The sequence below is a fragment of the Somniosus microcephalus genome, chromosome 25, assembly GCF_052327205.1.
Source record: "Somniosus microcephalus isolate GS21.2 chromosome 25, FLI_Smic_1.0, whole genome shotgun sequence".
NCBI lineage: Eukaryota > Metazoa > Chordata > Chondrichthyes > Squaliformes > Somniosidae > Somniosus > Somniosus microcephalus.
In genome coordinates this window covers 18,880,700-19,002,595 of record NC_141011.1, presented here as the reverse complement: position 1 = coordinate 19,002,595, position 121,896 = coordinate 18,880,700, and the positions used below count along the sequence as shown (strand labels likewise).

Sequence of the window (121,896 nt, the reverse complement as noted above, 5' to 3'; positions counted from 1 at the left end):
GTGCAGCCCCCACAGTCTCTTCTAAATCGATGCAAGGTCAAATCAAAATGAACCTGCAAAGTGCTGCTCAGTACCCAAAACTCCTTCACACAGCGTTTAATTTCTCTAGTAGTCTCTTTCTCTCTCTCAGAATGCGTGGTGCAAAAATGTCGCCGACAAAAAAAGGCAGGAAGCGGTCGCCTTTAAATAGTGCTCCCCAGTCCCTTCCCGACTGCAAAACGCTCCCCTCAACCTGTTGTTGCTAGCGGCAGGCGGTAAGGCAGGGGTCGCCACTCAATATCCGGTCCGGGGCACTACCGGGGCGCAGGAGATCGTGGCGGTAGTGTTTAGTGCTGCCGCAAAATGGCTGGTCAATTTCGCGAGCGGCGCAAACATCGCCGCATCTGGGCGCTAGTTGCTTTGCGCCCCATTAGCGCCCTCTTGCAAAGCAACCGAATTTTTCCCCCATAGCATTTTACTTATAGTTTAATTATTTTGTAAATGCGATTTGCTCCCTGCGAGGATTTGGAGGGGCAGGAGATGTATCCACACACGGTTGAATAGCTCTAACAGCACTGTCCAAGTTCTCATGTGGCGGTCACCTATTTTGGTGAGGTATTGGTGGGTTAGCATTAGAATGAATCACTGTCTTCAGGAGAGGAGGAGTAAGGACAGAAGAAATTAGGAGGAACTAAGTAAAGTATAGAAAATGTGTATGGTGTCTTGTGATGTCTCTCAGAAGCATCCCAAAGCGTCTCATAAATCAATTACTTTGAAGTGTACTGTGGCTCTTATGAAGACAAATGCAGCAGCGATTTTGCACATGACAACATTCCACAAACAACAAGGAGAGAACTGACTACTTAGTCTGTTGTTTGTGGTATTGACTGATGGAGTAATGTTAGATGGAACATCTGGAGAACTGCCTGCTGTTCTTTGAAAAGTGCCATAGGATCTTTAGGCTCCACCTGGAACAGACAGATGGAGTGTTGGTTTAATGTCTCCTTCTAAGAACAGTACTTACATATTGCTGCATTCCCTTGGTGTGCACTGGAGTGTCAGCCTAGATTATACGGCCAGATTTTGGAGTGAGGTTTCAACTCTGAATCAGAGTGCTACTAAATGAGCCATGGTAACACAGCAACACATGTACCTCAGAGTGGTAGAACATGAGGTTGGTTTGAGGTTATGATCCTCCACATGGTGCCCCACTGGTCTCCCTTGCCATCCCTCCAATGCCTCTGTGTTGTCAGACTGCTTGTCTGACATCCAGACCTGGATGGGACGTAATTTCCACCAACTAGACATTGGGAAGACCAAAGCCACTAGCTTTGGCCTCTGCCACAAACTCCGTACCCTTGCCACTGATTCCAACACCATCCCCACTCCTGCCCCTGTCTTAGGTTGAACCAGATTGTTCTCAACCTTGGTATCCTATTTGACCCCGAACAGAGTTTCTAATCCGATATCCTCTCCATCAGAAAGAATTCCTACTTCTACCTCCATAGCATTGCCTGTATCTGCCCCAGCCTCAGTCCATTTGCTGCTGAAGCCCTAATGGATGTCTCTGTTACCTCCAGACTCAACTACTCCTATCCTCCATAAACATCAACTCATCCAAACTCTGCTGCCCACATCCTTTCCCGCACCAAGTCCCACTCACCCATCACCCCATTGCTTGGTAACCTATATTGGCTCCCGGTCCCCCAACACCTCAAGTTTAAATTTCACATCCTCATGTTCAAACACCTTCATGGCTTCACCCCACCCTATCTCTGTAACATACTTCTGCCCTTTAACCTCCCAAGAACTCCGTGTTTCTCCAACTTCGCCCCATCATTGGCAGCCATACCTTCAGGCGTCCAGGCTCTAAGCTCTGGAATTCCCTCCCTAAACTTCTCCACCTCCCTCTCCTCCTTTAAGACCCTCCTTAAAACCCACCTCTTTGTCTAAGCTTTTAGTCACCCCTTTTAAGAGCTCCTTCTTTGGCTCGGTGTATATTTTTGTCTGATTATGCATTTGTGAAGCGCCTTGGTAGTCATCATGGCAATTTGTCTGTTTTTGGGTCCCTGTTTCATCCAAAACTACTCACATTGCTGAAAATTCCAGGTAACATAAGAACATAAGAAATAAGAGCAGGAGTAGGCCATTCGGCCCCTCGAGCCTGCTCCGCCATTCAATGGGATCATGGCTGATCTTCTGCCTCAACTCCATTCACCGGCCCTATCGCTATATCCTTTGATGCCCTTACTAGTCAGAAATCTACCGACTTCTGTTTTGAATATACCCAATGACTGAGCCTCCACAGCCCTCTGAGGTAGAGAATTCCAAAGATTCACCACCCTCTGTGTGAAAAAAATTCTTCTCATCTCAGTCCTGAATGGCCTACCCTTTATCCTGAGGCTGTGGCCCCTGGTTCTAGACTCCCCAGCCAAGGGAAACATTCTTCCAGCATCCACCCTATCAAGCCCTGTAATACTTTTGTATGCTTCAATGAGATCCCCTCTCAGTCTTCTGAATTCAAGAGAATACAGGCCTAGTTTACTCAATCTCTTCTCATACGGCAGTCCCGCCATCCCAGGAATCAATCTCGTGAACCTTCGTTGCACTCCCTTTATGGCAAGTATATCCTTCCTTAGGTAAGGAGACCAAAATTGTACACAGTACTCCAGGTGTGGTCTCACCAAGGCCCTATATAATTGGAGTAACGCTTCTTTACTCCTGTACTCAAATCCTCATGTAACAGTGCACATTCAAAGAAAACACTGGGAAGCAATTGAATATCCAGGAGAAGGAATTCCATTTGAGGTCAACCTTTCCACAAACCTTTGGATTCATCTATTCCCATTTTGGGTACAATTTCTGCGTGAGTTCATTTGTACTTGCCTGAATGCAAACAAACACACCTGTGATCGGACCCTCCGCCACTTGGCTCCTGTTATTTCACTTCTATGCATTCAGACTCTTGCACTTCGGTTTCCACTCACGATTGAACTCCTGCAGGGATAGTCCAAATGATTTTTGAGTGGGCTTATCCGAAAAAACCTATGAGTAAGAAAGACTTGCATTTATATACAGGAAACTTTCGTTTAAACGGAGGTTAAATATCCGGAATGCTCTATCCACCGGCAAAATTCAGGAGTCGGTTCAGATAACTTTTAGTTGCTTTTTTTCTCCATTTGGGGCTCTGCAAGCGTCTAGCTGAAGCTGTTGCTTAGCTACAGAGACGCTTGCAAGCTGCGCCGACTGTTTTGAAGCTGTTGCTAAGGGTTTGTTGCTTCAGACGGAGCTCTGAGCTCCGTATGTTAACATTCGCGCTCGTTTCTCCGGCAGTGTTGATCGACCGGCACCAGCTCGGGCCCGTCAGTGCCGGATACCAGAAAGTTTCCTGTAGCGCCTTTCACGACCCTCGGATGTCTCAAAGCGCTTTACAGCCAATGTAGTACTTTTGGAGGGTAGTCACTGTTGTAATGTGGGAAACGCGGCAGCCAATTTGCGCACAGCAAGCTCCCACAAACAGCAATGTGAAGACGACCAGATAATCTGTTTTTGTATTGTGGATTGAGGGATAAATATTGGCCAGGACACCGGGGATAACTCCGCTGCTCTTCTTCAAAATAGTGCCACGGGATCTTTTACATCCACCAGAGAGCAGACGGGGCCTCAGTTTAACGTCTCATCCGAAAGACGGCACCTCCGACAGTGCAGCACTTCCTCAGTACTGCACTGGAGTGTCAGCCTAGCCTAGCTTTATGTGCACAAGTCCCTGAAGTAGGAATTGAACCACACAACCTTCTGACTCAGAGGCAAGAGTGCTACCCACTGAGCCATAGCTGACACCATGGGAATGAAAATGAGAAAGAACATACAGAGGTTAGGTATGCATTTTGATAGGTTTGTCATTGATCTTTGGATTGTTCACATACCAAGCTCCACCCAAACATTCTGCTCTCCTAGTGATGTTTGTAGGAATCAGTGTTACTCATTGTTTTTCTATGTAACTCATTCCTCTCAGCTTCTATTGAGTAAGTTTCTGTATCCGTAAGGGAGCCACATCACATGCAAAACATCCAAAAGGGTCAGCAGGGTGTCCCATCACTCTTTCCACGCCTAATGCCAGTCATTCCAAAGCTCAAGGTCACTCCCTCCCTCCGTGGTGCCAGTCCCCTCAGTATCCAAGACTACTCACTCTTTTCCTTCCTGGTGCCAATTTCTGTCTCTCCCAAGTACCTGGTGCCTCTCTCCATGGTGCCACTTTCTCTCTCGTTTTCTCCCTCCCTGTGATACCCTAGTCCACTCCCTCCCCAGTGCCACTTCCTCCCCTGGTGACGCTCCTCTCCCCTGGTATCTCTCTCTCTATGACACTTTCCTCTTGGCGACATTCCTTCCCTGATGCCACTCCCTCTCCTGGTACCTCTCCCTCATGCCACACCCCTCCTGGTTATCGCTCCCTCTACCAGTGCCTCTCCCCACCTTACCACTCCCTCCCTCCCTCCTCTATGCCACTCCCTTTCCCTCACCCAGAGCCACTCCCTTTCCCAGTGCTACTCCCACTCCTGGTGCCATTCCCTCCACTGGTACCACTCTCCCCATCCCACTCACTCCCTTCCAGGTGCCATTCCCTCCACTGGTACCTCTCCCCTCCTGGTTCTCACTCCCTTCCCCAGTGCCACGCCCAACATCTGGTGCCACTCTTGCCCTCCTTGGTCCCACTCCCAATCCCTCTGGTGCCACTCCCGCCCACCCTGGTCCCACTCCCAATCCCTCTGGAGCCACTCCCTCTCCCCCACCCACTTCTGGTGCCACTTCCACCCCCTCTGCTGCTACTCCCTCTCCCCCTCCTGGTGCCACTCTCTCTCCCCCTCTGGTGCCACTCCCTCTCCCCCTCCTGGTGCCACTCTCTCTCCCTCTCTGGTGCCACTCCCACCCCCACTGCTGCTACTTCCCCTCCCTCTCTGATCATAATCATAATCAACTTTATTGTCATTGTTAGTGCACAAGTGCAGTACAACGAAATGTAGGCTTGCGGCTCCCGAGAGTGTACATTTAGATTAAGACATTTAAACATTCAACATACATTTGGCTTGTAATAAATTAACATAAACATAATAAAGTGCATTGGCAGATGTGCAGGCTTTAGAGTTTATTTGTGGAGTTCAGTAGGGTGACAGCCCTGGGAAAGAAGCTGTTCCTAAATCTGGTCGTACGGGTGCGAATGCATCTGTAGCGTCTCCCAGATGGCAGGAGGGCGAACAGACTGTGGCTGGGGTGGGTAGGGTCTTTGATAATGGTCCGTGACCTCCGTAAACAGCGTTTCTGGTATATGTGCTCTATGGTCGGTAGCCGGGTGCTGGTAATGCGTTGGGCAGTTTTGACTACCCGCTGCAGGGCTTTCCGGTCATAGTAGCTACAGCTGCCATACCATACTGTGATACAGTTCGTCAGGATGCTCTCTATTGTGCAGCGGTAAAAGTTAGAGAGGATCAGGGGTGACAGGTTACATCCCTTCAGCCTCCTTAGGAAATATAGGCGCTGCTGGGCCTTCTTCACCAGAGAGGAGGTATTGAGGGACCAGGAGAGGTCTTCCGTGATGTGGACTCCGAGGAACTTAAAGCTGTCCACCCTTTCCACCACAGCCCCATGGATGTGGATGGGGGTGGGGTGGGGTGGGCCCGGGTGGGCCCACCCCACCCTCTCTGCTGCTACTCCCACCCACTCTGGCCCCACTCCCACCTACTCTGGTCCCACTCCCACCTACTCGGGTCCCACTCCCACCCTCTCTGGTCCCCAATCCCACCCTCTCTGGTCCCCAATCCCACTGGTCCCGATCCCACCCTCTCTGGTCCCCAATCCCACCCTCTCTGGTCCCCAATCCCGCTGATCCCGATCCCACCCTCTCTGATCCCCAATCCCACTGGTCCCGATCCCACCCTCTCTGGTCCCCAATCCCACCCTCTCTGGTCCCCAATCCCACTGGTCCCGATCCCACCCTCTCTGGTCCCCAATCCCACCATCTCTGGTCCCCAATCCCACCCTCTCTGGTCCCCAATCCCACCCTCTCTGGTCCCCAATCCCACCCTCTCTGGTCCCCAATCCCACTGGTCCCGATCCCACCCTCTCTGGTCCCCAATCCCACCCTCTCTGGTCCCCAATCCCACCCTCTCTGGTCCCCAATCCCACTGGTCCCGATCCCACCCTCTCTGGTCCCCAATCCCACCATCTCTGGTCCCCAATCCCACCCTCTCTGGTCCCCAATCCCAACCTCTCTGGTCCCCAATCCCACCCTCTCTGGTCCCCAATCCCACCCTCTCTGGTCCCCAATCCCACCCTCTCTGGTCCCGATCCCACCCTCTCTGGTCCCCAATCCCACTGGTCCCGATCCCACCCTCTCTGGTCCCCAATCCCACCCTCTCTGATCCCCAATCCCACCCTCTCTGGTCCCGATCCCACCCTCTCTGGTCCCCAATCCCACTGGTCCCGATCCCACCCTCTCTGGTCCCCAATCCCACCCTCTCTGATCCCCAATCCCACCCTCTCTGATCCCCAGTCCCACCCTCTCTGGTCCCACACCCTCTCTGCTGCCAGGTCTCTCCATTGCTGCCTAGCAGACAACCTTCAGCCGCTAAGCCCCGCCCCCTCGCTCTACCCCCACCTCCCCGCCCGCCCGGATTGGCCAACGCCTGACCGCGCGGCTGCGAGCGGCGGCTGTGATTGGCGGAGCGCGCTGTCACTCAGCCGGCGGCTGGGTGATAAAGCCGGCCGGCGCGACGCGGGAGGCCCCTTTTTAGCTTCTTAGCTTCCAGCTCGCCCCGGCTCAGAGAGCGAGCGAGCGAGAACCTCAGCCGTCAACAGCGGCCATGGACACCATCAAGAGCGGCTGGTTCACGGAAACCTCCACCCTGTGGCCGGGCCAAGCCATGTCCCTGGAGGTGGAAGAAATCCTCTACAACCAGAAATCCCCCTTCCAGGATGTGGTTGTCTTCAAAAGGTCAGAAATTTCCAGCAGCTTGTGGAAAAATTCTTCATTTTAAAGAAAGAAAAAATACATCAAGTTAGTGAGTAAAGATGAAGCTGGTGGGGAAGATGAGCCTGGGATCAGTCCAGGCCCATCCTGTGGGGACACTGACAGCCAGATCCAAAATGGTCCTTTTTTTTTGTAGATGTTTAAACTGTAATTTCTTTTTTGTCTTATCAAATTGTTCATTTCTTCCCCCCCCCCCACTCCTTTTTAATCTGCATTTTAATATTTATTCCAGCGTTGTGTTTGATTTTTGTTAAATCCAGCTCTCTCTCACTCCTTTACACTTTCTGCATTATTCAACGGATTTTTCTTGGCAACCAGACCCTGAAGTCACTTGCAGTCCAGCTGTGGGCTTCCATTCTGTTACTAATTTGTTATAGCGAGAACAAAATCTCTGATATATAATATCTATCTATCTATCTATATCTATCTCTGGTTTATTTCATATATATAACTAGGAAAAAAATTATCTGAAGGTTTGCATTTGTTTATTGAGTAAGAATCTGTTAACTTTTGAACTGTTAGTCAATTGAAATACTGATTTCATATGATCATAGAATGATACAGCACAGGAGGAGGCCATTTGGCCCTTCGTGCCTGTGCTGGCTCTTTGAAAGAACTGTCCAATTACTCCCACTCCCCCTGCTCTTTCCCCATAGCCAGTGTTCACTTTTTTTTCTTGGGTGCGTGGCCCATTCCGTGAAACTTTACATTGAAAAAGCCAGCCTCAGGCTGCACAGGGCTGGCAGAGACGCACCTTATAGGGAATGTTGCCCATAGCTCCAAGTTTTTCCTTTTCAATATTTATCCAAATCAGAGGATGGTTACAGCACGGAGGAAGGCCATTTGGCCTGTCGAGCCCGTGCCGGCTCTTTGCAAGAGCACTTCAGCCAGTCCCACTCCCCTGCCCTGTCTTTGTAGCCCTGCAATTTTTTTTCTTTCAGGTACTTATCCAACTCCCTTTTGAAGGCAGTGCATTCCAGATCCTAACCACTCGCTGCGTAAAAAAGGTTTTTTCTGATGTCGCCTTTGGTTCTTTTGCTAATCACTTTAAATCTGTGTCCTCTGGTTCTCGACCCCTCTGCCAATGGAAACAGTTTCTCGCTATCTACTCTGTCCAGACCCCTCATTTTGAACACCTCTATCAAATCTCCTCTCGCATCTTCTCTGCTCCAAGGAGATCAACCCCAGCTTCTCCAGTCTATCCACGTAACACAAGTCCCTCATCCCTGAAATCATTCTCGTCAATCTTTCTGCAGCCTCTCTAAGGCCTTCACCTTCCTAAAGTGTGGTGTCCAGAATTGGGCACAATACTGCAGTTGAGGCTGAACCAGTGTTTTATCCTTTTAGAAAATTATTGAATCTGCTTCCACCATCCTTTCAGGCAGTGCATTCCAGATCGCAACAACTTGCTACATAAAGTTCTCCTATCACCTCTGGTTCTTTTGCCAATTACCTTAAATCTATGCCCTTTGGTTACTGACCCTTTTGCCACTTGAGCCAGTTTCTCCTTACTTTATCAAAACCGTTCATGATTTTGAACACCTCTATCAAATCTCCCCTTGACCACCTCTGCTCTAAGGCGAACAACCCCAGTTTCTCTACTGTCCACTTAACTGAAGTCTTTCATCTCTGGTACCATTCTAGTAAATCTCCTCTGCACCCCCTCTCGGGCCCTGACATTAATCCTAAAGTGTGGTACCGAGAGTTGGCCACAATACTCCAGCTGGGATCTACCCAGTGATTTATAACGGTTTAGCATAACTTCCTTGCTTTTGTACTCTATGCATCTATTTATAAAAAGCCAAGGATCCCGTGCGCCTTTTTAACAGCCTTCTCAACTTGTCCTGCACCTTCAAAGACTTGTGTACGGACACCCTCGGGTCTCTGTTCCTGCACCCCCTTTAAAATTATACCATTTTGTTTTCTTGCCCCTCATTATTCTTCCTACCAAAATGTAACACTTCACATTTCTGTTAAATTTCATCTGTCACGTGTCTACTCATTTCACCAGTCTGTCTGTCTTCCTGAAGTCTGTTACTATCCTCCTCACTGTTTACTACATTTCTGAATTTCGTGTCATGTTATCTACAAACTTAGAAATTATGCCCTGTATACCCATGTCCAAGTCATTAAATACATATCAAAAAGAGATACTTAATCAAAAGTGCCATTCAGATAATAATCTGCCTTCCTGTTTTTGCCACCAAAGTGGATAACCTCACATTTATCCACATTATACTGCATCTGCCATGCTTCTGCCCAATCACCCAACCTGCCCAAATCATCCTGGAGTTTCTCGGCATCCTCCTCACAGCACACACGCCCACCCAGCTTTGTGTTGTCTGCAAATTTGGAGATATTACATCTAGTTCCCTCGTCTAGATCATTAATTAATATATATATATTGTGAATAGCTGGGGTCCAAGGACCGATCCCTGCAGTACCCCACTAGTCACTGCCTGCCACTCGGAAAAAGACCCGTTTATTCCAACTCTTTTTGCTTTCTGTCTGCCAACCAGTTTTCTATCCAAGTCAATACCTTGTCCCCAGTCCCATGTGCCTTAACTTTACACGCTAACCTCTTATGCGGGACAGAAGTTATAACAGCACAGAAGGAGGCCATTCGGCCCATCAAGTCCATGCCGGCTCTCTGCAGAGCAACTGAGTCAGTCCCATTCCCCTGCTCTATTCCCATAGCCCTGCAAGTTTATTTCCCTCCAGTGCCTATCCAGTCTCCCCTTGTGACTTTTGCAAGAGTGGCACTGATTACAACCTTATTTAAATAACGTGAATCCTTCAGTAAGGATTCTGTGTAATTGATAAATATTGTTGGGTTTTTAATGTGTTCTTGCACCTCCTGCTCTGTTTTGTGACGTGCCATGGCATGAGGCAATGAAGTGCCTGTGTGTGTGCATGTGTCAGTTGGTCTTCCTCAATTTTTTTGAAAATGAATGTCGTGGGAGTGCTTAGCTACTCCAGTCAATCAACAGTGTTTGGAGCGCATTCTTCCTTTAAATAATAATGGTCTAATAACTAGGGTATTTAAATGACGATATTATAACTTTATACCCCGTTTGATATAACAGCAATGCTGTAATAAGCCCACCTACCTGCCTCTAGAAACATCACTTTGTCACTGATTCTATCTCCTTTTCTGGACACACACTCAAGTTGAACCAGGTCGTGTAAAAAGTTGACCCAGAATTGAGCATTCAAACCCCATATCCTATCCATCACTAAGACTGCTTACTCCACTTCTGCCCTGACCTTGCCCCACTACTGCTAAAACCCTTATCCATGCTTTGATCACTGCTGGACAGGATTTCTCCAGCATCCTCCTTTCCCTCCTCCCTCCATTCAGTCAAACTCTGGCGACACTCATCTGCTTGTATCATGTCCATAAAGTCCTACTCACCCATCACTTTGTTGTTGCTAACCTACATGGACTCCTCAGTTAATGAAACAGTCCATGCCCACATGCAACAAGACCTGGATGACATGCAGGCTTGGGCTGATAAGTGGCAGGTAACATTCGCACCACACAAGGGCCAGGCAATGACTATCTCCAACAAGCGAGAGTCTAACCACCTCCCCATGACGTTCAATGGCTTTACCATCGCCGAATCCCTCACCATCAACATCCTGGGGGGTCACCATTAGCCAGAAACTTAACTGGACCAGCCGCATAAATACTGTGGCAACAAGAGCAGGTCAGAGGCTGGGTATTCTGCGGCGAGTGTCTTGCCTCCTGACTCGCCAAAGTCTTTCCACCATCTACAAGGCACAAGTAAGGAGTGTGATGGAATACTCTCCACTTGCCTGGCAGCTCCAACAACACTCAAGCTTGACACCATCCAGGACAAAGCAGCCCGCTTGATTGGCACCCCATCCACCACCTTAAACATTCACTCCCTCCACCACCGGCGTACTGTGGTTGCAGTGTGTACCATCTACAAGATGCACTGCAGCAACTTGCCAAGGCTTCTTCGGCAGCACCTCCCAAACCTGCAACCTCTTCCACCTAGAAGGACAAGGGCAGCAGGCGCATGGCAGCACCACCACCTCCAAGTCACACACCATCCTGACTTGGAAATATATTGCCGATCCTTCATCGTCGCTGGGTCAAAATCCTGGAACTCCCTCCCTAACAGCACTGTGGGAGTACCTGCACCACACAGATTGCAGCGGTTCAAGAAGGCAGCTCACCACCACCTTCTCAAGGGCAACTAGGGATGGGCAATAAATGCTGGCCTTGCCAGCGACGCCCACATCCCATAAGCAAATTTAAAAAAAAAAAAAAAAAACTCCAAGTGCATTGAATTTAAAGTCCTCATCTTCAAGTTCGTCCACTGCTTTACCCCACCCTAACATTGCAACTTCATCGAGCCTTATGTGCCCTCAAACCCTTTGGTCCTCCTTCTGTTTTGCCTTTCATCCCTACACTGGCGGCAGGGCCTTGAGTTTTCTCAGCCACACTCCTGGTAACTCCTTCCTGAAGCCCTGCTTCCCCTCTGCTTTTAAAAGATTTGTTAAAACCTGTCTTTCTGACGAAGCTTCCAGTCACAACTCTCAACTTTCCCACAGTCCCTTAACATCGGCTCCTTTTTAGTTTTTCCCTCCCTATGTTAAGTGCCTTTGGCTGTTTTTCTAAGTTGAAAGGAGCTATGTAAATACAAGCATTGAAATGCAAGGGTTCCTGTCAGCGTTGCTGCATGCATTGGTCTACCAGTACGAACAGCAATGCAGTATTTGTCACTTTCCACCAGCTCTGAATATAAACCATAATATAAAGTGTACGAGAGCAGGCAGAGCATTGCAGAATCACTTCTACAATATAAATGGGGTATGAAAAGCAAAATGTCTTTGGGTTAACACCCGAGAGCTGTAGAGATCAAAATGGGGATTACTTTCTGGCATTTTGGGGCTACTTGCTGCTCTTTAAATAGGATCATGGGATCCTTTACATTCACTTGCTTTAACGTCTCGTCCCAAGGGTGACACCTCTGACAGTACTGCACTGAAGTCTCCCAAGTCCTGTAGCGAGTGTTATCACAGAGTAAAGCTGCCACTGCTAATGTAAAGCGTGAGCTGGTCTGGGCGTAGTATCTGGCGGTCCACTGCCAGTTTCCAGGTGCTTCTGTAACAAAGCCCGAAAATGGTGGCGAATGACTTATTGGCCCGTTCCCACCATTTCTGTGGCCACTGCAATCTTCCCCAAGGCCTTCTGATGTGCAGCTGGAGCGCTCACCTGAATCTGGCAGCAGATCCACTTAAAATTCAAATCTGGGTCCTATGTATGTACATGGGACTAATATTCCCTTAATTTATTTGGGGTGCGCTGCCCCTTTAAGTGGCTGCATCGCCCAATACTGCGCATGCATGTTTTTTCCCCTGTTCAAAAGCCGGTGAACCGGCTGCGTGGGAGCTGCAGAGCGTTGCGTGGTCACGCAGCTTAAAGGGACCATTGCCTAGGACTCCATTTGCCATTTTAGGAGAGTACTGGGCAGAGTGGTGCAGCGCTGTGCTCTGCCCAACATCAGCAGGCACCAGCAGGCTGTCACGCTGAATGTTAAGGAGGTCCAGCCCTCAAAACGAAGCGCCAGGATTATTGAGCGGTTAGCCGCTCGGGGTGAGGGCTATCCCAGTGTCTCAGTGCACAAGTTAACGTTTGTAACAAGTTCAGAATTGGATATGAAGTCAATTACGTGACTACAGCTCCCAAAATTCAGTGGGAGCCTTCAGTATGTCCTCGGATTAGAATTTTTAATTGAAACATACATGTCATAGTAGATTTCATCCTGTGTGTAATTGACTTTTGTGACTTCCTCCGAGCAGAGTAGACAAGCTCAGAATGAACAAACACCAAAAGTTCCACCTGAAAGATGTCACTGCTCAGTTATACTGCAGTCCTTGCATCGATGCACTGCATTTTCCATATTGTATTGATGCAGTAATTGCTGTTATGCACAGCAATAAATTCATTCATTTAACATTCAAATTCCTATGGTATCTGTCGGCTGGGAATCCGGCCTTTTATTTCTGCCTCTTTCCTGCACTGCTCCTCCTACACGTGGCACACTATTTTGTTCACTGTGGGAGCTGAATCAACAGAAACATTCGCATGACTTTGCTCTTTTGCCAATTCAGACAGTGACTTTTAGAAAAGTTGACGTTGTTCCAGAGTTCCTATTGCTACAAAAAGTGGTCTTTGCAGATAATTTTTTTTTTTTTTTTTTTTAGCAGAGTTAATGGAGTCTTGCTTTCCTGCTTCCATCCTGTCTGTTCACAAACTCTGCGATTTGGTAGATGTGGGTCTCACTGGGTGCAGTTCCACAGCCCCTTCTGTGTGCTCTGGGACCTTGCCCCATCTGCTCTTGAGCCGAGACAGCGATAACTAACTTCATCTGTGAAGGCATTACTGTCATGCCTGTTCCTGGTGCTCGCCTTACGTTCATGCATATGCACTTTCCAGGAGGAGTCTTTAACTAGGGATCATCCCCTGTCCAGGAGCACTGCAGACAGTTATAGCACCCCATCACACCTCTAAGAGCAGCTAATTCAGCAGAACCAAACCTGGGACATTCTTTAATTCACACTTTTTCTTTGTTCTTTTTACACTTGTGGCACTAAATTTAAAGTAGTTAAAGTACTTATCTGATGAAAAATCACTTCTAAAGTTAAAATCTAATACAGGAAACTCGTTTAAACGGCACCTAAATATCCGGAATTCTCTATTAACCGGCAAAATTCTCAAGCCGAAAACAACACCTCAATAACCGGCAATGTTGCCGAGTCCGAGTCTCCCGCGGTGGCCGAGTTGGTCAGTGGGGGGTAGTTCTCCAAACTGTCACTACTCGGCTTCTTGGTGCTGTCGGGAGTCGGAACACCTCAATACCACTAACAGGAGTCTGACTCTCCCGCGCTGCCAGTAGTCTCTTCTGATCCGCCATTTTACAGGGGTACTGTGTGTCTCCCACGCTGCTGGTAGTCATTGCATTGCATTACCCTCAACTGGCAGTACTGTACTTAATCAAGCATCTTCCACCATCCATTTAACACAACATTCTGTAGGTGAGTACCCAATTACTGTAAACTGCACATTTCTTGATTTTTTTTAATTTTTCTTTGTTAAAAATAGCCTCGGTAGATAACCCTCTCCGTCATCCGGAATTTTTGATCAACCGGCAACACGGCGGTCTCGTTGGTGCCGGATACCAAAGAGTTTCATGTACTAATGCATTTTAACAACAACTTGCATTTTTATAGTGCCTTTAACATAGGAAATCATTCCACGGTGCTTCACAGAACTAGAGGTTCATGCTTGTTAGTCCATGGACCTGAACAGTTGTAGATCATTTCTTCTTGTGACATTTTGGAATTCCATAGCCTTCCCTTTGAAAGAAGGTGTCTCTCAAGATTGCAGCAGGCTTATTGAAAAACAAAAGCTCACGAAATATGCATAATACCGTAATTCTTTTAGTGTGATTAATGATTTTTGGTTGTGACATTGGTGTGTGACAATGACTTGATGCCAATTCTCTGTTCCATCTGTGAGGAAGCATCTGGTCTCTGCTCCCTAGCTTGCCACAGCAGTGTGCAGAAATGCAAGTATGGGGGACCAAACCAGTGTACTATCCTACTGCTGCAAGACGAAACAAGTGATTCAGGAATTCTAGTTACAGACATGAGCAATTTGATATTCTTGATACCTGGCCATATATACAGCAGCTGCTCTCTGCTGTCTTGCCAAAGTGGCCATGGGACATCACATCTAAGTCCAATCCAATTCTTGCCCAGTGTCTGCACACGTGCACTTTCCAGCAAGTGTTGCTGGACAGCAGCCATGAGAGAGAGCCCTGGCTGATTTTGCCTTTGCCCAGCCCACTTGGGGTCAGTAGCTTGGTCGCTCGACAGGAGTCTCCAGACCAAGCTACTAAGAAATTCACACAGGTAAAGTTCCTGTTTGCTTGATTCACCCTCTCCCTGGAAAGGACACACCCCACTTACCCAAGCCCAGAGATATTAGTTGCAGATTGACTAGCGTCGAGGCCTAAGGACCCCCAAATGTGCACAAGGATACTGCTCCAGGTTAACCGGCTAAAACGTAGCACTGGTAAAACTGCCACTGCTTGTACAAACAAGACCACAACCCATAAAGCTAATTCCCCCCAATGGATAATCGGGAGCCAAGTGGAAAGAATCCCGGCTCTCAAATGACTGGTCTCCCCTTCCACTCCCTGTCCATGCCATTGAAAATTGTGGGGGAGGGCGAAATGGGGTTCCTGTTTCTGATCAGTATCCAGTGACTTCGGAGAGTGTCTCAAGTATTGGATTATTAAAACTGCTACAGAAGGTTGGCTTTGTTCTAGTCTTCCATCGCCATATATTGGGAGTCAGCTCTACCTTGGAGACAACTTCTTGCATTTCTCTCTCTTCCCTCCACTCCCCGGAAGGATAATCACTAGTTGTGAGACAAATGCATTTCTACGTCCTATTACCGCCCCGGCTGTGATCAGCTAACTTTGTACAGACCAGAGGTTTGGATCTGGTGCCTTGATCTCTACAGCTTAGTTTCATCAAGGTGCATTTATCCACGGAGCCATGGGAGAATCAGGCAAAAGGTCTAACCTGAGATCCGTGATACTAAGATCGAGGAAAGTCTGCTGAATACGTTCTTATCCGTGCACTGTAATGAAGCTGCACACGTAGTCTACATTACCTGACTTAAATTGCCTTCTATCTGAACTTAAATTTGGTAATGTACCACAAAACAGATAATAACACCTATATCAGTGAGAATGCTACAAAAATTATATAAATGATGAAATATGGTCAGTAGTGTTTGGAATGTAAGATGTGTTTTTCTTCCTTTCATCATGTACAGCAACTCTTCACAGTTGAGCACCTTTCCAATAGGGTCAAATGCACTAATCATTAATACAAAGGCTAGAGTGTGACATGTAAATAATAGTAAATAGTTTCAACTTCATTGTAGCATGACTTTCCCATCATTTATACTAATGGGGTCTTGCATACAAGAACGTGCCTTGGTGCCAGTTAACAGTGATGTGTTATCATTCTCTGACACGCTGTTGTTGAGGCATAACTGTGCCTTTTGCTGAGCTGAACATTGTCAACACATTTCCTGTTTGGTTTTTGCCGTAGCCATTCCAAGCTGACGTGTAGAATCGTAGAAATTTCAACACTGCAGGTGGCCCTTTGTATCTACTCGAATCTCATTTTTCATCTCTCGCCACATACTCGTTAAGCTGCTTCTTAACTTGTTAAATGTGTAATAGAAAGCTAAGCATGCAGGGAATGAGGTTACAAAGTTTATTTTTAGCCTTTTCCAAAATCTGAATGAGAATGACTTGGGAACGTAGTAGGCCATTCAGATCCTCGAGCCTGTTCCGCCATTCAATTCGATCATGGCTGATCTGTATCTTAACTCCATCTGTAACCCTAATACCCTTGCCTAACAAATCTATCTGTTTTGAAATTTTCAAATGATCCCTCCAGCCGCAACAGCTTTTCAGGGGGACAGAGTTCCAGATTTCCGCTATCCTTTTGAGTGAAGAATTGCTTCCTGACATCAGTTTCTGAACAGTTTAGCTCTAATTTTAACATTATGCCCCCTTGTTCGGGAATCCCCCACCAGAGGAAATAGTTTATCTAGCCTATCAAATCCTTTAATCATCCTAAACACCTCAATTAGATCACCCCTTAATCTTCTATACTCGAGGGAATACAAGCCTAATTATGCAACCTGTCCTGATAATCTAACCCTTGGAGCCCTGGTAACATTCTGGTGAATCTGTGCTACACCCCCTCCAAGGCCAATATATCCTTCCTGAGGTACGGTGCCCAGAACTGAACCCAGTACTGGGGCCTAACCAGAGCTCTGTTTAACTGTAACTTTCACCCCTTTGTATTCCAGCCCTTTTGATATAAAGGCTAACATTCCACTAGCCTTTTAAAATTATTTTTTGTACCTGTCCACTAGCTTGTAGTGATTTCTGTACTTGGACCCTGAAATCTCTCTGCTCATCCACACTTCCTAGCTTCTTGCCATTCAGAAAATACTCTGATCTATCTTTCTTGAGTCCAAAGACTTCACACTTCCCCCACATTGGACTCCATCTGCTGCAGTTTTGCCCACTCACTTAATCTGTCAATATCCCTTTGCAATTTCCTGCTCCCATCGACACTATTTACTGTGCCACCTAACTTGGTGTCATCAGCAAATGTGGACATACGGCTCTCCATTCCGTCATCCAAGTCACTTATAAATAGTGAAAAGATGCACGTCCAGTGCTTAATTGTTCTTAATGAGGTGTGCAGCCTATTTCTTTTGGGGACGGTTAAGCTGTTGCTGCCAGACCTTTGAGGCATGTCTGTGTTGCAAATTGGGCTACTTCCCAATATTCTTCAGATATGCTCATTGCCAAGGCCAGCTTCTGTGGGGGTACCATGTTTCCTGTGAGCTGAATTTATTGGAATGTGGAATATCTGGGATAGTGTGCTGTAAGGTGAGCAATCTATCTGAAACCACTGAGTTTTACACTGTCGATTCCTGTTCTTGCAAAGTCAGCGGAAAAGCACCGTGTTGACTTACCACATCATTCAGGCTAAACTAATTTGAATTTATTGCAAGATGTAAATTTTTGCTGAAGCACGAATAAGTCTGAAGATTAAAATAACAATTCAATCAGTTCTGTGGGATGAATTAGACAGACAGTAGGAGACCAAAGTGATTTTTCATCTACAGTTGTAAATCATTTTTTAAAATTCTCTTGAATTTTCTTCCCATCTTTGCTGAAGTCAGTAATTTATGTTGGATGATGGTTCCATTAGTGCCAGGTAGGGTACCCTCCGATACTTTGATTTTTAATGAGTGAATCCAGCCAGTAAATGTTGCTGCGTTATTTGATTGTGGGGGGGTGCATCGTACCCGAGCTGGAAGCTGCGCTCACCCGACATTCATGCACATCAAACGTTCCAGCAGAAGTCACTTGATGCTGACCAGAGGTGAACGTTCTGAATTATCCATTTCTCCCCTTCTCCGCCCCGCCCTTGTCTGGTGCTGCTGCAGCCAATTGTTTAGGCATGATGGCAAAATACAAGTGAAATTGAGATGTTTTGGGAAGTGTGAAGTAATCAAATAAATTCAGAAAGATCAGTACACTAGATGTTTAGGAATTATCTGGTGCAGGTAACTTTTAATACTGATTCGTCATAATTTCTGGTGCTTAATTTTTTTTAGTAAGTGTGCTCCTAAAAGGAAAGGAATGTTGAGGAAGTTGAAGTTGAAGTGGGTGTGACTGTTACCCTGTTAATGAGGTTGGTTGTCTAGGAAAATAGGAAGTAGGCTAATATCAGATTCATGAAAGTGATAGCAACACTCTAAAGCATTAATGAGACCACAGAGTATTATGGCATTACTCGCCTACCAGGAAGCAGAAATAAATCTTTGCTCTGTACTATATATGATGATAAATAGTTGCTTATCTGACAGTCTTTATGCTACTGCAGCTGTGCTGGTTTACTTCCTCCTCAGGTGCAGTTTGGCATGTTCTAGTTACACACACACAATGCTACAAACCTCTATTATCTTTTTATATAACTTTACGTTTTGCCCAACTGAGATTTATTTGGCCAGATGTTTGAGTGCATATTTTAGTAATTAAGCATTTGCCAAGTAAACCTTCCACTAGTTATACACTGCTAAATTATTGCCTGATCGAACGAACAGTCAACATCCTATTCTAAAGTTTTTTTTTAAGGCTATGGCCTAGAAATTCAGTTGTTAGCGCCTTAGGAGGAGAAGTGGGGCGCTAAGTGGCTCGCGCCCGGGCGCGGCACGATCTGCGCCTCTCGCGAACTTCACTCAAGATTTAGGGCGGCGCTAAACCGCAGCACCCGCTCAGCTGCGCGTGCAGATCGTGACGTCATTTCATGGTGCAATGCCCTTGGTGCGCCCCGAACCGGAACTTCAGTGGCGCTGCCCTTCTTTGCGCCTGGCGCCCCTAGCGACTGGTAGAGGGGAACGGTTCCCAGTTGCTGCGAGGGGCGCTATTTAAAGGGGACTCCTCTTGCATTATAAGTGGCAGCCATTTTGTGCCAATCCTTCTGTGTGAGAGACAAAGGCAGAGAGCTTTCTGCTTTGACTCCGCGCTCGCACAGGTACTTCTGGCTTCAGGCGCACACGTTCGACCTGTGAACCCCTTCCTTCAAGGGAACGGAAGTTCTGGTTTCCCACGCATGTGCAGTGCATGCACGAAACCGGCACTTGTTAGCCCTACGCGTGAGTACCCAGCGCATACTCACCTGTGGGGACCTGAATTTCTGGCCCAGTGTGTCTTCCCGTCCCCTCGTGTCCCCCACTCCCATCAATGCCAGGAACAGTAAGGCAAGTTGTAGCACCCCATTTACTGCTATGGCTAAAATTAATTAATTTAGGACAGACTTGGAAACAAATCTATCCCCTTTCAGAAAAATACTATTCTAACTAACTTTATTCTGAAGATCTTGGTACTTTAACTATAGTGTATCACAAGGTTGGACCGTTGGTAAATTCCGAGGTTCCAGGGACTGAGCAATGCAGTGAGTTATACCATGTTCAGCTTTGTGAATCCAACCTGCATTGAAATGGATCTCCTTGCTCTGCTGATGGTCTGAAATTTGGTCAGTCTTGTCTTCATTCCTTGTGGACATGAGCCGAACAAACAGTTTTTTATTTTACTGGGTGGGTAATGTCTGATCAATGCTTCTTTCAACTGCACTCTCTTGGTCCTTCACCATAAAGCCAAGATATTCCACACTCAAAGGGCCAACATTATACGGCTGGTGGGAAGGTATTTCTGATTTTCTCCTTTCTTCAAGGGCCATCTCTAGCTGGTTTCTGAAGTCTGTGGTACTGTGCTTAAACGGTCATTGTGTCTGAGCCTACATGGTGAGCCGAGCCTGAAACTGTCCTCATCTGATGTCCAATAGGAACCCTGGCTAATTCCTATCCCTACCTCCTCCCTAGCCCAGGGGCACTGTGACCAATTGTAGCACTCCAACTGCTGAGATCCAACGCAGACCTGCCGTGCATATTTGGTACCAAACTCTAATGCTTTTACTCATTAGGCTATCGCGGAGGTCTGTCTTTTTTTTGGTAAACCTGACTGGTTTGCGTTGTAATGAAAATAAAATGTCATAAAGGAAGCTCCACTACAGTGTGACATTACTGTAGTGGTTTAGATTATAGGGGTTGTGAGGTGAAATTAAAGATTAAATTGTTCATTCTTCTGTGCAGCAAAACCTATGGCAATGTCTTGGTGCTGGACGGTGTGATACAGTGCACTGAAAGGGATGAGTTTGCATACCAAGAGATGATCGCAAACCTAACTCTTTGCAGCCATCCCAACCCCAAAAAGGTACAGTTCAATTTATTTTACTTCAAGAATCTTTTGGGAATGAAAAGTTTCATTATTTGATGGTAAGAAATTGAGTGCATTGTTGGGAAGTTCCACTTTGCATCTAACCCATGCCATTTGGGATCTAGGAATGCTGTTACTAGCCAACTCGCAACCATCACCACCAAAACCAGTTATTCATCTCGATTTGCTGTTTGAGATTTTGCTGTGTGCCAATTGTCTGTTGCGTTTACCTACATAACAGAAGTGACTGCACTTTAAACGTAATTCATTGGATGTTCTAAGGATGGATAAGATGATACACTAAAACAGCTAGCATAGAGCAGTGTAATGCTCGCCTTTCAAAACATAATAGGTACAGAAACTCACTTTTTGGTACATAATACCTTCTATTTGTGTGGGGAACAATCCCTTTTCTCTAGCTGCACTGCCCCGTTCTCAGTCCAATCTCTCTTTCAAATGGTCTTTGATCCAAAATCTCTCTGTACCGGTGCTGATTTTAATACCACACTGTGTACAGTAAATCATTTTTTGTCTAATTACACCTCTGAGGCACTCTGACATTTTCCTATGTTAAAGACACTTCATAAATGAAAGTTGTTGCTGCATTTTTAAAAAAAATTGCCCATGCAGTATATATCTATATGATTAAATGTTTTGTGCCTGTAAAATTGCATGACTGTAGAGCGCTACTAGCATTACTGATGCCACATAGTGAACATGGACCAATCACGTTGTCAGCATGGACCTACACCTACAAAAACGGAGCAACCAATCTCCCTGCTCTTAACCATGCTCTGCAGCCCGGTTTCTCCTGCCTGACATTGCAGCTAGTCTCCCCCTACTGCTCCCACCTATGTCTGCAAGCAGCTGCCTTGCTGCCGGATCCCCACATCCAGGCCTGTTGGACGTAAACTCTGATCTGACACTCTCGTGTTGGCCTGACATATGTTCGCTCAGCTTCAACCCACACCCTCTGCCCTGACCAGTCATTCCCCTGCACTGAACAGATATATTTCCCTCATTGCGCACTCCGTTTAAGCTTCAGTCCCTGCCTGGACCCTTCCCCAAACGAGCCTGAACGACTTGTAATCACTTTCTTGGCCCACTGGTTCCTCACTCAAACCCTACTGGACCCTGAGCCAGGATCTGGCCAGAGCCTTGCCAATGACCTGCAACCCTCTGGTCCATCCTGCCCCCTATATTCAAGTATGTATCATACATTTATATTTACAATTTAACATGTATTTATATTTACAAGTTGTCTAGCAGATTTATATTTGCAATTCAGTATTTATAATTTGCATTTTAATATACATTTACATCTAGTAATATATTTAGACATTAAGCACAATTATATAATTTGGCTATTTAGATTGCATATTGTTTTATAAATGCATGTGAATTTCTGATTTTTATGTAATTTATTTTTATGTAATCTATATTCTGTAAGTTTCTCCAACATTTTTCATTTCTAGGCAGTGTTTATACTAATCAAACTGAGTGTTCCAGTGACTCTTCATCCATATGAGAACAATCAAGACCTCCCAAACCACTCCTAACCAATGAATTAGAATGAACTTTCATTTGTATAGTACATTTCATGGCCCGAAGACATCCGTAAAGTGTTTCATAGCCAATTAAGTATCTTTAAAGTGTTGTCACTGTGGTAATGTCACAGCCAGCTTCCGCATAGCAAGAAACCACAAACCGCAATGAGAGAAATGACCAAATAAACTCTGATTTTGGTTGAGGGCTAGATTTTGACCAGGACACTGAACTGCCCTGCTCTTCTTCGAATAGTGCCATGGGATCTTTTTGCATTCCACCTGAGGGGGCAGGCGGGGCTGCCATTTCCTCTTTTATCCAAAAGAGGGCACCCTCAATAGTGCAGCACTCCCTCAGTATTGCACTGAAGTTTCAGCATGGATTATGTGCTGAAGTCCTGGAGTGGGGCTTGAATCCGTGACTTTCTGACTCCGAGTGCTACCACTGAGTTATGTAGGCACACACCGCAGACAATTTCAGGCAAGCTACACCTACAATTTGCTGAACTTGCTGTTGAGTTTATATTCTTGGCAGCGAAAGGAATTTGTTGGCAATGTGTTGAATTGAAGTATAATTGCTCAGATTGGTTATCACTTCTTATATTTTAGGTGCTTATTATTGGAGGTGGTGACGGTGGTGTATTGCGAGAAGTGGTCAAACATTCCGCTGTGGAGTCTGTAGCACAGTGTGAAATCGATGAGGTAATGAAAATCAGAGTGACTGTTGCCAACGAACCAGAAGCTGCGCCGAAGCATTCTGCGCAAATGTCTGGTCCCAAATAAGAAAAAGTAAAGTTTCCCACAACAGACAGAGGACCTGATTGTGATAAACACACTCCACAAGAGTACAATAAAACTCTCTCAATCTGACAACATCCTAATATCTCCTTCAAGTCACATTTCCTTGGTAAATTGTACTGGAAGTTTTAGAAATTCATTCTGATGAATTAATTGCACTGCTGCCACTCTCTCCTTTCGCTCTCTCGCGCGCTCGCTCTCTCCGCGCGCGAGAGAGAGAGAGAGAGAGCGCGCGCGAGAGAGAGAGAGAGCGCGCGCCTCTCTCTCTCTCGCGCTCTCTCTCTCTCGCGCTCTCTCTCTCTCGCGCTCTCTCTCTCGCTCGCGCGCGCTCTCTCTCGCGCTCTCCCCCTCCCTTCCTTTTCCCAGCCGATTAAATCCTAACATCATCATGCGCTTGCATTCTGTTTACCAGCTGCATGTTCAAACCATGACAGACAGAGGACCTGATGGTGATGAACATGCTCCGCGAGAGTACAATAAAACAGTGTGACAACATCCCAGTATCACCTTCAAGTCACATTACAGACCTCGCCATACCTGAAATTTCCACCCCCCTCCTTTCTCTCCAATCTGTTGGAAATCTGGCAACAGCAACCAAAAACCCACTGGAGCTGTGCATGCACAACTACTTTATTTCATTGGCAGCAGTCACGTCCAATGAGAATACAGCTCTGGGGGAAAATACAAGTTGATTAAACAAGGAACTTGTTTTATTTTGCTTTCCACCATTTTGGGTCTGTTTATTCTGCAGAGACCTGGGAATTACATATTACATGGAGTCTACAGCACAGAAAAACAGGCCATTCGGCCCAGTTGGTTCATGCTCCACACAAGCTTCCTCCCACCCCTCTTCATCCACCCCATTTCATCTAACCCTATCAGCATATCCTTCTATTCCTTTCTCCCTCGTGTTTATCTAGCTTCCCCTTAAATGCATCTATGCTATTTGTCTCAACTACTCCCTGTGGTAACGAATTGTACATTCTCACCACTCTGATTAAAGAGGTTTCTCCTGAATTCCTTATTGGATTTATTGGTGACTATCTTATTTATGGCCCCTAGTTTTGATCTCCCCCACAAGTGGAAACATCTCCTCTATGTCTACCTTGTCATAATATAATTGTCACATTGATTGTAGAGTGGGAGGAGTAAGAAAATATGAAGTTAAAACTACAGTTTTCCTACATGATTGATTTTTTGCCCTGTGATACTTAAGTTGGGGTTAAAATCTGCTACTGGTCTGAGCTGGGTGACTAGATCAGAGTTCACAGCCAGTAACATCCATTTTAAACCGCAGACTGTCTGTCTGGTTGGTTGCGAATCGTGCACAACAGTGTCGGCTTTGTCAAAACATTCAAAGTATCTCTGCTTCATTGTGTTAAATGCCCAGGAGGCTCAGTGGATCCCTAAGCAGATTTGTAATTCAGCTCATCGCTGTGCCAAGCCCAAACATGGTCACAGGAGCCTATCTGCAAAGCATTCTAGTTTGCATTTAAAATGAACATTCATGACTGGATATCTTTAAAATTTTAATTTTTCAGCAAATGCATAAACAAAATGTGACAAAAACCAAGGTGTATGATTTTATAGTCCTCCTGAAACTGCCCATAACCCACTTGCTACTGATGATATCTGGTCCATGTACTTGATATAAGTCTTACACCAGGGGAGATAGAGGGGTGATGTTCAGCATATGCTGTGTGCTATTTAAGTTCATATTTATGATGTAATAAAAGCATTGTAGATTTTACATTATAGATACATGTGTTTTTTTTATATTTAATCATTTATTTTGTTCATGTAATTTGTGCAGGCTGAAGAAGGAAGATACTAGATTAACTACCTTTGATAGTGTCTTCCTTATTCTACCAATGTTGTTTACACTGTGTAGTTTATATTCCATGTACAAATGTCTATCGTTGGAGTTGCAGTTTTTATCAACTTGGTCAGTTCTATCAAATATACTGCGGTTTATCAGAACAGAATGTGGCATGTGAATGTGGCACACAATATGGTTTACAGGGCTGCTGCAACAGAAGTAATGCTATCCTGTGGAGCCTCTTTGTTTGCTCATTCATTTGTATGTGAAGGAGGGGCTGCTTTGGAAGGATGTCCAATACTGTCGGTCTGACAATTCATTTTCTAATATGCCAAGCTATTCTTTAATATTCAATTCCTGCATTGCTGTACATTTTATAATTAAATTATTTTTGTGCTCAAGGTGTTGAATTCTAGTGTGAGGAAATGGAACTCTTCCCATTTCAAGCATCCTATGTCAGCATCAGGTATTCCCAGATCAAATAAAGAGACACCAACCTCAGTCTTGTTTTGGGCCTTTTATAGACGGGAGACTTCCATCCCATCAAACCTCCCATCCCAGAGGTGAAGGGCCAGTGCCTGACCCACCCAGTTCCTCGCCCCGTCTTGCTCTTTGTTTTCCATTTGTAACATCATGCTGAAAGCCATATAAATTGTTAAATAAACAAGTTAACACTGTGGTACACACCTGTCTTATTTGCATTTTTTTATATCTTTAGGATGTAATAAAGGTTTCTAAACAGTACCTTCCTGGTATGGCAGTGGGTTTCTCGAGCCCCAAGCTGAAACTCCATGTCGGTGATGGCTTTGAGTTCATGAAAGAGAACCAGGATGCATTTGATGTAATTATCACTGATTCCTCAGATCCAGTAGGTACGAATTCTGATGAAGAGTCCAGTTGGTAATGAGTGATTGTAGCTGGCTGCTGGACTCCTCCAGCTATCTTTGGATGACCAGGTGGAAATGGACATGAAGAATGACAAGAATAGTTAATCATGAAATGTTCCTTAAGATATTTATTGTGCGTTCAATCACTTTATATAAAAAAAAAAAAAAAATCATGCTGTTAAAGCTGTACCTAGCAATGTTCTCGCTAAGCTGTGTGGCTGCGCAGTCATTTGCAAGGTCCCGCGCAGGCCGCTCACCGGCTTTTACACATGCACAGAAATTTGAATGGGCTGGGCATTGGGGGAGGCTGGTCGCGCAGGAGGCAGTGTAGCCTGCGGGGGACATTAGTGCCCAGTTGACTTGTTGATTGAAAGAAAGCTTCAACTTATGTAGCACCCTATTGCAATTATCGGGTATTTGGACAGAAAACTATTTGGAAAAGGTAGATTTGGAAAGTTACTTCAAACGTAACCACGAGTAGAATGCAGGGACACTCGTTCAAAGTAGTGAAAAGCATATTTAGAACTGCTGTCAGGAAGTTGTTCTTCAGACAACGATCAACACGTGGAATATACTCCTGGATAGGGTGATGGAGAAAGCCTGGTAGAATCATTCAAAAACAATTGGATGCTGTGATGGGGAAACTTCGCTCACCCTCAGACCTAAGATTGGTCAAATCGCCTTACTCAGCTGAATTTATCTTGCGAACGACTCTTGTAAGCAATTAGTGCTGCAGACTAATCCATGTAGTGGTGGGTAGAAGGCAGCACTTTTGTGTATTTAGCCCTTAAGCAGGGTTAAACTGAGTCTCTGGTTCTGATTAACCAACAGCATTTTCAGAACACTAACAGTACTATTGCAAATTCCTGCGTTTAACCCTTTGGCCATAAAAAGCAATCCTTCTGTTAACTTACTGATGTACAAATGTCACGATAGAGTATTTTGAGCTATATAAAGCTGCTTTTACATTGCACAACTGCACTTATTCCACCAGTTCCTGAGGCTCACTAAAACAGGCTGCTGGCAATGCCTATTTTTAGCCGGTCTTCCAAGCTTTAGTGAGTCCCAGCTGTTCTGCATTTGCCCCATAGCTGCTGTGCAAGACCTGTTCTTCGGGGACTGGTGGTACTAGTATAAGTCTTGTGTCATGCAAAAGCAGCTTAAGACAAGGGTGAAGTACTGGTCTGTCCGTCACTGATGGTGGATGTTATAAACAAAATAAACAGATGGTGTTCGTACATGGAGAACTGCTTGTGTCACAGCTGCCATAACTTGCTCGTCCTACTAACATTTGTGAATTAAGAGTTTGTGGCCGTGATTTATTTTCCATAACCCTCGCCCTCGGCCTGTCAATTTGGTTACAATTCTGGTGGTTAAATTTCTAGATAGTCGAAGGAGAGAAATTCAAATAGTCAACTATGTAAATGTGAAGTGTGCTTCTCGTGGATGAGCTTTTTTAAACTAGTTCTGCTTTTGTACAATCTATTAATAATCCCTCTTGTTTGTTCCTCTTCCCTCGGTCGCTCCTCACTGCTCCCCTACTCCCTTCTTTTCTGACACCAAGGACCTGCTGAGAGTCTATTTCAAGAGTCTTACTACCAGCTGATGAAGAACGCTCTGCGCGAAGGCGGGATCCTTGGTGCACAAGGTAAGCAGATTTTCTTACTACAAAAACATTTTGTAGGTTGAAGTGGTTCCCTGGTAAGACTCTAAGTGCATTCTCTATTCCCCACCTTCCAACGTGAAGTAGTAAATAAATGAAAAATAAATGGTCAACTAGTTCTTGGAGTTTTCAAAATAATTTGAATGCCATCCCCATAACAAAACAAATGAATCGTTTAACTCATTTTTAATGTGAAGCCTTGTAACACTTGGTTGTTTTAAGAACAATCTTAACAGTTCCTGCAAATGAATGTTTGTTCACCACCATCCAGAAGTTGTAGCTTTCATATTGTGCTCATCAAGTTGTGTAATCAAGGGGCTAAACCATTAAATCGATCACTGTCATTTGCATTACTGGATTAATATAGTCTTAACACGCTCGCAAATTCTCTTTGCAATGACATATATTGCCATGTAGACCAGAGTCTTGTATACATAATAGGCAGGATTTTCATTTGAGCCTTGGAGGTGTGTGGGGGGTTAAAATCTCAATCGGGGGGGGGGGGGGGGGTGGGCAGGGGCACCAACCCATCCCGCCCCCAACCTGCCTCCATGCCAGTTTCAAAGGAGGCGGATACCCGACCTGTGCTGGGACCCGCCTCCCTGAGGCGGGAAGGGGATTAGTGCCAATTAACTGCCTGTTAACAGGCAGTTTTTAGCCTAATCCCTATTTTTATTCCTGAAGTGTGGGATTCCCGACAGCTCCAAACCACGCCAAGTTAGCGAGGCGGGCTGAAGGGCTTGGAGGGTTCGAGATGTCCGGTATTCAGGTGAGTGATGGGTGCATGAGTGCAGAAGTAAGTGTGTTTGGTGTGTAAAGTGTTTAAAGAAGTTTTACTTACATTTACTTACCTTTACAGCCTTCCTTCCTTCAGGTCTCAGGAGTCCCTCATCTCACCGGCACAGAAAGCAGAATGGCCACAAGCTGTCAAAAGTTGCAGCATTCAGCTTTCTGTTCTGGGGAGATCTCTAAATCAGCCTGAAGGGAAGGAATTAACTTGGAGTACAGATTTGTCAGTGTTTGACAGCTTCAAAGAGCTGTCAAACGCTGATATTTCATCTGTCAAAAGCTCTTGACAGATGAAATGTCAATCTGTGACATCACCTGTTGCCGGGTGGCCCTTAATTGGCCTGCTGAGCCCGCTGGGCGGGCTTAATAAGGTCAATCAAGTGAAAATCACGTGGGTTGGCCATAACTCGAAGGAGGCGGGACTACAACCCTGAAAGTTGTAGTCACGCCTCCAGTATCATAAATCCAGCCCAATATCTTTATGGACAGTTAAAATCATCAAATACCAGAACAATGCAATATATAAATGTATATAACATATACTGCTTCAGATTGTATTTCTGCACTTGCAATAAAGTACTAGTTTTTTTCCCCCTAGAGTATTCATCCTATTTCAGAATCTCATCGTCAATCTTCTCTACATGTTTGTCCCTCGTGCAGGGCATAAACTGAACCTCCTGTATGATCAATTATCAACTTTTCGAAAGCACTGCTTTTTGACCCCACTTGGGTGTCCAACCAAAATTAAAAAAAAACTCTAATATTGAGGTTTTCAGACAAAAACCCATACATTAATACAATTCACAACTACAGTGGTGAATATGCTACAAGAAATGAAGACTGCATATCTGTTCCTTGCATACAAACCTATGATACCATGAAACAAACCAGTTTCTTCCATCAAAGAACAATGGTGCCAGTTAAATCAAGGAAATGAGCTAGATTGATCTTTTGAGCAAAGGCACTATCTGATCTCTTAAATAAATGGGGGTGGGGGAAGCAATTCAAACTGTTATAAGCCTCCTAAGATGTTACGTATTTGTAATTTTTAGTGTTTGCTTTAGAAATGAAGTCGAGGGTAACTTGACTCAACAAGTACATGTACTATCCAATGAGTTAATGAGCCATACAAATCTGGAAAGCCCTGGGTTCAGTCTCTTGTCTGCTTGGCCTCAGACGAGGGAAACATTATAAGTGGCCTCAGTGACCCAGAACTAAGGAGAGGGAAAAACGTCAAACTGTGTTTCTGCTCTTAATCTGCTCCTTCATATTTGAGGAATGACCAGAGGCCTTACTGCTCCCAACAGAAGTGAGGGGATAAAGTTGGAGGAGAAAAAGCATATTTAAAAAAAATAAGAAACTGGAATTTTCTTGTTACTGATCTGTCTCTGACTTCTGCAGGTGAATGCCAGTGGCTGCACCTCGAGCTTATAAAGGAGATGCGGAGGTTCTGTAAATCCTTGTTTCCTGTCGTTGAATATGCGTACAGCACAATCCCTACATACCCCAGTGGGCAGATCGGCTTTATGCTGTGCAGTAAAAATCCTGTGAGTTGAGCGTCCTTCAGTTAAGTTTGTTTCCTATGTTTAAAACTTTCTAGATTGTTCTATCTGCTGTCAGCGCACAGGCAGTGTGTGAAGTCAATAGCCTCGTTCAGCAATTGTTAGCTTCATAGCTGTGAGCTGAGAATGGCCACTTTTTCCTGAGGTGCAGATGCTACACTATCGCTTCCCCTATTTGTATTGCAGGCAACACTAACATTTCTTGCCTTGATGAGAATAAAAACAGATTGAGGCAACTTGTGAAGTAGTTTCAGTGGCTGTGTCTGGAGGCAGTGCCAGTGAAGGCACAGATTTCCATTGGCACTGCTTGTCAGCAGGCCTGCCTTTTTATTGTGCCTGCGATTTGACCTTTGTTGGCCCGTGCAGACCTTCTCGACATCAGGGCAGGTCTGTAGGCAGAATGATGGTCACACGACTTTGTTGTAACTGCATGTTCTGCCCCACAGTACAACTGGGGTGAATTTGGCACGTAGGGAACCTGCTGCCTTGGAAGTGAATGTGTAATATAAACAGAATGTTAGTTTGACAAGTCAAAAAAAAGCCAGCCTGTTTCACAGTAGTGAAGGTTGTTAAATGTGAAACACTTGCCCTTTACAGACATTCAAAATAATTTACATGCACATCAGTGCTTAGAAAGATCACCAAGCAAAGTGGCATGCAGCATCCATTCAACTGAGCAGTCATTACTGGAAGAGATGCACATTGTGTGAGCATTCTTCCTGTTGTAAAATCTTTGACAGGGCTTCTTTGTCAAAGTGGAAACTTACTGATTGGATTATTTTATAGGACACTAATTTTCGTGAGCCTGTGAGGCAGTTGTCGGCTGAGGAAGTGGACAGAATGCAGCTGAAATACTACAATGCAGATATGCATCGGGCAGCATTTGTTCTGCCAGAGTTTGCCAGAAAGGTAATCCTACATGATCAGCTTAATTCTGCTAAGTTTGAAGTTTAGGATGATTTTGTTTAATACTTTTTTTAACACACTTGGACTTGCGCATTCTTTATCTTTCTCCCCTCTCTGGTGCACTCACTCTGCACCTCCCACTGCTGCTAAAACTAATATCGATGCTCATCAAGTTCCTCCATGGCCTCGCCCCTACTTCTGCAACATTAAACCCTGTATTCCAGCGTGTGTCCTCTGCTGTTCCAACTCGGCCTTCCCTTGCTGAGATGGTGATTAAGCTGAGATGCTATTGCCTGTTCAAGTGGAAGTTAAAGGTCCCATGGCAATATTTAAAGGAGCAGAGTTTGCGATTGGTCCTTTGTCTTCGATGTTTGCAGAATGTTGTATTTTACCACAACAGTCCCTGTCATTCTTGTGTGAAATGCTTTGACGTTTCAAAATATAAATGTAAATACAGGAAACTTTGGTTTATCCGGAGGTTGTATGTCCGGAAACCTCGATCTAACGGCAGAAATCAGCAGCTGTTTTGGTTAGGTTTTTTTTCTTCTCGCTTTTTTTTTATATAAACAGTCAGGCTCTGGAAAGCGTCTCTGTAGCTTAGTAACAGCCTCAGAGACGCTTCCAAGGTACGGGCCGAGTGTTTACAAGCTGTTGCTAAGCAACAGTGTTTGTTGTCAGATACGGAGATGAAAACCTCCGTATCCTTCAACATTAGCGCTGGTCTATCCGGAAGTTTTGATAGATCGGCAGCAGCTCGGTCCCGTCGGTGCCGGATATTGCGAAGTTTCCTGTATTGTCCATTCTGTTTTTATTATAACAAATATTTACTCCTATCAGCTTTTCGATCAAAATGGAAATGCCCTTGCAAAGGGACTGCTGCACCACCATTTTGTGGCAACCGAGTAAGGGAACTTGCATGAAATTCTTGGAATTTTACTGAAGTTTCAGGAATCTCATTCTGCCAATCTATCCTTCTATACAAATTTGTTCTGAAAATGTGAGTTCTTGCACTAGAAACAAATGTAATTTTCCCCTTTTTTTTTGTCTTGCAGGCTCTTAATGCATAAAAACAATTCCATTGCTCACTGTTCACTACCTTCAATACTGGAAAAAGTTTTTACAAATTCTATCATCGATTTATAGTGGACCCGTAATGTACCATCCTGCAAATTAACCCTTTCCTGTCTTCAGAGAGGAAACCTGTTGTTCTACTGCCCAGGAGGCCAGGAAATGGCAGCTCTTGATGTGAATAAAAGACCGAGTTTCAGTCATTTTTTTTTTAAAGACGATCACAGCCTTGTGATTTGCCCCGGACTGTTGGGTGATCGCTGATTCTTGTGGCGTTGGTCAGGTGTGCAGCGGACCTCCTGGACCTTGTATAGTCAGCTGACTAACCAATAACCTGGATTTATAGACACTGCACATGGCTGATAGCGTGGACCGCTGAGGCCTTAATCCAAGATGGTCCTAGACTGGAAAGGGTTAAAAAGTTTTAACAAAGAAAAAAAAACTAAATAAAAATGCAACCAGATAACACTTGGAACTTGTGTGAAAACTTTTGACATCAAGTGCTTGGAAACTTTTGAGACAAAAAAGGAACTGAAAAATCCTGATTTTTATGACCTAACAGCATGTTTACTCTTTAAAGTATGATGCTCTCTTCAGTAGGATTCACTACGATTGTATTGAAGTACAGTAGCAGCTCACAAAGTGGCTCAAACTCACTTGTGCTCTCTTTCCCTTTTCCATCCCCCATATGATCACTTGTTTTCTTTCCCCTTCAATATTGAACACTCATTTTTCATTTTCTTTTTTTTTTTCCTTCCCCTCTTGCTTCCTGTCTCTCTCTCCCACCCCCCCCTCCAGCCCTGTGTGTATTTAAATCATTGTAAACCAGCTAAATTAATGAGTGGCTCCCACCTTTTTAATATTTGCCTTGTTGGTAATCTATTGATGTGCTCTTGCTGCGAGCGAACAGATTGCCTTTTCCTGGTGAAACTTTGCTCTGACTGTTCCATTCCAGTTGTAACCCAGTATTTTACACACTGAAAAGGGATAGGTGAAGTCTAATGAGCAAACGTGAAAGCACATAATATATCAATAAGTCGCCATGGGAGGAATAAATTCCTTGGATTGAAGGATGGAATTCTATGGGCATCTTTATGAAGTGTTAGGTGAAATATTGAGAAGGACAGAGGTGGAGGGGAGCTAATGGATGGCAACTCTGAATAGCTCTCTTGACCCCAGACGATAGCATCCTGAACAACTCTTGAAACTTGTCCAGTAGAGGCAAGTGAATGCCAGCACTTGGTGGGCTTGCCTTGGTCTTTGAAATCATAACCTTCTGGTGGTTCAATTCCTTGACCTATATTTAAGAAGGTTTGCAGTTTCTTAAAGCTGGGATTCTTGACTGTTAATTGCACATTCTCACAGGGGAAGGAAAATACCAAGGATATTTTTAAATTAAGTATTGCCCATTCTATATTGACTTTTTTTATTTAATATGTTCATTTGAAATGTCTTTGCTATTTTAGCAGAGGTGCTGTATTACCACAGCAGGTTATTTTAAACAGGTTAAAATAGGGGACACAAATTTCAGGTGAATGCATTAAGCCTTCATGTGGTGTTATCCCACAGTGTAATTTCAAGGCCAGAATTTTTTTTTTGACTGGAGACCTGCCAGTTTGCGTCTCCTCCCCCTTGCTAGACCATTTCACGATATCCCCAAAAGGGAGCGTCCTCCTACAGCTTCATTGAATGCAACGAGGTCAGCAACTTCAGACCAGCCTTCGAGCAGATTTGGGAGCTGCTGGGAAAAACATGCTCCCAGCTGAGCAGTACCCAAATCGGTGACCTGCTTCTTGAAGGTCAGTCAGCCCATGGCGATGATTATTAGCCTCATTGCTTTCAATGGAGCTGCTCGTTTTCTATGTTGAGTGAGGAAGGTGACTGATCGCTTGGGTCTCCATTCAGGTAGAGATTTGACATTCTTTAAGTAGTGTTTCTTATGATATAATGGGGGATAAGCTTTAAACAAAAGTACTCCCACCCCATAACTTTCTCTTTAATTTGATTTAGCCCAGGTACCATGTGACATTTGCAATTTTGTGATAATGCAGTAAAAGCAGGGCTTTATATGGTCATCAAGACCACGGGTTTCAAGGAAAATTGGACTGTAATCCCCAAAACACCAGTAGGAATCCCATGTAATAAAAATGGAATCTAATTCATCAGGGCCATTAATTTACAGTAACTGAATAAGCAATAGCAGCCACCTTATACTATATAGGTGCGACCATTGGGTTTTCCATTTTCAAAGAAAAACAGATGTAATCACAAAAGGCAAGCTTAAAAATCTAACCTACTCGGTCACTGTAAACCAGCAAGCCTGCACACATAAAAGTATGCTCTCCAAGATTGTAACAGCTAGACTTTACCTGATTACATCGGTTTCTGGGTTATCTCAGTGCGTCAATCTAAGCTAATATTTTAAAACCCATGCTTTTAGCATTGTTTACACTTGCACAATTAATAGTATTTCTGTTTCAAGATGTTCAGCTATTTAAGTCTTGCAGAGCCAAGTTAGTTTGCAGTAGAACTTTAAAGGGGTATGCTGAGCAGCAGACCTACAATACCATGAGCTCTAATATTCCTAAATGGGAGTAACTACCTGGCACGATTTCACTAACTGATATTCCCAGCGGAGCCCTATCTAAGAGCTGTATGCACCTTGGCAGTTGCAAGACGCTTCATGATAATTTCAGAAGCGATAGTTTGGATGGGGAAATAATCACTATTCTGAAATGAGGTGAACTGAATTTAGCACCAAGGACCTATGTCATGTGTAGTGGGAAATGCCATGGGATTCCAACTTGATTTATTGTAAAGTAACTCCATATTAATTAAATTGTCCATTTTTTAATTGCATGATTAAATTATTGTATTCTAGGATTACTTGCAGGGTTAGCACTGAAAAACCAGTGGCCAGCGTATGATGAAAGTTGGCCCTTTTATTGAGGAAATTGCTTAATCTGGATGGGGTATAATTGCCATATATGTGATTTCAAGAAATGTTGGGTGAGCACTGGATTTGTTTCTAAAGTAGAATTGGGCTCTCTGGATTTGGTTGTAGCATCTGCTACTATATTCCCAGGACTGTAGTTAAAGGCTGCTGCTTCACCTGGGACCTGGGTTCAAGCCTGAAATTCTCGAAGACCACAAACCATTCTCCAACGGCTGCAAAGCCCCTTTCGGCAACCTCAACCTGTTTACTAATGGGCATGAGCCTTCATCTCTCACCCTGCTTGTAATGTGGCACTGAAATAGCTGTCTTGGTCAGGGAGGCCACAAGGTTGGTTGGTGTGGGAGATGGACACACCACAGGGTGATCTTTTTTAAGGATAAGACTGAGCTACATTGGGTAAAATAGAAGGCGCTTTTCTACCTCCCAACTGTAATGTACCTGATCTGGGAATGCTTGATGCTGGCACCAGGTGCCTGAAATGGAGCAAGTATCCCTGCCCCGAATGCACTCCCTTCACCTTGAACACACAATTCACCTAAAAGGAGAACCTGCTCCTTGCCATTTTTGGGGCTAGCTTTGTAAAGCTTGAACTATCGCAGCAACGTATGCAGTGCATAATCTCTGATCAGAAGCAGAACGAGTGCACCAGGGTATCCCTGGGCTCAGCAGATACTATTTAAGGTAATGAAATTGTAAATTAATCTAGTGGAAATAGAAAATAATGAAAATGTAGACAATTTCTGAAGAAAATGTGGCCTTTTCGCTGACTTCAGTGTTGTAATATAAAACTATAGAGTAGAGCCTACACCGTATAATCACCAAATGCTGTTCACAAATGTTCTTTTTAGTTGGTGATCCAGGGTTTAGCTGATATACTTTTGGTACTTACAAAAGGATTGTGCCTTGTGACTCAAGTCTTAAAGGTCCCTTATTATTACACTACTATAGTTTGGTTTTAATTTCTGTCCTTTTTCCCCTCTCACCCAGTAGATGAATTAGTTCTTTACCAGTAGTCTGTTAGGCTTTAGCTTATAAATTTGAAGTAGTTTGCCAATTTCTGTCAGGGTCTGGAGGGGGGTGGGGGGGGGGGGAAGGCTGAAAATCTGAAACAAACACAGAAAATTCTGAAAAGACAGCATAGGCCAGTCAACATCTGCAGAGTGAAAGACAGATGTTTGAGTACTGTAGGAGGACACTGTCTGAAATGTTAACTTGTCTTTTTTTGCTCTACAGATGCTGACTGATCTGTGGTGTTCCCAGCATTTTCTGTTGTACGTATTTTTAATACTGTTGCTCGGGGACTGTTCCTCTTGAACAATTCTTGCAAAGTCTGGATTCTAAGACGCTTCACTATTTTTACAGTCACCATTTTGGCTTCAGTGATCCTGCAGCTTGTTCTGGTTGTAGAAGCAGCTGCTCCATTGAGGGTATAAAAGCCTGCACATAGGGTGTGACTTGTATATGGGATTTTATGGTGTTTGCCCACTTTTGCTTTACTGTTTTGGATAAATGACTTCCTTTATGGGCATCCAAACTTTTAAAATCTGCAGCTAACGGTTGTCTTACTGGATTTTCAATTTAAATGATGTACTGTTATCTGGCTTGGGTTCCTTTGAGTGAAGTAGGAATAAAATCAGTCCCTTTTTGTTCATTCATGAACATTGACTTGACGTCTCCAATGAGGTCAACGACATGGGCAAGATTTCCTCCTGCTGCGCTGTGTAACAAAATCAGAAACCCATTTAACAAAGAATGGATTTATAATTCCATCGCACACCAAATATATCATTTTCACCAACATTGAAATGATCTCAATCACCATGGCCTTAAGTTGGCATGGAAAGAATTGGGCAATCAAATAAACAGCGTCTGTTGTGGAGGGAAAAGCTATATACAGGAAACTTTGGTTTATCCGGAGGTTGTATGTCCGGAAACCTCGATCTAACGGCAGAAATCAGCAGCTGTTTTGGTTAGGTTTTTTTTCTTCTAGCATTTTTTTGAATAGGCTCTGGAAAGCGTCTCTGTAGCTTAGCAACAGCTTCAGAGACGCTTCCAAGGTACGGGCCGAGTGTTTACAAGCTGTTGCTAAGCAACAGTGTTTGTTGTCAGATACGGAGATGAAAACCTCCGTATCCTTCAACATTAGCGCTGGTCTATCCGGAAGTTTTGATAGATCGGCAGCAGCTCGGTCCCGTCGGTGCCGGATATCGCGAAGTTTCCTGTATAGGATTTATACAAAATGACCTGATATTTCCTCGTTTGATTTCTGGATTCCATTAGGAAATGCGCTGGGGAGACCCTTGCATCTTTTCTTAACCGCAACCTCTGACCACAGTGCTTGTCAGATTTTCATTTAACTTTCAGTTTTATGTTGTGCCACAATGCAGTGTTTCATTATATTATTTATTCATATTGACTTTGATGTATAAATCTGACTGCATACATTTTTAATGCTACTGACAATAGTACTAAAAATATTCATGGACAAATAAAACTTTAAATACGACAAACTGGTTTTTTTTCTAATTTAAAATAACTTTTTGTTCGATTCTGCTTATACAACTTAGATTTTAAGTGCCGTAACCTACAGGGCTACAGACCAAGAGCTGGGAAGTGGGATTAGGCTGGATAGCTCTTTCGGCCAGCACAGACACACTGGGCCAAATGGCCTCCTCCTGTGCTGTAATTTTCAGATTCTATGATTTGCTATTCCCTAAGGTACCTCTTTTATAACTTTGTTCACATTACTGGTTCCTTAGGTGGCTTGCAAACTTTCCACAAGGGAGTGGTTTCTGTCAATATTAACACTCTCCCAGGGACTCCCTACATACAGTGGCTGAATTCTGAGCAACTCCTGTCCTAAATTACAAAAGATAATGTGTATGCAGAGGTATATAATACTAACATGCAGAAATTATTTTTAAAAAATTAGAAACAGCAATGGAAATAATCTTCTAGTACATTAACAAATGCAGAAATCCAGTCACCTTGCAGACACCCTAGAATCTGGGTGCATTGTGAATACCTATGGCTTGGTCGACTTTGAACAAAGTTGTGGTTAGAAATTGTAAGTGTTGGTTCCTTTGATTTTAATGAAGACTAGGTTAGTACTATTGTGCCTTGCTGCTTTGCAGCGGTGCCTTGTTCTGAACATTTTGATAATTCAATCTAATTTATTGCAATCATGCACAAATAACCAGATTAACATCTCTGATTAAAGTTACTCCAAGTCAAGATTTTGAGACCTAATGAAAGACTTGCATTTCCCTGCTATAAATTCTATAATTCTGATATAGTGCATTTCATGACCCTGGGGCGTCCCAAAGCGCTTTACAGCCAATACTTTTGAAGTGTAGTCACTGTTGTAAAGTAATACGAGCAGCATTGTTTAGTTTGGACACATGAACATGATTGCAATGATTAGTGAACCATTGCAGTTGACAAATCTGCCCTTTATGGCAAGGATGACTGTTGGGATTTGTACAGTCCTGAGATGGACAGTAATTTTGACTTGCACTCTGATCATATAATGTGCTGGCAAGCTGCCGTATAAAAGTTTGTGCTTTCTATTATTTTCTAGTACTTGCTAAACTTGTTGAATGTAGGCCAACAAAGACGGCCTACTTTTAATGTTCTTTATTATAATGGATTTTAAGTTCAGTTTGATGAGAGCTGATCCAACCAGACCCCCCAACCATTGAAATATTTGCTTTTTGCTATGGTGCTTCAGGTATTTGGATTCAGAGTTCCTAAAGGAGAGCCTTGCTATTTTACACAATCTGAATCTCTTAATTGCACTGGCCATATTGAAGAGTTTTGCTAATTGCATGCTTGCCAAATTTTTGTTATTTCAACCTGTAATAACAAAGCTATAGATCGAAGCAGTGAACACAAAAGAGGCACTAGGGTAGATTTTCCTCTTGAGTACTGTCTGATTTCTTTTCCCCAGCCAATATTCCATTGGGTGGGAACTTCTTGGTCCCTGCCCACTTTTACATCCATCAGATTTTCTTGCATTACCATAAATTTTATAAAGTGGCAGAATGCCCCAAAGCACAAGGAATCATTGATTTCACTCATCTCCTTCATCATACCATTAAGTGCATCAACAGGAAAGGATTCCATTTGCTCGTGTCCAGTGTGTTGGTGACCACCAGCACTGATCTGTGCAAGTAAATGTTCACTTTCCTATCAGTTGCCATGATGCCTTCATTTTAAGGCAGTCTATTCTGACTGCGCGCTCAACTAGAAAGGCAAGTGTCTGGGTGATTCCTGGGAGATCAAGGATGACACCTGTGCTCTTTCAGTACTGGAATTCTGAAGGGTGGTTCAGGTGCCTGGATGGATCTGGAAGTGCTCTATAATATCAACTAGCTAAGGTCTCTAGGATGGTGGTGGTGTCTTGCGAAGAAGCATCCTCAAGGAAGTCCAGAGGAGGAGACTCCAGAGCAGCAGGAAGATAGAAGATGCAGAGCATAGCCTATTGGCTGCGAGAAATATTAAAATCCAATATGGGAGCCTAATGTGTGAACAGTCTCGTCCACATCTTCCCTTCCCATCACAAAATTGACTATCTGCAGGTACTTGTATGGTTCCCATTCATGCTACTTTGTCAGCCATTTCCAAACTTACTGCAATCATAACTTGAATCCCAAACCATTCTACCATTTGCCTGCTATTTCTTCTCACTAGACTTCCTCTTGGTGCAACTGTATGACGTGATCTCTTAACTAGCTTGCTTCCTTCTAGGTAACACACCTGAATGGCAGGGGTACTGTAAGATGGCTGGCTGCAGTGTTCCTTTGGAGTGTGAGGTACCCTATGTTACATGTGACGGTGGGTCCTGCAATGGACCTGCTGCAGCAAGGGTAGCCTGGCCCTGCCTCCTTTGTCACATGTGCAGGTATCTGAGGGGCTGGTGGGAGGCCTTGCACGTGCTGCAATACTGAGATAACAGCAACATGTTAGTGCACCTCATGTTAGTGCATCATTAGTACAGAGCACTGGCTCTATGACAATGACTGGCACTATTTGGATTTCCTGCTAATTGGATGAGTGGAGCCCTGAGATGGTTGTTTGTCTAAGTGGTTGCCCAAATCTGTCAAAGCCAGAAGAGATGGCCATCTCCACCGCGCTGTCCAAGGCCACTCTATGGCAGAAGCTAAGATTCTCCTTGGGGCCTCTATGGAGGCTAAACGTTTTAGCTAGGTAATTCTGTCAAGACAGAAGGGGGGGGAAATTTGGTTGCTTTGTGCCTCCCGTTAGCGCCCTAAGAGGGCACTAATGGAGCACAAAGCAACTAGCGCCCGGGTGCGGCAATGTTTGCGCCACCCGCGGAATTGACCATTTTGTGGCGGCGCTAAACACTACCGCCACGATCTCCTGCGCCCGCAGATCGTGACGTCAGTCAAGTGTGCAGTGCCCCGGAACGGATATTGAGTGGCGCTCCTGCCTTACTGCCTGCCGCTAGCAGCGACAAGTCGAGGGGAATGTTTTGCAGTCTGGAAGGGACTGGGGGAAGCGCTATTTAAAGGTGACCACTTCCTGACACTTTTTTGTCAGCAACATTTTTGCACCACGCATTGAGACACTTCTGGAGAGATTCATTGCTGAGGTTTGGGTGCTGAGCTACACTTTGCAGGTTCATTTTGATTTGACCTTCCTTGCATCGATTTAGAAGAGACTATGGGGACTGCACTCTGAGCTCTTTCCTTGGGCCTCTCCATTGTTCTTTCCAGCAGAATTGATGTACAGGTTTCTCCAGGCCAAGATTCAAGGTTGCAATGAGCAGGGTGTGGATGGAGAGCAATATTGATCCTCCCCTTTAAGAACTGGCCGGCACCAGTGTGTCTGTGTTCCATTGCTGACTGACATCACGTGAGCTTTGCCAGCGCTCTGAGGTAGTGCCTCGCTCCTCGGCTTTGGCGCCTTGAGAGGTATGTAGCGCCTGATTTAGTGCTCCAATCACCTCCAGGGCGATAGAAGCCAAGTTTGCAGTCTGAGGTGATAAACTTTGCGCCTGGCTGATAATTGCGCCCCAAACGGTGCGATACCGAATTTCTCCCCCAAGGAGTTTACAAGCAGACTGCAGTTAAATCCAGCCGAACTTAATTCAAATGTTAACTGGCAGTTATCTTGAAAGAACTGTGGACTTGGAAAAAGGAGCCAAGCCACATTCAAACGAGAGCATTCTGTATGAATTATTCCATTATGTGCATGACTGGCAGTTCCTTTAATTTGACCTGATACTTATTTAAATCCAACAAGGCCTGGCCAATGTTTGAAGGGCATTTAAATAGACTGAATTGTTGAAATCAGAGTTGAGTTGGTTAGAACGCAAGTGAAACAGGTTACTTCATTTATTTTCCAGAGTTGAAAAGAGTGCTATGCATATAGTAGTATACCATAGAACAATATTGGCCTAGTAATTCCGGTCCCAACGCGAGAGTACGGACGGGGTACTCGCGCGTGGGCCCGTTGGAAGTGCCGGATTTCAGCATGCACAGCGCATGTGTGGGAAACCGGCATTTCCTCCAAGGGGTTCAGAGGTCCAACGCGTGCACGCAGGACTCTGCGCGCACGCGTTGAACTTCCTTCTTTTTGACAGGTTTGCCCGTGTGTAAGGGCCTCAACTTTTTAGAAATGTAAAAAGGAGACGTAAGGACTGGATTCTTTAAGGTAAGTGGTCTATTATTTAAAATTATAACATTTTTTCCACAGCTTTAATGTTTTTAAGGACTTTTCAGTAAGGTAAGTGTATTTTTAAACCCGATTTCTTAAAACTATTTTTTTCAAAAATTTAATTAATTGTTTAAAATAGTTTTTTAGTTATTTATAGTTCATTTAATTAGTGGGATGTTTTTTAAAATTTTATTGAAAGTTTAAGTAGTGTTTTGGGTGCCCGTAGTTTTCATGAGTTTGACAGTTCTTACTATCAAACTCATGAATGAAGTTTTCCCTCCCCTGATTGGCCGGCACATCGCACGAACTACGCCGCTGGATCAGGCAAGCACAGCGCGCAGACAGCTGAACTGGGCCAGTGACAGGAATTCCAAGCAGGCCCAGGCTTCAGCTGTCGGCGCGCCGGGTAAGTGCACGTCGGGGGCTTGCACGCGCGGCAAGCCCCCGAACCTAATTTCTGGGCCAATATCTTGACATAGAATGCAATCATTTGCTTTTGTGTGGGGAGCTGTATATCAATATTTAGTGTAAATATGCAGTGTTACACGAGGTACTACAACTCATTAACTAAAATCTAAAATAAGATCTGATACTCCACTGCTTTTCCAAGACGGGAAAATATTCTTTGGGAAGTACAGGATAGATCCAGTGAAGTAATTTTAAGAGGTTTTCTGTTCATTATGCTGGGCATGTTTGTAAATATTGGCCAGTGAAGGTACTCAGCACTGTGAAGAAATAGGACCTCTGACTCGAGTAACCTTTAATACATAAGCTGGCAAGTCAAGGATAAGTTGGGTGGAAAATGTAACTGGCTTCTGCTGCAAACCCATCCATCACGTTACTGCAGATGTGGGTAGTGGACTCGCCACCCCCAACAATTCACCCAGCATCTGGTGACTGTTTCCAAGGCCTGTATGTATGTTTGCTCTGAAGTGATGCTTCTTTTAAAAGCGGAACACATGGGGCTAGAAATTTGGGTACTTACCATCACCCAGTAAGGCCCGTTTCGTGGGGGGAAAAAAAAAATGCCGGCCGCCTCACTTCTGGCGTGGGACTCAGCGGCCACCATTTTGGTGAGGGCCATAGTACTGCCATTAAGTGCTGGCCCTGGACATGCAAGTCTGTAGACTGTGATGTTGGTCGTCATGCAGTACCGCCTTAACGTTACGCTCTGCGAACTTTGACCTTTGCGTGGAGTTTAGCGCTGGGTCCTAAGCTCGCTCTGAAAAGCAAGCCTGCAGCAGACCTATAGGTAAGTTTGCATTTAAGCTTTTGGACTGTTTTTTAATATTTTATTGGAGTAATGAATTGGTGCAATAGAGGTTAAAACATTTTGTGTGTGCTGGCTGCTTGTAAGGCCTTGGATAGTAAAGGAAGGCCTCCTGAGAAGAGACAAAATGCTGCAAATACTCAGGGCCGGCAGCATCGATGGAGAGAGAAACAGAGTTCACGCCTCCGGTCAAGATGCTGCCTGACCTGAGTATTTCCAGTATTTTCTGCTTTTATTCTAGAATTCCATCATCCGCACACACAAGATGAGGAAGCCGAAGGAATGATGCAACCCGGACAGCCCCTTCCTGGCTGGGTTATCGGGAATGGAATCATCCGCCTGCGGTACCAGTGGCCACAACTCCAATTCCCCTTTCAACATTTGTCCCACACCTTACCTTCCCTCTGTTACTGACCATCACAGCATCCTCTTGGACACAATGCTGAAATAATAGCCACCACAAAGCAAACTTTCTAATCCAACTTTGTACATCTATCCATCCAATATGACATTAAGAAATCAAATAATCACCTTTATCCGTTCCCTTAGTGACTATCTTGTGTGTGCCTTTGCCTATCCTACTAATGCCACGCAGTGCTACCCTAGTGGCTGCAGCATGGCTGGTGGAAGGCTGCTGACTTGCAGTGGGGGATACTGCAAATGGCCTCGCAGGTTGACCTTGAGCTGGTGGCTGGAAGTGTAAAATCGAGTGACTGTTTCTTCACTTTTTGCTCCCTCTTGGTCAACCACTAGCTGAGCAAGCTGCATTTCTTGGGTGTGAAATGAGAAAGGCACAAGAGTGGAGTTGTGGTGAGGGAAGGGTTGGAAAACGAGAGGTGCACACAAGGAGGAGGATAAAGTACGAGGGTACCATTGGGCCTCCTGCTGAGACTACCGGCCGAAAACCGGCCCCTCTCCATAAGTTTAGCGCTGCGCTAATGTTAAACAGCAGGCAGCATCAAAATAACGGGGCTGCCTGCACGATTAATTCCGGCAGCCATTAACTGCAGCTCGCGGTGGCACCGGCAGCTTTTTGATGCACTTGAATTTTTAGCCCATGGTCTTTTTGAAAAGCTGGGCTCAAAGGTTATTCAACAATGTCTGCTTATCTTCCGCACGCAGCTCCTCCTGTCCACGTGTGCTCTGTACATCACCCTGTGCGATTCCCCTCTGGATCATTCTCTACTACCTCTCGTGGATGTCCCTGGGCTGATACTTGGCAGGGAGAGGGTGAGTGATGCCATGTGTATTGCAGTGCTGCCGGTCTGCAAGCAGAATGTCCTGGAATTTAGTTGAACATTTTTTGGGGGAAAATTGGCTCATGCCCCCTTTGGGGGGCGATAACTTCGCCTGGTAGCGCCCCGAAAAAGTTAGTGCCTGAAAATCAATGGTAGCGCCGCTACTGGAAACGCTCCCCCTCCCTCTTGGGGCGCTCCCATTGAATATTGTGGCGCTATATGCAGCAGCACCGCACATGTCTGCATGTAGTGCCGTGGTATTACAGGCCTCTCGCCCCTGATTAAAGGGGAGGGGCCTGGTGCAGCATGCACTAGGACCCTGCTGGACCACCAGGGAGCGGGGTGCTGGCAAGAGCCCAGCACTCGGAGTGCCGGGCTGACTGATCGCGGCCGGTACCCTGCAGGAGGAGGCAAGAGGGGGCAGGTGCTGGCAGGCGGTCCAAAAATAATGGCCGCCCAGCACCTGCCTTTTAATTATTGCCGCCCCAGCCACAAAAAGGTCAGTGACTCTGTCGGACATGGCGTCCGGCGGTAGGTCAGGGGGCGCGAGCCAAATTTGCGGTCGGGGCACTGCACATGGCGATGATTTCATCGCCGGAGGCGCAGCGCCGCAGGGTGCTACCGCCGCCGCTAACCTCCCGCTGAATTTCGCAGGAGGCGTTGGCGGCGCCGCGCCCAGGTGCTAGTTGCTTTGCGCCTAGTTAGTCCCCCTCGTGGGAGGCGCAAAGCATCTGAATTTTTCCCCATTGAATTTAACCTAAACTGTAGTTAACAAAGTGCCTGTCAGTCAGCTGTAAGTGTTTGTCTTGAATAGGCGCGACTCACAGGGAGCAGGGAACTGAGCCAACACTTGTAAATTGGGTGTGGCTCTAAGTGTATATAAAAGTAAATGCTATCTGCTGACGCAGCGTGATCTGAAATGCAGTGCTTCTAAAGTGTGCTAAAGTTTGCAATTTGGGGAGAAGTGGAATTTGGAGCAGAGGGGCAAGGAGGAGAGAGTGAGAGGAGTGGCTAGAGATAAAGGTAGGCCCCAGAGCCTGGAGCGTGAACGTCGGGGAGTGAGGTAAGTGATGTCAGCACAAGGGAAGGAGCTGGAAAGAAAAAAAAATTGGGTGAGTAACTAGTGATTTCTTTGTTCAAGTCTTGTTTATTTCTAAGTTAGTTAATAGTCTATTCAATAGCGGCATGGCAGGGCACCTCAGTCCTGTGGAATGCACATCTTGTGCCGTGTGGGAACTCCAAGATGCTTCTCGTGTCCTGGACAAACACATATGCAGGAAGTGTCGTCAGCTGGAGGAGCTCGAGCTCCAGGTTTTGGAGCTTGAGCAGCAGCTGGCATCACTGCGACGCATCCGTGAGGCTGAGACCTTTGTGGATAGCACGTTTCAGGTGGTGGTCACCAGCAGCGTAAGAGTGTGCAGGTAGCGAGGGAATGCGTGACCACCAGTCAGACACAGGACCAGGCAGGTGGTGCAGGAAGCCCGTGTGCATATCTCTCTCTCTCTCTCTCTCTCTCTCTCTCTCTCTCTCTCTCTCTCTCTCTCTCTCGTACTGAGTACGGGTGAGGGCGATGATTTGTCTGGCGAGTACAGCCAGAGCCAAGTCCATGGGTGGCTCAGCTGTACATGGGAGGAGGAGGCAGATCGGGAAAGCAATAGTGATAGGAAATGCAATAGTTAGGAGACCAGACAGGCGTTTCTGTGGCCGCAGATGTGATTCCAGGATGGGGTGTTGCCTCCCTGGTACCAGGGTCAAGGATGTCACTGAGCACTGCAGGTCATTGAGTGGGGAGGGTGAACAGCCAGAGGTCATGGTCCATATCAACGACATAGGTAGAAAGAGGGATGAGGTCCTGCAGGCAGATTTTAGGGAGCTAGGAAAGAGATTAAAAACCAGGATCTCAAAGATAGAAATCTCTCTTGCTCCCAGTGCCACGAGCTAGTAAGTATAGAAATAAGAGGATAGAGCAGATGGTGCAGGAGGGAGGGCTTTAGCTTCCTGGGACATTGGGACCGGTTCTGGGGGAGGTGGGATCTATAGAGCTGGGACTGATGTCCTCATGGTGGGGCGGGGGTGTTTGCTCATGCTGTTGGGGAGGGTTTAACCTAATTTGGCAGGGGCTGGGCACTAGGATGTAGCATTAGAAAGGAGAAGCAAGGTGCACAAAGGATTGGGACAGAGCACTAGAGTAAGAAATAGTACGGTATTAGGTGGGGTCAGACTAAGAGAATACAAGAAGGTCGAAGATACAGTGCATGTGTGTAATTGCACGAATCATGGTAATAAGGTTGGTGAGCTGCAGGTGCAAATAGCCACATGGGAATATGATGTCATGGCGATAATGGAGATCTGCCTCAAAAAAGGGCAGGATTGGGTATAAGGGGTTCAGGAAAGAAAGGAGGTGGGGTGGCAGTATTGATTAAGGAGCATATTGGTGCTGGAGAGAAAATGTCGCCGGGGGGGTGGGGTGTTGTCAAGGACAGAATCTATTTGGTTAGAGTTAAGAAACAAGAGGTGCCATTACACTACTAGATGTATTCTCTCGGCCACCAACTAGTGGGAAGGATATAGAGGAACAAATTATCAGGGAAATTGGAGAGGTGCAAGAACTAGAGTAGTGATAATGGACTTCAACTATCCTAATATAGGCTGGGATAGTAATCGTGTAAAGGGCAGAGAGGGGGAAGAATGTCTTGTGTATTCAGGAGAAGTTTCTTGATCAGTACGTTTCTGGCCCAATGAGGAAGGAGGCATTGCTGGATCTGGTTCTGGGGAATGAGGTGGGTCAAGTGGAGCAAGTGTCAGTAGGAGAACATTTAGGGAACAGTGATCATAGTATCATAAGGTTTAGATTAGCTATGGAAATGGACAGCGAACAATCTAGAGTAAAAATGCTTAATTGGAGAAGGGCCAATTTCAGTGGGTTGAGAAGGGATCTGGCCCGAGTAAATTGGAATCTAAGATTGGCAGGCAGAACTGTAATCGAACAATGGGCTGCCTTTTAAAGAGGTGGTTCGGGTACAGTCGAGGCACATTTCTATGACGGGGGAAAGGTAGGGCAGCCAAAGCCAGAGCTCCCTGGATAATGAATGAGATAGAGAGTAAGATGAAGCAGAAAAAGGGGGTGTATGACAGATGTCCGGTTGAGAATACAAGTGAGAACCAGGCTGAATATAGAAAGTTCAGAGGGGAAGTGAAAAAGAAAATGAGAGGCAAAGAGAGAATAGGAGAATAGATTGGCAGCTCATTGAGCACTCTCTCCCTTAACTTGGGTGGAATTACCACTCGGGATCCACACATCAAGGTCCCCTGGCATACTGACAGCTGTTCTCTTCTGGATGAGAATGCTGGCAACAGTGAGTCGCCATGTGCTGGCCACCCCTTCACCGTCAAATCATATACCCGAGACAGTGTCGGGTCATTTCGGGTCTCCTTCTCTATACCAGCGTTAGTTACTGGCAAGCATTCAATTATAGTCGAATGAAATATTTCGGCAGGATCCACTGCTGGTGCTTCCTCCGCAGTAGGCAGTGGCAGGCGTGATAGCCCATCAGCGTTTCCATTCTGTTTCGTACCCTTATACTCGATTTCATATTGGTGCGCCCCTAGAAAAAGGGACCATCTTTGTAGCCGTTGCGCAGTCATCACCGGAACGCCCTTCTTTGGATTAAAGATGGAGACAAGTGGTTGGTGGTCAGTCAGCAAGGTGAACTTCTGCCCGTGCAGATAGTGGTTGAACTTTTTCACTCCCCACGCTAGGCTGAGGGCCTCCCTGTCAATCTGGGCATAGTTGCGCTCGGCTGAGGTTAGTGACCGAGACGCAAAGGCTACTGGCCTCTCCGAGCCGTCCGGGAATTTGTGCGACAGTACCGCTCCAATGCCATAGGGTGATGTATCACACACCAACCGAATTGGTAGTGCTGGGTTGAAATGAGCCAACACCTCTTTTGATGTGATCAATGCTTTGCTCTTCTGGAAAGCTTGTTTACATTCGTCACTCCACTTCCATGGTACCCCTGTTTGCAGTAGGGTGTTCAGTGGGTGTAGTACGGTAGACAAATTCGGCAAGAGCTTATGGTAGTCGTTCACCAGCCCGAGGAACGACCTCAGTTGTGACACATTTTCCGGTGCTGGAGCCTTGACTACTGCCTCAATCTTTTCAGGGGACTTATGTAACCCCTCTTCATCAATAACGTGGCCACAATACGAGATCTGCTTCTGGAAAAACTCGCATTTGTGGCGATTAGCTCGGAGCCCATATTCCTTCAATCTAGTGAGCACCTGCTCCAGGTTGGCGAGGTGATCACTGTCATTTTCGCCCGTGACCAGGATGTCGTCCAAATAACACTGGGTCCCTGGAATCCCTTGCAGGACTTGATCCATTGCCCTTTGCCAAATAGCCGGAGCTGATGCTACCCCGAACACCAGCCGGTTGTATTGGTAGAGACCTTTGAGTGTTGATCGTGGGGTACTGTTTCGAGGCTTCTTCTACCTCCATTTGCAGGTACACCTGGGCGAGATCAATCTTAGTGAAGCGTTCCCCTCCAGATAGCGAGGCGAAAATATCTTCAATCCGCAGAAGCGGATATTGTACAGTGTGAAGGATTGGGTTCACTGTCACCTTAAATTCCCCACAGATGCGAACCTTCTTTGGTTCCCCAGGCGTATTACTCAATGACCTCTTCATTACAGGAACGATGGGTGTAGCCCACTCGCTCCAGTCCACTTTGGACAGTACTCCTGAACGTTCCAAACCTTCCAGCTCTGCTTCGACGGCTGGGCGGATCGCATAAGGTACGGGTCTGGCCTTAAACTTTGGGCTTGCATTTTCCTCTATTTTGATCGTCGCTGTTATGCCTTTTAGTGTTCCGAGTCCCTGCTGGAACACTTCTTGTGCATCAGCATTTTTGACAGTCGTCCAGGTGTGACGTCGTCATCCTTTTTGGCATCTACAGTCATTGATTGTATGGAATGCCAATCTAGCTGTATCTTCCGGATCCATTCACGTCCTAGTAGTGGTGGTCCTCCATCTGGCAATACATATAGGTCCATTTTTGGTGTTTCCTTGCTGTTGTATATAACATTCACCCTTATTTTTCCTTTGGGGTAGACTTTTTGCCCCGTGTACGTCTTCAAGACAATCTTTGTATCTCTCAAGGGTATATGTGAGAATAACCGCTTGTAGTCCCTTCGGTTTATGACTGTTAGGGCTGATCCTGTGTCCAATTCCATTTTCACTTGGACTCCTGCTATCTTGAGCGTGACCCAGATAGTTTGGTGATCCTCCGTTTTGATCACATTATGTAGTTTCAGACAACCCAGCTCCTTGCTTCCGGAGTCTGTATCACACTTCTGTTCGTCTGAACTACTCTCCGTCACCTTATGTACCTTCTTGTACTTCTCCTGTGGAGAGTTCTTGCTGCTGGTTTTCTTTCCTGACCTGCAGACTTTTGCTATGTGTCCTACTTTTCCACACTGTCTGCACACTTTGTCCTTGAACCAGCAATCATTATGGTCATGTGTTGTTCTGCCGCAGCGATAGCACTTCACTGTTCCGTATGACATTTCATTTGTGCCATATTCTTGCGGTCTCCGTTGTATCTCTGCAGCACCCCATGCTGCTGCTTCGTGTGATACTGCATTGCTGAAAGCCTTGTCCAGCGTAAGATCCTTTTCTGATAGAAGCTGTTTCTGGGTTCCTTCACTTTGAAGCCCACACACAAACTTGTCCCTTAAAGTATCTGCTAGTCCCGTTCCAAACTGGCACTGTTTCGATAGCTTGCGCAGTTCCGTTAAATACTCCGCATTACTTTCATCTTTATGCTGGCTCCTTTTGTGAAACTTAAATCTTTCTGCTATCAGCAGCGGCGTGGGGTTTAAGTGGTCCTGTAGGATTGACGCTATGTTTTCAAAATCCTTTTCCACTGGCTTCTCTGGGGTTGCTAGGTTTCGTAGTAAGCCATACGTTTTTGCACCCATTGAATTCAACAATACCAGCACTTTCTTGTCATCTGGCACTTAATTCGCCTTGCAGTATACTTCTATGCGTTTGACATATGTCATCCAATCTTTGACTTCATTGTAGAACGCTGTGATACTGCCACTCTTCGGCATTTTTGGGTGTGATTAGACTGGCTTAAAATGGCATCTCCCGCGCTTTCCTTTCTTCCCCGCTGCGCCTTAAAATGGCGTCTCCCGCGCTTTCCTTTCTTCCCCGCTGCGGCTTAAAATGGCGTCTCCCGCGCTGCTGCCAACGCTGCTGTCGGCGGTCCTTGTGGCAAATGGCGACGTCCTGTGGGTTTCGTGCGCTGCTCCTGCGCTGCTGCCGATGCCGCTCTCTGCGGTCCTCGTGGCAATGGCAGCGCCTCGCGTTTTCCTGCGCGCCTCTCTTCCCCCGTTGACGCTGCTCGGCCCTTGAACACCGGATGCGCTCTGCTCTCTCTCTCCTCTCTCCCCGTTGACGCCGCTCGGTCCTGAACACCGGCTGCGCCCTGTGCGCTCTGCCCTCTCTCCCCCGTCGACGCTGCTCGGCCTTTTTCTGTGCCGCTCGGTCGGCTCTAGCCGCTGCTGTCCAGGAAGCGTCTGCGCAGTACCTGTTGCCAGCCTGTTTCGCTGGACCACCGTGACTGGAAAGCCAAGCCTGGCTCTCGACAGCCTCCCCTGCAATGCTCAAATCTCCGCTGGATGACTGGGCGGTTGCCCGTGGTCGACGCCCGTGCTTCTGGACTCGACCTCCTTTCACTGTTCTCCAGGAGCGAATCCCTGGGAGGTGATGCAGAATTGCAGGTAGGTTCGAATCTGCTTCATCGCCAATGTTATATCCGTGTATCTTAATGTTGTGTCCTTCAATAATCAGACAACAGACTGCAGGGAACGATCAACAGTGTTTACTGAATGAGGGTTCAAACTGCAACTGACTGTACAGATCACTACTCAGGGTTATATACAGGTGTGGTCACTGCTGGTACTACAGGATACAGGAGCTGTAAAAAGTAGTTCTCCCCCTTAAAGGTACATACATTACACTCTTGGGGCTCATTTTATAATGTAAAAGTAGTATTACTTAATTGTGGAGAGTTTAATGGCCCCTATTTGCCAGCGTCGGGTTCCTGCATGTATCCTTGTGATTTAAGTCAGCACTTTGCTATACTGTAAATGTCTATGATTCTAAACAATCGGTCATTTGACCCATCATAGACAAGTTTCAGTGAGCTTACCCAGGAACACCGTGTAGATGTAACAAATTTATTCTCCTCTTCCATCTCCTCTCATACTGGCAGAGTTTCTGGGAGGGCTGGTCACAAAATCATAGATAATGTTTTATTGGCATTGCCACGCCCATCACTGGATGAGGCAGACAAGTTCTTGTTATACCTCCTGGGTTAAGGGCAGTCTAGTGCAGTGACCAATTAGTGTCGAGCTTGTGTGTTACTCTAAGAGTGCACTTGCATTACACGGTTGGCATAGCTACAAACCAGTATCGACTTTGCAATGACGCTAAACTTTGGCGTCTAAATCGGGTGTTAAGACCTGAATTGACTCCAACATGAAGCCGAATGAGATTCCTTTTTGCAAGGAGTCTCGCTCCACTTTGCTCTGGGGTCAGGTTGGCCTCTGACTCCAGATGTAGCCTGCAACTGCAGCGTCGGTGTGAAGCAGAATGGTTTGGCACTGATGCCACAGTGGTAGTGTGAATGTTCAAACCCAGCTTTTCAATCGTCTACGTATAACTTGTATTTAAATCCCAAAGCAACAGTTCCCCCAGCACAAGAAAATACAAGAATCACAACCTCAAGAATCAAAATACATTGATTTTATATGGTGGTATAATCCTTTTAACCCCCTCACTTTTTGGTTCTTCCAATTTTTTCCCACTGCCAAATATTTTTTCCATTTGTCTACTTCTAACTCCATCAAAACCACTTCTTCCTGACCACCATTGTTGAAATAATCTCCTGAAACTGAGTCGATCCAAGCAACTTATTCACTATGTGCAAGAGTTCAAACGCCAGGGGACAAAAAGTTTAAAAACTACTGTAGTTACCTCTTAGGTTTTGCCAGTCATCTAGGTTGGCATCTAACGCAAGCTCCAAAAAAGCTGCTGATGCAGAAAGAGCCCCGATTATAAGCCTATGACATGAAAAAAAAAGTAGTTACATGGGCTTGTAACAAACTGTGGGTGCATCTAATATTCCTTTGCACATATTGGAGGGGGAGGGGAGGGAAAGCATTTCTAGATGAAAGCTCGAAGTGGAAATATAAGTAGTGAAGGGACCTATGTTGGAACTTCCTTGGGGCGTCTGCTGCTCTGCCATCGTAACGTCAGTGGAAGTTTGGCAGAAACCCGTTTAAGCGTGTAAACGAAGTTTCTACCAAAGTTACAGCAGTGGAGCGGGAGAAGCCCCAAGGAAATTCATCCCGATAATCTATTTTCCAGGAGAGCCTATGAGCATATCTCCCCAGCAAACTTAGATTTCTGACACTTTATTTAGTGCATGTTCCAGTATTTTGGAATCTACAATGAATCTGGACATTGCAGTGTTTTTCATCTAGAAAGGGACTCTTGGATGAAAAGGGGAATTACTTTTTTTTTTACATTTTAAAATGTCAACCAAAAACAGATGACCGTGTAAGATCTGATGTCTTTATCTATTCCTTAAAAATGATTCTTTCTGATCTGCCTTCATGTGGATTAAGAACGAAGAGGTAGGTTTGACTAGATACAGAGAAATGGTTAAAATATGGATAGGAATGACGCTGCTAATAGACTGACAATGTCCTGAGGTAGTTGGTCAATCAAAACAAGTTTGTCTGTAGCATGAGATCGATGAACTCTTCCATGTCCACTGTACCATCACCGTTGGTGTCCACTTCTTTGATCATCTCCCGTAAATCTTGGTGTGAGAAGTAGACACCAGCAGACTTACAGGCATCTTTGAGATTGTCAAAGGTAATCTTTCCATCACCATCTGCAAGTAATCACATTTGCACACTTGCATAAAGAGCTGATAAATCTCCTTTTTGATTTGTGTTTTTCTCATTGTTCTTTCACAGTTGCAGTATTGTTCAAATGACAGGACATGAGATTTGTTGTAGCAGATAATTTGTTGCTCTAATTTCCGCTCAAACTGCCACCAGGACTCTCTTAATGCAAAATTGAGGTACTTGACAGCAAATCACACCACAAACCAGAGTGCCAGCTGTGGCTCAGTGGGTAGCACACTTGCCTCTGAGTCAGAAGTTTGTGGGTTCAAGTCCCACTCCAGGGACTTGCGCACATAAAGCTAGGCTGACACTCCAGTGCAGTGCTGAGGGAGTGCTGCACTGTCTAAGGTGCCGTCTTTCGGATGAGATGTTAAACCAAGGCCCTGTTTGCGCTCTCAGGTGGATGTAAATGATCCCATGGCATTATTTCAAAGCAGGGGAATTGTCCTGGCCAATATTTCTCCCTCAACCACAAACATTATCTGGTCATTTTCACATTGCTGTTTGTGGTAGCTTGCAGTGTGCAGATTGGCTACTGCGTTTCCCACATTACAACAGTGACTCCACTTCAAAAGTACTTCATTGAGATATCTGGTGGTTGTGAAAGGTGCTATATAAATGTAAGTCTTTCTTTCAGAAGGTTGGATTTTACCAACCGTGGCGGCCATATGCTCCTGGAGGGCGTCCGAGCACATGGAGATTCTCTTCCCTTCCAATGGGCAGAAGAGACCGCCCCAGGAGACCAACGCAGCCTGGTTGCACATTGCAAGCAGGGATGTCATCAGGAGGACCAGCCTGCAGTGGCGCAAGCCTTTCAATGATCTCAGTAGATCACGAAATGTTACTGCCACACTTGACCTCATCCTGCTGTGCCACTCATTACATCCCCATCACTCTGCCTTCCCTACCCTACTCTTGCACATCCTTACTCACACCAGCTTACCTCGCACTGCCACTCGTCCCTCTATCTATATTATCACTTCCCTATCTCACTGGCCACCCCTCACCCTAGTCCAATCATACCAACTAACCGCACACAGCAGGTGATTGTGGCGAAGGTTGTTGGTGCTGCTGTTGGGACTGATCATGGTGGGATTCTGAGGACCAAGGTGAGATAGTTTCAAGGGCACCAATGCTGATGGAATAGATGGCAGGTGAAGTAGAGATGACGGGAGCAATCTGTCAATGGTGGGAGAGGTAATAAGGTCAGACTGGATGGAGACTTGTGTAAAGAATCTGTAGTGGAAATGCAGTTTAGAGAAGCTCGTGGCTAAGGGAAGATATCTGATTCAGCTGGGAGCGCTGACTTGATATTTGAAGCGGTCAACTCATCAGCTGAAAGAATGGCCAGTGACCTCCCGCCTCCGCTTCACTGACCAGGTCTAGGCACAGCGGGAAACCAGTGGGCGAACTGTCAAAATCCAAAAGCTGGGAAGAAAGCATTATTAAGTAGCTGTAAACAAGCCGCTGATGACTTCAATTAACCCCTCCCCCCTCCCCCCTCCCCCTGCCCCCCCCCCCCTCCCCCTGCTGCTACGTGTTTGGTCTGCTCAGCACTGGCAGACCCAACATTTGGGAAAGGCACGTGGCGGCAGGTTGACAGCGGGGTCCCGACCCGCTGGAGGGGAAAAAAACACTCTCCCACCTGACCCGCCACCAATCGTGCCAGCTGACCACCCCCCTCCCCCACTGGAAAATTCTGCCCCAAGTGTCAAGATTTGTGGGATGTCACACTGCACCAAATCAGCTGACCTATGTAATCATATTTGCCCAAAGCCTGCAGGAAGCATTCCTGCTCTCTTCCTTTTGATAAGGTAAGATGCGCTGGACAGAATTGGTCTCTGCTGTGATCTCACTATCTGGGCTCACACACTGAGGATAGCAGCTTGGGCGAGGGATTGGAGAACGGCTACTCTGTATGAAATGCCCATGAGTCAGCAGCTTTAGGAGATGAGGAGGAGAGAAACTGGAAAATACTGGCCTGAATTTAGTTCAGCAAATGAGGAATCTTCTAAAAGGTACCTAGTAATGGTTAAATATGAAGGATAGAATTACAACTCTTTAGATGATTGGCAGCAGCTTTTTTTTCTTTATAAAAGATCATTCCGGAGATTACTGAGTTGCTAGGTGTTGCCTTGCCTTGTGGGCAATGTGAGAACTGATAATACCAGATCAATGATCCAAAGCATATAGAGAGCTGGCAAAGCCAACTCTATATTGAATTACACAATAACTATTTACATTCATATAGCCCTCATCACATAAATGAAAATCTCTCGGCACTTTACAAGGATGGAGAGGTAGACAAAGAGCTGAAAATAAAGGGCCTTTTGATTTGGGAGGAGAGAAACTAAAAGTACGTTGGAAGAGAAGTTTTAGGAGGATTTGATGAGCAGAGACGCAGCAAGACAATGGATTTGGGAGAGATTTCCAAAGGCGAGGGGCCTCCAATGGTACACTGGAGCCACAAGCAACAACCCTGAGTCCGAAGAACAGAGGTTATGAGAGAGAAAGAAAGACTTGCATTTATATAGCGCCTTTCATGACCTAGGGACATCTCCAAGCGCTTTACAGCCAATTAAGTAGTGTAGTCACTGATTGTAATTTAGGAAAGATTTTTAGCTGGAGAAGATTACCCAAGTAAGATCTGAAAATGAAGACCAAGGTTTTGATTAACTTCCTGTGGCACAGGGAGCTGGTGGAGACAGGGTGATGAATGTCATATTAAACAATGTTTGTGAAGGCTAGAGGCAAAGAAGCTGGTAAGGAGAGCATTAGGAAAAATCAATCTTTGAGCTGATGCAGCATGGATGATTGTTTTAGCAGCAGAGGGGGTGAGGTAGTGAAGTAAGTAGATAATGTTTTGGAAGATATTCTTCACGGCCGACTAAATGAGAAATACACAACTCTGCTTTGGGTTGAACAAACATTGAGCAGAGCTGTGTCTGTGACGTGGACTTGTTGGAAACACCAGAGTTACCAGATGCTGCCTCTTGTGGAGGGACTTAAACGGGAAGTGGTGGTGAGGTGAACACATGGTTGAATATCAATGGCCCATTCATGCAAGAGCCTTGTGGAGAAAGGTCATAGAATGCGGTGGTTTGTAGGTGTGATGAAATATGCCATTCATCACTCATCTGTATTCTGTGTGATTGTGACTGTGGTTTAGTTTCAGTTTCATTTCCCTTACCTCAGTTCCATTTCCTCACCTGTATTTTATTGTGTGTAGGGCTCCGCCCATACCTGGCCTCTACTTAAGCAGGCCCAGCGTGTCTCACATCCAGTACAGCCGACCTCTGGATGGGAGACACTTCTCCACTGTGTGTTACCTTCTAAGTTAATAAAAGCCTTGCTTTGTTCAGTTAACATTGAGTCTCGGATTTATTGAGGCACATCAGTAGGGATAAAGGGGTCCAAGAGTGGGCTTTTTAAGGAATGGGGCAGTCTTAAAAGGGGTGGAAACAAAGCCTGAAGAAAGGGAGAGAGTAGAAATGATGGTGAGAACTTTAATGCCCATGTGAAATGGGACAGCTTGGCACATGTGATGAAAGAAATCAGAAATTTCACACGTTCCTTCATTAACACCTGATTTGTATTGTATTTTAATTGTAAAATGAAGTAAATCACAACAGCAACAGGCAGCCAGGTAAGAGAATTCGCATGGAGCATAGGATGGCTAGAAAGGAAGCAAGTTCCCAACCACTGGGCAAAAGTCAAGAATTTCCAGGCTATAGATCAGGATGGTTGAGAGTTTGCTTCAGTTATGCACACATGATCTGTTGGCTCATACTGTGGAAGCTTGCATATAAAGAATGGCCACTTGGGGGAATGTGCATTCCCATAGAACTGTAACACAGTATGAGTGACTGCTTGAAGAGAACAAAAGGATTTCCATGGACTATACGAATCATGATCAAAATCTGGAGTGGCCTAACCAACAGTCCAGTGCACAAATATATCACCGTATGTCACTTTTATATAAAAAAAAAAGAAAGACGGTCCTATTGTCATTTCATTTGATTTAAATTAAAGATTGGAGCCAATCCTGGGGATGCACCAACATGCACGACCAGGGAGGGGTGGAGTGCAATCTGTTCTCCTGCTCCGCTGAATTCTGATCCACCCTTTTACTGCTGTGCAAAAAGACAACAGCCTTGTCACAGAGGAAGGAAAATCTCCGGGAGTCTCGTTCATAAGGACGTAAGAATTTTTAGGGACAGCAAAATGCCATTAGACCGAGCAAGCCTGTCCCTTGATCTCGGTCCAACCTATCTGCCTTCTCAACCATGTCCCCCAACCCCTTTTTCTGGCGTGGTTCTCCCAGAACTCTGAACTCCTTGCACATTGGAAGAGGCAAGTCGGGAACTAGAGGGCATAAATTTATGCACCTGAGGGGCCTTGACAGGGTGGCTGTGGAGCGGATGTTTCATTTTGTGGGAGAATCTAGGACTAGGGGTCACTGTTTAAAAATAAGGGGTCGCCCATTTAAGACAGATGAGAAATTTTTTTCTCACAAAAGGGTCGTGAGTCTCTGGAACTCTTCCTCAGAGGGTGGTGGAAGCAGAGTCTTTGAATATTTTTAAGGCAGAGGTAGATAGATTCTTGATACGCAAGGGGGTGAAAGGTTATCGGGAGTAGGCGGGAATGTGGAGTAATCAGAGCAGCCATGATCTTATTGAATGGCGCAGCAGGCTCGAGGGGCCAAGTGGCCTGCTCCTGCTCCTAATTCGTATGTTCGTATGGACAAAGGGATAGGTTAGAAGAATTTATTCTTAAGCAGCAGATTGTTAGGGCGTGTAATGCACTGTCAAACAATGGTGGTAGCAGAATTTTTGATAGGGAATGGGATAAATATTAGAAAAAGAAAAAAAATGAATGTATGGGGGAAAAGGGCAGGGAAATGGGACTGAATGGATAACTCTGAGAGCCGGCACAGGGAGGATGAGATGAGTGGCCTCTGTCTGTGCTGTAAAGTTCTATGATTCTCGGTCTTGCATTCTCTTGGCCACAAATGTTGTGCCGGAGCAACTGAGGAGAAAGTAGAGATTTGGCAAAGTTTGAGCAAAGTTTTGAGGGAATAGCCTCTTACACAAATTTTTATTATTTTATTCTCCCTTTTTAGATCTCATCCTTGCTCTTTCACCCCAAGCCATATTTTATAAGAGTGTGAGATCTACTCTGAGACATCTGTCAGTGTTGTCTGTAATAGAGACATAGGAAGAGGGCTTGGTCTCTAATACCTGCACCTCCACTTCCTTTGCTTGGAGAAAGGGACATTCCTCGACCAGGACTTGCTGAGACTGGGTAGCAACGCAGACTCATGTCCTGCTGCCATTCTGCAATACAGTGCCTTGAGCTGGTTGCCTAGTAATAATTCCTGCCTCGCTTTTTGAAAGTTGGCCTAAAATTACTTACCGCAGTCAAAGAGACTGAATCCCTGTTCAATCTCCTCGTAGATGTCTCTCGCATCTCCCTGATGCTCCATTACAATCTGAAGGAAATCCGAGAAGCTCACATTCCTGTGGAAAACACAAGATTCAGAAAGTGGGAAGTTTTCCATTCGCCAACAGCCTCAGTTCCAGCACAAAAATTCACCAAAAAACAAAAAATTGTAATTTAAGTAAGACAAAGGCAAGTTAACCATTCATCATAGACATGAGCAATGGAAGCTATAGGCTTCCCTGTTTTCTCAGTGTGTGTGTGCCATGTGATAGGGTACTGGAACAGGCAGGCTGGGAAGGTCCCAGATTTACCACATGGTCTGTGCTCATATTAGACAAAGTGATGGTGGGGCACTGTAGTTGGCCCCTGTATCTCTGGGTTATGAAGTGGGGGGGGGGGGGTGTTAATTAGCTAGGTTTCTGATCCTGAGTGGTATGTAATGGCATCTGCTGGAAAGTCCACATGCATTGGACATCCTGGAAGGACAGGATTGGACTTGTCGCTGATTATCTCCGCGGCCAGCTCGCTGTCTATCTGGGATCTCACATGAAGGATAGGTTTGTGGGTGAGGGTACCTGCTGATGCCCATTAAACCCTCCCTCCACAGAGTCAACACTTTGAGGAACAGGGTAGAGTAAAGGGGAAATGGGTTCAATCTGGCTGGATTGAAGGGATTGTGCGATATGCAGAGTGCTGACAAACGATTGATGTTGGTGAGCCATCAAATGTAACCATGTTGGGGTGGAAGTGTTGATTGTCACAGTGAAATACGGCAGTCATAACTACACTTACTCTTTCAACTGCCCCAAATTCCTTCGCGTTTTCCTCAGTTCCTCATGGTTGACGCTAAATCCCAGGGTCCGCATGGCTGTATAAACCTTATTTGGATTAAGATACCTGAGTAAAAACAGGTGATTAACATGAAGCATTTTCTTGCGCTAAATAAGTTAAATCCCATGAGTTTCTTTATATGCAGTAAGTTTTCAATATGTGCTGCTTAATTAGAAGTTATCAAAAATTGTCTTGTATTAGCAAAAACAACTTGCATTTATATAGTGCCTTTAATGTAGTAAAATGTGCCAAGGTGCTTTGCAGGAGCGTTATCAAACAAAATTAACACCGAGCTATGTGAGGAGCATGGTGGCATAGTGGTTAGCACTGTTGCCTCACAGCGCCAGGGACCGGGGTTCGAATCCGGCCTCGGGTGACTGTCTGTGTGGAGTTTGCACATTCTCCCCATGTTTGCGTGGGTTTCCTCCGGGTGCTCCGGTTTCCTCCCACAGTCCAAAGATGTGCTGGTTAGGTTGATTGGCCATGATAAATTGACCATTAGTGTTAGGGAGATTAAAATATGTGGGGTTACGGGGATAGGGTGGGATATGTGTTGGTGTAGGGGTTACGGGGATCGGGTGGGATATGTGTCGGTGCAGGCTCGATGGGCCGAAATGGCCTCTATCTGCACTGTGGGGTTTCTGTGATTCTGTGATATTGGGGCAGATCAGGTAGGTTTTAAGAACTGTCTTAAAGGAGGAGAGAGAGGTAGCGAGGCAGAGAGGTTTAGGGAGGAAATTCCAGAGCTTGGGGCCCAGGCAGCTGAAGGCATTGGTAGAGCGATTAAAAGTGGGGATGCGCAAGAGGCCAAAATTGGAGGAGCACAGCAATCTCTTAGGATTGTAGGGCTTGAAGAGGTTAGAGATAGGGAGGGGGCGAGGCCATGGAGGGATTTGAAAACGAGGGTGAGAATTTTAAAATCGAGGCATTGCTCAACTGGGAGCCAATGTAGGTCAGTGAGGACAGGGGTGATGGGTGAACGGGACTTGGTGCGAGTTAGGATACAAACATGAAGACCCCATGATTTGCAGAAATGACCACTCCCACAGGGTGAGAGGACTTGTAGTGCTGTTAAAGGAACACTTGGGATACAGCTTGCCTGCTTAAGAATACAGTTCTTGCTAGTTACCCTGGTATTATTGCCCCTTTGACCCTTGGCCTCCATATGGGTCCAGGAATATGGTGACTGAGAGAATAAATTTCAGATTCATTTTTGTTGAATTTTCTAACTGCTGTGTTTTTGCTCAAATTTTATCTCCTTCTTCATCCTTCTGGCTTGACACCACTGCTGTCCACGTACACAGCCATTCTCACTGGCTGCTCACGTAGGTAACAGGATATTGGCTCAGCTAAGTGGTTGCTCCTGGGTTTGCTCTGTTCTGGGGCATTTCCCTCTGATTCCCCCTCTCCACCACCCTCCCCTTCCCCTTGCCACCACCCTCCCCTCCTCACACAGTATCTCCATACTCGATGCAGCTGGAACCAGGAAGTGAACATGACCATAACTTCAGTCCATTCACTCCATTACACTAAGTGTTTGCATGGACAGTGTTACCGTATCACCCCCAAGCTTTAATATCTTGTAATATACACTACTCTGTTGTATTTGTTCTGTTCTAATTAGAGCAAGATGCCCAGTCATTTCGCACACCAAGCCCTGTGGTATATATTTTTTTAAACTACAAAACCCGAAGATGAGTTCTTCCCAAAACGTTAACCTTCTCTCTTCACAGATGTTGGCTGACTTGCTGTAGATTTCCAGCATTTTCGGTATTGTTTCAGACTTGCAGTGATTTGCTTTTTGTGAATTCTGTGGTGTATTGACAGTTTCCTGTCCCACTCACCCTGTGTTACTTGTGTCAGTGGTGTCGAACACTACCCTGAGATCCCTGATGTCTTGGGCTGTCAGTTCCTGATGGATTTTGTCAGACAGCTGTCTCTCAGCTATTTTCTGCCGTTCACCTTTCCAGTCCTGAAGAAAAGCCAGTAGCTGCAGAGGAAAGAAAATTGAAGAGGTCATAGAGCTCCAAAGTGCCCCAATGGCTCAACAGCTAAAATCACCATCTAGTGTGTAACGGAACCATACAACAGCAACAACTTGCATTTATATGGCATCTTTAACATAGTAAAGTGTCCCAAGGTGCTTCGCAGGGGTGTAATCAGGCAAAAATTGGCACCGAGCCAAAGAAGGAAACATTAGGACAGGTGATCAAAAGCTTGGTCAAAGAGGTAGGGTTTTAAGGAGTGTCTTAAAGGAGTAAAGAGAGGTAGAGAAGCGGAGAGGTTTAGGGAGGGAATTCCAGAGCTTAAGGCTTACATGGCTGGAGGCATAGCCCCCAATGGTGGGGCAAAGGAAGTTAAGGATGCACAAGAGGCCAGAATTGGAGGAACTCAGAGTCCTTGGAGGATTGGGGGGCTGGAGGAGGTTACAGAGATTAGGAGGCGAAGCCATGGAGAGATTTTAAATTCAAGGCATTGGTGGGCCAGGAGCCAATGTAGGTCAGCGAGCACAGGCGCGATGGTTGATCGGGACTTGTTGCGAGTTAGGATGCGGACAGCCGAGAAGGACTTATCATCCATTCCTGGTCCACGCTGAGTTAGTTGATCTCGGCCTGAACAGCAGCAGGGGCGCTACAAGAGGGGTCAGTGTTCCCGAGATAGGGAGGAGAAAAGCCTGTCTGGATTCTCACTCCTGATCACTATGCATTGACTCCTGCTGGGAAGTGCTTGGGTGTAGATTTTGAGTAATATCTCCCCTTTCAGTTGGGTAGTCTGCCAACATTGAGTCCAGGCTTGCAAATGAAGAATGGTCACATGTCTACTCACATGAATCAGGAGTGGATGGCATAAAAAACTATTATGGGGCCTCAATAAAAAAGACAAAATTACTTGAGAAATTGTTCGTACATTTAGGATTCGTGCTTTCCATAAGTGCACTCTGAGTGGTGAAAAGTCAAGGTCCCTAGCGCAGGTCACCACTGAAAAGAACGAGAGAGATGAGGTATATCAAGGAGTAGTAATTAGAAAATATAGAGCACTGACTGACTGTATTGCAGTAGAGCAGACCTATTACTTGGGTCTTGTGGACTACTGCCAGATTCTCTCACATAGAGGCATACCCCCGCACACGCAGATATATACACACACGCAGACCCACACACACACACACACACGTGTATCTTTAATACCAACCAGGATGAGCTTCACAACTAGCACAGCCAACTTTCAATATCTTAAACCTCTTATTATTTTGTTTATTATCGCCTTCAGCTGGGGATCAGGTGAATAATGGCCAGAGTTGGCGGGCGGGTCAGAGGAAGAGACAGTGGTTGGTGTCTACGGAACCATAACCCTGTTCAGAAGTAACATTGTTAGGAGAGGAAGGGAGGGGAAAGAATTGGAGAGGAAAAGAAAGTAGGAAACCAATCAAATAGGGCAAGGTAAGATACTGAGCAAACAAAAAAAGGAAAAACATAAAGATGCTTATTCTCAGCCACACAATTGCAGGGGCTGCATTTTAGGGTCTGTGCAACACACACAGTAGAGCAGAAGGAAAGGGGCACATGAGATAGAGAAACTACCATGACAAACTCACTGAGCACCCCTGAAAATTCTCAGATCAGCTCTGACAACGAGTCTCCATTTTAACATGACGAGGATTAAGAACAGCCTTACCTTCTGCCTCCATATAGCAGGTGGGGGCACGGATTCGGGTTTAATGGGATCAGGGGGACGCTTGTTAATCTCTGAAGTTTCTTGAGGCTTTGTGGTGGTTCTCTTCTTCACAAAGGTTTTCTTCTTTGAAGGCATTCCCCAGTTTTATACCAATATCACGAGGCCTACTGAGGGCCAGCACCTGAAGCTTGGAGGAAAATGTTTTAAAACTTGGTTACTATTAGCAACCCAAGTCAACAGAGTCTTGGCCTGCTGCTGTAGACATGGAGGTGGGTCACCAGAGGGTGCTGTTTGAGCTGAAACCAGCTCTCAGTAGTTTCAGAGCTTTTGCTGTCTCTCCAAGTCAATTTACTTGAGGAAACCCAAACGGGAGTCTCTTTGTTGACTGAATTAAATTGATGTTTGTAGCTTTCTTACATGTAGTCAATACTAGTTTGATTAATTTTGTGTCATTAAAAGATTTGTACCTTGTAGATAAACAATCCCCACAGACTGTCATGACTTGGGGTTGATGCCAAGACCAGTTAAGGTTGCCATTTGCCGTAAGGTGCTGTTTCGGACTGAGTTTTGAGTGAGGTGCCCGGAAAGCTTCTAAAATATAAACTTGGCCAGCCCGCCGGGGCTAGAAATTTGTCTCGGGCGGAGGCGCGCAACGGGCGGTATCAGATCGGCCGCCCGTCCTACGCAGCGCCTGGTATTCAGTTCCATTGCAGTCAATAGAATTGACTATCGGGGGCTGCGTAGAATGGGCGGCCGATCCGATCCCGCCCGTGTAGCGCCACCCGCCCGAGATGAATTTCTTAGATTTTAAAGTCTATTTTTTCCACCACTTTGACTCATGATGTGGAGATTAAAGTCTTTGGTGATTTTTTTTTTTATCAGCAGCAAAGCAAAGCTCAGAAACTGAAGGTCAAAAGTGTCAACAGTGTGGAAATGTTAGAAGGGAGATTTACAGTCAGGAAGCAAATCCGATCACAAACCCATAATGATAGTGGAATACACGTGTGAATGTACAAAAAGTACCCAATCGGAACACGGGGCTTTAATGTGAGAATGCATTTTATACTAAACTTAAAATGTCTCTCACCAACACTTCTCTTCACATGCAACAAATCACTTTGAACAGCAGTGACTTGTCACAGAATCATAGAAACTTATGGCAGAGAAGGAGGCCATTCAGCCCATCGTGTCTGTGCCAGCCGAAAAAGAGCCATCCAGCCTTTCTGCCTCTACCATCCTTTCAGGCAGTGAGTTCCAGACCCTCACCACCCTCTGAGTGAAAAAAGTTCTCCTCAACTCCCCTCTACCAATTGCTTTAAATCTATGCCCCCTGGTTATTGACCTCTCTGCTAGGGGAAATAGGTCCTTCCTATCCACTCTATCTAGGCCCCTCATAATTTTATACACCTCAATCAAATCTCCCCTCAGCCTCCTCTGCTCCAAAGAAAACAACCCCAGCTTTGCCAATCTTTCCTCATAGTTAAAATTATGTGATGCAGTAGTCATTTTACACACACAAGAATCCCACAAACATTAATGAGATAAATGATCTTTGTTTTTTTTCTTATGGTGTTGATTGAGGAAGGAATGTTGGCCAGCACATCTTCAAATAGTGCTATGGGAACTTTAATGTTCACCAGAACCACAGGCAGATGGAGCCTCCATTTGAGATTGGATAGGCTGGGGTTGTTTTCTTTGGAACAGAGGAGGCTGTGGGGAGACCTAATTGAGGTGTATAAAGTTATGAGGGTCCTAGATCGAGTGGACTTGAGGAGAATTTTTTCACCCAGAGGGTTGTGGGGGTCTGGAACTCACTGCCTGAAAGGGTGGTAGAGGCAGAAACCCTCATCACATTTAAGAAGTACTTGGATATGCACTTGAAGTGCCGAAACCTACAGGGCTACGGACCAAGTGCTGGAAAGTGGGATTAGGGTGGATAGCTCTTTGGCGGCCGGCATGGACAAGATGGGCCGAATGGCCTCCTCCTGTGCTGTAAATTTTCTATGATGATGATTAACACCTCATCAGAATTGACACCAGCCACACACAATACAGTGCTTCTTCAGTGCTGCACTGGAGTGTCAGACTGGATTATGGACTCAGATCCTAGACTGGGAACCTGAACCTACAACTTTCTAGCTCCGAGGTGAGAGAGCTACCACTTAAAAAGGAAAAGAAAAGATTGAATTTAGATGATTCTATTGTGCAGATTTATTTTGGGTTGATAAAAATACAGTAGGACCTCATTAAGTTGGCCCTGGCCAGAAGTGGTTGACTTCACACTGTGACGGGGCCAGCGAGGCGTAAAGCTCGACAGTCGGTTTTGACTGGGCCCCATTGTAAATGCAACCGTGTTGCAAAAACATTTTAGCAACTTGCATTCTAAGAGTAACAGAAGGAGATTCTAACAGAATGTGGCCATGCCAGGATCGGCTGTGGTGTGGCATATATATCCTTACCTAAGAAAGGATATACTTGCCATAGAGGGAGTGCAGTGAAGGTTCACCAGACTGATTCCTGGGATGGCAGGACTGTCTTATGAGGAGAGGTTGGGTCGACCAGGCCTGTATTCACTAGAGTTTAGAAGAATGAGAGGGGATCTCATTGAAACGTATAAAATTCTGACCGGGCTAGACAGACTGGATGCAGGGAGGATGTTTCCCCTGGCTGGGGGGTCTAGAACGAGGGGGTCACAGTCTCAGGATACAGGGTAGTGTAGGAGTCTCTGCACTCCTAACAAAGAATCTATAACTTACTGGAAGTTAACAAACTGAATTTATTGTCTAAGAACTTTACAAAACAAGAAACTACAGGAGAAGCTCAAAACAGGTCTTTTCTCTTTCAATCCACACGAGGACTGGCTGGCCCTGCCCTCTACCTCTGACGTCATGACGTCATCACATTTCCTGCCGAAGGGGACGTCACGTGACCCACGCGATGACGTCATCGCGTCAGATCGCGATGTTGTCGATCTAGCTCTGTTTAACCAGAGCCAACTTGAAAGGTTGGTTACAGACAATTATGTAAGTCACTAAGAGTCTCTTAGTGGTTTTGCCACAGTAGGACATTTAGGACTGAGATGAGGAGAAATTTCTTCACTCAGAGGGTGGTGAACCTGTGGAATTCTCTACCACAGAAGACTGTGGAGGCCAAGTCACTGAATATATTTAAGAAGGAGATAGATAGATTTCTAGACCGAAAAGGCATCAAGGGGTATGGGGAGAGAGCGGGAATATGGTATTGAGATAGAGGATCAGCCATGATCATATTGAATGGCGGAGCAGGCTCGAGGGGCCGACTCCTGCTCCTATTTTTCTGTGTTTCTATGTGGCAGGAAGAGCAACTGGAACTTTAGTATCGCCATCAACCAAAGGGATTCAACTCGGGTAGCAGTTCAAATGTAAACCACACACTTACCTGGAAGGTTTGGTGGGTGATTGACTAAAGCTGCTTTTTGTTATTGGGCGAGAGCCGTACTAATGGCACCAGATTCTGACACTCGGGTCTCCGGCAGCCAGCGTCACCTGAAAGGACACTTGTGCGGATTCGCTAAAGCTGGTGGCAAAGTTACTACAGAGTGGTACAAAAGCAACTTTTGAGGGGGTTATAAAGGCTTAGATATGTTGGCTCGGGGCCAGAAAAGTGTCTGGACACCCCGAATGGAAAAGCGGCTGAGCTGGTGGACCTCGGCATCCCTAATATCAACTCATTCTGTGGAGAGGGAGTGAGGGGAGACAGCAGGCTCCTTCCCCACAGAGAAAGGAGACACGTTCAGACTATTAGTCCCCAATCTCTCTCCCATACCTTAGTACGATAGCAAAATACTGCGGATGTTGGAAATCCGAAATAACAACAGAAAATTCTGGAAAAACTCAGCAGGTCAGGCAACATCCGTGGACAGAAATTTGAGTTGACGTTTCGGGTCGAACCCTTCTTAGGGTTCGACCCGAAACGTCAACTCAAATTTCTGTCCACGGATGTTGCCTGACCTGCTGAGTTTTTCCAGAATTTTCTGTTGTTATCTCGCCCATACCTGTTGGGGCCTGACTGCAGCCATATTGATGCCCTTATAATCATCACATTTTTGAAGATGCCTGTCAACTTGGATCCCTGGAGTAACAGTCAATGGGCGTAGCGATGAGGGATCGTTTCTGTTATTGATCAAGGCGAGTTGGGTATTTACATTAACAATGATCAACTCCTGGGCACGTGCCAGTTTTGGAGAACTTGATTTCTGGAATCCCAATTGTTAAATCAAAGACCAACGAGAAATTGTGCAATATTGACTAAGGGAGCTATTGGAGAATCGTAACGAGAAGTACACTGAGAAAGAGAAAGATGTACGAGGAGTTACTCAGCAAGGTCGCCCTTTTAGATTCTGACATTAAGGGGTCGATTTTCCCGAAGCTGTCGGGAAGAAGGCAGGACTACAACTTTTGGGTTTTAAACCCGCCTGCATCGACGTCTGGCCAATCCGCGTGATTTTCCCTTGATTGACCTTGTTGAGCCCGCCCAGCAGGCTCAGCAGGCCAATTAAGGGCCACCCGGCAATAGGTGACGTCACAGACTGAAATTTCATCTGTCAAGAGTTCTTGACAGATGAAATATCAGTGTTTCACAGCTGTTTGAAGCTGCCAAACACTGACAGTCTGAGTTCTAATATGAGTCCTTCTGCACAGACTCAGTTAGAACTCTCAGCAGCACTCAAAGCTGAAGGCTGTCACTTTTCACAGATCGCAGCCGTTCAGCTTTAAGTGCCGGCTGAGTGATGGGCTCCCGACGGCTACAGGAAGAAAGGCTGTTAAGGTAATTACAGGAAAGTAAAAGTTCTTTACACACTTTAGACACACCAAACACACTTACCTTTGCACTCATGCACCCATCACTCACCTGAACACCGACATCGCGACCCCTCCAACTCCTTCAACCCGACGGCCCGCCTGCTCTAACCTGGCGTGGTTTGGAGCCGTCAGGAATCCCACACGAAACCCCTCAAAATAGGGATTAGGCTAAAAACTGCCTGTTAACTACCTGTTAACAGGCAGTTAATTGGCACTAATCCCTTCCCGCCTGGGGTCGGCGGGTCCCAGTGCGGGGCGGGTACCCACCACCTCTGAAACTTGCGTGGAGCGGGGTTTTGGGCGGGATGGTGTCGGGACCCCCGAATTCGGGATTTCCCCCCCCCACACGCCTGAAACCCCGCCTGACGGCTCCAGGAAAATCGACCCCTAAGCCTCCGGCTCATCCTTTCATCCACAGGAAACAAGTGGCATGCAGGAATTTCGAGAACCCAAACTAAAATAATTTCAGAATTAAAGTAAGTAGTAAATATTTTGGATGCCCCAAAGAGGTACCTTGAGTATAAAAGATAGAGGGGTGATCTGATCGAGGTGTTTTAAAACGTTAAAAGCATTCGATAGGGTAGATACGGAGAAACTATTTTCTCTAGTGGAGGAATCAAGAATGAGGGGACATAATCTTAAAGTTAGAGCCAGGCCATTTAGGAGGCAAATCAGAAAGCACTTATTCACATAAGGGGTAGTAGAAATCTGGAATCCTCTCCCCCCAAAAGGCTGTGGATGCTGGGACAATTGGAGCTTTCAAGACTGAAATCAATAGATTTTTGTTAGGTAAGGAGGATATAAAGGGATATGGGAGGCGGGTAAATGAAGCAGAGGCACAGATCAGCCATAATCTTATTGAATGGAGGAGCAGGCGCAAAGAGCTGAATGGCCTACTCCTGTTCCTATGAGGGGAGAATTTGTGACAGACTAGATGCAGGAAGGATGTTCCCGATGGCGGGGTAGTCCAGCACCAGGGGTCACAGTTTAAGGATAAGGGGTAAGCCATTTAGGACTGAGATAAGGAGGAATTTCTTCACCCAGAGAGTGGTGAACCTGTGGAATTCTCTACCACAGAAGGCAGTAGAGGCCAATTCATTAAATATATTCAAGAAGGAGTTAGATATATTTCTTAAAGCTAAAGGGATCAAGGGATATGGGGAGAAAGCAGGGACAAGGTATAATGATATAAGCAAATAGTGATGATATTTGTCTGTGTTTGATTACTTATGCCTTACAGCATATTTGTCTGTGTTTTTGATTACTTGTGCCTGACCAGCAGAGGTCATGTGAGAGACAAGCAGTCCAGAGGAGTTTTACTTTCAGTTTCATTCTAGATGCACCACAGCATAGTGTGTTCTGTAAAAAGCTGTAGAAAGTCTTGAACAAGACTTTAGATTAAACAACATTCTCTTTCAGAAATGAGTCTTTATTGAACCCAAAAAGAAATCAAAACATGATGTCAGAAGTGGCTGAAAGAGAAAAAATCTGAAGTTAGCAACTTGATGGGACAGTGAAAGCAGTTGTGGCAAGTAAGCAAAATCAGCTCTCCACATATTAGCAAGCCAAAAGAGAACATCGTTGCTTACCATTAGAGAATAGCTAACGAAGTGAAAAATGGAAGGTTTACACCCACCGGCGACGCTTCAATTAACAGGTAATGTGGCTGAAAATTGGAGAAGGTTCAAACAACGTTTAGAGTTGTATTTAGCGGCAATCGGAGCTGACAAGAAAAGTAATAAACAGAAATCGTCACTGTTCTTGCATGTCGTGGGTGATAAAGCGCTGGAGGTGTATAATAACTTCACATTCGCTGTTGATGGAGACAAAATGAAGCTAGATAAAATAATGGAACAGTTTGAGGCCTACTGTATACCTAAACGCAATGTGACCTTTGAGAGGCACAAATTTTTCACGTGTACAGAAAATCGGCGAGACTATTGATCAGTATGTGACTGAACTGAGAAACCGGAGCAAATCGTGTGAATTTGGGGGACTCACAGACTCGCTGATAAAAGACAGACTGGTGTGTGGTATTTGAGATAATGGTCTAAGGGAAAGACTGCTAAGAGAGCAAGATCTAGACCTGGGAAAAGCCATAGCACTGTGTAGGGTTACAGAGACTGTGAAGTTGCAGGCAAAGGAGCTGTTCAGTGACAGTAGCTGCAACGTGGATGCAGTGAGAAAGAACGGATACAAACCGTTTAACAAAGAGAGCGCCAATGTGAAAAAAGAGACGTGGCCAGAAAATGAAAGAGACAATCGGAAGTCATGTAGTCGATGCGGTACACAGCATCCACCAAGAAAGTGTCCAGCATATGGTAAAACATGCAATAGATGCAACAAAAACAACCATTATGCCCGTTGCTGTAAGAACCAAGCGCAACAAAGCAAGGTCCATACAGTAGATGAAAGCGAGATAGAGGAATTCAATGTAGATGTTGTGTCTGAAAACAAAAAAGAAAGAGACTGGATGTTGACACTAAAAGTGAATGACATACACATTCCATTTAAATTGGATACTGGAGCACAAGTTAATGTGATATCAGAGACCGATTTTAAGAGAATTAGACCCAGACCAAAGTTACATGGAATACAAGTGAAAGTGACCGGATACTCAGGGACTGATATACCAGTGAAAGGAAAATGCATTGTCAAAGTAACACACAAGGACAGAGAGCACACGCTAGCATTAATCGTGGTGCCAAAGGATGTGCAAGCCATACTAGGTTTAAAAGCCTGTGAGAGACTGAACCTGGTAAAGAGAGTCCTCGTTGTGGAAAGCGAAGGTGAGACAGTCTATGATGAACTGAATGTTGCTACACACCGGGTAAGCTGATGTATACAGCAGACACGTTGTCCAGAGCTGTTGACCCAAGTGAGCCCGCAAACACCACAATGGATGAAAAAGTGAACGCCTACGTGGACATGATCACAAGTGCACTGCCCATAGCAGATGCAAAAATGGAGCTCATAAAGACTGAGACAAACAAAGATGAAACAATGAGATGACTGAGAAAAAGCATCTTGGATGGATGGCCCAACATGAAGCAAGACTGCTCACCTGATATAGCAGAGTACTGGAACTGCAGGGCGGAACTATCAGTGGTCGAAGACATCATCTACAAAGGAAGTAAAATAGTTATCCCAAAGAGTCTGAGAAGAGAGATGCTAAAAAAAGATCCATGGAGGACATCTGGGAATCAAAGTGTAAGAAAAGAGCACGAGAGGTGATGTACTGGCCACGAATCAACCAAGATGTGACAAATGAGGTGTCAAACTGCACAATATGCCTGAAATATCGAGCAAGCAATCCGGTAGAACCACTAAAGCCACACCCAGCACCAGACAGACCTTACCAGAAGGTAGGCGCTGACCTATTCGTATGTCAATGGACGGACTATCTTGTCGTCACAGACCATTACTCCCTGTATCCAGAGGTTTGTAGACTGTACACCACCACTGCAGAAGCTGTGATAAGAAGTATGAAAGCCATATTCTCCAGACATGGCGTGGCAAGCGAGGTCTTCACAGACAACGGACCCCAGTTTAACAATGCAAATTTCCGACACTTTGCCAAAGAGTGGGACTTTGTCCACACAACGTCAAGTCCTCACTATCCACAGTCCAATGGATTAGTGGAAAAATCGGTCCAGACAGTGAAAAGACTGATGTACAAGGCAAAAGACAGTGGAACTGACTTCTACCAAAGCATGCTTGTATACCGCACAACGCCGCTCGAGTGTGGTATGTCACCAGCCCAACTCCTGATGGGACGTCGGCTAAGGTCAAACCTACCCATCCCGGAGAACCTCCCGAAAACAAAAGAGGGGGAGAAAGTGAGGAAGTTCAAAGAACAACAGAAAGAAAAGCAAAAGTACTACTATGACAGAGGGACACAAAACCTACCTGAACTCCACACTGGTGACCAAGTAAGGTTGAAAGACAAAACAAACACATGGACTCAGAAGGGAACTGTCCTGAGTGAAGTTCAACCAAGATCATACACCATTCAGACAGATGAGGGTGCTGTTCTGAGAAGAAATCGTCGAGATCGTCTCGTGGGACCAGCCACAGCAGGTCAAGAGACTGATACTGGTGAACAACCTGATCACACAGCTGAGAACCAATCATCTGAGGCAACAACTCAGATTCAAGGACAATCAATCAGAAAATCCTCAAGACACGTGAAGCCTCCTGAGAGACTCATTGAGCAAATTTAAGGACTATTGTTAAAGAAGGAAGTAATGTTATCTTATTCTTTCTTCAAGTTCTAGTGTATTGACATATTTCATGTGAACACACAAAGCAAGGGTAAAAAACCTTGATCATGATAATGATAATGTAAGTTCATTAAATGTTGTTAGTTAAAAGTAAAATACTTCTGTTTTAAGAAAGGGAGATGTAATGATATCAGCAAACAGTGATGATATTTGTCTGTGTTTGATTACTTATGCCTTACAGCATATTTGTCTGTGTTTTTGATTACTTGTGCCTGACCAGCAGAGGTCATGTGAGAGACAAGCAGTCCAGAGGAGTTTTACTTTCAGTTTCATTCTAGATGCATCACAGCATAGTGTGTTCTGTAAAAAGCTGTAGAAAGTCTTGAACAAGACTTTAGGTTAAACAACATTCTCTTTCAGAAATGAGTCTTTATTGAACCCAAAAAGAAATCAAAACACAAGGTACTGAATTTGGATGATCAGCCATGATCTCATTAAATGGCAGAGCAGGCTCGAGGGGCTGAATGGCCTACTCCTGCTCCTATCTTCTATGTGAGTGGAATTAAAACCAATACTGTAACATTCCATCTATAACACAAACCCACATATAAGGTGCACATTCTCTATCTCGCTAGGAATGTGAGCTGGCATATAACACACATATCGGAAATGTAGCTGTATAAATGACTCACATACAACAACTCAATAGGGATAATCTACGAGGCTCCACTCCCAGTGTGAAACCTCACTATCTGGGAGTGCACGTTGGACATAAGGCTATAACTCTATAAGGCTGATTCTGCGACCTCTGCTCCCATCTAGTGAGGCTCCACACCAGGACCTTTGGCTTGCCTCCAATAATGCACACCGGGGTTTCAGGCCCATGTAAAATTCGCAGTCAGAGTGTGTGTTAATGGAGTCCGAGTCTCAAGGCCATGAACAACTATTATTTCTGAAGTGAGCACATGAATAAAGGTAACGTCCCAAAGCAGTTAGATCTCTGAAGAGATAAAGGTTGCTGTTAGGTTGTGGCTTGTTCACAGTGAGATCCCACACACAAAAAAATAGCAGTAGACTATTCAAGTGGAGCGCAATTCATAAACAATCTGTGCGGGGAGGAGGGAAACACACTAATCCACACCTATTGACATTGTGTAAAACTTTACTGGTGGGCTGCAGGGGGGTCCTCTCTGATATAATTGGGAAACTATTGTCCTGAAATCATGGTTTAGTGTACTTGGTTCCTGACCCTATTGCTTTGCAAAGAGCCAGTGCAGACACAATGGGCAAATCTCCTTCTTCTGTGCTGTGAATTTCTGTGGTGGTCTCAAAAGAAATTACTCCATGTCACTGGTGGCCAAAGACTGATTTTGTTGGGATGGAAAGTGGCCATTCTGTTGTTCCCGAGCCTATGGATAACGGGAAACTTGAAAGGGCGGCATATATTACAGTAATGCTCGCAGAAGCATCAGATGTTCAGGGCTATTTGGGGGAGTGTGGCAGAACCCCCACGGTTAAGGAGGGTTTAACGTGAGGGTTGCTTGAGATACACCTTGGCAACCTTCCCGGGAATGTGGGATGATTGGGGAACCCAGAGGGGTAAGAGGAGTAAGAGACAATTGGATGGGTTATTGTTTATGGGAGAGAGGTTTAAGTTCGCTTGATCCATTGATGCTTCATGAGGGGTTTTCCTCTTCTGATTAAAATGAGATTATATTAGATTATTTTAAAGCTTCTTTTCCCCATCCATTTTTCTCCCCTTCTCTGCTGACTCAACAACAAAACAACTTGTATTTATATAGCGCTTTTAATGTAGTAAAGCGTCCCAAAGCATTTCACAGGAGCGTTATAACACAAAATTTGACACCGAGCCAGATAAGGAGATATTAGGACAGATGACCATAAGCTTGGTCAAAGTGGTAGATTTTATGGAGTGTCTTAAAGGAGGGTAGAGAGGCGGAGAGGTTTAGGGAGGGAATTCCAGAGCTTAGGGCCTAGACAGCTGAAGGCACAGCTGCCAATGGTGGAGCAATGAAAATCAGAGATGCATAAGAGGCCAGAATTGGAGGAGCGCAGAATCTCGGAGTGTTGTGGGGCTGGAGGAGATTACAGAGATAGGGAGGGGTGAGGCCATGGAGGGATTTGAACACAAAGATGAGAACATTAAATTTGAGGCTGGACCGGGAGCCAATGTAGGTCAGCGAGCACAAGGATGATGGGTGAGTGGGACTTGGTGCGAGTTAGGATAGGGACAGCAGTGTTTTGGATGAGCTGGGGTATGGTCCCACAGGCACTGCCGAGCCTCCTAAGTGCTCATTCCTCATGTCTGGGCTTAAACGAGTAATTATGAGCAAACCATATGACCATGAGGAGTACCACAGTCCTCACCAGCAATCCACATACATGCACTTTTCACCATGAGTCATGAATAGTACTCAAGAACAGGAATCTTGGCTGATTCCTCTTTCTCTAGATTGGGGAGGTGGTCGAGGCCATCTGTATCGCATTTATCAATCAGCTAACTCAGCACAAGCTGCAGATCGAACCTGGGGTGTTCTTGGTCTGCCTGATGGTTCAAAATCGGCCCGTGCACACTTGCCAACTGAGCTCTTGGTGCAATAAATCATTAAGGAATGATTGCTGAGAGGGGAGGTAATGGTGTGGGTTAGAGGGGTAAGACACTAGTTTATGCCCATGAATCCCAGCACAATGAGTTTCTGATCTCCGAGCAAAGCCCAGGCACTTTCCGACAGAAAGGAAGAGAAAAGTATCACCCCTTCCCTCACAGTCACTCTTACACATCTACTGGGGCCTCTTGATGCAGCGCTGCTCCCCTCGGGATGCTGTGCGATGCCGGAGACCACAGGGCAAAAGGGGGAAAAAAAATAACAAGCCACCTGTGATATCCGAGTGGTAAGGTCAGAAACTGAGAGAAGCGAGATATTAGGAACTAAACCCAACTGTTTAATTATACGGTGTAGCAGAGAAACATCTCTTACAGGCTGCAGGCAAGACACACAATTCTTACTGCACGATTGCAAGATGGAGGATGCACCTCTGAGTCATACCCATAATGCAATGCCACATTACCATATAAACTGGTGTACCAGGACATTGAATACATGACCCATTACCTTAAAAACTGGTGAATGTGAATCCATACTATTTGGCTCCATCTGGTGGATAACTTAAACATTACATCCCAGATTACTATATCCCTCCCCTCTTAAGATGAACATTAATTTCTTAACAACATTCTTAAAAAGTCCCATAAGGAAACTCCTTTAACGATAGTCCATACTGAACGAATCTAGTAGGTCGTTATCAATCTCTCTGGCGGCTTGTGAGACCTTGGTGAACTTCTTACAGTCAAGTCCCTGCTTGGTTGTGGTAGAGCCACCTGCTGCTCCTGAGCAGTACTCAGAGTATCTGACTCTGCTACGATGGTTTCCTCTTGACGAAGGGGTCCAGGTGGAACTGGCTTTGTTCGTGGTGGTGGTACCACCGATGCATTTGGATAACTGGTGGCCAACTTGTCCTCCGACATCTCCTCTGGAACCTCCAGTTCGATTTCCCCTTGTCTGGTCAGTATCTCATCTACATGTCTGCGTACTACCTGACCAGTTCCCACCATGACTGTATATGATACTGGACCGGTCATTGAGTCTATGACGCCAGGAATCCATTTTGGACCATAACTGAAATTCCTGGTAAGGACCGCATCTCCTTCTCCAAAACTGCGGCTCTTTGTCCTTCTGTCATGGTTCTCCTTTTGTTTGATTTGTCGGTTTTCCACCTTCCTTTTTAGGTCTGGGTGAACCAGGTCAAGAGTGGAGCGTAGTCGACGTCCTAACAGCAGCTCAGCAGGAGAGAGTCCTGTGGTGTTTTGAGGTGTTATTCTGTAGCTGAACAGAACTCGTGACACCTTGGTTGCCAAACTCCCTTACGCACTTTTTTTCATCATCTCCTTAAATGTTTGTACGGCTCTCTCCGCAAGTCCTTTTGAAGACGGATGATATGGAGCTGAGGTCACGTGCACTATGCCATTGTTTCTCATGAACTCTTTTGTTTCTGCACTCATAAAACACGTGGCATTGTCACTTACTACGATCTCCGGTAGTCCTTGATTACTAAAACTCCTACGCAGGCAGTTTATAGTAACAGTAGATGAAGCAGAATTTACAGGATAAACATCCATCCATTTGGAATGGGCATCAATGATTATGAGGAACATCTTTCCCATGAATGGACCCGCATAATCTACATGTAATCTTCTCCATGGTTTATCCGGCCACTCCCAGGGGTGGAGAGGAGCTGCTGCTGGTGCCTTCCTGTGTACTTGACAAGTGCTGCATGTCTTGACTAGATTTTCTATCTCCTCATCTAGCTTTGGCCACCACAAGTAACTCCTTGCCAAGGCTTTCATACGCGAAACTCCAGGATGACACTGATGTAGTTGCCCTAGGATAGGCTGTCGTGCTGGCTGTGGAATAATTACTCGTGCTACCCACAACACGCAACCATCCTGCACACTCAGCTCTGTCTTCCTGACACTGTAAGGTATGAAATCAGTCCCTTCCGGATGCTGTGGCCAACCCCTCATCACATATTCTCGGACTCTAGACAGTACTGGATCTTTACCAGTCCATGTCCTTTCTTGTTCTGCGGTCACAATTGCCGTGTCCTCCAACATCAAAACTCTGTCCTCTGGAGCTGCACGGATAGGTGTACCTGGCAGTGGAAGACGGCTCAAGGCATTTGCGTTCCCATGGTACTTGCCCGCCTTGTAAACGATGACATACTCATATGCCCTTAACGTCACTGCCCACCTCTGGATCCGGGGTGACACCATCTGTGGTACTGCCTTCATTTCATTAAAAAGAGATAGAAGAGGTTTATGATCGGTGCATATGGTGAATTTCCTGCCATATATGTACCTGTGAAACCTCTGTAACCCAAACATTACTGCTAACCCCTCTTTATCTAACTGGGAATAGTTTTTTTCCGCTGGTGTCAGAGTTCGAGACATAAACCCTATTGGTCTTTCTGTTCCATCTTCCAAGCTGTGTGAAAGAACCGCCCCCACCCCGTAAGGTGAAGCATCACAAGAGAGAATGATGTCTTTCTCTGCATTGTAGTGAACCAGCACATCTGAGGACAGCATCAGTTTCTTGGACTGTTCCAATGAAACCCTCTGTTCCTCTTCCCACTGCCACTGTGTCTCCTTGCGCAGAAGTTTGTGAAGAAGTGCTAACACTGTTGACAAGTTTGGTAAAAATCTGTTATAATAGTTTAGCAGTCCCAGGTAAGCTTTTAACTCAGTCACATTGGTAGGAGCTGGGGCCTCCTGCAGTGCTTGTACCTTCTCCTTGATTGGATGGAGCCTGATGGCGTCCACTCTGTGTCCCAGGAACACGGCCTCATACCCCAGGAAAGTGCACTTACTCCTCTTGAGCCGTAACCCAGCCTTATCCAATCTTTGTAGTACCTCTCTCAGAGTGCTCAGATGCTCCTGGTTGGTTCTTCCTGTCACCAGAATGTCATCCAGATAGATTGAAACATGTGGGATCCCTTGCAGTACACCCGCGATAGTCCTCTGGAAAATAGCTGGACTAGATGAGACACCGAATGGTAAGCGGTTATAAGTAAACAAACCCTTGTGTGTATTTATGGTTACATACTTCTTGGATTCCTCATCTAGTGTAATCTGCAAGTATGCATGACTCATATCCAGCTTCGTGAATTTCTTCCCTCCAGCCAGGTTTGCAAAGAGATCCTCTGTTTTAGGAATAGGATACTGTTCTAGTTTAGACACCCTATTTACAGTCAATTTATAATCTCTACAGAGTCTTACCGAATTGTCTGGTTTTAAAACAGGTACAATGGGAGCTGCCCACTCTGAACATTTCACGGGTTCCAGAATGTTCTCTCTCAAAAGACGGTCAAGCTCAGCCTCTACCTTTGGCTTCATGGCATACGGCACAGGTCGTTGTTTAACAACCCTTGGCAGTGCCTCGTTGTCTACATAAATCTTAGCTGGGGGGCCATTAAATGTGCCAAGTTCTTCCTTGAACACGTTCTCATGTTCAATCAACACTTCTTGCAAAGACAATTGTTTGCCTCCCTCTATTTGATTTATTGCTCCCCAATCTAATTTAAGTTCTTGTATCCAGCCCCGACCTAACAAGTTTGGTCCGGAACCCGATACTACAACTACAGGTAGCTGTTCCACGGTGTCCCTGTGTTGCACAGTTATAGTAGCTGTACCCAATGTCGCCACTCGTTCACCGGTATATGTTTTAAGCTGCATAGAGCAAGACTTTAACTCTGGAACTTTTGCACGGTTCCACAATTTTGAGTACTCCTCCCTGTTCATTATGGTTACGCCGCATCCTGTATCCACTTCAAAGTTGACCTTAGAGTCATTTACTGTCAGTTGCAAAGTGATAGGATCCACTTTTGGAATGTCCTCTACCATACTATGCATTATGAACATATCGTCTTCTTTCTCAGCTTCTCCGCTGATGTGATGTGCTCCCTGTTTTTTCAATTCTCTTCCTAGGTTTTTCTTTCCTCCCCCTATTGGTTTGTATTCCTCTATGGTTGCTTTTGCCCTGCATGCACGTTTTATGTGTCCTTTTTTCCCACACTTGTGGCACTTCTCCTCCAGAAACCTGCATTCCCTCGCCAGGTGATCGCCATTGCATCTATAACATGCCTCCCCATGCTCACGTTGTGGTTTCTGATGCATATTTAACTTGTGCACAACAATCTGACCTGCAACTTGCTTTGTAGTAGCCCAGTCGGAACCTTGTATTTCTTTTACATCTCGGTTCGCTGTCTCTATGGCTTGAGCAAGTTCCAATGCTTTTTCATACGTAAGCCCAGTCTCGGACAATAATCTCCGCTGCATTCGATCATCCATTATCCCACAAACTAGCCTATCTCTCAGCATGTCTTTCAGGTTGTTGCCGTAATTGCAATCATGTGCCAATTTCCTCAACACCGCTACATAATCCAATACAATCTCTCCCGGTATTCTGTTCCGTGAATTAAATTTGAAACGCTGTACAATCTCACTTGGCCTTGGATTGAAATGGTCCTTCAGCAAGGCCACTAAGTTAGCAAATGTACTGTCACCAGGCTTTTCAGGACTGCATAAGTTTCTCATTAAACTATACGTCTGACTTCCCACGGAAGTGAGCAAAATAGCTCTCCTTTTTCCGACATCATTTATATCATTTGCTTCAAAGAAATGCATCAGCAACTCACAGTACTCATCCCAGGTTTGTGTCTGAACATCAAAAGCAGAGATCTTTCCTACCATAGCAGCCATGATCCGTAATTCAGTGCTCCTTTTCTTTTTTTTTTTTTCGTCACGATGTGATCTGTTGATCCTCATCGCCAATATGTGATATCTGAGTGGTAAGGTCAGAAACTGAGAGAATCGAGATATTAGGAACAAAACCCAACTGTTTAATTATACGGTGTAGCAGAGAAACATCCCTTACAGGCTGCAGGCAAGACACACAATTCTTACTGCACAATGGCAAGATGGAGGATGCACCTCTGAGTCATACCCATAATGCAATGCCACATTACCATATAAACTGGTGTACCAGGACATTGAATACATGACCCATTACCTTAAAAACTGGTGAATGTGAATCCTTACTATTTGGCTCCATCTGGTGGATAACTTAAACATTACATCCCAGATTACTATGCCACCTTTAAGAAAAGATTCCCTGGGACAAAAGAATGATGAGCCCACTGGAGACAGGGGTCCAAGGTGGCCTTACTCATGCCTGCAACTCTTTTTATGAATTAATTAATGGGTCTTTCATACTTGCGAAAGGGCCCCATTACCTCCCTGACACAGGTGGGATACAATGAACATAGGGACCAAGTGCATTGAGCCTTAGCAATGTGCCCATAGCAACGGCCACAGGTTAGACCTCATCACTAGATTCTGAAGGTTGTGACGCAGTCTTTGCTCTGTGTATAAAAAAAACTACTTTATGAACAGGAAAGAAAGCTTTAGCACAATGAGAGGCCTGATGTTTTCCAGTTCTTAGATTGTACAAATAGGCCATCACATGGGTCTCAGTGTGACACCACACTCATTCAGGACCCCTGGGTGCCTTCTATTTTATTTCGATTTTTCCTCAGCTGTGAAAGTGAAGAGAGGTAGTGAGCTCCTGATTGACCAACTCCCAGAGAAAGCCTTGTTCCTTCGCAGTGTTTAGCCTGTTCTCGGCAGGACCTGGAAATATTCACAATCTCTCTTTAAAGTGTTCACTTATTTTTTTTTTAATTTGTAAATTATTGTTGTGCTTACCTCACCGGTTTGTATTTTCTTTCCTTCATTTATGAAAGGCAAATAAAATTCAATAAACGAACTCTCGGTAAAGCCCACAAGAATCGATTAAAGTTTATTTAGTTTGAGATTTTCACTGTTTGTTTTCACCTCTGAGTTCTAGCCACACTGTCCCTTTTCCTGTTGACAGCATGACCTGAAGACTTGTTCCCTGGCCCTCCACACTCCATAGCAGACCCTTCGGGATTCATTAAACTAACCTGGGATGACCTACTCTCAGATTTTCCCTCCTGCTTTCTCCTTACAAAAGAGTCTGACTTCATGGCTGAAATTAGAATATAACCACACACAGAATCAGCTTCCTATTGCTCCACTTTGTCCCTTACCCTCATCTCCTGAAGGTGCCGACTCCATTGCTGTAGTTTAGTTCCATGCAAGATCCTGCAAATCCATTGGCAGGATAGGCACACCAACGTCAGTGTCCTCACTCAGGTCAACATCCCCAGCATCGAAGCTTTGACCACGCTCGATCAGCTCCGATGGACGGGTCACATCGTCCGCATGCCCGATACAAGACTCCCAAAACAAGTGCTCTACTCGGAGCTCCGACACGGCAAGAGAGCCCCAGGTGGACAGAGGAAACACTTCAAGGACACCCTCAAAACCTCCTTGAAAAAGTGCAACATCCCCGCCGACACTTGGGAATCTCTGGCCCAAAACCGCACACAGTGGAGGAGAAGCATCCGGGAAGGCACCGAACACCTCGAGTCTCTTCACCAGGAGCAAGCAGAAGCCAAGCACAAACAGCGGAAGGAGTGTACGTCAACCCAAGCACCCCACCCACCCGCCCCTTCAACCACCATCTGCCCCACCTGTGACAGAGACTGTAGGTCCCGCATTGGACTCATCAGTCACCTGAGAACTCATTTTTAATGTGGAAGCGAGTCATCCTCGGTTCCCAGGGACTGCCTAAGAAGAAGAGTTCAGTTTCATGGGAGCTGTCCCCCAGCTACTTAGCTCAAATGGCCATTATTCATATGTGAGCCTTAGCAACAACAACAACTTGTATTTATATAGCGCCTTTAACGTAGTAAAACGTCCCAAGGCGCTTCACAGGAGCGTGATAATACAACATTTGACATCGAGCCAAATAAGGAGATATTAGGGCAGGTGACCAAAAGTTTGGTCAAAGAGGTAGGTTTTAAGGAGTGTCTTAAAGGAGGTAGAGAGGTTTAGGGAGGCAATTCCAGAGTTTAGGGCCTAGGCAGCTGAAAGCACGGCCGCCAATGGTGGAGCGAAGAAAATCGGGGATGCACAAGAGGCCAGAATCGGAGGAGTGCAGAGATCTCAGAGGATTGTAGGGCTAGAGGAGGTTACAGAGATAGGGAGAGCCGAGGCCATGGAACTATTTGAAAACAAGGATGAGAATTTTACAATCGAGGCTTTGCCGGACCGGGAGCCAAGGTAGGTCAGCGAGCACAGAGGTGATGGGTGAACAGGACTTGGTGCGAGTTAGGACACGGGCAGCAGAGTTTTGGACAAGTTCAAGTTTACGGAGGCTGCAAGGTGAGAGGTCGTCCAGGAGAGCACTGGAATAGTCCAGTCTAGAGGTAACAAAGGCATGGACGAGGGTTTCAGCAGCGGATGAGCTGAGGCAGGGGTGGAGACGGATGATGTTACGATGTTACGGAGGTGGAAGTAGTTAACAGTGAGTGTCAGCAGGATTTTCAAGGCCATCTCAGCCAATCCCAATCCTGTCCTCACATCACATCTACACGTACGCACTTCCAATGAGGGCCGTTGTATCAGGAGCAGGAAACTGGATTAATTTTCCTTTCCTTAACTAATTTAGAGTTAATAGAGATTTTCAAAATGATGAGGGGTTTTGATAGGGTAAATAGGGAGAAATTGTTTCCACTGGCAGGAGGGTCGATAACCAGAGGACACAGAGGGGTGATGAGGAGAATTTATTTTACGCAGCAAGTTGTTATGATCTGGATTGCATTGCCTGAAAGGGCGGTGGAATCAGATTCATTAGTAACTTTCAAAAGGGAATTGGATTAATACTTGAAGGGCAGAAAATTGCAGGGCTGTGGGGAAAGAGCAGGGGAGTGGGACTAATTGGAGAGCTCTTTCAAAGAGCCGCCACAGGCACGATGGGCCGAATGGCCTCCTACTGTCCTGTAAGATTCTATAATGGGTGCTAGGTCTTTCGACACCCTGGGATTCCCACTCACCACCCAAACCATGAGACCCTCGGAACACTCCCCCACCCCAACCCCGCCACTTACCTTGCTGCCAGCAGCTTTCTCTTGGTGCTGGCGGGCAGCCTCTGGGTCGCCCGCTATTTGTCGCCTGCCCGCTAGCCAGCTTCCGCCTGCCACCCCGAACGGGCAAGCAGCTGAGCGATGGCATTGAAATGGCGGTTAAAATCTGCCGTGCCTCCGACTCAAATTCCCAACTGCTCCGGCTGGGAGTTAAAATTGGCCCCAGTGAGCTGGCCGAGTCCGTGACTTTTACCTGGCAGGTGGAAGCTGAAACTAATCTAAAAAAACTGTTGTTGCTGGTTTGCAATATGTTCTGAACATTCTAGCACAAGACTTACAACATTTAATGAAATATGATTCTTTTCGATTCCAGCATGTCAGGTACTAAAGTACAATTGCGTCATTTCATTGATGAACACAGGTCCTCGCTGGAGGGCTTATTTTGGGTCAGATTGCTCACCTTTTACCTGCTGGAGTCCCTGACTCTATGCTGGTACACAACTCTAAAAGAAAAGAAAGACTTGCATTCATATAGTGCCTGTCACGACTTCAGGACGCCCCAAAACGCTTTACAGCCCATTAAATACTTTTGAAGTGTAGGCACTGTTGAAATGTAGGAAACGTGGCAGGCAATTTGCACACAGCAAGCTCCCACAAAGTTTTTTAGTTATGTTGGTTGAGAGATATATATTGGCCAGGACACGGGGAGAACTCTCCTGCTCTTCTTCGAATATTGCCCTGGGATCTTTTCCGTCCACCTGAGAGAGCAGACAGGGTTTAACATCTCCGATAGCAAAATACTGCGGATGCTGGAAATCCGAAATAACAACAGAAAACGCTGGGAAAAACTCAGCAGGCCAGGCAAGCTGTCTCTCTCTCCACGGATGTTGCCTGGCCTGCTGAGTTTTTCCAGCGTTTTCTGTTGTTATTTAACATCTCCCCCTCAGTACTGCACTGGAGTGTCAGCCTAGACTCGTCAGCCTAGGAGGATTGACAGCCGCCCAGGACTTTTACCAGGGGTGCGCCTGGACAATGTTGCCAGACTACTCAGCCTTGCGGAGCATCGCACACAAGCCTATTCCCGTCCTTCCCCCGATCATCTACTCGTGCACATTCTCCAGCAGGAGCTGCTGAACAGCAACGGGAGCCCGGACAGTCGCGGGTCATTTCCTCCCTATCCTGGTGAGTTGAGGGTCTATAGTGTCGCCCTCTACCACTGCCCCGCTGAGATTATCATAACTTAGCACAGACCAGGGAACAAGCCTGGACCATCTGGCGTGTGTAGCTCAGTCCCATAGAAACATAGAAACATAGAAGATAGGAGCAGGAGTAGGCCATTCAGCCCCTCGAGCCTGCTCCGCCATGTAGGGGGTGGTTTGTTGAGTCAGCTTTGCCCCTGACTGTCTTGAGCAGTTCGAATCGCTCCCACACCCCTGGGTTCTAGACTCTGGACTTAGGTACAGGCTGCGATACAAAATTGGAGTAGACAACTGGTTTGGTACAAGAAAACTGTGTTTATTAGAGTCACAATAAAATTATACACTTAGATTACTGGAGTAGTTACAGACATTCAAGAGTACACTTAATTAAGAATGGGGAACACACGGCACAACGAGGGAATATCACATTAATAATCCCCCTACCCTTGTCCCACCCCCAATATCTAACTAAATTGTACTAAAAAGAGCCAGGGATCATGCTCACCAATAGGGGTTTCTTGACAGTTCGAATCCTGTCAGTTAAGCCGGTTGCGTTTTGAGGTTCGCGCTTTGGGGCCTGCCGTCCCCACGTGGGTGGAGTCCGCTGATGCGGTTCGTTAGAAATAGGGAGAATAAAGTCTTTGTTGGGTACTTTAGCTTGTAGAGTGGAAAACTTCGGGTTTTGTTCTTCCGGTGGTGGTCTGGTCGTCGAGTTTTGTTGCGGTTGGGGTTCGGTTGGCGGTCTTCGGTGTCGGCTCGGTCGCGCTGGCCTAGATCATTACCTGTGTAGTGGTAATGATCTGAAGGTATGGTTTACCCAGCCCTTTTGTTACCGCGGTGCTCGTGGTCGGTCCTTGTGTCGGGCTGCGGTTTGCGGCCTTGTTATCTTCGGTCAAGCCTGCCCTGCCGTGCTTCCTCGCTGTGATGTTGTGTGAGCCTTCCTGTTGGCTTCCAAATGAAGATGCAGGGTGGTGTTGCTGCTGTTGGATGCGCCTGTCTCTTTGGTTACTGGTGGGCCTACAGTTATGCTGTTTTTGAGTTTGTTATCTGCGCGCCAAATCAGGTTTAGTTCTTTGTCTGATTTTTGGCGGGCTCGTTAAGGTGATTATAGTCATTCATCTTAACTGGTTTTTGGGCGGTTGTCTCGTTGCTAAATGGCTTTAATGTCTTGGGTGTTTGTTATGCATGATGTAAATCGGTGTCTTCCTGGCTTGGTAGCTAGTTCGAACTGTAAGCGATTATATATGCATAGTCTTGATGGGCTTTAGGTTTGTGCAAGATTAAGTCTTTTCCTGAGTTGATTTGTTTAAAGGGAAGAATGCGTGTTCTGTCTCCTCCAGTTGTCTGGTTTTGAAATAACAAATCAAAGCTGTCTCCCACTGGCCCGGGCATGTCAAGTTTTGAGTTTTTGAACTTGACATGCTGGCTGCAGGGCCCTGCTTTAACCCTGCAGTTTTTGCCATAAAGTCCAAAAGCCATTTCCTTCAGGGTTCCCTTATTAATAACTTGGGAAATGTGGGAATTTTGAGAATCCTACAGCCATTCAATGAGACCATAGCTGATCATCCAAATTCAGTACCCTGTCCCTGCCTTCTCCCCATATTCCTTGATCCCTTTAGCCTTAAGAAATATATCTAACTCCTTCTTGAATATATTTAATGAATTGGCCTCAACTGCCTTCTGTGGTAGAGAATTCTACAGGTTCACCATTCTCTGGGTGAAGAAATTCCTCCTCATCTCTGTCCTAAATGGTTTACCCCTTATCCTTAGACTGTGACCCCTGGTTCTGAACTCCCCCGCCATCAGGAACATCCTTCCTGCATCTAGTCTGTCTAGTCCTGTTAGAATTTTAGAAGTTTCAATGAGTTAGAATTTTATAAGTTTCCATGCTGTGCTGAAGGGAGGGAAGAGGTTGAGTCACATTGTATGACTGCCGTCTCGAGACTGAATGGTTGAATTTTTTTCTGCAGGGAAAGGGAAAGCGGATAGTTTCTCACAATGGACCTTTTTAGAAACAACAGTGCATCATGCAAAATGTCAAAATGAAATCCAGTCCGGCGGCCCCGTTCCCCGGACCCCCCGAGGCACCACGACTGCGTTTAAACCCATGTTTGCTTAGAGCCGGAGACCTATAGAATGTGTCAGCAATCAATTCCCGAAACTGGGAGAAGTCTGTGTTTTCTCGGAATGTGCTTTCATATTTGTAAAAGGCTAGTTAAAAGGTTACAGAAGTAATTCAGAGCTCTTAAATGTCACACTTTTATTTACCTCATGGCGTTTCCTCTCACCTGTTCAAAGACATTTTTTGATACATCGGCCTAGAAATTCAGTTGCGTTCGCCAGCCGTTAACGCCATAAGAGGGGTAGATTTCCAGCGCTAGGCACTTTGCGCCCGGGCGCAGGCCGGTCTGCGCCAACGCCCAACTTCAGTTGACATTTAGCGCCGGCGCAAAGTGTTTGCGCCCGCTCAGCTGCGCGCGCAGCTTATGACGTCATTTCGTCGTGCAACGTTGTTTGTGCGCCCCAAACCGGAAATTCAGTGGCGCCCACCCAATGTGGGCGTGGCGCTGTTAAGAACTGTGAAGTGGAACGCAGCAGAGGCCCTGCGGGCCTCGGGGAGCGCTAATTAAAGGGCACTTACACTGAACTATAAAGGCCAGCCATTTTGCTGCAATGACTTTAGTGCTTTGGATTTCTGGACAGAGACCAAGGAACAGACCTTACTGATTTGGGACAACATAGGAGAGGTATTTTTGGCTTCTGGCCAGAGCTTGGAAATTTGACTCTTTGTGATTTCACTGTTTGCAAGTTTATTATGGGGGCTGCATGGGGTTCCAACCCTCAGTTCCAGCATTATGTGCGAAGGGCTCGCAGACGCTGTGTGAGAGGGGCAGCCATGCCTAGACGCAGAGGGGCCATCAGGCGTCGGCAACGTAGGCCTTACCCACTCAGGGAATACCGGCAGCAGGTGTCCTATCTCACCATGACTGCCGCGCATTGTGTTACGAGGCTGCGCTTCAGAAGGGAGGTGGCTGCAGAGATCTGCCAGCTGCTTCACAGAGATCTGCGTCCACAGCTGATGTGCAGGACGTCTCTGTCGGTGGAAGTGAAGGTCACGGTGGCTCTGAACTTTTATGCAAGCGGCTCCTTCCAAGCCGCTGCTGGGGACATAGCGAACATCTCCCAGTTCGCCGTGCATCGCTGCATCCGGCAGGTCACCGATGCCCTTTTTGCAAGGAGACACCAATTCATCTCCTTCCCCATGACCCTAGAGAGGCAGGAGCAGCGTGCAGTCGGATTTGCCAGGATCGCCGACTTCCCCATGGTGCAGGGCGCCATTGTCTGCACGCATGTGGCTATGCGGGCACCTATCGACAATGCCGAGGATTACCACAACCGGAAGGGCTACCATTCCCTCAATGTACAGCTGGTGTGTGACCACAGGCAGCGCATCCTAGCTGTCAATGCCCGCTTTCCAGGAAGCAGCCACGATGCATTTATCCTGCGCCAGACTACTGTGGCTGACATGTTCGAGGCACAGCCTCCACCAAGGGGATGGCTTATCGGGGACAAGGGCTACCCTTTGTGCACATGGCTCATGACCCCGCTCCGCGCGCCCAGGACCCCTGCGGAGGAGGCATACAACGAAAGCCATCAAGCCACAAGGAACATCATAGAGCAAACGATTGGCGTCCTGAAGCAACGGTTCCGCTGCCTGGATCGATCCGGCGGATCTCTACAGTATTTGCCGGATAGAGTCTCCCAGTTCGTCGTCGTTTGCTGCATGCTGCACAACCTGGCTATCCGCAGGACTCAGGCACTGCCACCTCACGTTGGGCCACCACCTCAGGAGGACGAGCAGGAGGACCATGAGGAGGAGGAGGAGGAGTACCAGGCCAGAAGGGAGCCACAAGGTCCAAGGGCCGTCCGCCGGCGGCTTATTGAACGACACTTCTAGGCCCCCTGTCAGGGAATGGCTTGTGGCAATGAACGCACCTGAATGCAGCCGCTCCGCAAGCCCTCAGCCGGTTAACGCAACAACCACTTGAAACATGACACCTGGACAAGCTGAATAAATAAAAAGCTTTATTTAACAAACTCAGGGCCCTTCCCACATGAAACAGAAAAACAGACAAGACCCCCAAAAAACAGTGAAAAACATATCTCACTCCCACAACCTGGGGAGGAATAACAAAACTTGTCAATCCAATTGGCCTTCATCTTCGGCCTTTCCAAAATAAGCCCCCCCCCTCCAGAACACAAACACCCCCATATAAAAAAAACAGTTGCCGACACCCTCTACTTGGTGTGCCGAGAGGGCGAGTCCTTGTGCAGGCTTCTCCGGCCCCTGCCCGACCTGTTGCTCCACCTCAACCTGGGCCCTGTGGGTGTTGGAAGGCTGGGGAAAGGCTCCTGAGGGCCGCAATGCGTAACGGCAGATGCCCTTGGGGGTCGACCTAGATGAGGTCCGGCCCTGGAGGGTCCGGCTGCTGACTGCTGCAGCTGTGGCTGGGCAGCATCAGTCTCTGCAGCAGCTCGTCGCACCTTGGCTGGGGGAGTGGCAGTGGCGGCTGCAGCAATGGGGGCAAGCTGGCTGATGCCAGGCGCTCGCTGGTCGCCAGAGACATTGGCACTCGGCCGGGCTGGCACTGCAGCAAGCGCAGCAATCTGGTGGAGGCCAGACCGCTGTGCTGCAGCAGGGCGGCGGGTGCCCTGTCGATGCTTCCGTGACACAGCGAGTGTGGCAGAAGTGAGTGCCCGAACTGCCCTGTTCTGTGCCCGCATCAGATCAGCCAGTGTCTGCACGGCACCACTCATGAACTCGCGACTCGCGTCCTGTGCTGCCGCGAGTTGGTCGACACCCCTGGCCTGTGCTGCCGCGAGTTGCTCGACACCCCTGGCCTGTGAGTCCCCGAAAGCGGCCACACTATGAGCCAGGAACTCAATGGCCTGAGGCAACTGTCCCACAACCCCCATGAACTCGTTGTGGCGCCGCTCGGAGGCCGCGGACATTTCATCAAGGAGGCGCACCTCCTGGGCGAGGACCGTCTCCGGACTGGAGGGCGGACTCTCCATCTGGGGAGAAGGCCGCCGAGCTGCCCGACCCTTCCCGCATGCCTGGACGCCACTGGGCCCAGCAACTGCCCTTCCCTGCAACACTTCCCCCCTCTGGGGAGAAGGCAGCCGTGCTGCCCGACCCTTCCCGCCTGCCTGGACGCCACTGGGCCCAGGAGCTGCACCCCCCTGCAACACTTCCCCCTGGCTCTCCTCCAGGCAAGACGTGTCCCCTCCATTGCCATCCCCTGGCGCGGATGAGGGTTCCCCCGATGTGCCGCCTTCCTCTTGGTCCTCGTCGTCCTCCTCTTCCGAGGGACTGGCACTCTCAGCTTCATGGACCTCCTCCTCACCAGCTGAAAGCAGGAAGGCACAAGAGTAGCTTTAGAGTGAGGACAGGGCGTCAGCGAGGGAGGCATGAGTGGTGGCATTATGCGCATTGGTCGGACAGTGGCAAAGGATGTAGATCTGAAGCGCAAGGGGAACGAGAGAGGTCCAAACGGTCATGTCCTTACCATTGGGGCCCAGCACAGGGTCGGCATCTCCAATAGCAACGGGGCCAACCACCTGGCCACGCATGAGTCGAGCCACGCGCTCCTCCAGGTCACTGAGCTCCTGGAACTGGCCACGGCCTCCCCCAGTGACATTCCGGCTCTTCATATTCTTGGCCAGCTTGGCCTGCAAGAGAAAGGACGGCCTCTAAGTACAGTGTGTTGCCCTGTTGTTGTGTGCACTGCCTCCCATGGTCGAATAGCTTGGCCAGTGTGGTGCCCTGTTGTTGTGTGCACTGCCTCCCATGGTCGAATAGCTTGGCCAGTGTGTAAAGTGCAGAAAGTGCTATTGATGATCATGCCAGTGCCATAGCTGCGGGAGGAGGGATGGCCATTAGGCCTTTGAGGTCCCTTTGCCCATAATGTGAGGTGCACATGCAAGGATGAGGAGGACACTGGAAAGGGTACTCACCCTGACCATCCGAGTGAGGTCGTTGTACTTCTTGCGGCATTGGTCCGCACTCCTGGGGACATCGCTGGTGGATGACACCCTGTGGGCGATTTCCCTCCAGGCTCTCCTGTACTGCCTCCTGGGAGCCTTCTTGCCACTGTCCGGGCACAAGATCTCTCTTCTCTTTTCAAAAGCCTTAAGCAGCACCCTCAAAGCATGCTCTGAGAAGCGCTGCGCTCGTTCACGGGCCTTCTGCATGGCTTCAGGCGCTCTTTGGGTCCACCAGCAGTGTTCAGGCCTAGCTGCAGGGCTCCACTATCCAGGGCGTGGCAGCAGACAAAGTCGACCCTTCCCCCTTTAAGAGCTGGCCGGCGTCAGGGTGTCTGTTGTCAATCAAAACATGACCGCACCTGCGCTGCGCCCGGCCTCGGCGTTATCAGTCCGCACCGCCGGCTTAGCGCCTAAAGATAGGAGTGCAACGCCAGTTTCAGCGCTCGCCCAAACTCCTTGGCCAAATCTACTGAATTTCGGCGAAGTGGCCTACACTTTCCGGCAGGCACTAACTTTAGCGCCCGCCCGACTTTAGCGCCCCAGAAGTGGCGCGACTGAATTTCTAGGCCATCATTTGTTTTGGGGATGGGGGTGAGTTGTGTTATTTATTTCCCTCCTGAAGTCATTGGCTCAAACTCTGATCAGGGAGGTTGAGTTAGTTAGAAAAGGAAAATGGGAATGCTGGAGATCGGAAATAAAGACAGGAAATTCAGTATATCCATGGCAGGTCTGCCAGTTTAGATTTAGTTACCTCATGTAAAGACTTATGTGCACTAATACAGTTCTGATGAAAGGTCATCGACCTGAAACGTTGGAGTTGATATTAACTCCCTCACGACTGGTGGGGGGGGGGGGCAGATTTAAAAATAAAAAATTGGGGAACGCGACCCAAGCCTGCCGCCCACGCACCTGCTACCATTTTTACGATGGTTTGCGTCTTGGAGAGGCGGGACACCTCATTATAATATTTAAATCAGACTCTCACAGTGCATTTGGGAGCCTGATTTAAATTTAACAGCTGCCGGCCGGGATTCCCAGTGTGCGGGAAACCCGGCAGCGAAATGGAGGCGGGAGCTGACGGCTTCAGCAGGTTTAGTGTTTTTTAATAACACTCCTTGTGGGCCGGAAGGAGCAGGAGTGCTTCCCCCGGCCCCTCAAGCACACTTTCGGCCTCCCTTCTGCTGATCGTGGCCTCTCCTCCCTGCAGCGATTGGCTGACCAACCTCCCACCAATCTTTCCTTCCTTCCGTTGCCATTGCCGGACTCTGACACCTCCCCCACCAAGCCCCAATCCTGAGCTCCGATCTTTCCAACCCTCCCTCCCTCATTCCTTCCTAATTGCCGGGCTCTGACCCCCACCCCAGCAAACCCCGATCTCTTCCGATTGCCGGGGACTGTCTCCGGCCTGTCGATCTGGCCGGCTGCCGGGCAGGAAACAGAAGAAGAAAATGATAATGAGGTCCTGTCATTAAATTCGCCTCCCCCGGATTTCCCGGTTTCCCCCCGCCCCCCACCCCACCGCCACTACTGCACCCCGCCCCCCCGCTCCCTCTCAGCCTCCCCGTAAATATCGGAGCTGTTAACTCTGTTTCTCTCTCCACAGATGCTGCCTGACCTGCTGAGTGTTTGCAGCATTTTCTGTATATATTTCACACACAGGGTGGTGACTGAGTGGAATGGACAGTCTGAGATGACAGTGGAGCTGGAAAGTGACAGCAAATTCAAGAGGGGATTGGACAGACAGTGAAAGGGTTTGAGGAGTATGAAAGATCGAGAACTGTATGAGCTTTTTTGAACTTTGGTGGACTGTAATGGTCTCTTCCTATGCTCCTAGGACTCTCGCTGGGCACAGGTTGCAAATTCTTGACTTGTATTCCCTTGAGTTTAGCAGGTTGTGGGTGATCTAAACGAGGTCTGTAAAATGATAAAAGGGTTCGATAGAGTAGATGCAGAGAAACTATTTCATCTGGTGGGGGAATCTAGAACAAGGGGGCACAACCTTAAAACTAGAGCCAGGCCGTTCAGGAGTGAAATCAGGAAGCAATTTTTCACTCAAAGGTTAGTGGGAATCTGGAATTCTCTTCCCCAAAAGGTTGTGGATGCTGGGTCAATTGAAAATGACAAGACTGTGATCGACAGCTTTTTGTTAGCTTAAGGGTATCAAGGTATATGGATCGAAGGCGGGTAAATGGAGTTGTGGTACAGATCAGCCATGATCTAATTGAATGGCGGAACAGGCTCGAGGGGCTGAATGGCCTCCTCCTGTTCCTATGTACAGTGCCATTGATTCCGGCAGCCCTCGGGCACCATATAGAAGCGGCCATTTTTCATGCATGAGCCTAGACAGTGAGGGCCTAAAAACACATACCCCCCGTCACCCCATAACCACGGTGGTGCAAGACTTGCATCCCCTGGCCCCAGGACCCACCTAACCTTGTCCAAATATGAAGGGTCAGGGGGTGTTTACATCAAGGTGGGTAGGGGGCCTGCGCCAAACAGTGGTGCAGCTGGGGCATGAGCTCGGCGGGAGCAGGAGGGGCAAGAACTTCATGTCGGACGCAAGCCTCGCTGGAACAGGGTTGACAAGGCCAGGCGGAAAAGGGACGCTGTGCGGAATTCTTGTTGAAACTTGGCACGGCTCCAGTGCAGGAGGCGGTTGGCGGCCAGGCTGCAGCTGGAGATGCCCAGAAAACGTCCCAACACCCCCCTTTCCATGGGCCTTTCAACATCGGTTGGGCCCACTTCTACCAGGTTCTGGTTCCGGGAACAGGAATGCACCTGCTCCATGCAGGGATACATTATGCTGGGGGTCAATACAGGCAGAGCTGGTGCGAATTCCGGCCAGTGACATTATCCCGCATGTCCTGATGACATTTTCCAGATGTCACCCAGAAAGCAGGTGGATGCAAGAAGTGCCTGGCCCCAGTGGCTGAGGAAATCTCGGCACAAGCTAAATGGGGCAGATGTAATTGGGCGCTGCCCTAAAAATCCACCCCATCTGCCCAAGTGTGCCCGGACACACCTGAAACATCTCATATTTCTGGGGCCTGAGAGTCGGCAGGCTATTGGATCATGGAGGGCGTCACAGCTGAGCTCCATCCCGTTCTCAACCAGTTATTGAGATAAGCATTTTCCGAAAGAAGTCACTTTTGTGCAGCAGCAATGTTGGTTGATATTCCTCCTTAGTCCAGGGGGACACGGAGTCTGTATTGCAGTCCAGGATGAGTTCAGCTGTCTCTGGATCACAAAGTGTCTTCTACTCTCTCCTGTACCCCTCCACCCTTTTCTTATCACCCCAGATCGAGAAAGAGTTCCCACTAAGAGAGCAGGCAGACATTCTGCTCTCAGACCACTGTCATAGAAACATAGAAGATAGGAGCAGGAGTAGGCCATTCGGCCCCTCGAGCCTGCTCCGCCATTCAATGAGATCATGGCTGATCATCCAAATTCAGTACCCTGTCCCTGCTTTCTCCCCATATCCCTTGATCCCTTTAGCCTTAAGAAATATATCTAACTCCTTCTTGAATATATTTGATAAATTGGCCTCAACTGCCTTCTGTGGTAGAGAATTCCACAGGTTCACCACTCTCTGGGTGAAGAAATTCCTCCTCATCTCTGTCCTAAATGGCTTACCCCTTATCTTTAGACTGTGACCCCTGGTTCTGGACTCCCCCGCCATCGGGAACATCCTTCCTGCACCTAGTCTGTCTAGTCCTGTTAGAATTTTATAAGTTTCAATGAGATCCCCTCTCATTCTTCTAAACTCCAGCGAGTATAAGCACAATCGACCCAATCTCTCCTCATACGTCATTCCTGCCATCCCAGGTATCAGTCTGGTGAATCTTCGCTGCACTCTCTCCATGGCAAGAACATCCTTCCTCAGATAAGGCGACCAAAACTGCACACAATACTCAAGGTGTGGTCTCACCAAGGCCCTGTACAACTGCAGCAAGACATCCTTGCTCCTGTACTCGAATCCTCTCGCTACGAAGGCCAACATTCCATTTGCCTTCTTAACTGCCTGCTGCACCTGCATGCTTACCTTCAGCGACTGGTGCACAAGGACACCCAGGTCTCGTTGCACTTCCCCTTCTCCCAATCTATTGCCGTTCAGATAATAATCTGCCTTCCTGTTTTTGCCACCAAAGTGGATAACCTCGCATTTATCCACATTATACTGCATCTGCCATGCATCTGCTCAATCACCCAACCTATCCAAATCATACTGGAGTTTCTCTGCATCCTCCTCACAGCACACACGCCCACCCAGCTTTGTGTCGTCTGCAAACTTGGAGATATTACATCTAGTTCCCTCGTCTAGATCATTAATATATATTGTGAATAGCTGGGGTCCTAGCACCGATCCCTGTGGTACCCCACTAGTCATTGCCTGCCACTCGGAAAAAGACCCGTTTATTCCAACTCTTTGCTTCCTGTCTGCCAACCAGTTCTCTATCCAAGTCAGTACCTTACCGCAAATCCCATGTGCTTTAACTTTAGATGCTAATCTCTTATGCGGGACCTTATCAAAAGCCTTCTGAAAGTCCAAATACACCACATCCACTGGTTCTCCCTTATCTATTCTACCAGTTACATCCTCAAAAAATTCCAGTAGATTAGTCAAGCATGATTTACCTTTTGTACCTGTCCATACGACTTTGCAACTGGCTGATTGGAAGTGTACAAAGCTGGCCGAAGGGACCATCCATCCAATTTACTTTGCTGAAGTAGGCCTGATCTCTGCCTGCTCCATCCCAACAACAGCAAGGATCAGAAAATCACCGAGTCATTAGACTCTTTCCCAGCACTCGGGCATGTTAGGTGTATTTTCAAGTTTAATCTATCTAACAATGACGTTATTAACCTGTTTGCCCCCTTTTTTTGTGCTCTGAAAAAGGTGAGGGATGTTAATGCTGGGAAATTGAACACTTTTCCATTTCAGGCACCCCTGTGTCAGCATCAAGTTAGTCGGAGAAAATGAGAAATAATTTCAACACCTATTTGATCACTTGGTTCAGTGCCTTAGTTCAGGGACTGGGCTAAGTGATGCACAATATGTAGAAGGCGGTGGAAATAAATCCAGCTAATCTCAGTTGGTACACTCTAGCCTCTGTGTCATTAGGTTGAACCAAGACCTGTGTGTATAATCTAGGCTGACATTCCACTGCCTTACTGAGGGAATGTTGCATTGTTGGAGGTGCTGTTCCTTGGATGCGATGGGAATCAAGGTTCCTCATATTCAAGTGGATGTTTAAGATCCCTTCCCACTAAACAGCGGCAAGTTCCCCTTAGTATCCAGATCAACATTCCTCGCTGAACCAACATCACCAAAAACAGACTGACTGGTCATTCATCTCATTGCTGTCTGTAGGATGTTACTGGCGCAGAATGACTGCTGCGTTTGTCTAAATAACTAGCCACTGCACTCCAGAAAGTAACTGATTGTGTATGAAGCATTTCAGATACAAATGATTCCTTTTTATTCAAAGTTGCTCAACTCAAAGTATCTGTTAGTTCAATTTCTTTTGAAAAAAAATGTAATGCTGTTTTAATTAAGTTGCTTGCTTTGAACGACTGGATCATTTTAATTTTTTTGCAATAATTTCAAATTAACAGGATGAGACTGTATTTTGTGACATGGCACGGTGCTATATAAATGCACTTCTTTGCTTCTTTAATCCTGCCCCTATTACTGTAGGAATGGGTAGGAATGAGCAGAAAACTGGAAGGCTGGCTAGTACTGTGGGTCAGACCCTGGCCTTCATCTCTGGGATATAAACAGAGAATGCTGGAAATACTCAGCAGGTCAGGCAGCATCTGTGGGGAGAGAAACAGATTTAACGTTTCAGACTGGAAAAGGTTAGAGATGTAACAGGTTTTAAGCAAGTACAGAGGCAGGGAAGGAAACAACAAAAGGGAAGGTCTGTGATAGGGTGGAAGGCAGGAGAGATTAAATGACAAAAGGGATGATGGCGCAAGGCGAAAGGAGATGGTAATGGGACAAGTAAAGAAACAAAAGATGGGTCTAGAGAGGTGTAAATGGGAATCAGCACCTGTGAAGAGACGCTCGGTCACTCGACCAGGAAACACCAAGACTGGTTCGATGAGAATGACCAGGAGATCCAGGAGCTAATAAGTCGCAAGCGCAAGGCATTCCTGATCTGGAAACAGCAACAGAACTCGAGAGCGAGAAAGCAGCTCTACAGACGCCTGAAGGTCGAGGTCCAACAAAAAACTTGCGACCTAAAGAACAGATGGTGGGTGGAGAAAGCGCAGGAGAGCCAGCAGCTAGCCGACAACCACGACGCGCGTGGATTCTTTAGCGCAGTCAAGACCACCTACGGTCCAAGCACCCAAGGTCCTACCCCACTGCGGGCCAAGAACGGAGAGGTACTCATGAAGGACAGAAAGGCAGTCAGTGCCTGCTGGAAGGAGCACTTCGAAGATCTCCTTAACCGAGATTCTGTCTTCGACACGAGTGTCTTCAACTCCATCACGCAGCATGCCGCCACCTCAGCACAACCCCAGCCCGGCATGAGGTTGAAAAGGCCATCTGACAACTGAAGAGCAACAAGGCCTCAGGAGCAGATGGAATCCCTGCTGAGGCGCTAAAACATGGTGGAGAAGCATTATTGGCACGAATACATTAACTCATTTCTCTTATTTGGAAGGAGAAGAGCATGCCAGGGGATCTCAGAGATGCTGCAATCGTGACCATCTTCAAGAAAGGTGACAAGTCCTATTGCAGTAATTACAGAGGAGTCACCCTGCTGTCTGCCACAGGGAAAGTCATCGCAAGAATCCTCCTCAATCGCTTTCTCCCAGTGGCTGAAGAGCTCCTCCCAGAGTCGCACTGCGGATTCCACCCACTAAGGGGCAGAATGAACATGATCTTCACCGCGCGTCAACTACAAGAGAAATGCAGGGAACAGCACCAACCGCTGTACATGGCCTTCTTTGACCTCACAAAGGCCTTCGACACCATCAACCATGGGGGATTATGGCATGTCCTCCTCAAATTCGGCTGCCCTCAAAGGTTTGTCACCATCCTCCGCCTGCTTCACAACGACATGCAAGCCATGATCCTGACCAATGGATCCACCACAGACCCAATTCACGTACGGACCGGGGTCAAGCAAGGCTGTATCACCAACGCTCTTCTCAATCTTCCTGGCTGCAATGCTCCATCTCACCCTCAGTAAGCTCCCCACTGGAGTGGAGCTAATCTACAGAACAAACGGGAAACTGTTCAACCTCCGTCACCTCCAGTCCAGATCCAAGGTCATCCCATCCTCTGTCATCGAAATACAGTATACAGACGACGCTTGCATCTGCGCACACTCTGAGGTCGAACTCCAAACCATCGTCAACACCTTCACTGAAGCATACGAGAGCATGGGCCTTACACTAAACATCCGTAAGACAAAGGTCCTCTACCAACCTGCCCACGCCACACAGTACTGCTCCCCGATTATCAAAATCCATGACGAGGCCTTGGACAACGTGGACCACTTTCCATACCTCGGGAGCCTACTGTTAACAAGGGCAGATGTCGATGACGAAGTCCAACACCGCCTTCAGTGTGCCAGTGCAGCCTTTGGTCGCCTGAGGAAGAGAGTGTTTGAAGACCAGGACCTCAAACCCAGCAACAAGCTCATGGTCTACAGAGCAGTAGTGATACCTGCCCTCCTGTTTGCTTCAAAGGCATGGACCATGTACAGCAGGCACCTCAAAGCACTGCAGAGGTACCACCAATGCTGCCTCCGCAAGATCCTGCAAATCCATTGGCAGGATAGGCGCACCAACGTCAGTGTTCTCGCTCAGGCCAACATCCCCAGCATTGAAGCTTTGACCACGCTCGATCAGCTCCGATGGACGGGCCACATCGTCCGCATGCCCAATACGAGACTCCCAAAACAAGTGCACTACTCGGAGCTCTGGCATGGCAAGAGAGCCCCAGGTGGGCAGAGGAAACGCTTCAAGAACACCCTCAAAGCCTCCTTGAAAAAGTGCAACATCCCCACCGACACCTGGGAATCCCTGGCCCAAGACCGCACAAAGTGAAGGAGAAGCATCCGGGAAGGCGCCGAACACCTCGAGTCTCTTCGCCGGGAGCAAGCGGAAGCCAAGCGCACACAGCGGAAGGAGCACACGTCAACCTAAGCACCCCACCCACCTGCCCCTTCAACCACCATCTGCCCCACCTGTGACAGAGACTGTAGGTCCCGCATTGGACTCATCAGTCACCTGAGAACTCATTTTTAGTGTGGAAGCAAGTCATCCTCGGTTCCGAGGGACTGCCTAAGAGAAGAGAGAAAGGGGAATATTGGAATCATCAGCAACAGTTGCCATCCGAACAACGTAGGAGGCTGAGGACAGAGAGGTCAGAGTGTCAGTGGAGCGGAGAATATAAATGCTAGGCAACATTCACCTCTGGGTCTAGGGTTTGTAGATAGTCGAGGCTAATGGGATAAAACCATTCTCTGTCTTCTGGATGTAAGGATATTGGTGGAGAGAGGAATAACTACGTAAAAGAAGGGAATGTATGAATGAAAAGGACATACGGACATACATACGAAAATGATGGGCAGGAAAAAAACAAGCTGGTCCATCAAGCCTGCCCCATACTGATGATGGCGGAGTATCAAGACCAGCCACTTCCTACCCCGCCCCCCTGCCCCCTCACCACCACCCCCCCCCCACCCCCACCCCCACCCCCCTGAAGCCATGTAATCTCCTGGGAGAGGCAAAAAACCATGACAAGAATTGTGTGATATGATCGTTCCTGAGCACTGGAGCCAGCCTGATGAACTTCAGTGGTCTTTTATGGTTCTATATGTTCCTGTTTTCCGAAGAAAGAAATCCAAGAGGTGAATGAAAAAAACAGAAAAGAGAACAAGGAACTTGAAAACGGAACTAACTGAGTCCATTTAAAGTGAGGGATTATTTTCCAAAGCAAACTGTTGAGAGCTCCTCTGGTGATACAATGGGTAATCGCACCATCTGGTTCCACACTGAGCCATACACCACGACATAAATCGTGCCATTCATGTAGAAAGGACTTATGAAATATACTGGGCGACCTGCTGGTGGCGCTGTCCAGGGAGAGTATAAATACTCGGGCATGGACCCAGCTTGCTCAGGGACATTTTGTAAACAGGAACTAGTGAAGGATAACTAGACTTCCATGTTGTGAAACAGTCGATTAAATCCTTGTTTAATACTCTGACCAAGTGCCTAGTAGTTTTCTTATGACACACCCCAGGTACACTCCAGGCTTGCTCCCCAGTCTGTGCAGACCCCAGGTACGCTCCAGGCTTGGTCCCCAGTCTGCGCAGACCCCAGGTACACTCCAGGCTTGGTCCCCAGTCTGCGCAGACCCCAGGTACACTCCAGGCTTGGTCCCCAGTCTGTGTAGACCCCAGGTACACCCCAGGCTTGGTCCCCAGTCTGGGTAGACCCCAGGTACACTCCAGGCTTGGTCCCCAGTCTGTGTAGACCCCAGGTACACTCCAGGCTTGGTCCCCAGTCTGGGTAGACCCCAGGTACACTCCAGGCTTGGTCCCCAGTCTGCGCAGACCCCAGGTACACTCCAGGCTTGGTCCCCAGTCTGCACAGACCCCAGGTACACTCCAGGCTTGGTCCCCAGTCTGTGCTGACCCCAGGTACACGCCAGGCTTGGCCCCCAGTCTGTGCAGACCCCAGGCACACTCCAGGCTTGGTCCCCAGTCTGTGCAGACCCCAGGTACACGCCAGGCTTGGTCCCCAGTCTGTGCAGACCCCAGGCACACTCCAGGCTTGGTCCCCAGTCTGTGCAGACCCCAGGCACACTCCAGGCTTGGTCCCCAGTCTGCGCAGACCCCAGGTACACTCCAGGCTTGGTCCCCAGTCTGCGCAGACCCCAGGTACACGCCAGGCTTGGTCCCCAGTCTGCACAGACCCCAGGCACACTCCAGGCTTGGTCCCCAGTCTGTGCTGAGTGAGCTGATCTCAGATGAGTGGCGATAACAGCACCAAAATTGGCCTGCGCACCCCTGGCCCAGGGAGGGGGAAATGGGCCAAATTCCAGGTTGTTGATTGCTACACAGTGACAGCGCGTGAGGCATTAGGATCGGCCATGATGCTGGCACAGTTGAATAGTTTGCTGGCACCCACGGTCCAGGCTTGCACGTGTAGAATGGGCATTGGGAGAGTGCGATCAGAATCTGCCAAGCTGTACTCAGCAAGGAGAAAACATCTTCAGCGAAGCAGGCGACCAAATAAAGGGAATAGGAAACTTGTTTAAATTCTGAAAAGAAATCATCCAATTCACTTGAAATCTGTTTTTTTTTTACATAAAAGGCAATATCAGATTTGGCATTTTTCAAATTAATTCACTATCAAATAATATTCCACAAGTATCATCTTTTGATCATATTTTAATTACTTATTTAGATACGGTGACAGTCACTTACAGTTGCACCAGGCTACTCCCTCCAACAAATCTTCAGCACAAAGAAAATTCTCACTCGGAAATGGCCTATGTTAAATGTTGCCTGAATATTTTAAGATTGTTCCTGAAATGAAGGCTCCTGCCTTAAGTCTGGAGACAGTAATTCTACATTTAATTTAATTCAGAATTTAAAACTTTCCCCTCAGTGCTTCTCATCTGCAGGCAGAGTATTGCAGCAATTCAACACATTAGGGCTGTTCTGTTGAATGACGTGGTTCTAAAGTGAGCCTGGTCAGCGAATGGTTAATCTCGGATGGAGTGTAATTGTTTGGCTTTGATGGAGTCCTGATGTTTAATGAAGCTTTGGTCCGTGCGTCAGTGACTGGGGCTGTGCTGGGTTATAAAAGGGTCGGAGATTGTCAAAGCCACACAGAGACTCCAAGGTCGAGGCGCATTGAGAAGATCTCGACCAGGCTCCACTTCAATCCAATTCTAACAGACTGAGAGCGTCAGCATGCAGCTACTGGGGACGGCCAGCCTTGTGTCCCTACTGCTCATTGTGTCCAGTGCGAGGGCCGCAGCACCTTTGGAAGACAGGCTGAGTCTTCAGGCAAATCAGGTGAGTGAGACCTTAAAGAGAAAGTGTGTGAGGAGTACATGACCGGAAGAGAGCGATAGATCGACGAAACGAGGGGGAAAGAACGATGGAGGAAGCAGGGAAACAAGGAGCAAAAGGCAGACAGTGTGGGAGAGGGGTAGATAAATGAGACAGTGACAGAGAGTGACAACTATAGGAAGGGAGAGACGCAGAGAAACAAATGGAATATATGAGAGGGGGACAGACAGACATAGAAATAAATGAGAGTAGCATTTGATTTTATCACAGTTTAGCGAAATCATTTTTCTTTAACTTTATGCGCAGAGGGAAAGGCACCCCAAGGCAGAGGAAACCTGTGAGAGAATGAGAGTCAGGCAGATGGGATGAGAGTGAGTGGGATTGAGAGGAACAGCGACAGGGAGAGTGGGGCCAAAATGAGCATGAGAGAGAACAACAGGCAAACAGAGGGAGGCAGAAAGGGAGCGAGGAAGAGATAGTGAGAGGCCAAAAGTGTGTGTGAGACAAAAAAAGAGAACAGATAGATAAACAGAAAGTGAGAGAGAATTAGAAAATGAGAGTGACGCAGGAAGAGGCAGAGTGAGAAGTGGAGATAGTATTTAAAAAAGAGAAAATAACTGACAAAGAGTGAGAGAGAAAAAGAAAGTGAAATAAAGTGACCAGAAAGTGAGGATGACAGAGAGAGATGGTGAGAGAGGGAGAAAAAACACCAGAGCTTGTTTTGGCTGGATTTTGGGACACTGACACCCATGACTGTCTTCTTGTTTTTTCCCCCAATAGTTATCCCTATTGTCGACCCACGATAACCTGAATGTATGAGCCTGCCTCTGGGATAAGGGAGCCAGATTTAGCAGTGTTAGACACCGTGCTCACAGAGCTAGACTCCCAGAATCCGACCTATGCATGCCTCTGTGTAAAAGTGGCCAAAGAAACCTAGTGAGAGTGAGAGAGATGAAGACAAACGGAGAGCAGGGAGCAGAATAAGAGAAAGAGAGAAACAAAAATGGGAAAGGTTAGAGTACGAGAAAAGAGCCCTTTCCTTCCTTGTATTGAATGTGGAGGAGACAATGCCCTTTGAAAAGAAGTGACGCTTCACAGTAACCGGGAGAGTGAGTGACATTTACTGCACAAACCGAGAAAGACAGGTGGCGAATAAATAAATCGAGATACCTTAGCAGTGACAAGCAACAACCTTGCAAACTGTGCGTTCTCCCCTCCCTGGTACACGCCGTTTGCTGAAGGCTGCCCCTTGTCATTAGTCTAATAGGTCACTTCAGTCAATGTTAGTATCACAGCAGCTTGTTCACCAGCTCTACTCCCTGGGACTACTGGTATCAGTAACATCCCCTTATTGTTCAGTCCTCAGTGCCGTGTGGCTGGAAATGATCCCCGAGCTACAAATTACTGGCAGTGTGTGTAATTGTACGAACACTTCACGCACTCCTTTCTGACTCCTCGCCCCATTGTTTTAACAGAGCTGTTAACCCACTGACAGTATGAATGCAAGTGTGGACTTTTCATTAGAGAACTCTCGATCTTACAGTGTGTTTTCTTTGTTAATGTTTCCTTTGCTGTTATTTTATTTCCAACAGGTGCTCCTGCCTGTCCTATTAAAGCGGTCTCATTGTTAAATGGGCTTCGGTTTAACTATGAAATGAACGAGGAAAGCCAGGGCAGGACCCTCACTGTTGTTGAGTTGAAGGGAAGAGGGGTCCTTGGCAGGTGTTACAGCTTTGTACTGGATACTGTACATGGGTAAGGTTAGATTTAGAGGCGAGGTTCAAGGGAGAGACCAGCCATTGGGATCAGTCTATGCCAAGTGTAAGATGCCTATCCGGTGCTGATTTGCATTTATATTGCGAGCAACGAGGAGATGTTGGAACAGCACAGCTCAAGCCTGTGCGGTCCATTTGTTTTCTCCTTATAGCCAAAGACAGGGTCCTGATTTAATGCATCTCAGAAAGGGTGAACGGCTGAGTGAACCCGGCCAGGACTTGAGCCCAAGACCATCTTCTCCCCCCGGGTTTGGCACCTGACTGACAGATGTACGGAACCTGTGCCTCAATCAGAATCGATTTTTTTTTTTGGGGGGGGGGGTGAACTTCTGTGTTCATCTCATTTTTCGGTGTGTCATGTCGGCAGATCAGGTCTACCACAGTCTGATACAGAGTAAAGCTCCTTCTCCGCTGTCCCAACTGCTTTAGTCCCCCCCCCCCCCCCCAAACCCCCCTCTCTATCCCGGTCAGAACAGCCCACCCGCGCCAGCGTGAAGTGTTCCATTCCCCACATCGGCCATCCTGTAGTCTCTCCGACTGCGATTGCTGATTATGTGGGAGTTAGCGCCGAATTGGAGGCCGTTCTGCACACCAACCTCGGCAAAGCATTGGCTGTGCTTTACTAAAATTACTAAAAAAAAAGATTGCGAAGCTGACAACGTCTATGTGTACTGTCCCTTTAAAACAGGCTTATCAGGATGACCATTAATTCCCTTACCATATTAAGATGGTGTTAGTAAAGACACCAGGATATTGAGACGCGTGAGCAGGAGATTCTAGGTGATCATGTTTGCAGGTTCGGTGGATCTCCGAGCTCAGCAAGGCGCCAACTGGGCGACAGGCAATGAGAGCAACTTGATCCCACCTTCATCATTCTGGCACCTGGATTCCGCATCTCATCCAGAGCACCGGGGGAGACAGCAAAGGAGGGGGGAATCCAGTAATCAGGGTGGTGGTGGTGGTGGGGGGAGTCTGTCTGGAAATGCCCTTGTATCAATTCTTGTAAGTAGCAGAGAATCAGATCCTTTGTTAATGGGGAACGGCGAGTGTCGGAACGCAGATGAATGAATAAATGCGGGAATCACACAGAATCACAGAAACCCCACAATGCAGATAGAGGCCATTTCAGCCCATCGAGCCTGCACCGACACATATCCCACCCGATCCCCGTAACCCCACGTATTTAATCCCCCTAACACTAAGGGTCAATTTATTCCAGAAACTTGAGGAAAGCAAAGAGGCGTGAATTTTGGAAGCTTAAGAAATCTTTCAGTACGCAAAGGGTTAATTATTCCCCCCCCCCCCCAATTACTCCAACCCAAGAGATTTTCTGCTAAATAAGACACAGAAGGATAAATGGGGTAAGTGACTATAATCCACTGGACTGAAGATGGAATGCTTTACCCTCTTTCAGATTAAATCTCACTCGTTCCTTGGTCTGTTACAATATACAGAATTTTACAGCTTAAAAATGTGACTTTTTTACTTTTTTCCAGTGTTTCCCCCCCCCTTCCAGGTTTCCTCTCCCCTTTCTCCCCTCCACTGCAGAAGGCGATAATCCATGTCAGAATAAGGGGGGACCTTCCTGATAGCTCACCAAGTGAGAGCTTGAACTATGACTATCGACTATCTGATCATGGGCGGGGGCAGGGGGGAGGGTGGTGTGAACAGCTGAACTTGATCCTGTTTTCGTCTGATGCCCACAAACATTCATGTTCTAGTAGAGAGATGTCTTCATTGTATTAAAATGGAGGCTCTTGAGGGCAATTGCAGCACGTCTGCTATGGCTTGAGGTCAACTAAGACCAGGGATTGTATCTGGAACCTCCCTGGTCTGTATGGCTCAGCACCATACCAGGGGTGGATTACCTGGTGAGCCATTGGTGAGTTATGTGGCCTTTCTTCCACACGGTTGCGGGGCTTCCTGTCATTTTGGAGGGGACATAATGTTCAACATATTGGTACTGTTGCTTTATGAATGCACTGGGATTGTTACACCCTACTCAATTGCCACGTAGCTAATCTACATGCTTCACTCAAATGCGTAACTGAAGAGAACAAGTCGGTGAGTGCAGGAAAAAAGAGAGTAAATTCTCTACAACACTCTTTGCAGTACATTTAATACAAAAAATAGTCACAGTTGGCCGAGGGAGGGTTGATGTTTCAGCTCAGCACTAAGTGACATTCCCTGAAGTGTGGTGGGAGCACATCCGTAATATCCTCAGTGCAGCTTTACAGATCTCTCTCTGCTGTACGTGTGAGAGGCCTTTTTTACTGCTTCCTCCCACCACAGACAATCATCGTGGGAGCCTGTGGTGAACTGTTTAATTTGCATCTCCTCAGGTTCCTCTTTATAAATATGCACAGGTTGCCAATGCAGTCATTCAATCGGGCAACAAAAATGAGCCAGTATTTTAAATCCAGCTCTTGTGAAAACTTTAAATGTAGGCTGCCAATTAAAAAAAAAATTACATTTTTTTCACAGATTTATCATAGAATCTCTATTCAGCCCATCGTGCCTGGGCCAGCTCTTTGAAAGAGCTATCCGATTAGTATCACTCCCCTGCTCTTTCCCATTGGTAAATGAACTACTCTGAAGGTCCCAGATTCCATCCTTGGACTGTGTTGGGTTGGTTAATCTTAGCTGGAGCAATGGTTGGGGTGCTGCAATTGGCGTAAGCAGTCTGGACTAAGGAGGGGTGAAATCCTGCCCTGTGACACCTGCAGAGAGGTAGGCGTGTGGGGATGTCAGGCAAGTACAGGATTAGGCCCCGTGATAAAATACCCCTCACTGTCTGGTTTCAAACATGAAAAATAACCACTTGGTTGATGTGCTAGAGGGTGATCAGTGCTGATGGAACTATTCAGCAGCAAGAGCCATCACCGTTAGTAGAGGAGAGGAGAAAATGAGGGGGGGGGGAAGAGGATCAGAAAAAAAAGTGAACACTTTTACTGTTTTTTTAGCACTCTTGCCTCCGAGTGGGAAGTTTGTGGGTTCAAGTCCCACTCCAGAGACCTGAACACATAATCCAGGCTGACGCTTCAATGCAGCACTGTTGGAGGGGCCGTCTTTCGGATCTGATGTTAAACCGAGGCCCTGTCTGCCCTGCCAGGTGGATGTAAAAGATCCCACGGCACTATTTGAAGAAGAGCAGGGGCGTTCTCCCAGTGCCCTGGCCAACACTTACCCCTCAACCAGCGTCATTATCTCTGCAGGCACCTCATCTTCCGATTAGGCACTTTAAAGTCTTCCGGACTCAATATCGAGTTCAACAATTTCAGATCATAACCTCGGCCCCTATTACATTTTTATATATATTTTTTATCCACACCTTTGTTTTTGCCCTTCCCCCTTTTTTTCTCTCCCACATGGCAGCTGTCTCCCATTCTGCCAGCGCATTTCACACCTCACCTAGAGCCGTCTTTTGTCTCCACTAGTCCTATCACCATCTCGTCTGGTTTTGAATACCTCTTAATGTCTCTTCACTTCTCTTTTGTTCTCTCATCCCCATTTCCCAGCCCCCAAACTGGCCTTTTAATCAGTTTCATTTCCTGTGCTTTTTCAGTCTTGACGAAGGGTTTCGACCCGAAACGTTGACTCTGTTTCTCTCTCCACGGATGTTGCCTGGCCTGCTGAGTTTTTCCAGCATTTTCTGTTGTTATTTCATTATTATCACATTGCTGTTTGTGGGACCTTGCTGTGCGCAAATTGGTTGCCATGTTTCCTACATTGCAACAGTCACTACATTTCAATAAGTAATTAATTGGTTGTAAAGTGCTTTGGGACATCGTGAGGTCGTGAATGAATACAAAGACAATCCTTTATTTCTTGAATTGAGAGAAGTCTGCAACAGCTCAGATTGGAAAAAATATTTCAAAACGGACACTCCTTTACGCAGGACATCCCTCATCTTGATGAGGACAAAGTAAAATCACCAGAATCCCCAGCTCAATCCTTCGGAGCAAAGTTTCCCACAGATAACATAGCGACAAATTCATGTTTTTTTATGTTTTGTCCTCCAGGAGCTGAACAAAGAAAGGAAAGAGATCATTCTGAAGCTCTTATCTGGACTGCTAGACTCCAGCAGCAATCAAATCGGGATTGAGAACACTTTCCCGGATCCAGAGGATATGGAAGAGGTGAAACTGGAGGAGAGGTCCCGCTTCAGTCAGTTACCTCAGCGAGAGCGCAAAGCTCCCTGCAAAAACTTCTTCTGGAAGACTTTCACCTCCTGCTGACGCCAGAAGACACCACGTCGCCGAAAACTAAAGCCGCCCAGAAATAAACTGATTTAAGCACTGTACATAAGCTGCCGCTTTTTAATCTGTTCGTCTGTGGGGTAACATTTTCTTTCATGCACAAAAAAAAAATAAAAAAGCATGATTGTGTAATTTCGCTGCAACGTGTATGTATTTTTTCCAGTAATGTCACAGTGCTCATCCTGTTAGAGCAATAAAGTGGATCCGAGATCATCAAATTGATTGAATCATTTACTGACTCCACTTGCTGAAGGGGGAATTGAAGTTTTGGGGAAGAGAGAGATGGTGGGGTAAGCGAAAGGGTGAAAACCAGAAAGAGAGACAATGAGAGAGTGAACGCGGGATAGTGAAAGAGATACAAGAGGGGAGATAGTGGTTAATAATGGAAGCGAGACAGAGAGAAAGAAACAATAGGGGAAAGAGACAGTGGGAGAAATGGATAATGAAAGGGATGAAACCGAAAGATTGAGGGAGATAGTGGGCGAGACAGATAGTGAAAGAAGGACACCAAGAATGACAGGGAGTGAAAGAGACATCAAGGTAGTGACAAGGGAAAGAAACAATGGCAGTGGAAGAGAGACACCGAGCCGGCAAAAATGAAAGAAAGACATCAAGGGAAACAGACAGAGAGGGAGAAGATAACAAGGCAGTGTGAAAGAGAACAGAAAGAATGGGGCAGGAGAAAGGGAGCAAGTGAGACTGACAGTGAGAGAGAAAGAAGAGTTTGAGAGAGAGAGCAAGAGAAATATTCTGCTTCACCCGTTCAGAACTGAAAGACGTCTGTTGCAAAGGTTGCCTCTGTAACACATTCTTACATTAATCAGTAACACGGAACAGGGACATGGCAGTGGAGTTTAATCCTCATTAAAGAATACTCTTTCTGAACACTGGGTGGTTATTTCAAATTCACCCATAAAATATGAGTCGCATAAACTTTTAAAACAATAACCCACTCTCACTGCCATTATTCTTCCAGCAGAGTTTCATTTGGGGGAGACATTTTAAAGAGGCTGTTGTCTTGTAACAAAAAAGACCATGAGGCCAAATCTAAGATGGCGGTGATCACAGTCATTTTTGCCCCATTATATTTTGGAGACACTGTAAAGGTGTAACATGGAACATTTGGTTGTTACTCTGTTGGATGTGCCCAATCTGGGCCTACGGAGTCTTTGTCCTACATGACAGATTTTCAAAATGATATTAGCCTGTGGATGCCTTCCCTGCCGCTATCATTCATCCATTCTGCAATTTATGAAAATACTCAGAAGAATAAGTTCATATTTTGAAACAAGTACAAATCAAAGTCCAGAGGAAAATTGAAAAAAAAAGAAAGAAAAACTATAATGCTGGAAAAAACAAATAAAAACAGAAAATGCGCAGCAGATCTTTCAGCACCTCTAAGAAATAAGGCAGGCGATCAGAGGCGGTCTCTTTCAGATGAGACGTTAAACCCAGGACCTGTCTACTCTCACAGGTGGATGTAAAAGATCCCATGGTACTATTTGATGAAGGGCAGGGGAGCTGTCCTGGCCAACATTTATCCCTCAACCACTACCCCTCCAAGTGCAGATTATCTGGTCGTTTAGCTCATTATAGTTTGTGGGGCCTTGCTGTGTTTCAGTGTGTGCCAGGTTTTGCCTCGTCTATTATGGAAACTGACACACACGGCCCTATATCTACTTGTATGATAGAGTAGTCCAGGAGCGTTAACAATAGTACCCCCACCCCCCGTGGTCTGAACTGAATATTAAAGTCTTTCCCGCCTGCCCATCTCTCTGAACAAGCAAACTCCTGGTGTGACGAGGCCTGATACAAATTGATTTTTTGCAGTTAGGTGAATACACAGAATGGCTGTAACGAGCGGACTCAGTTAATTCAAGCAGTACCTTCACATAATAATATACAATATAAATGCACCCTAGGTCCCCACAAAAGGGGGCCATCTTACTTGATTTAAACAAGATCATTTCTGACTATTCTCTCCTGAACTCCAGCTGTCTCTCAGCCTTTTGCTGCCTGACTGTCTTGCATCATTCTGTTTCAACCCCCCCCCCCCCCCCCCGTTTGACTGTCTATTTTTGTGTCTTTTATCGCTCAATGATCACAGCTAGAAAAGGAAGGTCTATCAGGCTGCCCGGCAAGTCCCCAGGACTAGCGACTCCCCAACGCAAAGGATGTAAAGTATTTATCGATTACCGACACAAGCTAACAAATTGCTTATTATTCAGTCTATAAGGAAACAACCTCATTAGTATCTTACCTACATATCATCTCAGACCCCCCTTTTTTAATTTGTATGAATACACTGTGCTTTAATCCTGGGCATGCGATCTCAGACATTGTACACATAAGATCTGTTTATGGTGCTCACTTGGGCCAGGCACTACCCCAAAAAATTGCAGAAAGGAAAAGAAAAATCAGAAAGTATGATTACTTGGGCTTCATTCGTGCATTTGGTTACCAAGAAATAATAGAGGCTTGTAAGAAAGGTACTGCAATAATCATGGGTGATTTTAATCTTCAAATAGATTGGACACATCAAATTGGCAAGGGTAGCCTTGAGGATGAGTTCATAGAATGTATTTGGGATGGTTTCTTAGAACAATACATTGGGGAACCAACCAGGGAGAAGGCTATTTTAGATCTGGTAATGTGTAATGAGACTGGATTAATTAATTATCTCATAGTAAAGGATCCTCTAGGGAAGAGTGATCATAGCATGATAGAATTTCAAATTCAGTTTGAGGGTGAGAAACTTGGGTCTGAAACTAGTGTCCTAAACTTAAATAAAGACAATTACAAAGGTATGAAGACAGAGTTGGCTAAAGTAGACCGGGAAAATAGATTAAAGGGTAAGACGGTATATAAGCAGTGGCAGGCATTTAAGGAGATATTTCATAACTCCCAGCAAAGGTTTATTCCAGTGAGAAAGAAAAACTCTACGAGAAGGATGAACCATCTGTGGCTAACTAAAGAATTTAAGGATGGTATCAAATTGAAAGAAAAGGCATACAATGATGCAAAGATTAGTGGTAGGCCAGAGGACTGGGAAATTTTTAGAAACCAGCAAAGGATGACTAAAAAAATAATAAAGAGGGAGAAGATACATTATGAAAGTAAACTAGCAAAAAATATAAAAACAGACAGTAAGAGCTTTTACAGGTGTACAAAAGGGAATTTGACAAGGTGCCACACAAAAGATTATTGCTCAAGATAAAAAATCACGGGATTGGGGGTAATATTCTGGCGTGGGTGGAGGATTGGCTCTCTAACAGAAAGCAGAGAGTTGGGATAAATGGTTCGTTCTCAGATTGGCAACCAGTAACTAGTGGTGTTCTGCAGGGGTCAGTGCTGGTCCCCAACTCTTTACAATCTATATTAACGATTTGGAGGAGGGGACCGAGTGTAACATATCAAAGTTTGCAGATGATACAAAGATGGGACGGAAAGTAGTGAGCGAGGAGGACATAAAAAACCTGCAAAGGGACATAGACAGGCTAAGTAAGTGGGCAGAGATTTGGCAGATGGAATACAATACTGGAAAGTGTGAGGTTATGCACTTTGGCAGGAAAAATCATAGAGCAAGTTATTATCTTAATGGCAAGAAACTGGAAAGTACTGAAGTACAAAGGGATCTGGGGGTCCTGGTGCACAAAACTCAAAAAGTTAGTATGCAGGTGCAGCAAGTGATCAAGAAGGCCAATGGAATGTTGGCTTTTATTGCTAGGGGGATGGAATATAAAAACAGGGAGGTATTGCTGCAGTTGTACAAGGTATTGGTGAGACCGCACCTGGAATACTGCATACAGTTTTGGTGTCCATACTTAAGAAAAGACATACTTGCTCTCGAGTCAGTACAAAGAAGGTTCACTCGGTTAATCCCGGGGATGAGGGGGTGGTCATATGAGGAGAGGTTGAGTAGATTGGGACGCTACTCATTGGAGTTCAGAAGAATGAGAGGCGATCTTATTGAAACATATAAGATTGTGAAGGGGCTTGATCGGGTGGATGTGGTGAGGATGTTCCCAATGATGGGTGAAACTAGAACTAGGGGGCATAATCTTAGAATAAGGGGCTGCTCTTTCAAAACTGAGATGAGGAGAAACTTCTTCACTCAGAGGGTGGTAGGTTTGTGGAATTTGCTGCCCCAGAAAGCTGTGGAAGCTACATCATTAAATAAATTTAGAACAGAAATAGACAGTTTCCTAGAAGTAAAGGGAATTAAGGGTTACGGGGAGCGGGCAGGAAATTGGACATGAGTCTAGGATCGGAATGGTCATGGCCCTGTGGGTAGTGGAGCGGGCCCAGGGGCCATGTAGCCTGGTTCTGCTCCTACTGTGTTCTAATTCTGTGTTAGATTTCAGGAGATGGTTTTATTCCTGTTCCTGGCTGGGGTGGAGATCGCCTTTACAGAAGGTAAGTACTGTAGAAAATATAGGGACAGAGTGATCTCCTGGAAGAATTTCGATCACCTAGATGGGTCGGAGAGGAATTTCCCAGATTTTTTTCTCCCAAATTGGCCGTTGGGTCTTTTACCTGGTTTTTCGCCTCTCTCGGGAGATCACATGGGTTCAGGTGGATGGAGAGTGATAGAAGATTTGAGGTTAGAATCAGATTAGCCATGATCTTATTGAATGGTGGAGCAGGCTCGAGGGGCCGATTGGCCTACTCCTGCTCCTATTTCTTATGTTCTTATGTTCTTATGAATAGAGTAGCTTAAGTAAATGTTGGTCCCTTAGAGGATGAGACTGAGGGATTAATAATGGGAAACAGGGAAATGGCAGAGACTTTGAACAAATATTTTGTATCGGTCTTCACGGTAGAAGACACTAAAAGCATCCCAATAATATTTGATAATCAAGGGGCTATAGGGAAGGAGGAGCTTAAAACAATGACTATCACTAGAGAAAAAGTACTAGGCAAATTAATAGGACTAAAGGCCGACAAGTCCCCTGGACCTGATGGCCTACATCCTAGGGTCTTAAAAGAAGTGGCTGCAGAGATAGTAGATGCATTGGTTGTAATCTACCAAAATTCCCTGGATTCTGGAGAGGTCCCAGCGGATTGGAAAACTGCAAATGTAACGCCCCTATTCAAGAAAGGAGGGAGGCAAAAAGCAGGAAACTATAGGCCAGTTAGCCTAACATCTGTCATTGGGAAAATGCTGGAATTCATTATTAAGGAAGTAATAGCAGGACATTTAGAAAATCATGATACAGTCAAGCAGAGTCAACATGGTTTTATGAAAGGGAAATCATGTTTGACAAATTTACGAGAGTTCTTTGAGGATCTAACGAGGGTGGATAAAGGGGAACCAGTAGATGTGGTGTATTTGGATTTGCAGAAGGCATTCGATAAGGTGCCAGATAAAAGGTTACTGCACAAGATGAGAGCTCACAGGGTTGGGGGTAATATAGTAGCATGGATAGAGGATTGGCTAACTAAGAGAAAACAAAGAGTCGGGATAAATGGGTCATTTTCTGGTTGGCAAACTGTAACTAGTGGGTGTCGCAGGGATCAGTGCTGGGGCCTCAACTATTTACAATCTATATTAATGACTTGGATGAAGGGACCGAGTGTACTGTAGCCAAATTTGCTGATGATACAAAGATAGGTGGGTTAGCAAGTTGTGAGGAGGACACAGAGTCTGCAAAGGGATATAGATAGGTTGAGTGAGTGGGCAAACATTTGGCAGATGGAGTATAATGTGGAAAAATGTGAGGTTATCCACTTTGGTAGGAAAAATAAAAAGCAAGTTATTATTTAAATGGAGAGAGACTACATAATGCTGTGGTACAGAGGGATCTGGGGGTCCTCGTACATGAAACACAAAAAGTTAGCATGCAGGTACAGCAAGTAATTAGGAAGGCAAATGGAATGTTGGCTTTTATTGCAAAGGGGATGAAGTATAAAAGTAGGGAAGTCTTGCTACAACTGTATAGGGTGTTGGTGAGACCGCACCTGGAGTACTGCGTGCAGTTTTGGTCTCCTTATTTAAGGAGGGATATATTTGCATTGGAGGCAGTTCAGGGAAGGTTCACTAGGTTAATTCCTGAGATGAAGGGGTTGTCTTATGAGGAAAGGTTGAGCGGGTTGGGCCTATACTCATTGGAGTTTAGAAGAATGAGAGGTGATCTTATTGAAATATATAAGATTCTGAGGGGGCTTGACAGGGTGGATGCAGGGAGGATGTTTCCCCTCATGGGGGAATCTAGAATGAGGGGGCACAGTTTCATGATTAGGGGTCACCCATTTAAGATGGAGATGAGGAATTTCTTCTCTCAGAGCTTCGTGAATCTTTGGAATTCTCTACCCCAGAGAGCTGTGGAGGCGGAGTCATTGAATATATTCAAGGCGGAGATAGACATATACTTGAGCTACAGGGGAGTCAAGGGTTATGGGGAGCGGGCTGGAAAGTGAAGTTGAGGCCAAGATCAGATCAACCAGGATTCAAGTTCCTGGGACATTGGAACCGGTTCTGGGGGAGGTGGGACCAGTTCAAACCGAACGGTTTGCACCTGGGCAGGGCTGGAACCGATGTCCTAGGGGGAGTGTTTGCTCGTGCTGTGGGGGAGGGTTTAAACTAAAATGGCAGGGGGTTGGGAACCTGAGCAGGGAGACAGAGGAAAGGGAAACAAGGATAAAAGCAAAAGATAGGAAGGAGAAAAACAAAAGTGGCAGTCAGAGAAATCAACGGTTTAAATCAAACGTGGCCACAGTAAATAATAATTCTAATAGGTCTAAGAGCGTTAAAAAAACAAGCCTGAAGGCTTTGTGTCTTAATGCGACGAGCATTTGTAATAAGGTGGATGAACTGGCTGTGCAAATAGAGGTAAACAAATACGATTTGGTTGGGATTACGGAAACGTGGCTCAAGGATGGCCAAGACTGGGAACTCAACATCCAGGGGTATTCGATATTCAGGAAAGATAGGCAAAAAGGAAAGGGAGGTGGGGTAGCATTGCTGGTTAAAGAAGGGATTAACACAATTGTAATGAAGGATATTAGCTCTGATGATGTGGAATCTGTATGGGTAGAATTGAGAAATACTAAGGGGAAAAAAAGGTTAGTGGGAGTGGTATATACACCTCCAAACAGTAAGGCGGAGGTTGGGGATGGCATTAAAAGGGAAATTAAAGAAGCGTGCAATAAGGGCACAGCAGTCACCATGGGTGACTTTAATCTACATATAGATTGGGCCAACCAAATTAGTAACAATACTGTGGAGGAGGAATTCCTGGAGTGTTTACGGGATGGTTTCCAGGACCAATATGTCGAGGAACCAACCAGAGATCAGGCCATCTTAGACTGGGTATTATGTAACGAGAAAGGATTAATTAGCAATCTTGTTGTACGAGGCCCCTTGGGTCGGAACGATCATAATATGATCGAATTCTTCATTAAGATGGAGAATGAAGTAGTTGACTCAGAGACTAGGGTCCTCAATTTAAATAAAGGAAACTATGATGGTCTGAGGAGCGAGTTGGGTAGGATTGATTGGGGAATGGCACACAAAGGGTTGACGGTGGCTAGGCAATGGCAAACATTCAAAGACTGAATGGATGAGCTACAGAATTTGTTCATCCCAGTTTGGCATAAAAATAAAACAAAAAAGGTGTATCTACCGTGGCTAACAAGGGAAATTAGGGATAGCATAAGATTCAAGGAGAGGACATATAAATTGGCCAGAAAAAGCAATAATCCTAAGGATTGGGAGCAGTTTAGGATTCAACAAAGGAGGACAAAGGGATTAATTAAAAAAGGGAAAATAGAATATGAGAGTAAGCTTGCTGGGAACATAAAAACTGACTGTAAAAGCTTTTATAGATATGTGAAGAGAAAAAGATTGGTGAAGTCAAGCGTAGGTCCCTTGCAGTCAGAATCAGGGGAATTTATAATGGGGAACAAAGAAATGGCAGACCAACTAAACACATATTTTGGTTCTGTCTTCACAAAGGAGGACACAAATAACCTCCCAGAGATGCTGGGGAACATAGGGTCTGATGAAAGGGCGGAACTGAAAGAAATCAGTATTTGTAGGGAAATGGAGTTCACAGAATCACAGAATCACAGAAACCTCACAGTGCAGATAGAGGCCATTTCGGCCCATCGAGCCTGCACCGACACATATCCCACCCCCGATCCCCGTAACCCCTACACCAACACATATCCCACCCTATCCCCGTAACCCCACGTATTTAATCCCCCTAACACTAAGGGTCAATTTTATCATAGCCAATCAACCTAACCTGCACATCTTTGGACTGTGGGAGGAAACCGGAGCACCCGGAGGAAACCCACGCAAACACGGGGAGAATGTGCAAACTCCACACAGACACAGACAGTTAGGAAAATTGATGGGACTGAAGGCCGATAAATCCCCAGGGCCTGATAATCTACATCCCAGGGTAATTAAGGAAGTGGCCCTAGAAATAGTAGATGCATTGCTGGTCATCTTCCAGAACTCGATAGACTCTGGAACAGTGCCCATGGATTGGAGGGTAGCTATTGTTACCCCGCTATTCAAAAAAGGTGGTAGAGAAAAAGCGGGGAATTACAGACCGGTAAGCCTGACATCGGTAGTGGGGAAAATGCTAGAGCCCATTATAAAAGATGTAATAGCAGAGCACTTGGTAAGCAGTGACAGGATCGGACAAAGTCAACATGGATTTACAAAAGGTAAATCATGCTTGACTAATCTACTGGAATTTTTTGAGGATGTAACTGGTAAAATAGATAAGGGAGAAGCAGTGGATGTGGGGTATTTGGACTTTCAGAAGGCTTTCGATAAGGTCCCGCATAAGAGATTAGCGTGCAAAATTAAGGCACATGGGATTGGGGGCAAGGTATTGACTTGGATAGAGAACTGGTTGGCGGACAGAAAGCAAAGAGTTGGAATAAACAGGTTGTTTTCTGAGTGGCAGGCAGTGACTAGTGGGGTACCGCAAGGATCGGTCCTAGGACCCCAGCTGTTCACAATATATATTAATGATCTGGACGAGGGAATTGGATGTAATATCTCCAAATTTGCAGATGACACAAAGCTGGGTGGGAGGGTGTGCTGTGAGGATAATGTTGTGAAACTCCAGTACGATTTGGACAGGTTGGGTGATTGGGCAGAAACATGGCAAATGCACTATAATGTGGATGAATGTGAGGTTATCCACTTTGGTGGCAAAAACAGGAAGGCAGATTATTATTTGAATGGCAATAGATTGGGAGAAGGGGAAGTGCAAAGAGACCTGGGTGTTCTTGTGCACCAGTCGCTGAAGGTAAGCATGCAGGTGCAGCAGGCGGTTAAGAAGGCAAATGGTATGTTGGCCTTCGTAGCAAGAGGGTTCGAGTATAGGAACAAGGATGTCTTGCTACAGTTGTACAGGGCCTTGGTGAGACCGCACCTTGAGTATTGTTTGCATTTTTGGTTGCCTTACCTGAGGAAGGATGTTCTTGCCATGGAGGGAGTGCAGCGAAGATTCACCAGGCTGATACCTGGGATGGCAGGATTGACATATGAGGAGAGATTGTGTCGATTGGGCTTATACTCACTGGAGTTTAGAAGATTGAGAGGGGATCTCATCGAAACCTATAAAATTCTGTCAGGCCTGGACAGACTAGATGCAGGAAGGATGTTTCTGATGGCCGGGGAGTCCAGAACCAGGGGTCATAGTGTAAGGATAAGGGGTAAGCCATTTAGGACTGAAATGAGGAGGAATTTCTTCACCCAGAGAGTGGTGAACCTGTGGAATTCTCTGCCACAGAGGGCGGTGGAGGCCAGTTCATTAAATATATTCAAGAAAGAGTTGGATATATTTCTTAAGGCTAAAGGGATCAAGGGATATGGGGAGAAGGCAGGGACAGGGTACTGAATTTGGATGATCAGCCATGATCTCATTGAATGGCGGAGCAGGCTCGAAGGGCCGAATGGCCTACTCCTGCTCCTATTTCTTATGCTTTTATGAGTGACACAGATGCTAGCACTGACACAAGCCAGGGAGTGGGCACTATGTGACAGGGATATCAGAAAAAGAAAAAAGGTAGAAAATAATTGACCCAACTCTCTACGAGGTATTAACTTTCTGAGTTCCACTACAGGAAACAGTTGTTTGCTGGCCGTCCAATTTCTTTTTGTTCTCAAGACGTGGGCAATGCTGGCAAGGTCATATTTATTGCCCATCCCTGGTTTCCTTGAAAAGGTGGTGGTGGACCTCTTTCCTGAATCACTTCTGTCCTTGTGCTGATGGAACTCCCACAGTGCCGTTAGGTAGGAAATTCCAGGATATTGACCCAGTGAAGATGTCCAAGTTAGGATGGTGTGCGAGTTGGATTGTTACTCTTGTCCTTATTGGTGATAGAGGTCGCAGGAGAGGGAGGGGCTGTCGAAGTAACCTTGCGGAGTTACTGCAGCGTAGCCTGTAGATCATACATACCACAGTCACTGTGCGAGAGGGTGGATATTGAGTCCAGTGGCAAGGCACCGATCAAGTGAATTGCTCTGCATCGAGCTTCTTGAGTGTTGTTGCAACAGCACCCATTGAGGCGAGTGGTGTGCATTTCATCACACTTGTGAGTTGAGCTATTTAAATGGTGGAGAGGCTTTGAGGGGTCAGAAAGTGAGAATACCCAAACTCTGTCATTCTCTCGTAGTTGTGCTGTTGATATGGCTGGTCCAGTTCAGCTTTGTGCCAATGGTAGCCCTCAAGATGTTGGTGGTGGAGGACTCTATCTTTTAAATGAATGGGTGAAAAATTGTAGGCAGCACACCCATGATTTCCTGGTATGTGTGGTTGATCAGCGAGAGCCGGCGTGAGTAGCAGAAACTGGGAAAATCAGCCCTCATAATGTGTTAATGGGAGTTCCTGGTTGGGCTGTACTGGTTGCAGACAGTGGTGCTTGAAGAGGCAAAGTACACGTGTGTCTTACATGAACGTATATGTATGCACATGTGCAGTGACACTCCTAACCGTGGTGTATTTTATCCACCTGCGCACAGACAATGAATCAACCTACTAATGCAAGTGTACTGGCCTGAGGTAAGGGCTAAACTCATACCAGCGAGTAGATAATGCAGTTTTAATGCACATCTTGATATCTTGATGCTGTGGTGTGCGCTGATCCTAGGATAATCTGTTGGCTTTAATGGAGTGATGTGCCTCAATTATTCCGAGACTCGAAGTTAGCAGAACAAAAGTAAGGCTTTTATTAACTTAGAACATAACACGTAAACTAGAGAGATGTCTTCCTTCAGGAGGCTGATGCCCGACTGAACTTAGATTACAAAGGAGCCAGGTATGGGCGGAGCCCTGCACACAACCAATTCCAGCACATTCCAATACATAATACATGAGGACTGGGGGAAGGGAAAAGACACAGAAAGCAGGCAGTTACAAGACACAGAAAACAGGCAGTGATGAATGGAATATATTTCATCACATGGAGCTACACAGGTTTCAATGGCCATCACCTCCTTGGATATTTAGCAAACAGGGGGAGCATAAATTGGAGTGTGATTTGAATGCACTATGCTATTATTTTTGCACTGAATATAAACCTAGTGTAACATATTTGGCTTGAGTTGAGGAACAGAGGGGGAGCTGTTACCTTGTTGGGAGTATTTTTATTCAGCTCGAAACAGTGAGAAGGACATAGAGGAGCAAATTTGTCAGCAAATTTCAAAGGTGTGTAACAAAAATAGAGTAGTATTATTAGGAGACTTTAATTACCCTAATGTAATAGCAAAATACTGCGGATGCTGGAAATCTGAAATAACAACAGAAAATGCTGGAAATACTCAGCAGGCCAGGCAGCATCCGTGGAGAGAGAAACAGAGTTAACGTTTCAGGTCGAAGACCCTTCATCAGAACTGGAAAAAGCTGGAGATGTAACAGATATTAAGCAGGTGCAGAGACAGGGGGGGGGGGGGGTTAGGAGGGGAGGAAGGGATGTATATAGACTGGGAACAACATAGTGCTAAAGGTAGGGAAGAAGAATTTCTGATATGTGCATAGGAGAACTTTTTCGATCAATATGTCTCCGTCCAACAAGAGGGGAAGCAGTGTTGTATCTGGTTCTGGGAAATGAAGTAGGACAAGTGGAGTGTGCTACAGTAGGAGATCATCTCGCTAATACAGGAAACTTTGGTTTATCCGGAGGTTGTATGCCCGGAAACCTCGATCTAACGGCAGAAATCAGCAGCCGTTTTGGTTAGGTTTTTTTTCTTCTCCTAGCATTTTTTTAACAGTCAGGCTCTGGAAAGTGTCTCTGTAGCTTAGCAACAGCTTCAGAGATGCTTCCAAGGTACGGGCCGAGTGTTTACAAGCTGTTGCTAAGCAACAGTGTTTGTTGTCAGATACGGAGATGAAAACCTCCTGTCCTTCAACATTAGCGCTGGTCTATCCGGAAGTTTTGATAGATCGGCAGCAGCTCGGTCCCGTCGGTGCCGGATATCAGAACTTTTCCTGTAGTGACCACAACATCATTAAAGTGATTATGGAAAGAGACCAGAAAATATCGAAGGTAAAAATGTTAAACTGGGGAAGAGCTAATCTCAATGATTTAAGAAGGGACCTAGCACAGGTAGATTGGAAAAGGCGATTGCAGGGAAAGCAGGAACAGAGCAATGGAGGGCATTCAGGGAAGAGATAGTTCAGGTACAAACTCAGCATATTCCTTTGAAGGGCAAAGGCAGAGCTTCCAAAGCTAATGCACCCTGGATGACAAAAGAAATGAGTTAAAAATAAAACAGAAAAAGGAGGCTTATGACAAATGCCAGGAGCAAGATTCAGTTAATAACCAGGAAGGTTATGAAAAGTACAGGAGGGAATTGAAAAAGTTAATACAGGAGGCAAAGAGAGATTACAAGAAAAGATTAGCAGGCAATATTAAATTGAACATATAAAGTGTAAGCGGTTAGCTAGGGAAAAAGTGGGGCCTATTAAGGGCCCAAAGGGAAATCTTCACATGGAGGCAGAGGACATGGCAAAAGTATTAAATGAGTACTTTACATCTGTCTTCACAAAGGAAGTGGATGATGTGAATGTTACACTAAAAAAGGAGAGGGAAGTTATGAGCAGGATAAAAATAGATAGAGAAGACGTACTGAAAAGATTAGCATTACTGAAAGTTGGTAAGTCACCTGGTCCAGATGGAATGCATCCTAGGTTGCTGAAAGAAGCAAAGGTAGAAATAGCGGAGGCATTGGTCACAATCTTTCAATCCTCATTGGATACAGGAGTATTGTCAGAGGAATGAAGGGTTGCTAATGTTATACCACTATTCAAGGAAGGAGAGAGTGATGAACCAGGAAACGACAGGCCACTCAGCCTAACATCGACGTTGGGGAAGTTATTGGAAACCATTATCAGGGAAAAAATAAATGTTCATTTGGAAAGGCATAGGTTAATCAAGGAGGGCCAGCGTGGATTTGTTAAAGGTAAACCATGTCTGACAAACTTGATTGAATTCTTTGATGAGGTAACATAGAAGGTTGATCAAGTTAAATGTTGTATATATGGACTTTCAGAAGGCATTTGACAAAGTGCCACACAAGAGGCTTATTAAGAAGATGGAAGCCCATGGAATGAAGGGGAAAGTGGCGGTGTGGGTGCAAAATTGGCTCAGTGGCAGGAAGAAAAGGGTGGTGGTGGATGTTTTTCAGACTAGGAGGGGGTTTGCAGTGGTGTTCCCCAAGGGTCAGTTTTGGGTCCAATACACTCTGCAATTTTTATAAACAACCTTGACTCGGGTGTAGGGAGCAGCATTATAAAGTTTGCAGATGATACAAAACTTGGCAAAGTAGTAGATCATGATGAGGATCGTCGTTGGCTTCGGGCTGACATAGACAGGATGGTGAAATGAGTAGAAGCAGGGCAGATGGAGTTCAATGTGGAGAAGTGTGAACTAATGTACTTTGGGAGGACTAATATGGTAAGAGACCTTGGTGCCCATATACACACATCTTTAAAGGTGGCAGAGTAAGTTGATAAGGTGGTCAAAAAAGCATATGGGTTACTTGGTTTTATAAATAGAGGAATAGAATATAAAAGCAAAGAGATCATGCTAGAACATCATAAATCGCTGGTTAAGCCTCTGCTGGTGTATTTTGGACAATTCTGGGTGACGTAAGAAAACTACTAGGCACTTGATCTAAGCAATAAACAAAGCTTTAATCAACTGTTTTACAACATGGAGGTCTAGTTGTGTCCTTCACTAGTTCCTGTTAAGAATGTCCTGTGCAAGCTGGGCCCGTGCCTGAGTATTTATACTCTCCCTGGACAGCGCCACCCGCAGGCCGCTCAGTTGATTCATGTCACTGGGCTCCACACTTCAGGAAAGATGTAAGAGCCTTAGAAAGGGTACAGAGGAGGTTTACCAGGATGTTACCCAGGATGAGGGACTTCAGTTATGAGGAGAGGTTGGAAAAGTTAGGACTGTTCTCCTTGGAACAGAGAAGGTTAAGAGGTGACCTAATGGAGGTTTTCAAGATGATGATAGGTTTTGATAGAGTAAATAGGGAGAAACTATTCCATCTGGCGAGTGGGTCAATAACTAGAGGCCATAGATTCAAAGTTATTGGAAAAAGACCCAGAGGGGAGGTGAGGAGAATGTTTTTCACTCAGAGAGTTGTGGGGATCTGAAATGCTCGACCTGAAAAGGTGGTGGAAGCTGATTCCATCAATAATTTTAAAGGGAGTTGGATGGGTTCTTGAGGATGAGGAACTGACAGGGTTACGGACAAAAAGCGTGGATGTGGGACTAAGCACAACGGCTCTTTCAAAGAGCCAGCACAGGCATGGTGGGCTGAATGGCCTCCTTCTGTGCTGTAAGTTTCTATGGATCTATGTAGGCAAAAGGTGCACGGCCAGTGACATGTGGCTATTGCGAAGACAAATTGAGTATGACGGTGTATTGGAAGGACTATTCAGTATAAAACTAAAAGAATGAGTGTGGCCTTGTACAAGACATTACGTTAGGCCTCAGCTGGAATACTGTGTTCAGTTTTGGACCCCCCACATGATGGGTGATATGGAAACCCTGGAATAGGTTCAAAGGTGGGCCACGAAAATGATCCCTAGTTTAAAGGCCCTTAGTTACCACGATAGGCTGAGAGAACCGGGTCTTTTTACTCTAGAAAAGCATAGGCTTTGCAGAGATATAAGTGAAGTGTTTAAAATGGTGAAGAGACTAGACTGTGTCTGTGTGGCAGACTATTTGAACTAAATACCTTTTGGGGAAATGAGGGCCATGCATATATGCTATGAAAGCATAGGACTAGTTTAGATGTCAGGAGGTTTTCTTTACGGAGGCAGTTGTTGACACTTTGACAGCGGCGGACCTGGGTGTGGAGTGAGGAGTGAGGCATAAAAGCGGCGGCTGCAG

The 121,896-nt window shown here is 46.1% G+C and overlaps 3 protein-coding genes across 4 annotated transcripts; 2 read left to right on the top strand and 1 right to left on the bottom strand.

Annotated features, from left to right (window-relative positions):
- Positions 1 to 6,715: 6,715 nt before the first annotated feature.
- On the top strand, positions 6,716 to 36,140 carry srm (spermidine synthase). Its single transcript, XM_085966851.1, has 8 exons — positions 6,716 to 6,967; positions 20,304 to 20,424; positions 22,581 to 22,673; positions 25,307 to 25,460; positions 27,040 to 27,123; positions 29,329 to 29,474; positions 30,276 to 30,398; positions 31,448 to 36,140. The coding sequence occupies exons 1-8, from the start codon at positions 6,837 to 6,839 to the stop codon at positions 31,460 to 31,462; spliced, it is 867 nt and encodes a 288-aa protein (XP_085822977.1). The 5' UTR covers positions 6,716 to 6,836; the 3' UTR covers positions 31,463 to 36,140.
- Positions 36,141 to 42,255: 6,115 nt separating this feature from the next.
- LOC147100515 (somatostatin-2-like) lies at positions 42,256 to 106,657 on the top strand. Of its 2 annotated transcripts, XR_015073518.1 has the most exons (3): positions 42,256 to 42,352; positions 43,493 to 43,600; positions 106,285 to 106,372. XR_015073518.1 is itself a non-coding variant. In XM_085966850.1 (2 exons), exons 1-2 carry the CDS (start codon positions 100,386 to 100,388, stop codon positions 106,498 to 106,500), a joined length of 321 nt encoding a protein of 106 aa, XP_085822976.1. In that variant the 5' UTR covers positions 99,953 to 100,385; the 3' UTR covers positions 106,501 to 106,657. The 2 variants fall into 2 exon arrangements, 1 of the variants encoding a protein (XP_085822976.1); XM_085966850.1 differs by lacking the exons at positions 42,256 to 42,352; positions 43,493 to 43,600 and adding an exon at positions 99,953 to 100,490 and having other exon boundaries at positions 106,285 to 106,657.
- On the bottom strand, positions 51,400 to 62,795 carry LOC147100516 (uncharacterized). The gene is made up of 5 exons (XM_085966849.1): positions 62,542 to 62,795; positions 60,711 to 60,856; positions 58,828 to 58,932; positions 58,009 to 58,112; positions 51,400 to 52,577 (listed from the first exon to the last, which is right to left on the bottom strand). Exons 1-5 carry the CDS (start codon positions 62,674 to 62,676, stop codon positions 52,405 to 52,407), a joined length of 663 nt encoding a protein of 220 aa, XP_085822975.1. The 5' UTR covers positions 62,677 to 62,795; the 3' UTR covers positions 51,400 to 52,404.
- Positions 106,658 to 121,896: the final 15,239 nt, after the last annotated feature.

Excerpts from the sequence above, each read along its gene's own strand:
- LOC147100516 (XM_085966849.1), bottom strand. The coding sequence starts at position 62,676 with ATGCCTTCAAAGAAGAAAACCTTTGTGAAGAAGAGAACCACCACAAAG. Across the intron at positions 58,113-58,827 it reads AATTTGGGGCAGTTGAAAGA|GAATGTGAGCTTCTCGGATT; the intron begins GTAAGTGTAGTT and ends TGTTTTCCACAG. Across the intron at positions 52,578-58,008 it reads ATTCAGTCTCTTTGACTGCG|ATGGTGATGGAAAGATTACC; the intron begins GTAAGTAATTTT and ends GATTACTTGCAG.
- srm (XM_085966851.1), top strand. The coding sequence starts at position 6,837 with ATGGACACCATCAAGAGCGGCTGGTTCACGGAAACCTCCACCCTGTGG. Across the intron at positions 20,425-22,580 it reads GCCATCCCAACCCCAAAAAG|GTGCTTATTATTGGAGGTGG; the intron begins GTACAGTTCAAT and ends CTTATATTTTAG. Across the intron at positions 29,475-30,275 it reads TGCTGTGCAGTAAAAATCCT|GACACTAATTTTCGTGAGCC; the intron begins GTGAGTTGAGCG and ends ATTATTTTATAG.
- LOC147100515 (XM_085966850.1), top strand. The coding sequence starts at position 100,386 with ATGCAGCTACTGGGGACGGCCAGCCTTGTGTCCCTACTGCTCATTGTG. Across the intron at positions 100,491-106,284 it reads TGAGTCTTCAGGCAAATCAG|GAGCTGAACAAAGAAAGGAA; the intron begins GTGAGTGAGACC and ends TTTGTCCTCCAG.